Below are 128,264 nucleotides of genomic sequence, written 5' to 3'. Positions count from 1 at the left end.
ACTGGAACTTGAGCTGATCAGATGCTTCTCTGCACCTCAGAATTCCCCGTCAGCACTTCCGTCATTAATGAAGAGAAGTGTGGCAGCCATATATGCCCAAGCCATAACATCCCCAGCACCATGTTTAACAGATAAGGTGGTCTGCTTAGGATCTTGGGCAGTTCTTTCTCATCTCCACACTTTGCTCTCACCATCATTCTGATTGAGGTTGATCTTTGTCTCATTTGTCCAGAAGACCTTTTTCCCAGAATTCTGCAGGCTCTTTGAAGTCCTTCTTCACAAACTGTAATCTGAACATCCTATTTTTGTGGTTTGCATCTTTCAGTGTTGCCTCTGTATTTCTGTTCAAGAAGTCTTCTGTGGATAGTCGACTCTGACGTGTCCACATATGCCTCCTGAAGACTGTTTCTGATCTGTTGCACAGCCGTTTGGGGATTTTTCTTTACCATAGTGAGGCTTCTTCCATGATCAGCACTGGAGGTCTTCCTCGGCCTACCAGTCCCTTTGTGATTATTGAGCTCACCAATGTGTTTTTTCCTTCTTCATGATATTCCAGACAGTTGATTTAGGTCATCCTAAAGTTTTACTGATGTTTCTATTGGTTTTATTCTTGTTTTTCAGCCTCATAATGGCTTCTTTGACTTTCATTGGCAGAGCTCTTCTCCTCATGTAGAACAATGCCAACTATAGACTCTAAAGCATAGAAGCAAGCTGAGGTATCTGATGAAGCAGTGAAACACACCTGAGGAATCACAGATACCTGTGACACCAATTATGGTGTCCTGAAATGGGAGGATCATATAGAAAACGTATTGTCATTTCCACATGGCGAGTCTGAAATCTATGCAAAAACTCTTCAATGAAAGTCTGCAATGTGCACTTTAATTACAAGTCTGAATTGTTTGATTTGGAATTTTAAACTCTGCAGCTGAGCCCAAAATAAAGGAAAATGTGTCCAAGTCCCAAAGATAATGGAGGGCACTGTAAGTGTGCTTTTATCTTCTGTTTTAAGTTATTTTCACTCAATGTCTTCATATAATTACTTTCCCTAACATACTATTGTAAATTAGCTTAATGTTGACACCAAACACTTGACACTGGTTTGGGGCTGATGGGTACATGGACATTTCACGCTTTGAAGGGAGTCTCTTGCCAAGTGTGGGCATCAGTTACACATCCTGGTTCTTGTGAAGTCAAATTTCATTGGCAGTCCCTTCTGCGCTATTTGAAAAGGAGTTAAGGGAGATGCACTCAAGAGTTCTGGTGTTTTTGTTCGTTTTTATGTTTATTTTTATTATTTTTTTGTGTCACTTAACACATATTATGGAGATGGTTGAACTTTTGGATGTGAGTCTCTCCCTCACTATGTAAAGAAATCAGACAAACAATATTTTATAACAATTTTTTAAAATTTATATATATATATATATATAAAATCCAATGTCTGTCTGTCTATCTGTATGTATGTCTGCTTTTAACGAGAGAACTACTTAACAAATTTAGATCCGGGGCCCTCCTCGCTCACACGCCAGCCTCCGTTTGAGTCTTAAAATGTCTCTAGTTAAGGTATCATATCTTCTTCAGAACAGGCTGCATGCCTGTCTCAATATGGCTGCTAAGCTGTGCACTTCATTGAAATAGTGTGAGAGAGAAGGAGGGGTAAAGCAAGCAAACTTATAGACATAGTTGAGTTGCGGCACCAATTTATTCAAGTGAATCTGAGAGAGAGGCTGCAGGCCGAGGGGAGGGGGAGGCGGGACCTCAGGAGTGGTTAGGCAAGCGTAGCCCACCTCATTCACACGTCAGCTTCCATTTGAGTCGCTGTACCTCTCGCCACGTTTTGGAGCGTACCTTGCCTCTGTTTAGCTAGCGATACCTGTTTGTTCAACAGACATTAGCATCTACAGATTGTTAAGGAATAGCGTTTGACGTTCTTGAGAGGGGGATCAGAGCTACGTGTGTTTTAGAGGGTAGCTGCTCATTGGCAGAGATATCGCGGCCACATGTTATTCTCCCCATGCGGGTGTCTCTCTCTGAGAGCTGAACACGATCAGATACAGTAGCAACGTTTGATGTTGGAATGTACCTACCTTCCGTTTTTTTTTTTAAATTTGATTTGGTTTCTCCTGTTGCACTATTACATGGGCAGAGCTGTGGGGGATAGCTAGTTTTTAATAAAAAACTGTCTATTTTTATAAAACCTTGTCTACGTCTTGCTCACTCACTCTGGTTTATCCTCAGTAAAGCTACTTGATGCCACAAGTTGAACCATTGCCAAGCATGTGGAGAAGACTGGGTGTCACATGGTCATAGCTTTATACAAGCCCATTTTCTTCTTCCCAACAGTGATCCCTTTACCTTCTGACGATAACTTCAGTGATTCATCTAGCTAAGGAGAGTCTAAGCCTTTAGGGTTGTTCCTGGAAAAATCACAGAATCTCTGAATTTCTTTCATTATTTTATTATTGTCCCTGCATCGCTAATCTTTTAGTAGTGCTTAAAGACAATTATGGAATTACTAGCTGTGTAAGCCCATGTTGTGAAAAGCCCAGGCTCCTACAAACCATGGATTCTGGCACTTCAATCAATCAATCACATCGGTGGTGCATTACCGGCTAAGCGAGGTTCTCTTTCCTCGGTGGTTTCGCTTCAGCGATAGAGTCACTTTCTTCGAGCTTCATGCTGTAGACTCACACTTGCAGGCCGGACAGACAGACAGGCACACACACACTTCCACGGATAGACCTTTAGTATATAAGATATGCTTCCACCTAAACAGTTTGAGAGCTATTAATTATGTCATTCTGGCCTTCAAAGACCTCAATTTTTAAAAGGCAACACCGTCGCACTACTTCTAACATGGGACTATTTGCTTCCCTCATCATCCTTGAGATCATTCAAGCCTTCTCTCACTTTAATCAGTGGGTCAAGCGTCTCATCCAGCATTCTGGAGAAATGTTATTTCCACCCAAGTCTGACCTCCTTGTCCACTTTTTGCTCTTCACTCAGTTTATGAACTTCCCTTCTGGAGTGGGCTTTCCAATTTTAAGGGCCATACTGAACATGAGCACATTTAGACACTGGAGGTCCTATATGAGAAAAAAGTTTCAGAAAATCTTAACTTTCACTGGATGTGCCAGTCCTGCTTACCCAGCTTCATCCACCTCCATTCAAGGTGCACTTTAATATCTAAAACGTTTGCTGTAGAATTTAGTGGTATTTTCAAATGTTGTTAACACCACGGCTCCAAAAAGATCTGATACTCTCAAAGGGAAACTTTGAAGTGACAAAGTGACAGCCCAGATAATTTTCTGCTGCCAAACTGGTTTCTTATCAGTTTTTAGGATGATTTCAGATTGTAAGAACGATTACAGTGCAAATTTTGTGCTGTCTCTGCACATCATTGCACCTCCGCCACCAAATTATTCTGCTTTGCCCATCATTAGAGCAGTGAATCTCTCCATCAGACTGTAAAGTCTAAGTTTGTGGTCTTGAAATATCTGATAATTATAGCAGCCTCATCAAACTGCACAAGTTAAGATAAAACAAAACAAAACACATTCATCACTATGGAAAATGTGTGTCTCTGTTTTGATCACTGCTTGAATCATGCAATATGCCACAATTCAAGGTCTATAAAGTAACAGAATAGTAATCCAACAACAACCTGCCACTGAACATTTTTAGAGCTGAAGAACTGATCATCAGGGGGAAGACCTCGCTCAATTATATAGTAATGGGGACAGAGTGGCGAGACAGTGCCCAGTTATAAGGTTTTGGGTGCCCATATTTCCAAGGACTTCATGTTCTATCCAGCAGGGGGCACTAACTCCCTGGTTGGAATAAGTTCTTTTGTAATTGCGGCATGTTACATAACCCAAAATTATATAGATATAATATAAAAAGGCGATACCCCTCCCTTAGCGATATGGTGGTAAAAAATCACATAGGAGAAATAACTTTGCTTTCTTTAATGACAGTTTACGCCGCATAACATATGAGGAAGCCATGACAAAAGACCATTACCGAAGTCAGAGCTCGATGTATAGAGTCTGCCATTTTCATCGCTGCACTGGAAGGATTTTCAGGATCGGGTGACGTTATTTCCCATCTGTCCATCGGCTTCAAAGGTGTGCCGGGCAGTGTTCCAAGGTGTTATACCCTTTCTCCATGTACAGGCCCGTACTTAGGTAAATCATGCCATTCCAAAAAGGAAAAGAAGATCCAATGTCATGCTGACTCTGACACACAAAAATAGTACAATGCCCATTTCACAGTTATCCTTAACTTGTCTTGTCTTAAGATGCTTGCCTAGCAATTGTAAATAATGAGCCCCAGTGTACTAAATCTGGCTTTGTGTTAGATGTACATGTGAGAAGAAAAGAAAAGCAGATTTAAAATATTTGCACAGAGCACAGTGACATATTAAACTTATATTCTGATTACACATGTGGACAATCAAAACCACCTCCTCTCCAGTGAACAAGGCCCAGAAGAGACACTACTTTCTAAGGACAATAAGGAAGGCCAATTTGTCAAAGCAACTTCTGGTGTCCTTTAATTGTCTCATCTTTACTTACTGAATCTCATTGTGGTACGCCACCTGTTCTGTGTTTGACAAGAAGGCTTTAAGTCATTAAAACAGCCCATAAAAATCCTTAATACACACCTGCCTGCACTGGAGGTCAATTTATACTGTCTCTGCTGGGTGACAGTATCATTGTGAGCAATGATCTACAGTCGAGAACATTTAATCTGTCCTTAGGTACATTAGTGAGAATTAGTACCATACTTGACCCATGGTGTTTTTCAGGTAAAGAGAAAAAAATCAGATGATTACTCATGAATAAAATATGTTGTTATTATTATTATTATACGCCTCTTCTCAGTGCTCTATTGTATGCTGGTGCATTTTCCAGAAGTCAACCAGACCTCTCAGGCTTTGAATTCAGTTTATTGTTCAGCTGATGACTCATCCAAGTATGTGGGCCGTGGTGAGGAGTGTGATCTTCTGGATCTCTTTTGTGCTGACTCTACACAGGTGTTTGTCCAGCTGCTCTTGGAATCTAGTCTTGGTGGTTCCCAGTGCACCTACAACTACAGTTGCAACTCTTGCCTTCATGGTTCATATGCAGCCGACTTTGATCTCTAGGTCTTTATATTTGATGATCTTCTCTGCCTCCATGTTTAGGAGGTTGCTGTCATGTGGGATCAAGACACACGACTTGCTCTTCTTGTCATGGAACAGGACGTATGGCCTGTTGGCAGTGATGGTATGGTGTGTCGGATTTTCACCTTCATGTACATCCGGTGCTGCCGCGAGTGGCAGCCATTCCAGCAGCTCCGTGTATGACTTTTTCTTTTTACTTTTTCTCTATCATTCTCTATATCACTGATCACTTCTGCCACTTTCTTTTATATGGAATCGTTCCATGGACACTTTTTACTGCTTTTACCACTTGACATGGATTTTTACACGCCGAGACTCACCTATTCAAATAGTCAACTTAAAGCACTGAGAGGAAATGCCCATGCAGGTGTGGTTCCCTATTTACCTGACGAGATAAGAAGATGATATCGGGGCAGCCGAGCCGGCTCTAAGATAAAAGCCAAGCGGCTTGCGAGAAAGTGGCGCTGTAAACCTTCGGTGCCTTCTGTGATCCTGGGAAATGTGAACTCACTACCAAATAAGATCGACAAACTGGCTGTGCTGGTGAAAAATGTCAGAACCTACATAGAATGCAGCTTGCTGTGTTTTAGTGAAACTTGGCTAACAACTACCATCCCAGATGCTAACGTGGAGCTACCCAGGTTTAGCACAGTTAGAGCGGACAGAGACGCAAATACCAGCGGGAAGAAGAAAGGAGGAGGACTCGCTGTCTATGTCAATACAAAGTGGTGCAACTCTAGGCATGTAAACATTAAAATCTCCACTTGCTGCAGGGACATCGAACTGTTGGCCATAAGTCTGCATTCCTATTACTTGCCCAGAGAGTTTGGACACGTGATTGTTGTTATTGTTTACATCACCCCTCGAGCGAACGCGGAGATGGCGAGTGACATCATCCATTCCGTAGTTGCTAAGTTACAAATGCAGCACCCCGAGGCGCTTGTGCTAATCGCTGGAGATTTTAACCAAGTGATGTTGGACAAAACATCACCTGCCTTCTCCCAGTATGTGGACTGTAACACCTGGGGAAATAGGATTATTGACCTACTGTATGCAAACGTTAAAGACGCATACAGCGCCACCCCGCTGCCTGCGCTTGGGAAAGCAGATCATAACCTGGTTCTGCTTCAGCCTTACTACAAACCAAGAGTGAGGGCGCTACCTACAACCACACGATCATTCAGGAAGTGGTCCCCTGAGGCAGAGCAGGCTCTGAGAGACTGGAACTACAGACTGGGATATCTTGCTGGGGTCACATAGTGAGAATATTGAGGAGGCTGTTGATTGCACAACTGATTACATCAACTTCTGTATGGACATTGTTGTTCCAGTAAGACCAGTACGCTGCTATGCTAGCAACAAGCCATGGATTACAAGTGACATCAAGGGCCTTTTGAACCAGAAGAAAAGGGCTTTTAAAGATTGTGATCAGCATGAGCTCAAGCACATGCAGAAGGAACTCCGAGTCCAGCTCAGGGCGGCGAAGGAGCAGTACAGGAGAAAGCTGAAGCAGAAGTTGCAGAATAACAGAATGAAGGAAGTGTGGGATGGGATGAAGATCACCACTGGCTGCAGCTCGAAGCGGGGTGCCACCATCGAGACAGACGTGGAGAGAGCAAACAAAATGAACAACTTCTTTGATAGGTTTGACCACCCCAACCCACTCTCACCTCAGAGTACTGCATCCTCCAACCATCCGTCTGCTGATACCAGCATAGGAGAGACATCCCCACCCACAATCGCATGGATGAGGCTTAACTTTCTTCAGTTGAACAGATCCAAAACAGAAGCCATCTTAGTTGGCACACCACATCATCTTCGTTCTTCTATCATTACTGGTATTACGTTCTCTGGTCAAAACATTATTCTTTCTATATCTGTCACTAGTTTGGGTGTTAAAATGGATTCTCAACTCACTTTTGACACCCATATTAAATATCTTTGTAAATCTTCTTTTTATCATCTCAAGAACATTGCTAAACTCCGCCCTATACTTACTCTGGCGGATGCAGAGAGGCTTGTTCATGCCTTTATCACCTCCAGGTTGGGCTACTGTAATGCACTTTTTATTGGGATTCCTGGTAAGAATATCCAGAGACTCCAGTATATTCAGAACTGTGCTGCCAGAATTCTGATGAGGGTGCGAAAGTACGACCACATCACTCCTATTTTGAAAACCCTTCATTGGCTCCCTGTTTCACTTAGAATAGAGTATAAGGTTTCCCTCCTTACTCATCAGTGTATTTGTGGGCATGCCCCCCATTATTTACAGGAACTCCTTACCTGTCATACTTCTTCACGTACCCTCTGCTCTGTACACAGTAACACTCTTCAAGTTCCCAGAACTAAGCTCAGCAGCATGGGTGACGGGGCCTTTTCTTCTGTGGCGCCGAGACTGTGGAACGCCCTCCCGAATTACCTGAGAGCCTCACAGTTGATTGATATTTTCAAACGAGATTTAAAAACTTATCTTTTTAGAAAGATATTCTATTATTGAAGTATTTTTTAGGCCTTTTTGTTTTATTAATTTATTTTAGTCTGTAGCACTTCGAGATTGTTTATATAAAGTGCAGTATAAATAAAATTTATTATATATATATAAATTAATTATTACTCCTTGACTCCAGGATTAGACCTATTGTCTTTTTAGTAAAGTGATGAAAATTTCTCACACAAAAATGAAATGCAATATACTTACATTCCAATGTTTTAATAAGGACAGAATTGATAGCTTAAACATAAAGAAATACACAGGAGAAAAACTACAACACACATTGCTACAGTTTATTAACATTCTAGCACATGTGACAGACGTGAAAGGTTCTGGAGAAGCCATGGAGAACGTTATGCTGCCTGTAACATCGCTCAGCATGACTAGTATGGTGGTGGGTCAGTGATGGTCTGGGGAGGCATATCCATGGATGGACACACAGACCTCTACAGGTTAGACAACGACACTTTGACTGCCATTAGGTAATGGGATGAAATCCTTGGACCCATTTTCAGACCCTATCCTGGCGCAGTGGCTCCTGGGCTCCTCCTGGTGCACGACAATGCCCGGCCTCATGTGGCGAGAGTATGTAGGCTGTTCCTGGAGGATGAAGGAATTAATACCACTGACTGCCTGCCACGCTCGCCTGACCTCAATCCAATAGAACACCTCTGGGACATTATGTTTTGGTCCATCCGACTCGCCACCATTTTGTACCTCAGACTGTCCAGGGGCTCAGTTATTCCCTGGTCCAGATCTGGGAGGAGATCCCTTAGGACATCATCCATTGTATCATACAAGCACGTGGGGGCCATTCAAACTACTAAGTATGATTTGGAGTTGCTGCAATGAAATTTCGTCCAAATGGACTTGCCTGCCTGTGTGCCGCATCATTTTTTCACTTTGATTTTCAGGGTGTCTTTGAATACAGCCCTCTGTAGGTTGATAATTTTTATTTCCATCAAATGATGCGACATCCTTTAGTTCCTAACACATTACCCAGTTTATATCAGTAGAGATATCTAGCAGGATTTTTTTCCCCATTGAGATCTGATGTGTTTTTAAAGAGTTCCTTTAATTTTTTTTGAGCAGTTTATTATTCTAACAACCTGAAATGGCTCTTTATTGTACAACAATATGCCTTCTGTTGCTCTGGTTTCCTCCTCTTACAAAATATTTATGTTTTCTAAACCAAAGTTATATTGGCTAACTTTTAACTGCAAACCCTAAATAAACAGTGCACTTTGCTCCTTTAATAGCGCATTTCTGTTTTGTAGCCTAAACATATAGCAGCCATGTATTTGCGATACAATACAAGAGCATTTCTGGTTGTTTAGCAATGAACCACAAATATGTTCATTTAGTAACACTTTTAATCAGTAAATGTCATCTTGTATGACAAATTTCACAAGTCCAAATGCAATTCCAGGAGTTTGTTTGTTAATTCGAGTTAGCTTTCCCCACATACTATTCTCTGCTACGTGAGTCACTTGCATTAGTAAGTTAGCACACATGCGTGAATATCTATTCATACAAAAAGCTCTTACAAACCCGCTTCTTTTACCAACATGCCCAAAATATCTAACTAATGACATTTTCTGCTTTTAAAGCCTGTAATGCACACTTCATTTATGGTAGATTCACTAACGTGATAAAGGATATAGAAGGAACTGCACGTGTTGAGCTGGTGTCAGCTTCACGACAGGAGGATTTATTCTTCCTCTTCCTCTATTTGCTGTACTCTGCTCTATACCACCCGTGCAAGGAGAGCCCATCTACCAACCTGGAGGTGGAATGGCAATTAACTCATTTAAATTGCAATGAAATCAAAGGAGTGATTACATCATTAAAATAAGTAAACTAGATTAATAGGGGTGCTTTTCTCTCTGTTTCAATAGCCTTTAAAGTCCTTTTACTCCTTCATTCTTTTCTTCATTTATTTTCTCTGAGTTTACTGTTTTTTCCAACTCTTTACCCCTGCTTAACCCTGTGTGTCAAGAATTATCGTGTGCTGAATCCTGTTTCATCTTCAGACCTGCCTTGTGCTCAAGTTCATGAACAGCCACTATCAATGACTCAGTTGACTCAAAAAAAAAAAACAATTCTCATTTAAGTTTCTTTTTTGCTCATCCATCTGGATGGTGTTACTATTGTAAGTTAAAGTTAAACTATATTAATGATTTCCTCATTAAAACTGTCAAACTGTTAGCATTTGTAGAAGAAAACGATACAAGCTAAAGAAAAACTGATACTGAGATATTGAAGTGTTCTTATTTTATGTTCCCTGTTACCTTAGAGAGTTTTGTGCCCCTCAGTATCCCCCTCAGCAAATCTGCAGGTAGTGAACACTCTGATCCAGAAGCAGTCACTCACAAGAACCAGCAGCACAATTAGCACCAGGCATGATAATCCAATTCGAATTCCGTTTTCTATTGAATAACCTGCCGAAAGAAAAGAAAAATGAGTTGTTTTCATTAAACTAAGTCGTGACAAACGAGTCAATGTTCAGTAACATGCCTTTACTCCAGTATGGCTTCTCTTTCCTTTATACCTCATCGAAAATGTGACCATCAGAGGAAGTGAAGAGACAAATTAGTTGTGCCATTTTGAGATAAGATACAAAACTATTATGATGATTTGATGACAAAAAGACAGAGAGGGAGCAGACGAAGATCCACCATCAAAAAGATCTGGAGGTCTATTGGTAAATGGTTGGCTGCATTTAATGCCCATCTACTTTCTTGTCAATCAACATGGATGCAATTTTTTTGCTGAATCTTTCTTTGTGTCTGATTTCAGTCTTTTTTTTTCTTTCTTTGTTAAGAGAAACTTTCTCATATTAATATTTTTATTAATTATATTTACCTTAAACCATGTAAAAGATAAGATTTTAAAGTAAGAGTTAATATCAACATTTACTAGAATATTTTACCATTGTTGACCTAACTGTATTTTTGACAATTAGACTTAAGGAAGTGCTGTAATTCTCAAAAAGTGGTATGTGTTTTATGCCCCATTTTTTTAGTGATCATCTCTTCATGTTGGATCTTTTCCATTAGTATGAAATACGAGATTTGACACCAAAAGCACAAGACTAATCTCATAGCTCGGGAACCAAGAGTTGGAGAAGAGAAACAAAGAGATGGTTCTAGAACATGTTCTAAGTTGGCATAGTGAGAAAAGTCTCAGCTTAATCACTTCACTCAGTATGAGTGGATGTGTGCACAAATACAGATATTTTCTTGCCCTCGTTTAGAAAATGTGCAAAATATTGTGCCTGCAGTCCTAACAGCACTTACAGAATTTCAAAAGATTTCTGGTCTCAGAATTAATTTGAATAAAAGTGTGTTCTTTCCAGTGAATTCTCAAACACACAATATTAGATTGGACACCTTCCCTTTATCATCGCAGATCAGTTTAAATACCGAGGGGTAAACATCACAAGTAACATAAAGTTCTTCATCAACGAAATTTTGCTGCCTGTATGGAAAAAATTAAGCAAGACTTGCACAGATAGTCAACCTTTCATCTCACTTTAGCTGGAAGAATTAACATTGTTAAGAAGAATATTCTTCCTAAGCTTCTCATTTTATTTCAAAACATTCCAATATACATCAATAAATCATTTTTCAAGAAATGAGATTCAATCATAACCTAATTTATTTGGAATTTAAAACATCCACGTATCCAAAGGGCAACCCTACAAAGACCTAAGGCAGAAGGTGGCATGGCTCTACTCAACTTTCAGTTTTATTCCTGTGGCAGCAAATATACAAGCTATAAAAACCTGGACACAAATAGATGAACTTATACAGGCTTGGTCCACAATAGAAATAAAATCCTGCAGTACATCTTTAAATTCTTTGCTTTGTACCACAATAAATGCAAGTTATCACCAATATACTAACAACCCAATTGTGCTTCACTCACTCAGAATATGGAACCAATGTAGAAAGCATTTTAAGATAAAGGAGCTTTTATCTGTGGCACCTCTGCATGAGATCTGCCTTTTTCCACCATCTCAAACATATGCAGTTTTTAATGTCTGGAAAACATTTGGGATTAAATCACTTAGAGATCTGCACATAAACAACGTCTTTGCATCCTACGAACAATTACATTCCAAATTTAACTTCCCAGCAACACATTTATTTCACTATCTTTAAATCAGAAACTTTGTTAAACAGAACCTGCCTAATTTTCCTCATCTCCCACCCACCTCTACGCTGCAAAAAATATTTCTCAGTCTTGATAACTCAGACAGCATTTCTGTAATATATAAAACCATTTTAAAGTCCCTCCCTTTCAAAGATCCAAGAGGACAGTGCGAAAAAGATCTCTCACTCAATATTTCAGAAAAGGAGTGGAAGGTAGCAATGCAGAGACTTCACTCGACCTCCGTATGCGCAAAGCATACAATTATTCAACAAAATTACATATCGAGCACATCTGTCTCACTTAAAATTGTCCAAATTGCTGCAATCAAGTCCCAGCCTCACTGGGTCACATGTTTTGGGTCTGCACCAAATGAACATCATTTTGGATCAAAATTTTTAAGTGCCTTTCAGACTGCCTTGGGGTCACAATCCCTCCTAACCCATCAACAGTTGTGTTTGGGGTTCTTCTAAAGTGGAGAAGGACAAACAAACTGTGATTGCATTCACTACACTGTTGGCACGCAGACTTATTTTGCTAAACTGGAAGAATCCTAACTCTCCTCTTTTAAGTCAGTGGGAAACCGATGTGTTATACTGTTTGAAATTGGAAAAAAAATCAAATATTCAGTTAGAGGATCTGTACAGAATTTTTTCAAATCCTGGCAGGATCATTTCAATAATATTTTAGAATAAGATCTTCAAGCATCAAGGAAGCAATTATCTCCTCATTTCTTTTTCTTCTCCATTCATCTCTATTGGTCTATCAAACTCATCTTTTTAGGTATGTTTACCAGCCTGAAGTTTTACCCCGTTGGCCTCGCTCTCTTTCTCAGGGGTGGGGGTCGACTTGTTTTTCAGTCTCAATCCTATTTTTTGTAAAAAATGATCAATTTGTATAGAATGATTATAATAAAATTACTAAAAAAAAAATTAAAATCCAAAGGTAATGTGACAAATTCAATGTGATTGCAAATCCTAGTGAGGTTGCTACTTATTGTTTATCTGAGTTCACTACCCATTTTCATACATGCTAAATAAGAGTGCGGAAAAGTTGGAATTTTACCAGGAACCTAACTATCTAAGATCTCATTACAGAGCACACTGAAACACATTTTCACAATGACCATGGGACAATTGCATCATTCTTACGTGTCTCTAAATTGCTGAAAGAAACCCGTATTAATGGATGAAGGCCATTCATGTTCCATAGAGGACATACTAAGTCACACATTGTAAGCCTGCAAAGTCTTGTGTCTCAGGACTTCATAATCTTACTAACCACATGTCATTCTTTTCTGTTTAACTTGGTGCACAGGTTTAGCAGCAAAAACAAAGTACCTTCGACTTCAATCCTTATTTTATTGCTGTACTTCTTTCGTCCTTGTAGCTCCACTGCACATGTGTAACTTCCAGTGTGGCTTTTATTAATTTGGTCTATTTTGAATCGTGAGTGGCTGCTATTCCACACAATCTTGTCGTCTTTTAGGAAGAAGAAAGTGATGTTTAAGGCAGAGCTTTTCTTCCACGCTGATTTGCATTTAAATCGAAGAGAATCTCCCACTTTCACAGAACGTTTTAGAGATGCAGCCAATGTCACACCCTGAGCTGAGAAGGGTACATGAGAATAGTTAGTGCAAGGGAAGGTGTTATTAAAAAAAACATGAAAGATAAACTGTTCACCCAAGACTTAAATAATATTTCATAAGACATAAAGAAGAATAATGAAATACTGATATCTTTACTGGAAATTGATCATAACAGGCAAATATCTGTGATGTTTGACAAAAGTACCCGGTATTGACTGAAGAACATTTCTAATTGTGCTATTTAGTAGGTAGGTACTTTTGTGCTTATTTTATTTTTTCAACTCTTGGATCTTTAAACTATGAACGATTATCCATGCCAAAGTTAAATGCAATCCAACATGTTAACTACATTGAAATGCAATAATTATGTACAACTCCAATTCTAAAAAAAGTTGGGACACTGTCTAAAATGTAAATAAAAAGAGATTGTATTTTCAAATCTCATAAACCCATATTTTATTCACAGTAGAACATATCAAACATATCAAATGTTTAAACTGAGAAAATGTACCATTTTAAGAAAAGAATAAGGTCATTTTGAATTTGATGGCAGCAACACGTCTCAAAAAAAGTTGGGCCAGGGCCGTGTTTACCACTTTGCAGCACTCCTCTCTTCTTTTAACAACAGTCTATAAACGTCTGGGGATGGAGGAGATCAGTTGCTAAACGTCTGCGAGAGGAATGTTGTCCCATTCTTGTCTCATATAGGAGTCCAGCTGCTCGATAGCCCTGGGCCTTCTTTGTTTTCATTTCATGATTTTTTCAGTTGATGAAAGGTCGGGACTGCAGGCCGGCCAGGTCAGCACCCAGACTCTTCTACCACGAAGCCATGCTTTTGTAATTGATGCAGTATGGAGTTTAGCATTGTCTTGCTGAAATATGCAAGGCCTTCCCTGAAAAAGATGTCGTCTGGATGGGAGCAGATGCTGCTCTCAAAACTGTTCATACCTTTCAGCACTGATGGTGCCTTTTCAGATATGCAAGTTGCCAATTGCATAGACACTAATTCATCCCCATATCAGAGATGCAGGCTTTTGCACAAGCCGGATAGTCCCTCTCCGATTTAGTCCGGAGGATGTGACATTCATGTTTTCCAAAAAGAATTTCAAATTTCAATTCATCTGACCAAAGAACAGTTTTCCACTTTGCCTCAGTCCATTTTAAATGAGCTTTGGCACAGAGAAGATGGCGGCATTTCTGGATCATGTTCACATATGGCTTCTGTTTTGCATGATAGAGCTTTAACCTGAATTTGTGGATAACACAACAAACTGTGTTCACAGACAATGATTTCTGGGAGTGTTCCTGAGCTCCATGGCAGAATTAGGCCTGATTTTAGTGCAGTGCCACCTGAGGGCCTGCAGATCACCGGCCTACAATATTGATTTTTGGCCTTGTCCTTTGTGCACAGAGATTTCTTCAGATTCTCTGAATCTTTTGATGAAATAGTGTACTGCAGATGATGACATATTCAAGTCTTTGCAACTTGTTGAGGAACATTATTCTGAAATTGTTCCACAATTTGTAGATGCAGTTTTTTGCAGATTAGTGAGAGTCTGCCCACCTGTACTTCTGAGAGACTCTGCCTCTCTAAGATGCTCTTTTTATACCCAATCATGTTACTGACCTGTTGCCAATTAACCTAATTAGTTGCAAAATGTTCCACTAGCTGTTTCTTTTTAGTACCACTTACTTTTGCAACCTTTTGTTGCCCTTTCCCAACTTTTTTGAGATTTGTTGCGTCTAATTCAAAATGAGCTCATATTTTTCAAAATGACCTTATTCTTTTCTTAAAATGGTACATTTTCTCAGTTTACACATTTGATATGTTTTGTCTCTTCTAATGTGAATGAAATATTGGATTATGAGATTTGCAAATCGTTGCATTCTGTTGTTATATACATTTTACACAGCGTCCAAACTTTTTTGGAATTGGGGTTGTAAATGGAACCTTTAATTTTGTCAATGTTTTTATCATAATATATCATCCAAATGATTGATTTCTTTTCACCATGGCACTCAATTTTCATGTCAGGTTAAAATGTAATACAAAAGCGTATTGCATTTTAATTCATGTCCACAGATTGTGAGTCGTTACTAAAAGCAAGGCAGACCTATTGCCTTTCTCTTAGGGACAGCTTTATGTGTACTGAATTTCAGTTCGATGCCACACTTAAATTGTGCCAGAACTAAAAGTAATCAAATGACCAATCAGCGTCAAAACGTGGCGCAAGGGCCGTCAAATGAATACAGTGAATTTCAGAAGGATTCACTCCCTCTGACCCATTGGCTTGTCCATGTTCATCTAACCTTGGCTAGACTAGACTAACGCCAAAGTGCTGCATTCAAATGACCCATGTGTTGTCATATGTTAGCTTCTGTCCGTTGTAATATTCAATTTGCCTTTACTGTTTAATATAATTATCTGTATCAACCAATTTCCCTTTCTTACAATGTGTACATTTGATTAGGATGGTGTCTTTTAGTAAAACATTGGCAAAGTAATTCTATTGCAGCTTCTTTTTAAGCTCCTTCTGAAATCTTCCTTTGCCCAGATGTGATGATTTTCTGAGTCTGTTAATCAAACTAGAAAAGCCTGTAGCCATTCTGTACCTTGGACTGTAATGTTTATCCTGTTGCTGCGTCCAATTTCTTTCCCTTGTAAGTCCACAGCACAAGAGTAGTTCCCATTGTGGCCTGTATGAATGTTCTCTATGGTTAACACTGAAGTGTTGCTCTTCTGCACTTCTGTTTTATTTTGGAAAAAGCGGTAAGTAAGGTGTGAATGAGATGTTCCATCCTCCATCCAGCTGCAGCTCAGGTTGAGATTGTCTCCCTCCTCCAAAAGTTTTTCCGGGTAGGCAGTTAGCACGGGTTCTGTGAAAAGAGTACGAGAAGAATTGAAGAGTGTGAAAGACGTACTGATGCTCGAAATGCTGAACATTTAATCTTGAAGGTTGCTATTGTTTTATAATTTTTTCCCCACCCAGACCAATTCAGTTTATGTAGTGCTGTCATCTGCCCCTTTAGATACAGGATTGTCTCACATTGGGACATAAAATGCAGCATCCTGTATGGAATTGATAAGGGACATGGTGTTTTTTTGTATTAACGTACACATCTTTTAATATATTGTGGCAGAATGCTGGAATGACAAGCTCATCAACAAAAATATGGGGTGCCAACGGGTCACCCCATTTCGTTAAAAGAAAGATCAAAACAAAAAGAAAACACTCCTCAGACATTATCGCCCTTGTCTTCAGGCTTCTAGCTGTGGATTAGGGTCAGTTTGCTCAGGAGCTCTGTCTGGCAGGTCGCTCTTGCAAAAATTAAGCCTCCTTCTCGGAAGCTAAGGGTTCTTATGGTTGGGCAACTGGAAGGGGCAGAGTTAGGTGCAGTCAATGGGCAGTTTCTCAATGCCACAGGGAAAGAAGGAAAAGACAGTGTTAGCAATAGCTCTCCCCTAACCCTGCTGAGCTATTACCAGTGTCGTGCAAGTTCACACCTCACAAGAACTAGCTCAAAGTTCAGTTCTCACAGATTAAAATGAATAAATTCACCATTTCAATTCTGAACTAGTTCCTTTTTTAAGGAATGAGAATAAATGACCCATGAGTTTACTTTTTTCAATTTTGCATACCTTATATTAGGCTATTACAGTGTTCTTGAATAAAATACAATAATTATGAAGAGTTTTTTATTTAAATACACTTTATTGAGTTATACCCTGCAGCAAACACGTACAACTATATACAGTGCATCCAGAAAGTATTCACAGCGCATCACTTTTTCCACATTTTGTTATGCTACAGCGTTATTTCAAAATGGATTAAATTCATTTTTTTCCTCCGAATTCTACACACAACACCCCATAATGACAACGTGAAAAACATTTACTTGAGGTTTTTGCAAATTTATTAAAAATAAAAAAATTGAGAAAGCACATGTACATAAGTATTCACAGCCTTTGCCATGAAGCTCCAAATTGAGCTCAGGTGCATCCTGTTTCCCCTGATCATCCTTGAGATGTTTCTGCAGCTTAATTGGAGTCCACCTGTGGTAAATTCAGTTGATTGGACATGATTTGGAAAGGCACACACCTATCTATAGAAGGTCCCAGCGTTGACAGTTCATGTCAGAGCACAAACCAAGTATGAAGTCAAAGGAATTGTCTGTAGACCTCCGAGACAGGATTGTCTCGAGGCACATATCTAGGGAAGGTTACAGAAAAATTTCTGCTGCTTTGAAGGTCCCAGTGAGCACAGTGGCCTCCATCATCCGTAAGTGGAAGAAGTTCAAAACCACCAGGACTCTTCCTAGAGCTGAGCGATCGGGGCGAAGGGCTTTAGTCAGGGAGGTGACCAAGAACCTAATGGTCAATCTGTCAGAGCTCCAGAGGTCCTCTGTGGAGAGAGGAGAACCTTACAGAAGGACAACCATCCCTGCAGCAATCCACCAATCAGGCCTGTATGGTAGAGCGGCCAGACGGAAGCCACTCCTTAGTAAAAGGCACATGGCAGCCCGCCTGGAGTTTGCCAAAAGGCACCTGAAGGACTCTCAGACCATTAGAAATAAAATTCTCCTGTCTGATGAGACAAAGATTGAACTTTTGGTGTGAATGCCAGGCGTCACGTTTGGAGGAAACCAGACACCGCTCCTCACCAGGCCAATACAATCCCTACAGTGAAGCATGGTGGTGGCAGCATCATGTTGTGGGGATTTTTTTCAGCAGCAGGAACTGGGAGACTAGTCAGGATAAAGGGAACGATGACTGCAGCAATGTTCAGAGACATCCTGGATGTAAACCTGCTCCAGAGCGCTCTTGACCTCCGACTGGGGTGACGGTTCATCTTTCAGCAGGACAACGACCCTAAGCACACAGCCAAGATATCAAAGGAGTGGATTCAGGACAACTCTGCGAATGTCCTTGAGTGGCCCAGCCAGAGCAGAGCCAGACTTGAATCCGATTGAACATCTCTGGAGAGATCTTAAAATGGCTGTGCACCGACGCTTCCCATCCAACCTGATGGAGCTTGAGGGGTGCTGCAAAGAGGAATGGGCGAAACTGACCAAGGATAGGTGTGCCAAGCTTGTGGCATCATATTCAAAAAGACTTGAGGCTGGAATTGCTGCCAAAGGTGCATCGACAAAGTATTGAGCAAAGGATGTGAATACTTATGGACATGGGATTTCTCTTTTTTTTCATTTTTAATAAATTTGCAAAAACCTCAAGTAAACTTTTTTCACGTTGTCATTATGGGGTGTTTTGTGTAGAATTCTGAAGGAAAAAATGAATTAATCTATTTTGGAATAAGGCTGTAACATAACAAAATGTGGAAAAAGTGATGTGCTGTGAATACTTTCCGGATGCACTGTATACTAATATCCTCCCAGTCAAAAAATAAATTGAATAGATGCAAGTATACATATAAATTACCGCTCTATTTCCAACCGTGTGACACAAATGGTGACTGTGGAAGCCGCGTGTAGGTGAACAAACTTATTACGCTGCCAGTCAAAATTCGCATCACATATTGCACAACCAACGGGGAAAAATATAAAGTGGCCTCACGAAGTACAAATTTCCCTAAAAGTGAAAGCAGAGCTCCACCACGTGCTCGTGTCAGCAGGTTGCAGCTTAAGCACAAGCAGGCAGACACAGACAGTGCCTATTTAACTGTACATTATTTTTTTTGCAATACAAATAAATTTTGTAGAAAATAAATATTCGTAAAAATCCACTATTTGTGCTTATCCAAATACCGGATTCAGATTCGGCTCCACCCCTACGTGACGGGGTAAAGCAAAACATTTAATCAGGACCTAAACCAGATCCAGCATGTCACATAAACTGAACTGGCTCACATTCAAGTTCTTCACTTGCAAATACGTTACGCTAAGTTCACCTTTCTTAGAAAAATGAGCTTGTTCAATGAACGTGCACTTTTGAATTAGTTCAAGCACAACACTGGGTATTACATATTTCAACAGAGCCCATATGGAGATCAGCTGATACGCATGTGTGATAATATACATGAGATCTGAAAAGTGCAGAGACTAACATAAGAAAAAATAAATTCAAACCACTATGGGTTCTGCACACTCATTTTTATCGTTATTTTGTTCTGCTGTCCCAGCGTTATCTCTGCCAACACACTGAGCTAAAAAGCTCTATGTCAGAATGAATTGAATTACAACATAAAAAAGATACAAAATCATGTGTGAGATGAGTTGCCAGTGTTTCTAATACAACTCTCTTTCCACACCTGCTAAAAAAATTACAGAATGTGGCCAGATGTAAATGATTTGTAGATAACTCTGTCCGCCATTTCCTATTAAAACTTCTAATCAAGTTGTACCTTTCACTTTAATCTTCACTTGTTTACTGTCGTGCTCTCGACCTTCTGAATGCTTCACAGCACACCTGTATCTCCCAGCATGGCTTTTATTAAAGTTGTTTATTATCAGCTCTGGAGATTCAATGTTCTTCCTTACTGGTGCGCCTTTCTTTATAAAGGTGAAAGTAAAGTGCGACTCAGAGCTTACATTTACAGTTAATTTGCAGGTAAGTTTCAGACTTTCTCCTACACTTATAGTATCTCCAGGAGATGCCATCAGCGTCACAGTCATAACTGATGAGAGAGAGCAAAGAAGAAGGTTAGTGCATCTGTCAAGATGATAAATGTGAGATAATGGCTGCCTCTTGAGGAGCTCAAGATCTTTACTAAGGTTTCAGAACCAAAGAGAAGCACGATGAAGACTGGCTGTGACTTGACCCTTTTGTGAAGGACAGGACTGCAGCATTGAGGTGTTTTCACGTGACTCAAGAATAATTTAACTGCCAGAAAGTTGCAAGCAATCTTCATACAGTTTCAAAAATTGGCAAAACCTAAATAGATGATTATCATTGTAGCATAATTCAATATTTTACAGGATATAAAATAAAAAGTAGTAAAGAATTTTGCAGTGTCAACAATTGTGCAGCTTGTATGATACTTTTACGACCAACTTTGGGTGCATTATTCATGGTATGATCTTAGGGAGATCTCATCTCCTTAACTGAAGTATTTTTCTCTAAAGTCATTAACACAGAGGTTCCCTTACATTTTCCATCCTGCACTGTTAATGATCACTCACTGTGCTCAATGAAGATCCGAGATGTCTAACTGTTTGTGTGCTATAAGCTTAGTCTGATTCTCTTTGACTATAATTGTGAATTAGATGATGATCAGACCACATTTTATTAGTCATTAATCCAGAAATTTCTATCAATCTTTACAATGTACAAATTAACCATTACGCTTCAGTTATCTTCTGCTACTGAACACCAGAAATAACAGCAATTGAAATGTTTTATTTTCTCTCATTATCAAGCCTTCTGTTTATTTTCATTTGCTTTCTCCCTGAAACCCTGTTGGTTTAAAGTGCACGGACTGGAGGAATTGAGAGAAGGTGTTTTAAGAAGATACTCCATGTGTGTAGCCTTTGCAGTGGTGGAGTTCTCTGCTATTCACTACAAAGTTTTTAACGTGTTGTGCCCTGGCATGTATTCTCATTGATAATCACATTTGGACCTATAAGACTAGAAACACTCGGGCTAACTAATGTCCTATCACTAAACTCTTCTAGTGTGGCTAATAGTGACACTAAGGAGAGGGATAAAGACAAGAAGAAGACAATTTATCAATGATAAATGATAATAGTGATAGGCACTTGACAAACAATTTGTTATTTTAGAATAACTGTTTTCAGTCAATCATATAATCCGATTGATGAGCATGAACGAATCAATTCAGTGGAGCTTTATGGCGGTGCTAAAGTACATGGGTGTCAAAATAAGATGTATGGTCACCCTAGTCAGAGCAGAAACTGCATATTCAGAAAGCATTGTGTGTAGGATAACTCAAAAAGAGAGACCCTGCCGTTCCAAAGCCACCCTTACAGCTGAAGATAAAACTGTTGAATTGAACTTTTTTTTTTTTGTATTTGATTTTATTAAAGGGTTTACTTGTTTGTTGAGTTAGGAAAGATGGCAGATGTAATTTTCAGGAAATAATGGAAAGTAATATGAAATGTCATTATTAGGTTTCTAAACAAAGGGGGAGAAGTGGTGGCTCTGTGGCTAAGGACCCCTGCTTGTATCTTGTGGCTGCTGGCTCAAATCCCATTACTGTCAGAAGAGATCCTTGAGCAAGACCCCTAATCTAAAAATTGCTTCAGGGGTTTTGTATAACAGCCAACCCTGCACTATGAATCCCAAAAGTCATGCGAAAAGACGATTTCCTTTCAAGGATTAGTAAAGTATTTCAAGTCAAATAGAGTCGGTATAAAAGAAAGAATTTTTTAAACATTTATTGTCTGTCTTACAAAAGTTAGCACTTAAAAGTAATTGATTCTTACTTACTTAAAATCTGTTTTGTTGTTGTATTAAATATAGTTTTTTTTTTTTTTATTTCTTTAAGAATTGTAAAAGTGTGTTCTTCAAATAACCAGAAAGATGGATTTTATTTTTTCCAAGTGCTCAAAGAGGGCAAGCAAAGCTCAAAGGAACAGCTTCTTTATAGTCCAGGATAGTTGATCATAACCAATAAATTGATGGGCTTCAGTAGATTATTACATTGAGTTCTAATTAGTTTCATTTTTTAAAGACTTTATCATTTTCCATTTTATTTTACTTTCTTATTAAGAATCTACAGTGTCCTGCCATTCAATTGCCTGTAAACTTGCTGTATGAAGATTGCTGACTTGCTGGATTTAAAACAATGATAAGAAAACTAAATATGAATGTCAAGCATAAAATGCCACTGCAGACTTGAAGCGTCACTTCTTACCTGCAGACTCCGGGGAAGTCACTGCTATCAGCCCTGTAATACAAAATGGTATCAATTTTAGAACATTAAAACAATTTTGACAAGAACAGGCCATTCAGCTCAACAAAGCCCTGCCAAAATAACATCAAGTCAAGTTTTAAGGTCCCCAAAGTCCCACTATCATTAGAACATTACAAGAATGTGGACAAGAACAGGCCTTTCAGCTCAACAAAGCTCGCCGATCCTCTCCACTTAAATTTTCCAAAATAACATCAAGTTGAATTTTGAAAGTCCCTAAAGTCCTACTGTCTATCACACTACTTGGTCACTTATTGCAAGTGAATTTGATTATCTGTGCAAAGAAAAACCTCCTAATGTTTGTGCAAAATTTACCTTTAACAAGTTTCCAGCTGTGTCCCCTGTGTGTTCTTGATGAAGTCATTTTAAAGTCACAGTCTCGACCCACTGGACTAAATCCCTTCATGATTTTAAACACTTCAGTCAGGTCTCCTCTTCATCTTCTTTTGCTTAAACTGTAAAGGCTCAGCTCTTTTATTCTTTCCTCATAACTCATCCCCTGTAGCCTTGAATCAGCCTTATCGCTCCTCTCTGGAATTTTTACTAGCACTGCTATGTCTTTTGTGTAGCCTGGAGACCAAATCTGTACCCAGGACTCCAGATGAGGCCTCACCAGTGTGGTATAAAGCATCAGGAGACCCTCCTTGGACTTGTACTGCACACGTCAAGGCGATATATAACCTGACATTCTGTTATCCTTCTTAATGGTTCGTGAAAACTGATGTACTGACAAGAGACAACTTCCTGCTATGTACGTAACAGTACAAGCAGGCTTGCTATTGAGAATGAATGGGGTGGCGAGTGGCGGTTCACCACCTGCCCACCACACAGTCACTTCCACTTGCATACTGTACTGTATGCTGCCTGCAGCGTCCACGCATCGAGAGCAAACAGGATGCAGCCAAACGCGAGTAGTTAATTCACCCACCACTGCCCCCATTCAACAGGCAACCACCCAAGGCACACTACAATGCTGCCCCCCGCCACCCCATTTACCCTCGATGGCCTCTTTTCAGCCACAACCGAGTCACTGCTTGCAGCATCACCAGCCGTGCACCGAGAACAAACGAACCGCCCCCCTCCGCCCCATCAAGCCCCCATCCTGCACACGAGTGGTAGCTGTGGCCCCGGGGACTATGGACCCCGGGTTACCGTTTGCCACGCATCCAGCCACCCACTGAGAATGAATGGGGTGGTGGGGGCCGCTCGTGGGACACTACACTGCGCGAGCAGCGAAACCACCCCCCAGCCTCCGTCCAGCCACCACTTTCAGCTTTCCCAGGCCGAAGATGACGGAGCGGAAGTTGCTGAGGAGCCTGCGTTGCGTCTCCCAGACAGATGAAGGAGCAGCTGCGGCCCATTCGTAAGTCGTAAGTTGGATGTCCATAACTCAGGGACTACCTGTATATATATATATATATATATATATATATATATATATATATATATATATATATATATATATATATATATATATATATATATATATATATACTGACCCCTGAGGTCCACCACTCTCAACATCTCCCAGTACTGATGAGGTTCATGTGTCTTAGCCAATTCTGCACCCATCTATACAAAACACCATTCTTTTAACTTAATGCCCAACCTCTCATGTGGCACCTTATCAAATGCTTTCTATAAGTCAAGATAAATAATATCATAAGCTCCACTCGGATCGTATCCTTCAGTTGCTTTCTCATGGAATTCCAGCTAGTTAGCAAAAGCACTCTTCAGGACTGTATATAAAAAGTGTTGTCGTTTCTATATGATGTGATCGAAATGTGTGCAAATCGCTTTACGTGAAATTTTGCAATGTACGTTTTAATTATGTCTAAATTGTTTGATATGTAATTTTAAATTATGGAGAAGATGGGTAAATACATAGAAAAATGTCCCAAACATTATGGAGGACATTCTATCTGAACAACATCTAATGAATGATCTTCAGAATTACTGGGAAATGTTGAGTGCACTGCCAACCCAATGCAACTGGAGTTTTATGGGGGGTGGTATGTGGTATAGCGGGTCCACAGCTCACAGAGCAAAGACCATTCATTTTTAAATAAATAATCCCCGCTCGCGGCGGCATAGCGAGGGGGCGTTGGGCCATGACGAGCTGCGGGACGCTCGGGGTGTGGGCGTTTCTCACCGAGTGCACAGGTGAGGAACTGCCCACATCCGTGATTGCTCCCGTGGCTAATAGGTTACAGCTGTCATGGTCCTTCTCCATTTAAAAGAAGCGCGAGTCGGTCAGAGGAGAAGAAGGAAGAAAAGAAAGAGAGAAGGAAAGGGAGGTTGGAAGCAGGAAGGAGAGAGAACGCAAGCAATGCGGTGCAGGAGGAGGCGAGCAAACGCTCGCAGGCAGCTGAAGGCCGCCTGGGTGTTTGGCCAACACCCGAGAGAAGTGGTTGTGGTCACCCCGCAGAAGATTGTTTTGTAGGGCTGGAGTGACTTGGAAGGTGCAGGACTCTCTGCGGGAGTTAGCGGGAGTCGGGACTTGGGACGCGGTGTCCCTAACGTGAGAGCCTTAGCCGTTAAGGGATTCCCAAGTCGCTTTCTGGAGGAGCCGACCGGAGCCAAGGATCGGTGAGGCAACTGACAGCAGTAGCAGTAGTAGGAAGAAGGTCAGCTGCAGAGTGAGTGTCTCCCTTGTTGGCCCTGATGGGTGAAGCAAGAGGGGCGCTAGTTTTAAATGAAGGCACCGAGTTTGTCAATTGTTTGTTTTTAAGACTGCTTCCTGATCGTTTTTACCTCGTTTTAAAAGGATTGTTTTTCTAATGGTTTTAACCTCCACATTTCTTTTATGGGATTATTTATGGAATTATGAAAGCACTGCACTTTAATAGGAACACTTTGTTTTGTTGGATTTTTAATAAAAGCTCTGTTTCACTTTCAACCATCCCCTTGCTTAGATGTTTATTGCCTTCACTGACTAGCTCATCGGTAACATTACCGACAGTGTTGGATTGAAGGGCTTCCAAAAAGCTATGGGAGTGTGGAGCCAGAACCCACATCGTCACACATTCTCCATTGTTGCCTGGTTTGGCTCATCAACGGTCCACTCCAAAAAATAAATGACAGCGTGTTGTGAGGTCTTCTGAGAAAACAAGTGCTGTGCTCTGCCATCTGTCACAGACCTGTATGCGTCTAGATTAGATTTAGCACCACAAACCATGTTCAAAAGGATCATCATGGACTCGTCTCAGCAGTTGTTCCAAAACCTTCTTTCAGGGAAACGCTTCAGGTCAACTAAAAAATAAAACTAACGGACGTCTCAACAGTTTCATCCCCAGACCCACAGCCCACACAAACCAGTTATTTAGCCTGTCTGCCTCAGTTATTCACACACGTTAAGCATAGACACACCTTCACTTGCACATCATTTACACATCTCCTTTGTAATTTTACTATTCTGCAACTGTTTATGAAATGAGTTCTTTATATTATTTATGTTTTTTTTATGTGATGTTGTGTTTTGCCAGGGGTTCTCAACTTCGATCCTGGAGGGCCACAGTGGCTACAGGTCTTCCTTCTAACCTTAATTAGTGACAAGATTTTTGTTTCCAATTAACTTAATTTAATTGATTTGCTTTTTAATACTCAAACCCTTTAAATCAAGGATGATCAGTCTTGGTGGTCCTGGAGGGTCCCAGTGGCTGCAGATTTTCATTCCAACCCAGCTGCTTCATGAGAGGTCGTTTATTGCTGATAAAGCACTTATGTCTCAAGTGACATTTTTCTACTTCAGTTAAGTTGTCTTGCTTGTTAAGATTTTGAACCCTTAATGACTTATTTTAGTCTGAAATAGCTGCATTCACGTGTTTTAATGGCTTATTAATAGCAATATGATGCAAATGAGAAAGGAGTCAGCAGTTCTTCATCTAACTTGTCTCCATTTGCACCTGTGTATATTTAGTGTAAAATGGAAGAAAAATAGAGAGAAAGAAGTGAAGAGCTGAAAATTACTCATCCATTTTAGACTTCAGATCATTTGGATAATATTAGAAAGAAAAAAAAAACTTTAAGAATGACCTGACATGGTAAAGCTAAAACACTAACAAGTCATGCAATTAAATAAGATCTGTTATTAGCAAGGATCAGTTTCTAATTAAGCAACTGGGTTGGAACAAAACCTGTAAGTCACTGTGGCCCTCCAATGCCAGTCATCCTTGTGTTATGATATAAGCAGCTCCAAAGCAGCCAAGCTAAATTTCTGCACATTATGATTCTGATGGTGGAAATTCTGGAAGCCTTTATGGTGTTCAGACTGCAAATTGAAAACATCGACACGATAAAAATTCAATTCAAAGTAAGATTTCCTCACATCTTATACATCCCAAATTCAGTATGTCTTGCTGTGGCAGATCTATTTCATAACTGATGTTAAATTAAATAAATGAGATAGCTTTTCAAGAATTGGAATCCAAACAAGAAAAGGGCCCACCACTCATCACTCATTACTCAGCTATGCAGCATAAAGAGCAGGTGAGGACCCACGATTTATTGCATTAAATAGATATAGTAGCAATTTATTCATTTGAATGCAATATAACCTCATACAGCTGTGAACTAATTTGTGGGTCCCCTTTACAGTCTTTTGAAAAAGTGCCATAAGCCTCCTGAAAATTGAGGAGATGAAAAACGATAGTCCCCTGCTTGCCTCTGAGATGTCAGCAAGTAAAGCAAAGCATGTGTGAAGAAGAGATTAAGTATTGCTAATTCTACAAAGATCTAAAATGGCCTGGATGCATTTGTTGGGACTCCTAAAAGAGATCCGAAATATTTCGATTCAAGTGATTTTTCAAACTTGCCCATCCATCCATCCATCCATTATCCAACCCACTATATCCAAACTACAGAGTCACGGGAGTCTGCTGGAGCCAATCACAGCCAACACAGGGCACAAGGCAGGAAACAAACCCTGGGTAGCGTGCCAGCCCACCACAGGGCACACACACCCACACACCAAGCACACACTAGTGACAATTTAGAATCGCCAATGCACCTAACCTGCATGTCTTTGGACTGTGGAAGGAAACGGGAGTACCCGGAGGAAACCCACATAGACACGGGAAGAAAATGCAAACTCCACGCAGGGAGGACCCGGGAAGCCAACCTGAATCTCCTATCAAACTTGCCCTATTTCTTGAATTCATATCACACATCCCTCCAATGGTGCAATCAGTCATTCGGCTAATTTGAATGGAGAGAAGTCATCACTCCGCTGTTTGGTTTCATTGTGTGTCCCACACTGAACATGGACCAGAGACGACAAAGGACAGAGTTGTCTGTGGAGGTCAAAAAGAAAATGATAGACCAGCATGTTAAAGACAAAGGCTAGAAGGCCATCTCCAAGCAGCTTGATATTCCTGTGATGACAGTTGTAAATATTAGGAAGAAGTTTAAGGTCCATGGGACTGTAGCCAACCTCCCTGGACGTGGCCACAACAGGAAAATTGATCCCAAACTGGGCAGAAACATAGTGAGAATGGTAGGGTAAAAGCCAAGGACATCTTCCAAAGAGATGCAAGTTGAACTGCAACGTTAGGGTCCATCAGTGTCTGATCTGCTGGTTTTTGAGTGACAGTTGGCTCAATGGAAGAAGACCCAGGAGGACTCCATATAAAAAAGAAAAAAAACAGTCTATAATTTGCTAAAATGCATATTGACAAGCCACAGTGCATCTGGGAGAAGGTCCTTTGGACAAATGAGACAAAAGTGAAGCTTTCCTGAAAGTCACATCAGCTCTATGTCCACAGATGAAAAAATGAAGCTTTACCTACTGTGAAACATGGAGGAGGTTTTTTATGTTTGGGGAGCTGCTTTGCTGTGTTTGGCATGTGGTTCTTTGAGTCCATGCAGGAAAAATTGAAATCTTAAGACTATTAAGTCATTCTGGAGTGAAAAATACAGGCCAGTGTCAGAAAGCTCTGTCTTAGCCACAGGTCATGGATCCTCCAACAGGATAATGGGCCAAAACACTCACTGAAAAGCACCCAAGAACGGAGAAGAGCAAAACATTAGACAATTTCAAAGTGGCCGTCTATGAAACCTAATTTGAATCCAATGGAACATGTATGGAAAGAACTAAAATATGCCGTCTAGAGAAGACCCCATTCAAATCTGACCGAGCTGGAGTAGTTTGATCAGGGTGAGTGGGCTAAATGACCTGTGGACAGGTGCAGATGTCTCATGGAGAGCTCCTGGAATCACTTGTGTGCAGGGATTACAACCTCTAAAGGTTGTGCAACAAAGTATTAGGTTTAGGGTCTCATCAATTTCAATCAATTTTGTCCATGCCGTTTCATTTGTGTTATTATTTGGAACATTCTGTTGAATCAAAACTTGAAAACAAAGTCTGATTTTTGTTAACAATGATGGATGCCATTGAACTTTCACAAGTTCAGGATATTCTAGAGACAATTGTAGGTTTTTCTTTCTTCATGGAAGGGTACCAACAGATTTGCCCACATCAGTCAGTATTTTTACTTCTGTCAAAGTGCCTTTTAATATTTGTTTCAGGCAGCTAATGAACTCTTGTCTGTCCAGTTCTCACAAATTCCCCATAAAGCTCTTTCTTCTTTGTACTAACACATCAATCATACTTAAGGTGTATTTATCTGCTACCGTTTTGTAAAAAACTGAAATTGCTGATAATTTAATTTAGTTCTTTTGTGGTTGGTTTCTCCCTTGCCTTTAATAACTTTTTTTAAGTTTCTGTTAAGCACTTTGCATTGTTTTCCAATGTGAAAAGCAATATAAAATGAAAGATTTATTAACAGGTTTTCTGTCAAGAAGGCTGCATAGGACCTACAAACACTTAGGGTTGCACTCCTCCTCCATTTAAAAGAACAGCTTTCTGTCAACTCAACTCACAATCCGAAAGTCACAGAGCATCATCAGCCACTTGGTACGGTAATCCATTATAATTCAATTTATGTTTGTTTTATTACCCTGCGTCTTACACATTAGAACTCTCTGTCACCTTTAACATCAGTACCATTACTTAATTTAATCCCCTGCGTATAACTCATTTTCTAACAATATGGTTAAGATTAAAAACGTTACTTACAAAAGATCAGCCAAGGTATATGTCTCATCATGTTATATTTGTCATCAAGAGTGGAAGAGGATATGCTCAAAGATAAATAACAGCAGGATTTCTGCTCCAGCTGTGTTTATTTAGGAAACGATCAAATGATCAGACCGCACTTTATGATAAACTCTCCACATCAAACGACCACATTTTGTGAAAAGTGAATTGAACCCTGTGTAACATTTCTTCAAGATGTACAGTACCTTCCATAATGTTTGGGACAAAGACCCATTTTTCTTTGATTTCTCCCTCTGCTCCACAGTTTAAAATTACAAATCAAACAATTCTGATGTCGTGATTAAACTGCACATTGCTGACTTTCATGTGAGGGGATTTGTGCACATTTCGGTCACACAGCACTTTTTCTACACGCCTCCCCAGACCCCCCATTTCAGGGCACCATAATGTTTGCACACAGCAATGGCTGGTCTTTTAAAGCTGTTGTCATATTTAGTTCTTTGTCGCATATCCCTTGTATGCTTGATGTCTGTGATTCATGGACATTACCAGGTGCTGAGGATCTTCATTGGTGAACCTCTAAAGCAGCCATCTTCAGCTTCCTGCTTGTTTTGGGCTTGACCCCTTAAGGTTTCTCTTCAACATATGGAAGACATGCTCAATTGGATTTAAATCAGGTGACTAATGGCCATTCAAGAACTTTCCATTTTTTAGTTTTAACGAACTTCTGTATTGCCTTAGGAGTATATTTGGGTCATTATCTTGTTGTAGGATGAAGTGCCGTCCAGTGAGTTTGGGGGCATCTACTGGAACTTGAGCTAATCAGATGTTTCTCTACACTTCACAATTCCCTGTTGGGACTTCCATCATCAATGAAGAGATGTGTGCCAGGACCTGTGGTAGCCATACATGCCCAAGCCGTAACACCCTAGTACCATGTTTAACGGATGAGGTGGTCTGCTTAGGATCTTGGGAAGTTCCTTCTCATCTCCACACTTTGCTCTTGCCATCACTCTGATTCAGGTTGATCTTTTGTCTCGTCTGTCCACAAGACATTTTTCCCAGAATTCTGCAGGCTCTTTGAAGTCCAACTGTAATCTGAACATACTGTTTATGTGGTTTGCATCTTGCAGTGTTGCCTCTATATTTCTGTTCATGAAGTCTTCTGTGGATAGTCGACTCCGACATGTCCATATCTGCCTCCTGAAGACTGTTTCTGATCTGTTGCACAGGCATTTGGGAATTTTTCTTTACCATAGTGAGGCTTCTTCCATCATCAGCCGCGGAGGTCTTCTTTGGCCTAGCAGTTCCTTTGTGATTACTGAGCTCACCAATGCAATCTTTCTTCTTCATGATATTTCAGACAGTTGATTTAGGTCATCCTAAAGTTTTACTGATGTCTCTATTGGTTTTATTCTTCTTTTTCAGCCTCATAATGGCTTCTTTGACTTTCATTGGCACAGGTCTGGTCCTCATGTTGAAAAACGTCGATTACAGACTGTAAAGGGTAGAAGCTTGCGAGGTTATCTTATAAAGCAATGAAACACACCTGAGGAATCACAGATACCTGTGATGGCAATTATGTTGTCCTGAAATGGGGAGATCATAAAGAAAATGTATTCTCATTTCCACATGGTGAGACTGAAATTTATACAAAAACTCTTCAATGAAAGTCTGCAATGTGCACTTTAATCACAAGTCTGAATTGTTTGATTTGTAGTTTTAAACTCTGCAGCTGAGCCCAAAATAAAGGAAAATGTGTCCTTGTCCCAAAGATAATGGAGGGCACTGTAAGTGTGCTTTTATCTTCTGTTTTAAGTTATTTTCACTCAATCTCTTAATATAATTACTTTCCCTAACATAGTGTAAATTAGCATAATGTTGACACTATATACTTGACACTGATTTGAGGCTGATGGGTACATGGTGTAATAAGAAGGGACAAGAGACATGGCAAGGTTTGGGGCAGCCACCCGTATAATTCAGTATCCTGGCTGCAAAAGTAAATGCTTTTTAGTTTTGGTTAAGTTTACGAGGCCGAGTCCAAAACAGAACCGAATTTCAGTGGAAAGGTGTGAGGCTTTATAGGACGTCTGGGGGAAGTGATGTCATCTTCGAAGCCGGAAGTGATGTCGTCCTCGGGCCTGGGACTGGAAGTGGGGTGTCCCGAGTTGAGGCGGTGGCTCCTGGTGGGATTTCCCGGGAAAGGTATGCTGGGAACTTAGAAAGAGCGTTAGTGCACTCCACCACCCCCTGGGCAGATGTATTACCATTCATCTCCAAGCCCTTCAGCTGCCTCCTATTCACACGTGTGTGACAATGGACACTTCACGCTTTGAAGGGAGACTCTTGCCAAGTGTGGGTGTCAGTTACACATCCTGGTCCTTGTGAAGTCAAATTTCATTAGCAGTCGCTTTTGTGCTATTTGAAAAGGAGTTAAGGGAGATGCACTCAAGAGTTCTGGTGCTTTTGTTTGTTTTTATGTTCATTTTTATTATTTTTTCATGTCACTTAACACATATAATGGAAAAGGTTGAACTTTTGGATGTGAGTCTTTCTCTCACTATGTAAATAAATCAGACAAACTTGACGAGAGAACTACTTAACAGATTTAGATGCAGGGCCCTTCTCACACACACGCTAGCCTCCGGTCAAGTCGCTCCACCTCTCACCACGTTTTGGAGCGTACCATGCCCCTGCTTAGCTAGTGATACCTGATTATTCAACAGACATTAGCATCTACAGATTGTTAAGGAGTAACGTTTGACGTTCTTGAGAGAGAGATCAGAGCTACATGTGATTTAGAGGGTACCTACTCATTGGCAGAGATATCACAGCCACCTGTTTTTCTCCCCACACAGGGGACGCGCTCCTGTCAGAGCTGAACACAATCAGATACAGTGCCAACGTTTGACGTTGGAACGTATCTGCCTTCTGCTTGAGTTTCACTACTATGTGGGCGGAGCCACGGGGTACAGCTAGTTTTTAATAAAGAGCTGACTATTTTTGTAAAATCTTGTCTGCGTCTCGCTCACTCACTCTGGTTTATCCTTGGTACAACTACCTGATGCCACAAGTTGAACCATTGCCAGGCATGTGGAGAGGACGGGGTGTCACATGGTCATAGCTTTATGCAGGCCCAACTTCTTTTTCCCAACAGTGATCCCTTTACCTTCTGACAATAAGTTCAATGATTTCTCTATCTAAGAAAAGTCTAAGCCCTTAGGGATGTTCCTGGAAAAGTCACAGAATCATTTCTTTCATTATTATTGTCCCTGCTTCACTAAGCTTTTAGTAGTGCTTAAAAGACAATTATGGAATTACTAGCTGTGTAAGTCCATACTGTGAAAAGCTCGGGCTCCTAGAAACCATAGATTCTGGCACTTCCATCAATCAATCACATCAACTGTGCATTAGCGGCTAAGGGAGGTTCTCTTTTCTCCGTGGTTTCACTTTGGCAATAGAGTCGCTTTCTTCGAGCTTCATGCTGTAGACTCGCACTTCTTGGCCGGACAGACAGACACACACACTTCCACACATAGGCATTTAGATATAAGATATGCTACCACCTAAACAGTTTAAGAGGTATTAATGACATCATTCTAGTCTTCAAAGACCTTAATTTTTAAATGGCAACATGGTCGCACTGCTTCTAATACGGGACTATTTGCTTCCCTCATCATCCATGAGATCATTCAAGCCTTCTCTCACTTTAATCAGAGGGCCAAGCATCTCATCCAGCATTCTGGAGAAATATTATTTCCACCCATGTCTGATCTCCTTGTCCACTTTTTGCTCTTCACTCAGTTTATGAACTTCCCTTCTGGAGTGGGCATTCCAGTTGTAATGGCCATACTGAAGATGAGCACATTTAGACACTGGAGGAACTATATGAGGAAAACGTTTCAGAAAATCTTAACTTTCACTGGATGTACCAGTCCTGCTTACGCAGCTTCATCTACCTCCACTCAAGGTGTACTTTAATATCTAAAATGTTTGCTGTAGAAGTTCTTTTTTTTTTTAAATTTAGTGGTATTTTCAAATGTTGTGAAAACCATGGCTCCAAAAAGATCTGATAATGTCAAAGGAAAAATTTGAAGTGACAAGTGACAGACCAGATCATTTTCTGCTGCCAAACTGGTTTTGTATCAGTTTTTAGGATGACTTCAGATTGTAAGAATGATTACAGTGCCAATTTTGTGCTGCCTCTGCACATCATTGCATCTCTGCCACCAGATTATTCTGCTTTGTCCTTCATTAGAGCAGTGAATCTCTCCATCAGATTGTAAAGTCTGAGTCTGTGGTCTTGAAATATCTGATAATTATAGCAGCCTCATCAAACTGCACAAGTTCAGATAAAACAAAACATGTACATCACCATGGAAAATGCATGCCTCTGTTTTGATCACTGCTTGAATCATGCAAGATTCCACAATTCGAGGTATAAAGTAACAAAATAGTAATCCAACAACAACCTGCCACTGAACATTTTTAGAGCTGAAGAACTGATCATCAGGGGGAAGACCTCGCTCAATTATTTAGTAATGGGGACAGAGTGGAGAACGAGTGCCCAGTATATATATATATATATATATATATATATATATATATATATATATATATATAGTGGAGGATTGCCGGCTTTCCATGCCGGTCCACACCCCCAGGCCGCCAGGAGGAGCTCTCCCGACAGCAGGATCGTGCCCCGAAGTCCAGCAGGGCCTTATGGACCTTGTAGTGTTTATACACAGCCCTGCTGGATACCTTGGGGGCCACCAGGAGTCGCTGTGGGGGGGCTTATGGGCTCTTTTGTACCCTATGACCCGGGAGTACGTCATGGTCACGTGATAGGAAGGATCGACGTGCTCCCGGGTTGATGAAAAGGACTGTTTGCCCTGACCCGGAAGGAAAAAGGAACTGTGGACTGTGGGGACAGGAACACCTCCGGGTCAGGGGCTATAAGAGGACGGTGCCTCAGTCCAGACACTGAGCTGAGCTGGGAGGTAGAGAAGCAAGTGTCTGGGCGAGGAGGAGTGTTTATTATAGTATCGAGTATTGGATGAGTAGTGTGGAGGGTGCTTTGTGCACATTGTTGTTAAACGAAAATAAAACGGTCTTGGACTTTTACCTGGTGTCAGGAGTTGTACCTTGAGGGTTCAAGGGTGCACTACTGCCCCCTGCTGCCATATATATATTGTCGGAGATGGCTGGGTTGGTGACCCGGCCGGGACACCTAGGAAGACTGGAGGAGGGCTTACGCCTTCCCCAGACCATGTGGGGGTATCCGCCCTGATTGCTTTGGGGGCCACGGGTACAGAGCTTGGAAACTCAACCCTGTAGGGGCCCGTGCTCACTGCCAGGGGGCGCCCCGATGCCTTCGGAGCCCTGGACCTCAGCAAAGCTTAAGCTTTATAAACATCAATTCAACAATTCAGAGTGACAAACACTAAATATTTCTTTGTTATGGGTTCAAAAAGAAAGACTCTTGAGACACAATGCTGCCTCTCAGTGTTCATTTGAGAGAGCCAGCACAATTAGCCAACTGCGATCTGCGAATGATCCACTTCTAGCTCAGAGTGTTAGCCTTATATGGGAAGACTGAAGAGGAATATGCCAAGCATGGGGTAGCTTCATCTTATTTTCTGGCCATGTTTATTTGAGAGGATTTTCTTGTAGCCCTTAACAAGAGGAAGTGACCTGCAGATGTGCTAGACTACTAAATTTATATGGAATCTGAATAAATATTATACAATCATTTATTTAACAACTGCATGTACTTCTTGTTGGCGTTAGTTTAATTAAGGGTTTTCCATAAAGTGTCTTATAGTGAAGGGATGCAAGCAAGCCAAAGAATGAACAATCATAGACTCTTGGCAGTGCTAGTTACCAATATTTGAGCAGAGACACTGAGTTTAAGTTGTTACTTAAAATATTATTTATTAGCCTAATATCCAACAGCAGCAAATATAAGTAACACAAAAATTATACAACCTGGGTAGGTTCATACCTTTTTCATTCCCATGTGATTTTTTCCAGATGATCCAGTTCCTTAGTTACAGATTACATATCTTTAATTGAAAAGGATCAGCCCAGATGTCTCCTCCTGGTTGGACATGCTTGAAACACCTCCGCAGGGACGTGTTCAGGTGGCATCCTTTTCCTAAACCTCCTCAAGTGGCTTCTTTCAATGTGGAGAAGCAGTGGCTCTATTTTGAGCTCCTCCTGAATGTCTGTGCTTCTCACAGACACCCTGCAAAGGAAACTCATTTCTACCACTTGTCTCTATGATCTAGTTCTTTTTGTTACCACCTAAAGCTTATGACCATTGGTCAAGGTAGAAACGCAGATCGGCCTGGTAAATCGAGGGCTTTGCCTTTCAACTCAGCTCTCTCCTCACTATCAGTGACTGGTACGATGTACGAATAATTGAGGACGCTGCTCCAATCCACCTGTCGATCTCCTGCTTCCTTCATGAACAAGACCCAGAGACACTTAAACTCCTCCGCTTGAGGTGGCACCCTATCCCTAATCCGGAGCACGTTTCTGGCCTGTGTGTATTATACATCTACTTATTATTTGGCAAGGATATGCTATTATAAAATTAAATGAGGCAGCTAGCTTTGATGTTGTGTCTGTAATTTCTCAAAATAAGTCCATGTATGATTTGGTTAGTTTTTTTAAAAAAAAGTGAAAATATCCTTATTTAATATTCTAGCTGGTGATAAAATTGACCTAATAACTTGCTGGGTGATTTTATCATAATAAATATCTCAGAATTAAACCTAATATCTAAATAAGATTACACAGGATACATCGTGAAAACAACTTTTTTTTAACCGTTAAATATGCTAAGATTTGCATTGGGTGTGACGAGGATGGATAGGATTAGAAATGAGGACATTAGAGGGTCAGCTCAGGTTGGAAGGTTGGGAGACAAAGTCAGAGAGGCGAGATGGCGTTGGTTTGGACCTGTGCAAAGGAGAGATGAAGGGTATAATGAGAGAAGGGTACTAAGGATAGAGCTGCTGGGTAAGAGGAGAAGAGGAAGGCTTAAGAGAAGGTTTATGGATGTGATGAGAGAGGACATGGAGGTGATGGATGTGACAGAGCAAGATGGAGAGGACAGAAAGATATGGAAGAAGTTGATCCTCTGTGGCAGCCCCTAGCAGGATCAGCCAAAAGAAACTGAGAAACTTGTCCCTGCTTTTATCACATCCTGCATCGATTATTGTCATTCCTTGCTGGCAGGTGCCCCTTCTAATCTTATATTACAGCTCCAGCTTATTCAAAACTCGTCTGCAAGAGTCCTCACTCGAACCAGCAGCAGCGAGCACATCACACCTTTAATGTTCAGGCATTGGGAGATTGTGGTTTTAATTGTTGTCTTTTAGGAAGCCTAACGCTTGATCTCATTCCTTCGTGGCTGGAAGCAACTGTGCTGTTGATGCAAATAGTTTGCAACATGCTGCTAATTTTGGCAGTTTCTGTTTGCCTTTTAGGCAAGCTAAGCTCTTTCATAAACCTTGCTGTCTTTATCCAGTTTTCTAAAACACATTTGTTGTTACTTTATATTTGTTTGTGGTTTAACGAGTAGCAGTTAAGTAATTATTTCATGTTTAAATCAGCAGCGCTACAGATGAGGAGGGAATGTAAAACTGTTTGATTGTGGCTATTCTGTTTGCTTTTTATCCTCTTGAGCCTAATTTCCACTTAAAGTTACTAAATTTAAAAGTGGAATTAATATGGTGATTTGTGGTTGACTTTATTTGGCCGGATAAGACATAGTTGCGTGGTGCAGAGTACATTGTGTACACGTGTGCTCATCTCTTATGGTGGAAGATGTCAGGAATTGAAGGACCCGCGTAAAAGAAAGAAGGCTTACATGTGCACCCTTTGTTTCTGTGCAAAAATGGCTACAAAGACCAGATAAGTGGCCAAAGCAATCACTCAAAGGCTAAGAGGAAGCGCAAAGTGCTGTCTTTTGACGAGAAAATGAAAATGTGAAAAGTGGTGTGTCGCTTGATTTGATTTAAGGTACATGTGAGGATGTGCATAGGTTACATGCAAATGCTAACATTTCAGTGAATTACAAACCCTGGGCAGGGCACCAGCCTACCACACCAGCCTATTTTTTCAAAATATTAAACGTTTATTAATAATAGATTTCTGAAAAAGTGGGTTTCCTTTGTTTTTGATGAACATCTTCTGTTTCATGTGAGACTGAAGTGCATTTTCAGGTCATGATTTACATTAAATATGTTTAACTTGTTATACCATTTGCTATAGATCAGCATCTGAAACTATTTGAAAAATATTTATAAAGTGTTCAGAATAAGTTACACATTTTGAGCATTCAGTCAGAATACAAATTAGAATACACTAAGGGCTGTTCCTTCAGTATTGAGTATCTAAATACTTTTTCTCAAGTATTCTGCCCAACATTGCTTATATGTGGCTGAACTGAGAGCCAAGCCAACTGGTCCCCAGAATCCAAGGGGTGCTGTCTTGAACGGCAGTGAGAATCCCCCTTTTGAATGATTTTTGACTCAGTGTTGTCACTTGCTTGTATTAGTCCCGCATGCTGCGTTAATCCTTGCTGTCGAAAGCTCTAAGAGTATAAAATTAAGAAAAGAGTCTTTTCAGTTGAAACTGATTGGCAATCAGGATTTCCATCAGGTTATCAAAACTGATTTAGCAGCAGGAGAGGTGAAGAGAATAACCTTGGCTGGAGAAGATTTAGTGATAGGAAAGACAGATCAAGAAAAAGAAAATAGTGAGGACTCAGAAGAACTCTGGTAGAAGAAATGGAAGACAGAAAACAAGCAACATTAGACCAAAAAGTAGCTATGATGGGACCTTCCCATAACAAGTGAAGAAAAGACATAATGCCCCAGATTGACACAAATGGCATCAAGAGGCAAAGCCCGTAAGAAATCATTTATGTGGTGTGACGTATAATCTGCATGCAAACTTAAATGTAATATTTTGGAGGTTGAGGTTTCTAGTAACGATAGCAAAGTTTTTAAAAATATAGGACCATTGGAGGCCAGTAGCCATGGACAGATCACATTGTCCAGTAGACTGAGAATGTAAAGTATGTTGTGAGGCAATTCACATACTGGTTTTGTGGATAGAACTATAAAGGAATATAGTTTGGTTAAGATTGTTGGGTGGTAAGTGAAAACGATAAAAATATTAAACAGGCCTGAAGGACTGATCTAAGCTGGAGACCAAAAAAGAAAGTAGTAGAACCAATGTCATATTAAGGAGTAAAATGTGCTAAGACAGGAGTCTTCAAAAATGTCTCAAAGTGTGGTAACAGGTTCAGTAGAGAAAAGCAATTACAAAGAAAATGAATTACAAAAATAAAGTCTAACAATTTTAAAACATCTGAAAGCCAATGATCTTAGCTGTCAGGTTTTCATAACCTAGGAATTTTAATTCACTTGCATTTTGTTCTGGACTTGTGATAAATGTAGTCACCTTGTCCTGTAACACCTGGCACCAAGCAATTCCTCACTTGATTATGTGGACTTTTTTGGAAGTCCCTTTGGATAAAACCATTTCCTAAGCAAATAAATGTAAAGGTAATGCAAAGAGTGTGGACATGAACCTTGCAGATCGCTGTTGAGTTCACTTCTGTTCTTTCACTGTTAACAAGAACTGCAGCCATCATCATTTAGGCCTGAAAATAAACGGTCACAGTTAGTTATGTATAATACAAGATGAGAACAAAGTTTAGATTTTGCTTACCATTCAAAATGATTCTGATTAGTCAAAGGAGATAAGATTAAAAAAAAGTGTTTAGGGTTTTAGACATTAAATTCAATGCAAACATTAAATATTTTTTGTTGAATCTTTTCTTAAAAAACATATTATGTTATATGTTTGTCTTCATTAGCACAAGAATTGGAACCCTGGATTGAAAAGGAGGCTGCAGAAAGAGACTGACTGTCCTGAGTGACAGTTTTGATGTTAATACCAGCTGAGCAGATGTTGTAGCCTGAAGGTCTTAGGTTTAACTTTGACACCATTTGCCTGGTTCAGCCATGTTGAGCTGGCCCCAGTTTTCTTCTTGTTTGCGGTTTAACATCATTGATCTGACAGTGGCAGCTCATCCTGTGGTCCTCAGCTTTCCAATGATCCCTCAGCTGCCATGTGTTTTCTTTCCTGTCTGTGTTGTTTTGGGTTATCAGTGGACTCCTCCTGCCAAGGTGACCACTAAGTTCTTCCCTCACAGTGCTGAGAAACCTCCCAATAAGGGCACTTAATTCCTGCCCCTACTGATCCATCCACAATAAAACCAGGAAGTCCCAGGAGAAGGCATCTGATGAAGACCAGAGCATACCGCATGATGGAGCCCTGTCTTAGCGATGCATAATAACATTTTCTGTTGTGATAAATGAGAAACACGCCACACATTTTCTTTATTATTTTTTAGAAGCTTTAAGCTTGTCTGGCAGTGATTAAAAGAGACAACCTGGTTGACGTCCCAAAATTTCTTTGCCTTTGATACTGTCTTTAAACCGCCCTACCACAATATATATTTTTATAGCTGGTAGCCGAAGATGGCTAACATTTCATGACAACATGGGAGCGTGAGCCATTGATGGGGTAAGCTTGGTCATTTGACGGATGTGCCGCACCACTAGGATCTTGGTTTCCATTTGCAAGCACAGTATAGTCAAACCTGGAATCGTGGTCACATCGTCTCTTCTCGTCTTTTGTTTACAGCTCTCAGACGTTTGCTTTTTCTTCATTTGCAAAAATGCTTTTTTAAAAATATCTTTCTGAGCAAATTCCATTGGCTTTGTTTCTTTAAAGATGTTCTCTTTTTGACTGTTTGTTTGTTTAATGCTCATTTGTGAGCTAGTTAAAGTAGGCAGGCGCTCACATGGACCGCATTGGGACAGTGAAGAGAGACATTGTCATACATGTAGAATTCCACCATTTTGCTGGCTTTCTCAAATCTTGTAATTGGGCCTGTTTGTGCCATGTGTTATTTATGCCATTTTGTCCCCTGCAAACAAACAAACATCAACTTGGCCACTCATTCGCACATTTTGTATTAATTTCTTTTGTTTTTGATATGCCTGCTGATCGTGGTGTTGTTACCCTTGTTTCACAGCTTTGCTGCATACCAGTTTATCATTAAGATTATTGACCTCTGCTATTCACATTTAACATGAATGATTGAAAAAACACAATTATTGTTTAGATTTATTTTTTGTTCATGAATCTGGAAGGTGCTACATATTGTAAATAAATTTCACACTATCTTCATGATGTCCTCTAGTAGCTTATTAGCTTGCAAACTAATAACATTTGTAGAAGAATGTCTTGATACATGCTCAATAATTCAGGTAAGGAAATTCTAGAAAGCTGATTCAGTTCATCTGGACATAGTTCTTTTCTGGAGAGATACGTTACATCGCTCATCCAAGTGACTTCCTCAGTCTCCTGTCTCCAAGACTGAGGAAGTCACTTGGACGAGTGATGTAACGTATCTCCCTGGAAAAGAACTATGTCCAGATGAACTGAATCAGCTTTCTAGAATTTGTAGAAGAAACCAACAAAAGTTAAACCAGAATGGATGTTACCAGGTTAAAGTCCTGTTATTTTATGAAGGACACTCACCTTGATATATCATCTCTGGAATCACCAGTCTCATTCAAAGCCTCAGATCACTTTGTGCCTCTCACTATCACTCTCAGCAGATCTGCCAGTCAAAAGCACTCTGATCCAGAAGCACTCGCTCATGAGTACCAGCAGCACAATTAGCACCAGACATGATAATCCGATTTGAATTCCATTTCCTGCTAAATAATCAACTAAAAGAAAAAGAAGAAGAGTTTCTTTGATTTTATTGTCAAAATCAGGAGAAATGGTCAAAATCATACACTCCAATTCAATAACATGCTACATCTTTGTTTTCGTTCCTTTATATTTTGGCGTAAATGTATGTAAACTAGGCTCACCCGCCTTTTAAGGTGACCAACTTTTAAGTTGACCACTTCTTAAGGCAATTCAATATGTAGATCACTTTGATATTTTATACAAACTCATTAATTTGGTTACAGTATATTGCATTTGAGCATTATTACTTTAATACTCGTAGTTTCTGTTATTTTTGTGATGAAATTGAAACTTTTTTTCTATATTGAGGTCGCCCTTTTGAACCCCCCTGATATTTACTACGCGGTGAGGCATTTGTACTCCATCAACATTAATTATTTCCAGAGACATAATTTTGTCTATTTTTCCAGCGCATCGCGCACAAAAGCAAGGGAAAGATGGGAGCACCAGAACTCTGCTCACATCATGTCGCTTTGTACCGCAAGCTGCAAGTAGTAAGTCTGTGATAAGCGAAATACTGCTACGCTTTCCACTCACGGGAAGGAAGGACAATCCCGACCGCTTTTATATAGTAAGAAAGAAAGAAGAAGATATCTCACAGTCTGGAGTAGAAAATCATCTTTTACCTGGAAAAACAAAACTACAAATCCCATCGTGCATTGCAAAATTGACGGGGCGTGTGTGAAACTCCGCGCCCGCGTAGCACTCACGGGACGGAAGGACAATCCCGACCGCTTTTATATAGTAAGATGTGGCATACATTTTGACTTACATTTTTTAATACATGGAAAATTTACTTGAGCTATTTTAGGGTATGCTGCAAAATCATTACAATGCTCTAATGACAAAAGGACAGAATCCCAGCAGAGAGCACACAGAAATCCACTACCAAGAGTAGGTTAGTTGGGAGCACGCGTTGATAATGCGTTGCTCCACCCACCACACGACAAACCACCTGGATTTGAACCCGAGTGCAGCGGGTGACATCTCAGAACCACACTGGAACAGTCTGACGTTTTTTACGGTGGCTGGAGTGCCAGTCTTGCCACCAACCCCCAAATTAGTTGGAGGTCTATTGGCAAGTTGCTGACTTTAAGTAATGCATTTCTAACACATATGAGTGTCTGTCCGAATCTTTCTTTGTGTCTGATTTCAGCCTTTTTTTATCTTTGCAATAATATTAACCTATTCAATATAATGCATTTGTAGAAAAAAAATGTAATGTTCCAACTATATTGACTCTAAACCTGTGTCTTGCTTTCCTAAACGATTATCAGGTATTAATCGATTTTATGTTTTCCAGAGTCCTTAGCCATTGTTCATTGCTTGACTTAACTGCAGGTTGTTGAGATTGTCCTTTACTGAAGTGCTGTGTTTTTAAGGAGTAGCATATGTGTTGAGCCGCATTGTCTGAGTGATTGTTATCAGTGATTATGTGTGGTCTTTTCCACTAGAATGTAATATGACAGCATTAATAAATATCCAAGACAACAAATGACCAATTTTTAAAAGCCTAATGACCAAGAAACCATTCATTTAAAACAGTGGGCAACATTCAGAGTGTCTGAGAGGCCTGACCATTTAAAGGCTACTGAATAATCAGGGAGTGCAGGGACATCAGGAGCCACAAGGGGGAGATTTAGGATGGTGGCTCTTAACCCTTTGAACTATGCAGGCCAGTTATCGCATTAGCCACATAGCTGGATTTCCTGAAAGGCCGGTATAACAGCCCACCTATCTATTGCTATAACCCTGAATAACACATACGTATCTGTTACGCTACTCTGCTCTCAAAATGTTGCAGATCACCGCTGTAGAGGCATACTCCCGAAACTACGCTACACCTCCCTGCCATCATAACCCGACTGGCTGGCATAACAGCCTTTGGTATTGTATCCATCATGGGGCACTAATTCTCTTGCTGGAATGAGTTCTTTTGTAATTGTGGTGTGTTACATAACCCTAAACTATATTGATATAATATAAAAAGGTGATGCCCCTCTCTTAGAGATACGGCGGTAAGAAATCAGATTGGAGAAATAACTTTGCTTTCTTTAATGACGGCTTACACTGCATAACAGACCAAGGAAACCATGGCAAGAACCCAGTTTGGGAGTGGGGGCCCGATGTGTAGAGTCTGCCATTTTCGTCACTACGTTGGAAGGATTTTCAGGATCGGATGATGTTATCTCCCATCTGTCTGTCGGCTCTGTGGTGGGTTGGCACCCTGCCCAGGATTGGTTCCTGCCTTGTGCCCTGTGTTGGCTGGGATTGGCTCCAGCGGACCCCCGTGACCCTGTGTTCGGATTCAGCAGGTTGGAAAATGGATGGATGGATGTCTGTCGGCTTCAAAGGTATGCCAGGCAATGTTCCAAGGCTTTATACTCTTTCTTTATGTGCTGGCCCCCACTTAGGTGAATCATGCCATCCAAACAAGGCAAAGAGGATACAGTTTCATGCTGACTTTGAAACACAAAAATAGTATACAATGCCCATTTCACAGTTGTCCCTGTCTTGTCTTCTAATACCTGCCTAGCAGTTCTAAATGATGAGTCCCTGTGCTAAATCTGGATTTGTATTAGCTGTGCATGTCAGTAGAAAGAAAAGTAGATTCATAAAATATTTGTACAGAGCACAGAGGCGTATTAAATATATCCAATTATTACAGGTATATTGGACTACATACATAACATACTGATGTCTAGTTACGCTGCTACACTACTGCTGCATAACCATTTTATTGTTGCTCATATGGTTTCAGTAAAAAACAGTTCTTTAGCATGGGAGCAACTCAAAATTAGACATGCTTAGTGTGCACAGAGAAGTACAAGCAGTTAAAGAGAGTGTCTGCCCTCCAGTGGTTTCTTTCCTCTCTGAGTCTGCCTGAAGACATCTGCATTTCATTGTGACAGGGGACGGAGTTTGGGCGCTTAATAGCTGAAGTAAGAACCCCACAGGGAAGAGGAGATGCATGGCGATTGATCAGAAGACAGCAAAAATCATGTGAACTGTTCTTGTTCATTTTTTTAGGCAATAAAAACCAGTGCCAGTGTGCTGTTTTGAAGTGTTTCACTCAAAGGTGCAGTTTTGGCATTAGGTACTTATAATGGACGGTAGAAAATGATGAAAACTACAAGACTGTAAGTGATACGGCTCACTCTCTAGTATCCATCTGTTGTTATAAAATTGTAGAATATAATTATGTTATGATAACATTTTACATTTACAAATCAAAATGTTTGTTGAAAACTGCTTGGGTGGCTGGGGTTATAGTGCCAAAACGCTGGGGAGGGCAGGGTTCAAAGGGCTAAGCAAAAGCTGGATCACATCTAAACCTGAAAATAATTCTGAGGCTTGGCCAAAGCTGCCATAGTGGCAGTGGGGTTTCATTTATTGTCTCTTTACTTGGGCACATCTTGTTCTCCCTTGTCTTTAATAAATGTATCATTATGGATAACCTTGGCATGAATGGGTCATCCAGTTCAAATGTCAAGAAATGGCTATGTGCTCTTGAAAGAATATGATCAGTAGAGAGAATTTATAGTTCATGAAAGACAGAGGGAAGTGAACAACAACTACAAACTTTTATAATTAAACATATGATAGCTACATTAATTAATAAGTCCCCACTGCGACGCTGCGCTCTCAGCATGTTGATAATTAATCGTGATTCATTGTATTTAATTACTGTATGAGGTTGATCACTGTAGCTACATTTTCTAGTTTCTTCCAGATTCTCAGTTGTGAATATTGTGAGATATTCTGTACAGTATATAAAGTGGTGCACTGACTTACAGCTCTATTTGGGACAGACCATTTGTCCGTATATGAATTTGGCTGTAAATCAGTTACAAAGTGTGCAAGTAGTTGCAGTTGAGGATCTGTGGGTCTTTGTGTGTCCCAGTTACACATACTGTAAATGTCAGTAGAGTAGCAGAAGTCAATCTTTGAGTCTCAGCATCTGCACGCTGGGTCCATGTAAGGTAGTGTTTCTCAGTCACTGAGTCACAGGTTGCCAGCATTAATTAGCGAGGGGGCCCCAGTAGGTCACCTAAGACAGTGTCTGTCAAGCACTGAGTCACAGCATGGGTTGCCACCAGTGGGTCACAGTTTACTGTCATTGGTTTGTGAGTGGGTTACATTGAACCTCCTAATGAATCTGCAGCAGTGCACAATGTGTGTCCATGTTGCTGTGTGAGGTTGTTTCATGAAGGAAACCCCCATTTGTGCTCATTTCAGCAAGGGAGCAGTTTGCAATTGCTACAACTGGGTCATCAATGAATTTATAAAGGCAAAAGTGGGTTGCAGGACCATAAAGGTTGAAAAACACTGGTGTAAGGAATGCAAAGTGGGTTGAATGCATAAGAATTAGCAATGCGTAACAGTGCCATTCTGAACAAACCTTAAAGGCACCTCCAAGAGTCAAAAACATATACGGCCCTTTAAAATAATAAAAATAGAGGTGATAATAATAATAGAGCGGTGGAGATATGCTCTAGAGAGGAGAGGAATGAAGGTCAGTAGGACCACCAAGACAGAATACATGTGTGTGAATGAGAGGGAGATCAGAGGCGAAGGTGGATGAGTTTAAATACCTGGGATCAACAGTACAGAGTAATGGGGATTGTGGAAGAGAAGTGAAAAAGAGAGTTCAGGCAGGGTGGAGCTGGTGGAGAAGAGTGTCAGGAGTGATTTGTGACAGACGGGTATACAGAGAAGGTCTACAGCAGGGGTACCCAATATGTTGATCGCGATCAACCGGTAGATCTCTAAGGTAGTGCAGGTAGATTGCGTTGCATTCAAAAAAATTTTTTTAAACATTAGTCTATCATATATCCTCCCTATGGCATTTTCCACTTGATTGACATACAGGGCGGCCAGTCTGAGATCTCTTTTCTTCTAACATATTGGTCATCCCGCACGCACGATCAAATGCGCAAGCTACTGCAAAACTCCAGCTATCTAAGTGATCTAGTTAGCCTTCCAATTTATATCGACTAAAGAAGGGATTTTAAAAATAATTTGTTGGTTATGGGCTGGATGTGGAATTGGAAGAAGATTTTTTTCTCTCACAATGTCACAATTGAAGTGCGTCTGTCTGATCTGTCAATTTAGCATTGATATTCCAAAGAAGGAAAATGTGGAAAGGCACTTTCAAACTGTTCATAAAAACTACGAAACTGACTTCCTTCTGAAAAGTGATCTGAGAAAGAGAAAGGAGAGGGAACTAAAATCGCAGTTAATCGGACAGCCGTCATTTTTCACTCAGCTGAATTCAAAAGCAAAGGCAGATACACCAAAGCATCGTTCTGGGTGATTCACTCGATCGTTAAGCATAAGAAGCCCTTCCAAGATGTAGAGATGATAAAAGATGCCTTCGTTGAGACAGATGGCTAGGGAGAAATTCCTGCTGAGATTTCAAGACCCCTGGCCAGAGTTTCTCCTTGTCATTAAACATGCAGAATACAAGCAACTTATTAATGATCAATGGCTGCTAGACTTGGCATTTTTTTCCCGATCTGACAAACATGTTGAATGAGCTTAATTTATAGCTGCAAGGAAAAGAGAACTCCATGGTCAATATGATTAGCTCAGTTAATGCTTTCAAACGAAAAATGCAACATCTGTCCTCAAAGCTTCAGCGCCTTGATTTGGTGAACATCCAAAACCTTGCATCAATGCTGGAGACGTAATGGAAGGCGTGTGCGCAACTTGACAGCATACACTACAGAGCAGATTGAAAACTGTCTGTCAGACTTATCTAATGGAAAACAAGTAATGATCTGAGTGTTGCCCAATGTAGCGGAGTAAGAGTAGCGTTTCTTCTTCACAAATGTACTCAAGTAAAAGTAAAAAGTATGGTGCAGTATAACTACTCTTAGAAGTACGATTTTTTAAAAAAGTTACTCAAGTACTGTAAATGTAACGGAGTAAATGCAACTCGGTACTACCCACCTCTTATACTCAGTATATATATATATATATATATATATAATTTTTAATATAGGTAGATCAGTGTGACCTGGTCATTTTAAAAGTAGCTCACAAGCCGTAAAAGTGTGAGCACCTCTGGTCTACAGGACGGTAGTGAGACCAGCTATGTTACATGGGCTGGAGATGGTGGCACTGACCAGAAAGCAGGAGACTGAGCTGGAGGTAGAAGAGTTAAAGATGCTAAGATTTGCATTGGGTGTGACGCGGATGGACAGGATTAGAAATGAGGACATTAGAGGGTCAGCTCAGGTTGGAAGATTGGGAGACAAAGTCAGAGAGGCAAAATTGAATTGGTTTGGACATGTGCAGAGGAGAGATGCTGAGTATATTGGGAAAAGGATGCTAAGGACAGGCAAGAGGACTGTCACACACAACACCAACCACATCATCAAGTTTGCGGATGATACGACGGTGCTGGGACTGATAAACAGGGATGATGAAACAGCATACAGACATGAGGTGGAACAGCTGTCTACATGATGTGAAGACAACAATCTATCTCTCAATGTCGTCAAGACAAAAGAGATTATCGTGGACTTCAGAAAATCACATCCTGCCCATGTCCCACTCAGCATCAACGGTTTAGATATGGAGACTGTTAGGAGTACCGAGTTCCTCGGTGTGCACATAACTGAGGAACTTACGTGGATGCATTACACCTCATTACTAATCAAGAAAGCCCAGCAGAGACTACACTTCCTGAGACGGCTAAAACAAGCAAGTCTTCCTCCTTCCATCCTCACCATGTTCTACAGAGGGACAATTGAGAGTGTTCTGACCAGCTGCATCACTGTCTGGTATGGAAACTGCAACATATCTGACCGCAAGCACCTGCAAAGGATAGTGAAGACAGCAGAGAACATTATTGGGATGCCTCTCCCTTCACTACAGGACATATTTTACAAACGCAGGACCCTCTACACCCGTCACATGGAGTTTTCACACTTCTGCCATCCAAGAGAAGATACTGCAGCATCAGAGCCAGATCTGCCAGAGCTACAGGACAGATTTTACCCCCAAGTTGTTAGACTCCTTAACACCAGGCTGCCCCCTGGGATCTTCCACACGGCCTCAACCACCTCTAAAAACAGAACTTTTATACATGCAGGCCACTTTCTTGCAAAGATGAGTGTGCATGTAGAGAAGAACTGAAAATCTCATACTGACCTTTAAGTATTTTCAATCCGTCCATTATCCAACCCACTTTATCCTAACTACAGGGTCATGGGGATCTGTTGGAGCCAATCCCAGCCAACACAGGGTGCAAGGCAGGAAACAAACCCCGGCCTTTAAGTATTTTACACTCTTGATATCCTTCTGCTGTGAAACATTCTGACCTGTCATTGTTTACACGTCTTAAACAACTATTATCATACACTGATTATTTCTGTATTATCTATATTTATTTTTATTTATTATATTACATATTTGTTGATTATATTTATGTATCTAGATTGCAAATACCATACATTGCATCAATGTTCATATTGCTTACTACACGTCAATATTGCTGCTACTTCTTTGTCTTGTCTTTGCACAATGTCTTGTCTTGTTTGTGTTTTAATTTTAATTTTATTTTTAATTTAATTTTTTATTTGCACTTCATGTTGTTACACTGTGGACCCTGAGCTTCGCAATTTTGTCTATCTGTATACTTGTATAGGATTGAGATGACAATAAAGTTCACTTTTACTTTGACTTAAAAATTAAAGCCCTGATTTCAGGTGTTCATTCCTATCAGATCTGATGGTACGTTGGGTTTGCTTCTAGGCTCATCTGCAGTACAAATTCAATCAACCAGAGTAAACAATTTGCATTTATTTCTTTTTATTTTTTTTTGCAAAATGGGGTTTTGCCAACTCAGCTGTAATTAGTGTCATTTTATGATCATTAAAGACAGTTTAAGTTTATGTTTCAGAGAAAGGAGACTTATAGTTTTCAGAACTTTACACAATGAGACTGTATGGTTTGGAAAACGGTGAGAGCTTTTCAGAAAGCGGGACCCCCGATCATGTATGTTTCACCAAGGAGGCAGTTAGCAGTTGCTGCTAGTTGGTCATCAATGAACTTAAAAAGGCGAAACTAATATCCAGGCCATAAAGGTTGAGAAACAATGGCATAAGGAAGGCAGAGTGGACTGAATGCCATGGGCACGTGGGGTGGTGCCAAACAAAACAAACCTTAAAGCACCTCCAACAGTCAGAAAACATATGAGACACCGTCAAATAATAATGAAGTCAAATAATAATGAAGGATTGATTACTGTAGCTTATTTTGGCAATTTCTAGAACATTATTACTCTACTGTTTTCCTGTGTCCCGCAGCCATCAGTATAAGTTTCTTTAACTTGGTTGGCCGTATATCAGCGCATGTACTTCTAAACAATGACAATGAGTGATAAACAAGTAAATGTATCCAGAAGGAAAACACAAAATAAACAGTAGAAGCCAAATAACGGAATAAATTCGAAAAACAAATATATCACAATTCTAGTCACCTAACTTGGCTCTACTATCTGACAGTTTCTCTCTCTTTCATTACTACTCCCCTTTATCCTGACGGCAGACTCTTTACACAACTCCTCCAGTTTTTTGGAATCTACCATTATTCCCAACATTCATGAAAATTCATAGCTTCAAATGTCCATCAGACCTTAATAATGTATACTTGGGATGCTTCTTTAATTACATCTGAAATTCAAAATAATAATTTAATAAAAAAAATCACTTCTATAAGTACTTACACATCATATTGTTTATTTCTGTCTGACATTATATTGTAAAATCTTTATTTATGCCCCCTGTTGTAGTGATCTTCCTTAGAGGTTTAAATCCTGCATAAAACAAAGCAGGTGCTACAAAGCCATCCTGTGCATTATGTACATGTGTCCAGTACAGAGTCCTTTATCCCAAAATACACATGAAGATGAAATGTCTACTCCGTAAGTTACTGTGTCTTCTCTTACAGATAACTTTATCATTTCAAAAAGTTAAACTTCATCACTTGAGTTAAGTTACCCTCATCTAAAACTACTGGGCAGCCACATGAAGACAAGGCCTCTAGTGCCTCCAGTCTGTGCTGCACAGGTGAATGACCGCTGCACCCCACTGACCCTCCTGTTGTCACACGCTTACCTTTAACAGTCAGTGTCACAGCATTGCTGAACTCTGTGTAATGCAGGGGATCGTCTGTGAAAGCGTAACACCAGTACTTTCCACCATCGGACTGAGCCACAGACTGGAGAGTGTAAGTGTCTTGAGTGGTATTCTTAAGCTCATTCCACATGCCTGCATGGCTCCAGTGGTACCAACGATATGTCCAGCCAGATAAGTCACCCTCACTGCTGCACTCCAGAGTCACGTTGTCACCAATGTAAAATGGTATCTTCGGATTCTTTATCTTCAGTGTCACTTTTTGTGTTGCTGTAGAGAAGAAGAGATCAGCTTTACATTCAGACACCAAGTTGGCAGAGTCAAGGCTGCTGCTCTAAACCTTGTAAATGAAGTGAGTTTCTAGCTAATATTCAAATTCAAATTTGGAAAATGAGGGGAGACCATTCAGTCCATTAGGCTCGTTTGTTTAGCTAGTGGCTAAGCTGTCTCAGTATCACATCCAAATACTTATTAAAGGTAGTCAAGACGTTTGCTTCAACTCCATACTTTGGTAGTTTGTTCCACATCGCCACAACTCTTTGCATCAAGAATTAAATGGTTGGGTTGATTTTTTGTTTTGATGCTTTTTTATGACTGTTACTTTTAATTGACACCATATTTCTTTTGTATAAATGGCACCGTTTTTGTTGTGCACTTGCTAGATTGTTGGTATGCTTGATGATTGGACGTACATGTCACGTGATGTCATCGCCATGAGTGGATTAAGCTCAGCGTCACGTATTTCCAAATTACCTTATGTGCCTTATTATATTAATTTTATCTTTTGGTTTTCAGTTTATTTGATTATATGATTTTAATTCTTGTCTCTTATTTTGGATAATAAATGAATTGTCTGTCTGGTTGTCATCCTTTTTAGAGCTGATTGTTGCTTCAGATTTTGGGCTATATTGATATACTTATTTTTGTACTTAACTGGTATTGAACTTGCCAATTATTTTCTTAGTCCCCATGTCCTGGACCCTTAATTTCTGTTTCCTTTGTTTCACTTGTTACATTTAACACATCTGATGATATTATTTTTTCATCAGTTCTCAGTAAAATGCAGCATTTGTTTATTATTTACCCCCATTTTTATCTCATTTATCATGCAATAGTTTTCTAATGAATGGAATTTTAGAGAGAATGAGGGTAGTAATGTGAGTGGACACAAGTCTGAGGATATTTCTGAGTCAACTCTGCTCAAAACAATGGACACCACAGGGAGCAGGAAGAACCACAAGACCCCAGGCAAAGACATGATAACAGCAGAGTTGTACAAGTATGGTGGCAGGGAGATCAATGGTGAGCTACACACTCTTATCACTAGAGTTTGGGAGGAGGACATGCTGAGTGAGTGGGGATCACCCTACTCTGCACATCTATAAGATGGAATCAAGGCAGGAGTGGAATATCACTGTTGAATGCAGAATACAAGATCTTAACCAATTTAGTAGCAAAATGGTTGGAAACCTTCACTGAGAAAGTCCCGGAAGACCACCAATATGGTTTTTGCCACAATACATTCACGATTAACTAGATTTTTATGGTCTGATGCCTCCTGTAAAAAGAGTACAACAGCTTAGTATATCAGCTGTTCATCACCTACAAGCAGGCATATGCAATTGTAGATCACAGGTACCTGTGCAAGACATCTAGGAGTGCCTAGGGAGCTGACAAGGCTGATGCATATGACACTGACCAATTCTGATTCTGAGGTAAAGGTGCAGAATGACATATCTTGAATACAGTCGTAGTCAAAGGTTTCGAGAACAACACAAATATTAATTTTCACAAAGTTTTCTGCCTCAGCTTTTATGATGGCAATCTGCATATAGTCCAGAATGTTCTGAAGACTGATCAGATGAACTGCACTTAATTGCAAAGTCCCTCTTTGCCATGAAAATGAACTTAATCCGAATAAAACAATTTCCACTGCTGTTGTGAAGAAAGCTTCAGGGCACCCAAGAAAGTCCAGCAAGTGCCAGGACCGTCTCCTACAGTTGATTCAGCTGCGGGCACCACCAGTGCAGAACTTGCTCAGTAATGGCAGCAGGCAGGTGTGAGTGAGGCGAAGACTTTAGGAGGATGGCCTGGTGTCAAGAAGGGCAGCAAAGAAGCCAAGAAAAAAATCAGGGACAGACTGATATTCAGCAAAAGGGACAGGGATTGGACTGCTGAGGACTGCTGGGGGAAAAGTCCTTTTCTCTGATGAATCCCCTTTCTGATTGTTTGGGGCATCCGGAAAAAAAAAAGAAAAGGTGTGCGCTACCATCAGTCCTGTGTCATGCCAACAGTAAAGCGTCCTGAGACCATTCATGTGGGGGGTTGCTTCTCAGCCAAGGAAGTACAGGGCCCACTTACAATTTTGTCTAAGAACACAGCCATGAATAAAGAATGGGACCAAAACATCCTCCAATAGCAACTTTTCGCAACCATCCACGAACAGTTTGGTGACCAGCATGATGGAGCACCAAGCCATAAGGCAAACGAAGAGAACTAAGTGGCTCGGGGAAGAAAACATCGAAATCTTGGGTCCCTGGCCAGGAAACTCCTCAGACCTTAATCCAATTGAGAACCAATCCTCAAGAGTCGAGTGGACAAACAAAAACTAACCAATTCTGACAAACTCCAAGTATTGATTATACAAGAATGGGCTGCCATCAGTCAGGATTTGGCCCAGAAGTTGATTGACAGACAACATGCCAGGGTGAATTGCGGAGGTCTTGAAAAAGAAAGAAGGGCCAGCACTGCAAATATGGACTCTTTGCATAAACTTAATGTAATTGTCAAAAGAAGCCTTTGAAACTTATGAAATGCTTCTAATTATACATCAGTATACCATAGAAACATCTGACAAAAAGATCTAAAACCACTGAAGCAGCAAACTTTGTGAAAACCAACACTTGTGTCATTCTCAATACTTTGGGCCATGACTGTATTCTAGTTGAATGGCAGACTATGAGAAGGAGACTCTTTGTCTTGCTTCCTCTTCAACCTGACACTTGGGGTATTCTTGAGGATCCTGCACCACACCCTGCAATATACAGCATTTTCTGATGATGTTTGCTTCATTGGAAGAAACTCATAAAAGCTCAAGGCAGGTTTCAGCACAGGCTGGCCTATAAATCAACAAGGAAAGATAAAGAGATTGAGAGGAAACAAAACAGTAGTTTGATCGGTTCAAAAGAAGTGACACCTGCAGTCAAATCAATTTGAGTAGCAGAGTGTTAAGAGGCGTTTTGACGGGTAAGAGGTGTAATTATACTAATTACATTTATCAGTAATACATTTGTTATGGCCTCGGCTGCCCAATGTAGTGCATTCATACTTTGTATCCTTGTTGGTTATTGTTGTTGTCAGACACTCTTATTGCTCCTGAGTGCTACATTATTACACACACATATACACACACACACATGCACGCACACATATATATTTATTTACATTTCTTGAAAAGCCAACTTCAGCCTGCCAGAGCAGTGACAATGAAGCCATGGAGATTACAAGAGCATAACCCTGCTATGGTCCCTTTGTCTGATACAAGTCTGCCTTTATCTTCAAAAAATGTATGAAATAATAATAATAATTAATAATACATTTTATTTATATATCGCCTTTGCCAAACTTAAAGGTGGATCACCAACAGGTTGACCTGGCACTGACAAACCCGTCATTTAACTCAAGCTTGACTCATTCACAGCAATGAAAATAACAGGAAAGACAAGCATGTATTTTGGTTAAATGACATGAAGAATTTATATGGCCAGAATACAGTATAACTAAGTATTCAGTGTACTACAAGCTGCTGTCACATATGCACAGCTGTGAACCATCTGTCATGCTCTGAGAAGGTAAGATATACCACTTTTGAATAAGTGGGGCCAGTGGTGCTGTTTCTTTTCTGTCCACCACAATTTCAAGAAGACCTTCCAGGACATCACTTAACCCCACCCAAAATACCCAGAGAAACCTCCACCGTTTCTGCCTAAGATGTCATAAAAATGGGGTATTTATTTTGGACCTGGACCTCAATGGCATCAGTGTCAATCTCATAGGCTAATTAAACCACTAAAATCTGAAATTTTCTCAAGCTAAATAAAGAGAAAACTGAAATTTCAGTGATTGGCAATAATGGATTCAATGAGGTTATCAGAAATAAACTTGATGCATTAGGATTAAAAGTTAAGACAGAAGTAAAAAACTTAGTGGTAACTGTTGACTGTAATCTGAATTTTAAATCGCATATTCATCAGATCACTAGGACAGCATTTTTTCACTTAAGAAACATAAGTAAAGTTAGACCTCTTATATCACTGAAAGATGCTGAGAAATTAGTTCACGCGTTTGTTTTCAGTCGACTAGATTTCTGTAACGCACTCCTCACAGGACTACCCAAAAAAGACATAAATCGTTTGCAACGAGTGCAGAATGCAGCTGCTAGAATCCTAACTAGGATAAGAAAATCCGAACACATTTCTCCAGTTTTGATGTCACTACACTGGTTACCTGTGTCATTCAGGATTGACTTTAAAATTCTGCTTATGGTTTATAAAGCCTTAAATAATCTGCTCCATCTTATATATCGGAATGTCTGACACCTTATATTCCAAATCGTAACCTCAGATCCTCAAATGAGTGTCTCCTTAGAATTCCAAGAGCAAAACTTAAAAGACGTGGTGAGGCGGCCTTCTGCTGTTATGAACCTAAAATCTGGAATAGCCTGCCAATAGGAATTCACCAGGCTGATACAGTAGAGCACTTTAAAACACTGCTGAAAACACATTACTTTAATATGGCCTTCTCATAACTTCACCTTAATTTAATCCTGATACTCTGTATGTTCAATTCATTATAATAATTATTCACGTTGGCTCTAAAATCCGTACTGACCCCTACTCTCTCTTCTGTTTCTTTTTCCGGTTTCTCTGTGGTGGCGGCCTGCGCCACCTCCACCTACTCAAAGCATCATGATGCTTCAACATTGATGGACTAAAAGCCAGAAGTCTGCATGACCATCATCATCAAATCCTTCCGTGAGAACCCTAAATCCAAAGAGGACTGTTTCATTTATGTGAGGTAGATTGCCCAGAGGGGACTGGGTGGTCTCATGGTCTGGAATCCCTACAGATTTTATTTTTTTCTCCAGCCATCTGGAGTTTCTTTCTGTTTTTTCTGTCCTCCTTGGCCATCGGACCTTACTCTTATTCTATGTTATTTAATGTTGACTTATTTTAATTTCCTACTATGTCTTTTATTTTTTTTAAATTTTATTTTTCATTATGTAAAGCACTTTGAGCAACATTTTTTGTATGAAAATGTGCTATATAAATAAATGTTGTATTGAATTGTATTATTCCAGAATATTTACAAAATATGCCCAACAAGCTTCTACTTTCCAAGACGTTTACAACAAATGGTGTGTAATATCAACTTTGTCTGCCTTCGTTGTTGTCTATTTCTGTATGGTGACTCTGTAATGAGTTCACCTGAAATAGGATACCAAAATGTAAATTAACTATTTAAAAGAAGTAATTGAACCTTAAATGGGTTAAAGGTCCCTTCTGCCTGTGATCTGCTGAACAGCTAGTGACCACTGTGCACTGCTGACCCTCCAGTACTCAAACACTCACCTTGAGCACTCAGTAGAAAAACAGCAATGAGATGTGACGATGGAGAAAAGTCCGAACAACAGTATAGTCCATTATCGGACTGAGTCACAGACGGAATTATGTAAGCGTTTCCAGTGTAAAGCTGTTCCATCCCTTCTGTCCAGCTCCATTTCCTCCAGTTATATCCCCCGTCGTTAAAGCTGCTGTCAAAGCTGCATTTCAGAGTCACGTTGCCTCCAACGTATAAGGGTCCGTTATTCTTCGTTTTTAGTGTCTCATTTAATTCACCTGCATAGAAAAAGAGATCAGATTTAAATTACAACAGAAAGTAATCAGCCAATCACATCTGCTAATTTAAACATGTAAATGAAGTGAGTTTATTTTAGAATTCACATCCTTCCTGTTATGTTTTCATTCCAGATAGGTCTTATGGTGAGGTGAGTTTGTTTGAAGACTCCACAGTCGATTTAAATCAGCCAGCCAGCATATAAAGTTTTGCTTCCTCATTATTTTTCTTTATTAGCAACTGTATTAATTTATGTTTTCAGAGAGGAGATTTGTAATGTTCTGAAAAGTGCATACAATGAAACCATGCACATTGGGCAATAAGATTTAAAACACACAGATATAAATGGCGCTCGGCCTCCTCAATAATGTTCATACGACTGCTGTGTTTCTTGCATTTTTAAGATTTGATGAATGAGGTTGGGGCGGCACGGTGGCGCAGTGGTAGCGCTGCTGCCTCGCAGTTAGGAGACCTGGGTTAGCTTCCCGGGTCCTCCCTACGTGGAGTTTGCATGTTCTCCCTGTGTCTGCATGGGTTTCCTCCCACAGTCCAAAGACATGCAGGTTAGGTGGATTGGTGATTCTAAATTGGCCCTAGTGTGTGCTTGGTGTGTGGGTGTGTTTGTGTGTGTCCTGCAATGGGTTGGCACCCTGCGTGGGATTGGTTCCTGCCTTGTGCTCTGTGTTGACTGGGATTGGCTCCAGCAGACCCCTGTGACCCTGTGTTCGGATTCAGCGGGCTAGAAAATGGATGAATGAGGTTGAGGTGCAGCAGAACTGAACAAAGAAACTAAAACACAATGTGAATGGGCCTGCTGACTACACGGGATGTCAGTTTAAGAACAAGAGTCTAAGAAACAAACCACAAGATGTCATTGAGGGAAACATTTTATGACAAGTGAGATAACATAAGTTCATTGAGTGGTGAGACTGTTGTCTTTTCATTTGTTTCTCTGAGCTAACAGAATGATAGTAGGAATGAACGGAACTCCTGACATGAGCTTATAGGTTTTAGTTTATTTCCTTACAGAGATTACTTATTTCAAAGAGTTTGCACTTCTGTGTAAAACTCCCCCATCTAAAACTTATAAGCCCCCACATGGAGACAGACCCTCTATTCCTCCTAGACTCAGACAAACAGAAGTGACCTCTGCACATCGCTAAGTTCCGCAGTCGTCACAAACTCACCTTGAAGATTCACTGTCACAGTATTGCTGACCTCTGAGTAATCAGGTGGATCATCTCTGACAGCCCAACACCAGTACTCTCTACTGTCATAGAAGCTCACAGACTCCATCGTGTACGTGTCTGCAGTGGTGCCAGTGATCTCCATCCACTTGTTTTCCCAGCTACTTTTAAACCAGTGATATCTCCAGCCAGGTAAACCCCCCTCAATTCTGCACTCCAGAGTCACATTGTCACCTTCGTAAATCACTTCTTTCTCACTTCTCATCTTCAGTACAACCTTTCTTTTCTCTGTAGGAAAGAACAGAAAAAACAAATATACATAGTGACACAGAGATCAGAGAGCTTGTCCCTGCCCGATTGGCGCACTCATGCACATGCATATGCAGAACTTTTACTATTACAGTACTGCCTGGTCAACACTTCTCATTTTACAACATGAGTCCCCATGTGATTTGCATCACGCCTGCATTCTCTGCTTACTAAAATCACTTTTATGACACTGCCCGATTTGTACTGCGTTTGTATAATTTTTTTCGACTCACGTCACCTGCCAGATTTGAATTGAACTTGCGACTCAGTCTTTGTATTGACGTTTATCTCCATCTATAAGTAGACTCGTCACTTCTTACTGGAAAAGATGGGAACTTTTGAAATTTTTTAATGTCTTGAAAATATTTGTCACTATTTGAACGAAGAGGGAGTGAAGTGAAATGCGATGTTTGCCTGTAAACTTTATAATGCGATTTTTTTAGTTTATGGCATACATAGGCTTTTTATATGCACATTGCATTGATTAAAAAGCTTCAAATTTCAGCTTCAATACGACCTTTGTAATATTTTAAAGGTAAAAGTCGGCATGTTTCTCAGTATTAGGATTAACAGATATATGTCGTTTTCTTTGTAACACCCTATTACCATTTGCTGGGATGTTTTTTTTTAAACATTTGTCCACACTTTTTGTCCTTAAAGAGTGAACTGCATGCTAATAATTAAACAAAACAGTGCAATCTAGGGGTTTGAATTAAGAATAGAATTACGAGACACTACACTGGTATAAAGTGAACCCTACAAAGCCATCAGTAAAGTGTTATGTGTGTCTGATGTGGCACAATGACAGGACTGGGCACCTGCTGTTGTGACATGTCATTTGCTTTTTGTTTAAGCTGTTAGTTTAGGAGTACATATCCATACAGATAACTGAAATATAATAGGTGAGCTGTCGCTCATGTCGGGGCAGAAAATGCACCAGAGGTTCTCACCTTGAAAGAAGGCTCTAGGAGTCAGAGTAATTAGCTCTATTGCAATAATCAATAACACGGACTCAACCCAATTAAGCCAAACTGAGTTGAGCCCCGAACAAGCCACACGTTACAGTTAATATAATCATTTCTTATCATCTTGACCTCGCTCAAGATGGCTCATTCGCTGCTTATTTTGACTCCCTTCTCCAGCAGGCCTCTTTCAAGTTCTTATGGAAACCACCAATATTCCTAATGTTTTGCTATTCATTATCATCTTTCGCTTCGCTATTATTTTTCACTAGGGTGCAAACCTATAAATACTTGGGGGTGCAGCTGGATGATAAATTGGACTGGACTGCCAATACTGATGCTCTGTGTAAGAGAGGTCAGAGCCGACTATACTTCCTTAGAAGGCTGGCGTCCTTCAACATCTGCAATAAGATGCTGCAGATGTTCGACCAGGCGGTTGTGGTGAGCGTCCTCTTCTACGCTGTGGTGTACTGGGGAGGCAGCAAAAGAAGAAGGACGCCTCACGCCTGGACAAATTGGTGAGGAAGGCAGGCTCTATTGTAGGCACGGAGCTGGACAGTCTGACATCCGTGGCAGAGCGACGGGCGCTGAGCAGACTCCTGTCAGTCATGGAGAATCCACTGCATCCACTGAACAAGATCATCTCCAGACAGAGGAGCAGCTTCAGAGACAGACTGCTGTCACCGTCCTGCTCCACTGACAGACTGAAGAGATCGTTCCTCCCCCATACTATGTGACTCTTCAATTCCACCCGGGGTGGGCGTAAACGCTAACATTATTCAACGTTATTTTCTGTTTTTACATGCATTTTTAATACTCTTTAATTTAATTGTTTTTTTTTTTGTATCAGTATACTGCTGCTGGATTATGTTAATTTCCCCTAAATAAAGTTATCTATCTATCTATCTATCTATCTATCTATCTATCTATCTATCTATCTATCTATCTATCTATCTATCTATCTATCTATCTATCTATCTATCTATCTATCTATCTATCTATCTACCCTTAGCTGACTTTGAGGAGCTAAACACACTGAAAAGATTGTTTTTAGAGTCCACAAACTTGGACTTCAGCATTAGCATGGCAGCATCTTTTATAGGCAAGGATTCAAAATGATAAGGGATCCCTGTGAATGGAAACAGGCATAGAAGATAACAACATGGCAGCGACTATTCAAATGGTCACAAAATGGAGGGAAGTCTCAAAATCTGAACAGATAATTGAGTCATATGAAAAACAATAAAAAACAATATCAAGCATGTAGCCGCCGGAGTGTAAGGTGAGTTCAAGCACGGGTAAAACGCATGCCGAAAAAAATCTCTCTGTCCAAAAGCTTGTTTTAAAATATTTAGTGAAAATTCAAAGCAAACAATCCACACAAGAATAAAGAAAAAAGTTGTTACACACGTAAAATAAAATGCAAAGAAAAAAGAAAAAAATATATCTTCTCTAAGCTTTTCTTGTAAAACTTTAGTTGTTTCTTTACTTAAGAATTCTTAACTTCTTCCTCTGTACACTTTAAACGTATGGCGCAGCACTTTCGATTAAGTGCTTTGTCTTACATGTTTCTTGACACACAAAACACGCACACAAGGTACGCAAGGCTCGTAATGCATGAAAGGCACGGTTTAAAACCATGTGCCCTCTAAATCTTACACATGGCAAGGCTGATCACTAACTGAGAATAATGTTTAGTCAGATAAGCTAGAAATAGCTAGAATATACCAATTCAATTCAACTTATGGCAGTTATAGGAACCTCCCATAGATTACGCAGTATTATTTAGTAAAAACATTTATGTATCTTATGTAGCTAGGAAATGGCTTTTACAAAGCATAAAATGGAACAAAGTATATATTTTGTGCACAAATGATGGAGGCTACACAGGCACAACCAGCTGGGAGCAGTCCCTAGGGAAGACCCAAGGTGCATTGGGAAAATTACTTCCAGATGACCTGAGAACACCTTGGCATCTCACAGCATAAGTTTTCAAGTGTGGCTGGGGAAAGAAACATTTGGGTCTCACCGCTAAGACTTTTTCCCACACAACCCTTTGGTCAGACTCAGAAAGAAGAGGGTGATGGTGCAAGGAATCCTATCACAACGGGGGACTGTGCTGGGGCCACTGCTATTCTTAATATATATAAATGAATTGGATAGGAATATATAACAAACTAGTTAAGTTTGAAGATGATACCAAGCTGGATGGATTGGCAGATAATCTCGAATCCATTGATTCATCACAGAGGGACTTGGACAGCATACATAATCGGGCAGATTTATGGCAAATGAAATGTAATGTCAGTAAATGCAATTATTACATGTGGGAAGTAAAAATGTGAGGTCTGAAGACACAGTGGCAGGTTTGAAAATCAAAAGTGCATTTTATGAGAAGGATTTAGGAGTCATAGTGGACTCTATGCTATCGACTGCCACACAGTGTTCAAAAGCCATTAAGAAGGCTAGCAGAATGTGAGGTTATATAGCACCCTGATGTGTGGAGTACAAGTCCAAGGAGTTGTTGATGAGGCTCTATAACACACTGGTGAGACCTCATCTGGAGTATTGTGTACGGTTATGTTCTCCAGGCTACAAAAAGGACATAGCAGCAATAGAAAAGGCAGAGAGAAGATTGAATAGGCTGCCTGCAGGGCTACAGGGGATGAGATATAAGGAAAGACTAAAAGTGCTGAGACTTTTCAGTTAAAGCAAAAGGGGATTAAGAGGAGACATGATTGAAGTGTTCAAAATTATGAAAGAAATTAGTCCAGTGGATTGAGATGGTGACTTTAAAATGAGTTCATCAACAACACAAGGACACAGTTCAGGGTAAATTTTGTTCAAACATTAGGAAGTCTTTCTTCACACTGAGAACCATCAACACATGGAATAAGTGAGCAAGTAATGTGGTGGAGAGCAGGGGCCTCATGCATAATGGCGTGCGTAGAATTCACACTATAACATGGCTTGCGGACAAAAGCGGAAAAATCCAGATGCATAAATCTGTGCGTTTGCCAACTTCCACATTCTTCCGCTCCATAAATCCCGCTAAGCGTCAAAAGTAACGCACGTGCACGCGCCTGCTGTCCCGCCCCATCTCCTTCCAGAATTACGCCTCTTTGAATATGTAAATCAATATAAATAGCCCTTAAGCTCAGCGTTCTGTGAAAAGGTAATGGCAAAACCACTAGAAAAAATAGAACAATTTCAGCGAATACCAAGTGGGGCAAACAAAAACGTACTACTTATTGGTGTAAACAGTGGTATAAACAAGAAAAGGAAGTTGATCGAGTGACATAGCGTGTCGGAGAAACTCGAAAGCTCAAGTTCACAAAGTTGCACAGTGCCCGAAATAAAAAGAAGTTGACGTAGCCCCAAGTGGCTCAGGTTGTCCAATATTATAACTGTAGTGCAAGTTTACAGTGAGGTGATTGTACTTATAAGTACAAGCAGTTCTACAAGGAGCACTTGATTGACTGATGGAGTACGTTTAGAGTTCTTGGAATGAAACTCTTTCTGAACCATGAGGTCCATACAGGAAAGGTTTTGAAGCGTTTGCCGTGTGAGAAGCAGTTCAAATAGGAAGCATGGCAGAGGCAGCGTGTGCTTGATGCTGTATACCGATAATTCTCTTTCCGATCAGCTGCTCAGAGCAGTGCAGTGAGAGTAATATGGAAAAAGCTGAAAGAAGAAAAAGGAGGTGCAGTGAAAGTAACAACGCTAAAGCAGTTATGGTATTTAAAATAGTTTGGCCATTCCGTGGACCATTATATTGTTACATGTTAATTCCAACCAGATGCATTAAACTAATAAACAATATGAGGTTAATTTCAATGTATTTATAAAGCCGCGTCAGGGATGTGGATCTATAAAAGAAAGGATAACCACACAGGTCCCCAGCATTTTTGGGACTTTCAAAACTCAACTTCATGTTCATTTATAAGAGTTAAGTGGATAGGACTTGTGAGATTTGTGGAAAAGCTGTTTGGTTTTATGGGAAGGTTTCACTGGTTTACTTCTACTGAAAAACTTAAAGTGGAAATGTCTGAACCGACTTCACGGATAGAGTAGCCGTGGCGACCCAAGAGTTTTGCAATTAAGGCTGTTTGGCTTCCAGAGCTTCACAGACAATTCAGGGTAACAAAAAAAAATCAAAACAGCTTCTCCTTTCCAAGTAGTGTGTAAAATTTAGTGATGCCTCGATGAGCCCAAGCAATACTAAAAGGATATCAGAATGTGCTTTAACAAACATTTAACGTCAGATGAAGTCTGATGTCAAACTGTAAATGAATTGATGAAAATAAGTCATTGAAGCTTCACTCCTTAAACTTCCAAACTAAACACACTGAGAAAACGCATGTGAATGACGCCTCTGTGGTCACCTGTTTGTGCTTAACAGACCACCAGTGACCACTGCACACCATTGACCCTTTTGGAGTCACACACTTACCTTGAATACTCAGTGTAACAGCATTGCTGGGCTCAGAGTATTGAAGACGCCCATCTCTTTCACCAGCACACCAGTACACTCCAGCATCAGACTGAGTCACAGACTGGACAGTGTAAGTGTCTTCAGTGGTTTCATAAAGTAAATCACTCCCTCCTGTCCAGTTCAGTTTATACCAGGTGTATCTCCAGCCAGTAAAGACCCCTTCAATGCTACAGTTCAGGGTCAGTGTGTCTCCAATGTGCACAGGTCTCCTCATTTTCAGTGTCGCCTTTGGTTTCTCTGTATGGAAAAAGAAATCAAAGTTACAACTGAGAAGAATCAGAGGTGCTGCTTAAAACATGCAAACGAAGTGAGTTTCTTTTTAAAATTCAATGCCTTCCTTTTTTAGTATCATCCTTCACAATTCAGATCGTAAGGGGAGCTTTGCTTAAAGACTTATCAGTAGAAGGACATCAGCAGACCAGCATGGAAGAATTTGTTTCTTCTCACAGTCGACTGTGCTTACGTCAAAGCCACCTTCTAAAAAGACCAACATCATACAGAACTTGCATTGTATTGACGTCATGATAAAAATTTCAGGTCATCCTCTTGCCTCTCCATATCCTCACTCATTCACTTGTGTGCTGTTTTTTCATTTATGTTTCAGATGATTTTAATTTCTGTTTGTAAGAAAGGACAAGGAATATTATGGTCCAATTTGCCCAGACGGTCTGTGGAATAGGCAACAATCTGGAATAGTCCTGTGGCAGTGGCTCAGTAGAACATCTCACCAGCTATTTGTGTTTTGGAGTTCAAACACAAGCGTGAAATTTTTTAAGTCACCAACGATAATATCAGGAATATAGGTATTTATTTTTAGAAAGAAATATCTGATCTGGTAAAATCTGCAATATAATCATAGAATTTTGTGGAAGGATAAAAAAAACTCAAATCATAATAACGGAATAAAATGTCCTTATGAGATAAAATGATTATCAGAAATTATAGATGATGGCAGGAGGTTCTTCTTAACATTATGACACTGGTGCACCACAACTTGTTCATTCGAAGACACACTCTGCAACGTTCATGACATCAGTAATCTCTGAACAGAATAAATCCAGAGAGACCGGCAGCCTCATCATGGATGAAGACATTCTGAGTAGTGCTGAACTTAGATGGCAGTGAGCTTTTGAATAATTGAAGCACATCCATTTCTTTGCATAGTTGGACATTGGACATTTGAAAAAAGCTAACCCTGTTAAAGTAGCCAAAGACCATGTATTCTAAAATTGACAAAAGTCACGACTCTTTGCCCACACTTTCCTCCTACTCTGTTCGGAGCTCTCAGGGCAAACCTCCTTTCTCCTGTTTGAATGGCCCCAGATGTTGTGCTGCAAGTCTACTGGGTGGACCACCATCCAAATTTCCTGCTCAGTGGAACCAAATGTATGAGAAAGTATTCCATTGGTGTAGACAGAAATAAGAAAATCAGCACAGGTATAAATGATGCTATTGTGTTAGCGCTGAATGAAATTTACAAAAAGAATTTACAAAACAAACACAGACCATCACAGTTAGTGTCCTCTCTTCAAGTCCAATATTTCACAAATGGAAGATATAATTGTGTAATTGAAGTGTACTATACAGATCTGTTTTCTCATGTTCAAATGTTTACTCACAATCAAACCATACAGACTAGGTACTAAGAATAAAAGCACACAAACCAATATATCGGCATGCTGCCTCCTCAAAAAATGTCGCATGAATGTTTGTTTTTCATCTTTTTAAGATTTAATGAACGACTCTTGCATCAGGTAAGAAGAACTACAGACCAGGGGCCTCATGAATAGAATTCACATTAAAAACAGGGCGTGTGGGCAAAAACAGAAATGTGCGTACGCACAAAAAAATCCAGATGTATAACTCTGTGCGTAATACAACTTCCATGTTCTTCTACTATATAAATCCCGGTCAGTGTGAAATGTAATGCACGTGCACATGCCTGCTGCCCCACCCCAACTCCCAAGTATTTTAATATGCAAATCAACAGAAATAGCTCTTTCCTTTCAGGGTTTGGTTAAAAGACAATGGAAAGAACATCTGAAAAAAAGAATTTCAGCGAATGTGAAGTTGAGGCAAGGAAAAACATACTATTTGTTGGCTTCAACAGTGGTATAAACAACCAAAGGAAGTTGATTGAGTGATACAGAGTGCAGAGAAACGCGAAAGTTCAAGTTTAGAAAGTTGCACAGCTCCTAAAATAATAAAAGAAGTGGTTATATATTGCAGTCAACATAAAAAGGTGAGTCATTTCCCACTGTCTGAGTGTCATAAGAAAGCATATCAGGGTACAAAGAACAAAAAAAAATAGTTAAAAAAAAGGTCAAAATGTCGACTTCAATCTCGTTGTTTATTTTGTCATTAAAGTAGAAGGTCGTGAACTTTATCTTAAAATTGTTTAATTTAATAGTTTCTCAAATCCCATCGTAACTAAAACAGCATGTTAAATGCTTTGTATTTTATGTGTTCTTTTATGTATTCTGTGTGTGAATCACTATGTGCTTCTCTTACGGGCCTACTCTTACGCTGATATTTTCAGGATGATATGACTTAAAGCATGTATTAAACATGAGTACACTGTGGCGCAGTGGTAGCGACGTGCTGGCGCACTGTTCAGAGATTGTTCCTGCCTCCCGCAAGATGCTTGCTGTGCGCGACCCTTGAGGAAATAATTAATTGCAGAAGTACTGTGTCTTTCAAACATACTAACACCCAATTCCTGCCCTTTCTTTTCTTTCTCCAAGTAACCATTCGCCACACAGTAAGTTCTTTAATAAATGTAAAACCATATTTAAGCTTAGAACGCCGATTCTTCAAAACTTTTATGGAACATTGAAATATTTTCGTAGTACGTGTTTAATTATTCCATCCATCTATCCATCCAGGGTCATGCCAGTCCCAGCAAGCATACAGCGTGAGGCAGGAACAACCCTGAATGGGGCTCCTGCTTACTGCTACCATACTGAAGTTAAAAATGTATCTGTATGATGTAATATAATACTTTACTTGATTTCATCTTAAAAATAATATGAAGAGCTCCAAGAAGATAGCGCTTGGAAATCTAAATCGACTTAGAAGCTAGTCGTCATTATCTGTAAATATGAGCTCTCTTCTATTGAATTGAATTGAATTGCTTTATTGTTATTGTATGGTACAAGGAGTTTCAATATGCAAATCCTCCATAAACTTATTTTCCTATAAAATGATAAAATAACAATAATAATAATTATAATTATTATAATAATATGATAAAAACAATTAAAAATATACAATATGTAAACATAAGTGGCTCAGGATTTGCAATATGACAACTGTAGGGCAAGCATAAAGTGAGGTAATTGTATTTTAGTAGACAGTAAGACGTTAGGGACTTTCAAAACTCGACTTGATGTTTTCTTGGAGGAAACAAGTGGATAGGACTGGCGAGCTTTGTTGGGCTGAATGGCCTGTTCTCGTCTAGATTGTTCTAATTCTAATTCTAATTCTAATTATTTATAAATACAAACAGTTTCACCGGGAGCACTTGATGGACTGATTGAGTGCATTTAGAGCTCAATAAAACTACTTCTGAACCACCAGGTCCCAACAGGAAAGGCTCTGAAGCATTTGCCTTATGGGAGCTGTTCAAATAGACTGTGTGCATGGCCGAGACAGCATATGCTTGATGCTGTATCCTGATAATCCTCTTTCCGATCAGCTGCTGTATAGCTGTGATTCCACACTCAGATGCAGTGGGTTAAAATTCTCTGAGTAGTGCACTGAGATTAACAACGCTAAAGCAGCTATGGTATTTGGAATAGTTTGTCAGTTTTGTGGGCAATTATATTGTTACAGGTTGATTACAATCAGATGCCTTAAACTAATAAACGATATGTGTTTCATTTCAGTGTATTTGATAAAGCCACGTCAGAGAAGTGAATCTAAAAATAAATACAAACCACACAGGTACAATAGCACTGCTTTGACGCTGGGTGCCACCAGTTTGCAAAATCAAGCCGAAAACTTGCAGATTAAGGCTGGAGTGAGAATGTGCATGGCTTTACGCCAAGTTTAGTTTTTATACATCACGAAATAAGCATGGAAACGGGTGTATGCAGCATTTTTGTGCTTACGCACCGTTTATACATGTGGCCCCAGGAGAAAGACACTAAAGCACAATGTGACTGTCACACTGCGAAAACAACAATTAAAGTTTTAAGTGTGATTGAGATGCGAGCCACAAAGGTGCCTTCAGAGGTAACGTTTTATCAAAAAAGAGTTCAAGGTACACGTCACCTGTTGAAGTTACAATTCACTCCTCAGAAACCACCAAGTGATACAAGTAGAGCCTCACTTCTTCCAGTATGTGCAGGACACTGCTGAGCTTCATGTCGTCACACACACACAAACTCACCTTGAACAGTCAGTGTCACAGAATTGCTGAACTCGAAGTAATAAGGATGATCATCTCTGACAGCAGCACACCAGTACACTTCAGTTTCAAATGACAACACCACCTGAAGTATGTTTGTGTCTTCCAGGATGCCATAAACATCTTGCAACTGGGCTGATAATCTCCATGCGTACCAGTGATATTTCCAGTTAGGTAAGTCACTCTTAATACTGCACTCCAGTGTCACATTGTCACTCATGTAAACTTCTTCCTGATTCTTTATCTTTAGTGTCACCTTAGGATTCTCTGTACAAAAAAATGATGAAATTCACACAGTGACAGAAACCTGACAGAGACAATCAAACCTGTTTATGTAAATCTTGTAAATGAAGTGAGTTTCCAGTTAAATCCCTTGTGGTTGGTCGGCCGAGGCCTTGATTATGGAAGGACCAGGGGAGAGAGTATTTTATGGACAGTTTCTCCCCCGAACCAACAGAGGGTAACATCCTTGGTTTCCAGTGGAGCCAAAGCATAGAAGCTCAACCCTTTTGGGGCCTGTGGTCACTGCCAGGAGACTCCTGGACTATTTTGCAGTAATTCCATCACACTTGGCAGTACTGCTGGAAGAAACTCGCTGGGCACCTGGAGTCCTTCCGGGTGCCCTATAAAATGGGACCAGTCACCAGCATTCAACAGCCTGAGTCGGGAGGAAGAGGACAAAGCCTGTGTGTAGGACTGAAGGCAAAGGTGAAAGGACTGTGCTGTCAAGAACATAATTATTTGTATATTGCTGGGGAGTGGCAGCTGAAAATTAAAGGTGTATGTTGTGTGCTGAAACCTGTGTCCTGCCTGTCTATGTCGAGGTTAGGGTGGCTGTACATGCCCGGGCATCACACATTACATTCCTAACATGTCCAATGATGAGATTTTTTCAACATTCTCAATAGAAAAAACATAGAAGTCCAGCGTGTAAGAATTTGCCTCCCTCAATTTTCCATTTTCAGTTATACTTGTTTTTCTGTTATTTGTCTTATATATAAATGTCTATGCATGGAATTGTGTGTGTGTGTCTGGCCCAGAAGTGAGAGGTGGAGTTGGGGTAATGGCTCCACGTCTGAGGATACACAAGCGAGGCCAGCACGTTGGCAAAGCGAAACCTCTGAAGAAAGAGTCACTCACTTAAAGGCAAATACCGAAGAGGGGAGTACATCGGCAAAATGAAACCTCCGAAGAAAGACAGTCACATTACCGCTAAGGCACAAACAATGCAAGCATGTCAGCAACACAAAACCTCCTAGGAGAGAGAAGCCCAAAGTAGCTCCTTTCAATTACCTGACATCTCTACATTTCAATTTTGTTTCTGACGATTTCAATAGTTGCTAGTAATCTATAAACTCACAGGAATTTTCCAGTGTTGAGAACTTTACACACAATAAAATATTAAAGTTTAGATAAAACTAATAAAAATATACAAATCAGAATTTTGACAATCTGTCTCCTTAAACTTTTTTACATGGATATTCATTTTGCATCTTTTTAAGATTGGATGGAAGCATTTCCATAGGGGGAGAAGAAGCAGAATTGGACAGAAACACTAAACTTAATGTGAGAGACCCTGCTGACTACCCAAGGGTCATAGTTTTATGTTTATCGAGACAGCAATCATAAGACGCCTTCAAGGAAAAATATAATCAAAATCAGTGAGACAGCAGACGCTTCTCATCTTATCTGTGACTCTGAATTACCAGGCAGACTGAAAACCAGTGGGATGAGCTTGATTCGTATTTTTAACACTCCTGCTCTGGTGAAGTGAGTGTGTTGGTTTACAGTTTTCCTGCACTAAGTGAACTTCTGTATCAAAGAGATTAATATCATTAGTTCTGAAGCCACAGGTCTGCCATGTTTTGATGGACTTACACTATTTATTACATCATCGCTAAACAGTTAGTTATTGCATCCCTGGTCTGATCCTCCTGTAACAGAAATACTGAGGTGAATAAAAAATGAGAAGGACCTGTGTGTGTGTGTGTGTGTGTGTATGTGTGTGTGTCTCATGCAAGTGCACCATTTCATTAGATGAATTCTTCAGGCCAAACAGAAGACTCCTGATTCCATATCTACTGGTTAGTTCGAAACAGCAAGTGAACATTTTATTGTTTTTCCCTTAAAATTAAACACAAGACTTGACATCTTAGTGTAGTTATCAAGTCTGCTCCAAAATCCTGGGTTCAAATCTCAGTTCTTGGTACTGTCTGTGTGGAGACTGCACATTTCGATAATGTTTGCGTAAGTTTTTCTTTAGGTAGTTGAATTTCTTTCTTTATCCCAAAACTCTGAAGGATAATTATTTAGGATTCAAATCGCCCCATCCTAGTGTTTGCATGATGGAATGGTGGTCCTTACAGAGTTGTTTTTCTTTTTGCTTGCACACTCAGCTGACTAATTTTTATGCCAAAATTGTATTAATGTATTTCTGTAGTTGGATGGATGGATTAAATAAGTTTACCTCACAGGATCACAATGAAACTCAGACAAGTGAATACAAATTCCAAGAGGAGAGAGAGAAGTTAGGAGCAGGCGCTGATACAGTGCATTGCTGCACCCACCACATGGCAAACCAACTCAGTATCCCAGATTAGGACCCGAGTGCAGCCATTCGATGGGTGACACCTCAGCACCACACTAGTTCAGAGGGAATGGAACCAGTGTGAGGTTTTCTATGGTGGCTGGAGTGCCAATTCTGCCACCAACCCCCAGGTTTTTCCCTGCAGGTTGGAGGGCCTACATGCAGGGCTGGAAGCAGATTAACATCATACACAGGATGGACCAATTGCAGGTTAAGGGCCTTTCTCAAGGGCCCAAACAAATTCCAAGATAAAATAAAAAATCAGACAGGTTTGGATGTTGCTACCAAATGAAATACTGTAGTCAGGGGAGAAGCTGAAATCACGCATCTCAAAAAAAGACTCTAAACCTAGTATGGACAACGAATGTACAGATTATAATATATCGTTGTTTTGGCACTCCTGGATTTGGTTGGTTTCACTTTTGAAATGTTTTCTATGTACGAGGGTCGTTCAAAAAGTTTCTGCACTTTTTTTAGACCTGACGAAAATTGTAAGATCTATGAAGATCTCTTTTTGTCCTCTTTATTTTATGCCTGCTCAATTCTTTAAAGGGTTCCTATTGTGCTGTCAATTGTTAATAGCTCATTGCAGACAGGGACTGTTCCTACGTGCTTTAAGCATGCAGTGATTCAACCCCTGTTAAAGAAGGCAAATCTTAATACATCGGTTCCTAGAAGCTGTTGTCCTATTTTCAAGTTTTGGAGAAAGGTGTGGGTGCCCAGGTACAGGCTTTTTTTGGAGCACAACAATATTCTTGATAAGTTTCAGTCAGGATTTAAAACATTTCACAGTGCAGAATCGGTGCTGCTAAGAGTGACAAATGATCTGCTGCTGGCACCTGATTCGGGGAAGTGCTCAGTGCTAATTTTATTGGCTTTGAGCTCTGCGTTTGATTAACAGGCTTGAGCATTTGGCTGGTATTTGGGGTACTGCTTTAAGTGGTTTGCGGATTACCTCAAAGGCCGGACGTTTTCTGTACATGTGGGTAGTTCAACCACTCCTGATGCTTTGGTAATCTGTGGGGTACCCCAGGGGTCTCTTTAAGGTGTGATCTTCTCTTTATATATGTTACTGCTCTGTCCTATACTATAAGTGTATTACATCCCATATCATTGTTACAATGATGATATCCAAATTTATCATTTTATATCTTGTAATGTATTGTAATGGACTCGGTGACAAAGCTATTTTAATTAACGAGATGACGTAAAGCAGTGGATGGCACTTAACTTCCTGCAGTTAATCAAGTCAAAAACTGAAGTCATTCTGTTTGGTCAACCCACTGTTACCTGAAACATTGCTAGCACATTGTGTCCACTTGAACCCATGTGCTAAAAATCTCAGGGTGATCTTGGATTCAGGTTTTAAATTTGACTAACAGATCAATGAAGTGTTTTTTTTTTTTTTATCTTAGAGCAATCAATAAAGTCAATTCATTTTTGTCATTTAATGACCTACAAAAGTTCATTCATGCTATTGTCATGTCTCGTTTGGATTATTGTGATGCCCTGTATGTCAGGGTATCTCGTACAACTCTAATTCACCTGCAAATGGTGCCGAATACAGCTGCTAGAGTTTTGACCAGCAGCAAAAAAAAAATGGATCACATCACTCCTGTGTTGTCCTCTTTGCGTTGGCTCCCTGTTAGTTACAAGGATTTTAGTGTTCGTTTTTAAAGCTTTACATGGGTTAGCTGCACAATAATTAGCAGATCTTCTTGTTCCATAGTCATCAGCCAGGCAGATGAGGTCTTCGGATCAGCTACTTCTTACTGTCCCACACACACATTTAAAGATGAGGGGGAATCGTGCCTTTGAAGTGCCTGGCCCTAAATTGTGGATCTGTCTGCCCTTCATAATAAGGTCGGCTCCCACACTTCATAGTTTTATGTTTCTGCTAAAAAAACAATTTTATTCATTGCTTTTTAGCTTGTGAGTTGAAGTGTTTAAATCTTTCTATTTGTATTGTTTTTAATGAATTCATCTTATGTATTGTGGCAGTAGGGGGCGCTAGTGCTCCCTTGAACCCTTAGGTACAACTCCAGACACCAGGTAAAAGTCCAAGACTTTTTATTTTCCTTTAACACAGTGCACCAAGCACATTCCACACTACTTATTAATTGTAAACCAAATTCAACACAATAATCACTCCTCCTTGCCCAGACACTTTGCTCCTCTACCTCCCAGCACAGCTCAGCGTCTGGACTGAGGCATCGTCCTTTTATAGCCCCTGACCCGGAGGTGTTCCTGTCCCAACAGTCCACAGTTCCTTATTCCTTCCGGGTCAGGGCAATCAGTCCTTTACTTCAACCCGGGAGCACGTCGTTCCTTCCCGTGACCGTGACGTACTCCCGGGTCATAAGGCACAAAAGAGCCCATAAGCCCCCACAGCGACTCCTGGTGGCCCCCAAGGTATCCAGCAGGGCTGTGTATAAACACTACAAAGTCCATGAGGCCCTGCTGGACCTCGGGGCACTATCCTGGTGGCCTGGGGGTGAGGACCGGTATGAGAAGCCGGCAGTCCTCCACAGTATGCATTTTATTTTACATAATTTTATATGAGCTAGTTATGTTAGTGTGTTGGCATATGTGTTGCTCAAATATGTGTAATGTTTTCTTTTTCTTTTTCTTTTTAATAATTCCTTATCTGCCTTTTATTTCTTATTGTTACCTTTTATTCTATGTAAAGCACTTTGGTCAACTTCTAGTTGTTTAAAATGTGTTATATCAATACATAAAGTAAAAACTAAATCTGTCCACCCCACCTTTGCTATTCTTGGTGCCGGTCACATTCAATCTATAAAAGATGGTGTCCTCAGCTATATGTAGCCCAGCATTGCATCTTATCAAAAACAAGGAAAAACATTGCATATTAATCAAACCATACAGTTTCATAATTCTAATTTAGTATTTTGGCAAATGCTTTTCCTCTCATACCGTTCTTCAAGTAAAGTCAAGTGGCTTTATTGTCATACAGTGGCATAAAATAACGTTCAACAAGACCGCAGTACAGCATATACATAAACACAGGACAAGTGCCAGACAGGTAAAGAACTATACTATACTATAATAGATAAAGAAATAATTCAAATAAATAATAGGTAACCGAAGAGAAAGAAATAATTGAAATAGACAGTAATTAATAAATAATAAATAAGAGCAAGAAAACTAATACTAAAAAACAACACCAGTGACAAGTGTAACAAATGTACTGCATATACATTTGCACAGATTTCAGAATCTGGACACCAAGGGGTAGAAGCTGTTGTGGTACCTGGCAGAAATGGTTTGGGTGCTACAGTACATCCTGCCAGATAGAAGAGGGATAAAGAGACCATGGAGGAGGTGGGAGTTTTCCTTCATAATGCTGTAATGGTTTACAAAGATGTCTTCAATGAAGGGCTGAGAAGACCTAGTGATCCTTTCTGTTGTGTGTACTATCCATTGTAAGATGTTACGGTCTGTAGTTCACAATGTTACGTTGCGTTGCACTGCAGTTCACAAACCCCCCGTAAAATGTGATGAAAATTGAGGGAGGTAGTCTTGCCTTCTTTAGCCCACAAAGGAGATGCTGCTGCACCTTCCAGGCTATGGAGGTGCTGTTAGTTGACCAAGTAAGGTCAGCTGCCAGGTGCAAACCATGGAATTTGGTGCTGTTGAGCCACTCTACCACAGAGCCCTCGATGTACAGTAGGGGCTGGGCAGCATGGGCCTTCCTGAAGTCAAACAACATCTCTTTCGTCTGGTCTGCATTAAGAAACAGATTGTTACACTTGCACCTATCTGCTAACTGTCGAATCTCCATTCTGTAAGCTGCATTGCTGATGAAACCCACCACAGTTGTGTCATCCATAAGCTTAATGATGGTGCAGTAGCTGAATGCAGCCATATGTTTGTGAATCAGCAAAGTGATCAGAAGTGGGCTGAGTACAGCTTTTGTGTTTTTTGTTTTTTAAAGTAAAAATCTTTCATTTTTCAACCCTAAACTAGAATTGGAGTTAATTTAAAGCATAAAAGATTAATGGCAAAGCATCTGTGTAACTGGGTCCTGCATTGGGTCAGGTCATTTATGGCCTTGTTATTTTTTGTGGGTTTGGGTGCAGTCCAAAATTTTACAAAAGTGGCTCAGATTTGAGTGAAGACCATTTAACAATTCAATAACAACACAGCATTTTGCTGTTTCTTGGATTGTGTTGTTTTTCTCCCTTCTCTGAGAGCACTGCCTGCAAGTGTAGTCAGCACTGAAAAGAGCCACATGCAGCTTCTGAGTATATGGAGCAGAGAGGGACAGAAACGCTGTTCATCTTATTCCCCAATAGGGAAACCAATCACCGCTCCTAGCGCCTTTATTTTCTTTATTGAAGCAAAATTGCCAATAACATTAAAGCAATAACAGCCATGAGAGAATATCAGATTATAACTACTCCTGTGTTAAGTCCAATATATGGAGACACTTGTGTTGCTGTTGATAGGGAAAAGCAAAATCTGAAACAATAAGCTACTAGCAAATGTGCCAGATGACAATACTTTGTGAAAGAGATAGAGCGGATATGTTGGTGATAAAAAAAATATTGAGCATTGCCAGGCTGTTCTGCCAACTAGCATCCTACCCATGAAACATTTTTTTTCCTATTAAATGAGGAACTTAAAGTGCCAAAGACAAGGACAAGGACCTACTAACACCTATAATCCTACTGAAAACTAAGGCAAATTTATAAGCAATTCAGAATTGTGGTGTGGCAGAGATGTCAATGGCAGAGATGTCAATGGCAGCATACCATGCAAGTAAGCAACTAATTCTAGTTATGGAGCTGATGCAGCACAAGGACATTTCCTTATACTTCATTAAAAATGTATGACAATGAAGGTGGCATGGTGGCACAGTGGCACAGTGGTAGCACTGCTGCCTCGCAGTAAGGAGACCTGGGTTCGCTTCCCTGTGTGAAATTTGCATGTTGTCTTCGTGGGCTTCCTCCGAGTGCTCCAGTTTCCTCCCACAGTCAAAAAGACATGCAGGTTAGGTGCATTGGCAATCCTAGTTTGTGTTTGGTGTGTATGTATGTGACCTGCGGTGGGCTGGCGCCCTGCCTGGGGTTTGTTTCCTGCCTTGTGCCCTGTGTTGGCTGTGATTGGGTCCCTGCAGTTAGGATATAGTGGGTTGGACAATGACTGACTGATAATGAAAAACACACTAATGCATATTAGATTCTTAACACTAGAATTCCTGAAGCCTACGAAAAAACTTGTAATCCCGGCCCACCTTAAATCCCTTTCCATCAGTGTCTTTTGTTTTGTAAATGTGTCGATCAGCACAAACAGCAAGCAGCCTACTATTCCATCCCCCACCCTTGACGGAGCTTAGATCGTGGGAAAAAAGTTCTCCCAGCTCAAGCCAAGGCTCCTTAACGGCGTGTGAGGTTCCTGGAGTTGTATAGGGAAAATAGTACAGTATATCATTATTTGGAATACATGCATTTCATGTGTACTCCGTGTCTATAAAAATCTTGTTAAGTGTAGGATGAAAGGAAATGCAAGAAATGCTGAACACATACCTAAAGCAGAAACTTTTTCCATGTTATACTAATAATGACAAGAAGTGTATAATGTGTGAAGACTTTAGTGACAGCTAAAAAAAAGCTATTTACAATCCATTTATAATAAAGAAAAATGAAAAAGCCTTAGGTATACACAGGGTTACCCTACGTCCTCTTTTACCCCGACATGTCCTCTTTTTTTGCTAGTACAAGTAGCATCCAGGTGGATTTTTAAAAACAGCAAAATTGTCTGGGTTTGCATTGAAAAATAATGTAATTCTGCAGAATGCAATAACATAGATGCTTCAAAATTTATTTACGGTTTCAAGAAGTCATGCCAGCTGCAATCTTTGGCAATCCTGCTAGAATTTGGTTCTGGCCATAAAAAGCGGATACAAACCAAACAGCAGCCAACATTAGCATGGCATGATCTGAAGATCTGAGAGTCCTTTAGGCACTGTAAACTTCTTTTGGCATGCCAGTGAGTTTAGGTTTCTATACAAATAACAAGACCGAAATGTGAAAAAAGATAAAAAGAAGTATAACTGTTTTAGAAATGGCCGTTAACAAAGGCAGACTGTCCTGTTTGTAGTGTAAGCGCCTTTATTTCAGTTGCAAACAAAGGTCCTCCAGATCTTGAAGTACACGTGGAAACAACAAAACTTCAAAAGGACGTTCGAAACGCAACCAGCTCATCGAAGATCACAAGCTTCATCGTGAATCCTGGATCAGGTGAGGAAAACATTTGTGCTCCTTAAGTGACTTTAGCATTTAATTGTGTAAAACATCACAGCAGCTATAATTCAACCGACTGTACAAGTGCTCTAATAAACAACATTTTTCTGGACTTGTAAGGAAAATTCCAAGTGTAAACAGGAAAACAGAAGCAACAGCGAAGTCAGTGATTTAGTTAAAACTGTGAGAGACAGCATGGCAGACATTCTGTTTTGTGATTTGACTACTGATGTGCGCAATCACCTTTCAGTGAAAGTGTTTCCTCTACTGATTTGGTGTTTTGATAGAGAAAATGGTAGAGAGACAGCACAAACTGTTTTCGTTGTTGTGTACGCACCACTCACAAAGTTTGGCCTTGTAGAATAGAAAATTCCTTGTTCAGGCCATAATTACAAATTCAGGTGTAGAAATGGGAACTCCACCAGGGCATTGCTGCCCCCAGAGTATCAGGGTAATACGTGGCGTCAGGAGGCAGTGGCCTCTATCCTTCCACTATCATGGCCTCCTGGCGAGAAAAGACACCAGCAACCAAATTGTCTCTCCATTATAAAGGCATCCTGACTGAGGTAAGGAATCATTGGCAAAAATGCAAGATTTCCATAAGATGTCCACTGTTTAACTTCATACAATATGGTAACCATGGGTATGCTTCTAACTGTAAAGAACGAAAGCAGGTGTTAGTTAAACTGTTAGTTCCACTTCAAATTAGAAAGCTTATTACCTGCATATGCCAAGGAAGTCATCGCCATCAGCCCTGAAAATAAACAAGAAAGCAGAACTTTATGCAGTTTTCAGTTCCTTCATGAATGTCAATGTTGATAAGCCAATTCGAATCAAACGTCCTAGAATAGATGCGGTTGAGGAGAGAGAGAGAATAAAACGCAGAAGTCAAAGAGTTTCTTAAAGCTGTCAGCTCGATTCTGTAGAAGTACCCATTGCAGATTTCTTACTTGGCACTCATACTGGCCCATATTATTGGAAAATATCATGAAATCCAGGATTGCTATTTTTCCATTATGTTGTTAGCTAGCTATTCTTATAAGTGGAAAATGAAGTAGATATTTTCATGTTCACAGTTGTCCTTCTACAGCCCCTTGTTAATTGGTGACACTGTTTAAGCCTAATAATGACTGAGTGTGTCTTGCTATGTCTTAACTCCATCCAGGAGTGGTCTCTGCCTCACACCCTACACTGCCAGCATAGCATTCAATATCACATAAACCTAAAAACGAAATAAATCAGTTCAGTGAACAATAGAAAGAGCAAATGGATGGATTATACCATCACACTACTCATTAAAGAAGGCTTTGTTTAATGTGACTTTATTGCCATAACATTATCAGTAACTACTCTGGTGGGATTTAACACATATACCAAATGTGCAGAATTTCATTTCATTTCAAAATTATAAAATCTCTGTGCAAACAGTGTAGAAATCATAGTCACAAATCTGATAAATGTATTCAGTAAAGTGCAAAAGGTGCCTAATGCATTTGACTAAATATTTTGACAAATTTCTTATACATATATATATTTTTATATACAGTATATTGTTAAGATCAGCCTGGACTCTTACCCAGATGGGACACTTTCTTAAAGGAAGGACCCGGGGAAGTAACTTGCATGGGGCAATAACTCCTCCAGACGACAGAGGGCAGCCCCCCAGGCTTTCTACAGTGCCACAGGGTTGGAGCATGGAAGCTCAACACTGCCACGGCCTGTGGTGCAAGGGAAATGGCTGAGCCCTCTTTAGTAGGACTGCCACCACACCCGGAAGTGCTGCCAGAAGATAATCACCTGGAAACACTTCATTCAGGGAGTCAGAGTCGTGTGGAAGGGGGACAAAGCTTGCTGGGAGGAGAGGAGGGGGCAAAGACAAAGAGACAAACAGACAGAAAGAAAGAAAGAAAGAAAGAAAGAAAGAAAGAAAGAAAGAAGAGTCACTGTGTGCTACGCCCTTCATATATTGGTGGTTGTGGTGGTGGTGGTGGGAAACACTTGTGAAGAGTTTTCTAGAGAATAAAAAGACCATTTGTGCTTTTCACTTTTGTCCTGTGTCTGTTCTATTGGGTTTGGGGAGCTGAAGTGCCCCCTACTGTCCACTATATATATAGTGATAAGACAGCCCCCAGGCACAGGCAGACAGATGCTGAATGTCCAAAAACACATATTGTTTATTTACAAAAGTGTCCTGCACACAACACAGTGCTCCAATCCACCCAAAGTCAGTCTCTTCTTTCCTTCACCCTCCATATTCTTTCCGCCTTTACTCCTCTCCTCCCACGCTTCGTCTTCCTCCTCCCGACCCGGATGTGTGCTTATAAAACTTGTGCTCCTTGACGGTCTTCTGCCGGAACTTGCTGGTGTGGTGGAAGTGCCACATGAGCTCCCGAAAGCACTCCAGGTGTCCCTGGAATTCCTTCCATTAGCACTTCCGAGTGTGGCGGAAGTGCTGACGTCCAGGGCTCCACAATCTTGCGGGGGCCCCCCTGTGGTGACTACAAGCCCCAATAGGGTTGAGCTTCTATGCTCCGTTCCCATGGCCCCCATACAAACCAGGGCCAGGGCCCTCTTGTGGCCCAGGGGAGGTACAGTATATATATATATATATATATATATATATATATATATATATATATATATATATATATATATATATATATATATATATATATATGTGTGTGTGTATGTATAGTAATTCACTTTAAATATTTTAAATTAATTCCCTATGGCATTATACAATATATTCCACTTTAGCTTTATAAAACTATATATAAATATATATATGTGTGTGTATGTATAGTAATTCACTTTAAATATTTTAAATTAATTCCCTATGGCATTATACAATATATTCCACTTTAGCTTTATAAAACTCATTCCATGTGTGTTCACTTTGACTTCATCATTTCAAAACTGATTTTATATTCACAAATATGTCCCAATGTTTAGATTTTTAATCCAAGCATGTTCCAGACATTTTAAATATGACTTCACATACTGAAAATATACATCATGCATCATATCTGACTTCAGAAGGAGCCCAGCAGATTTATTTTACAATAACAGATTCTAAAGACGCTGCAGAGTGAATTCTTTTCTGAGTTAAACTTGTCCAATATCTCATGTCACTGCGTTACTCCTTCATCACCACTCTCTGAAGCTTTTTATTGCACTTATTTCTGTCGCTAATCTGCTTCTGTTCTTTTTACTGTTGACCATTTGCTCTGACAACCTGCTTCTCAGAATTACTGTTTTTTTTTTGCTATGACTGTTATTTCTTAATTTATTTTTATTTAAATGTTTAAAACCATCAAATGTACGTACAAACAATCCAGTAAAGTCGACTTGTCTGCATCTTATATACAACACAGCCCAGGAAATGTGCCTCCGCAGAATCTTCCTCCTTTGCATGAAATGACCATCTTGTAGGCATCTCTTTGTGTTAAAACCCACACTTCAGATGTGTCACAATTTATACTTCCTGTGTTGTATTTTTGTTCTTTAAGAAATTAGGAAGTAAGGTTTGCCTTTCAGCTCCAAGAAACACTCATGACACTAAATGTGTCACTAAGGCCAGTACAGCAGTTATCTCAGAATCTCCAGAGAGTCAGAACGCTGAGTTTGAACCCCATGCCTTGCTGTTATCGATGTGGAGTTTGCGTGTTGTTCATGAGACTGCGTGGGTTTTTCTTTTACATCCCACAGACCTAAGTGTTTGGTTCAATGGAGATTCTTTGCTGAAGTTTCTAGAGGTGAGAATTACAGGATTTACACATAAAACAAGGTTAATAAAGCACAGAATACGGGCATTTCTTCTTGTTAACTAATAAAATAAGGTGCCCAGTAGGCTGATGCCTTTCATGGACAGTTTTAATGGTAACATTGTTAAAAATACTCTGCTGTGTCCAGACCGCCGCATTTGTGCTGATGTAATTTTTCAACCATTGCTGATTTCAGGCCTGCGGCCTCTGGTAGGTTTCTAATCCACGGTGACATCCTAGAAAGTAAAGAGAGAAGATGGAGTAAAGAGAAGCACAAAGCAAAATGTGCAATAGTGACAAGCACAGAGAAGCCTGTGTGTCTTATTTGTAAAGAAAATGTGGAGGTAGTTGTTTGTTAATATTTTTTATGCTGAATATACAGTGCATCCGGAAAGTATTCACAGTGCATCACTTTTTCCACATTTTGTTATGTTACAGCCTTATTCCCAAATTGGATTAAATAAATTTTGTTTCTTCAGAATTCTACACACAACATCCCATAATGACAACATGAAAAAAGTTTACTTGAGGTTTTTCCAAATTTATTAAATAAAAAGAAACTGAGAAATCACACGTACATAAGTATTCACAGCCTTTGCTCAATACTTTGTCGATGCACCTTTGGCAGCAATTACAGCCTCAAATCTTTTTGAAGATGATGCCACAAGCTTGGCACACCTATCCTTGGCCAGTTTCACCCATTCCTCTTTGCAGCACCTCTCAAGCTCCATCAGGTTGGATGGGAAGCGTCGGTGCACAGCCATTTTAAGATCTCTCCAGAGATGTTCAATCGGATTCAAGTCTGGGCTCTGGCTGGGCCACTCAAGGACATTCACAGAGTTGTCCTGAAGCCACTCCTTAGATATCTTGGCTGTGTACTTAGGGTCGTTGTCCTGCTGAAAGATGAACCGTCGCCCCAGTCTGAGGTCAAGAGCGCTCTGGAGCAGGTTTTCATCCAGGATGTCTCTGTACATTGCTGCAGTCATCTTTCCCTTTATCCTGACTAGTCTCCCAGTTCCTGATGCTGCCACCGCCATGCTTCACTGTAGGTATGGTATTGGCCTGGTGATGAGCGGTGCCTGGTTTCCTCCAAACATGACTCCTGGCATTCACACCAAAGAGTTCAATCTTTGTCTCATCAGACCAGAGAATTTTGTTTCTCATGGTCTGAGAGTCCTTCAGGTGCCTTTTGGCAAATTCCAGGTGGGCTGCCATGTGCCTTTTACTAAGGAGTGGCTTGCGTCTGGCCACTCTACCATACAGGCCTGATTGGTGGATTGCTGCAGAGATGGTTGTCCTTCTGGAAGGTTCTCCTCTCTCCACAGAGGACCTCTGGAGTTCTGACAGAGTGACCATCGCGTTCTTGGTCACCTCCCTGAAAAGGCCCTTCTCCCCCGATCGCTCAGTTTAGATGGCCGGCCAGCTCTAGGAAGAGTCCTGGTGGTTTTGAACTTCTTCCACTTACGGATGATGGAGGCCACTGTGCTCATTGGGACCTTCAAAGCAGCAGATATTTTTCTGTAACCTACCCCAGATTTGTGCCTCGAGACAATCCTGTCTCGGAGTTTTACAGACAATTCATTTGACTTCATGCTTGGTTTGTGCTCTGACATGAACTGTCAACTGTGGGACCTTCTATAGACAACTGTGTGCCTTTCCAAATCATGTCCAATCAACTGAATTTACCACAGGTGGACTCCAATTAAGCTGCAGAAACATCTCAAGGATGATCAGGGGAAACAGGATGCACCTGAGCTCAATTTGGAGCTTCATGGCAAAGGCTGTGAATACATATGTACATGTGATTTCTCATTTTTTTTATTTTTAATAAATTTGCAAAAACCTCAAGTAAACTTTTTTTGCATTGTCATTATGGGGTGTTGTGTGTAGAACTTTCCGGTTGCACTGTATTGAGTGTTATTTTTGACCCTCAATAATTAACTATTCTGTAGGTTAAAGTAACAAGTGACAACAGAACACCCTTGATTTTTGATTCTTTAAATCTCTCCAAGCCTATAATATTATATTGCAGGTGGAGACAAATTACAGTGCCCTCCATGATGTTTGGGGCAAAGACATATTTCTCCTTGTTTGACCATTCTAGTCCACAGTTTAAAATTACAAATCAGACAATTCAGACTCGTGATTAAATCATAAGATGAACAGTTAGAAATTGCATCAATCATCAATCAAAGCTAAATGTTGGTTTATTTTTATGTCTATTATGCTCACTGTTGTATTTTATTTATCTATACTAAGTTTATGTTTGACACCTCTGGTCTTTCTGACATATTTTTAATGTTATGTAGTGGTCTAACTGTAAAACCTAATGACAAAACAAATTTCCTTCTTGGGACAGTAAATTTCAATTAAATTAAAAAATAAAGACAACAAATACCAGTCAGAAAAAGCATAATATCTATCTATCTATCTATCTATCTATCTATCTATCTATTGTGATGTATGGCCGGCTGTTCATCCCGGCCAATACCACGCCACCAGGTGGAGCCCTCCCTGCAGTATGGAGGTGCCCCAAAGACCAGAAGGGCATCATGGACATTGGAGTCTTTATGCACAGCCCTGCTGGATACCATGGGGGCCGCTAGGAGACGCTGCAGGGAGGAATGACGATTATTTGCCTTACTTGCCCTGCAAGTACGTGCGAGTCACATGGACAAGGGGAATGACGTGCTTCTGGGGTGAAGAAAAGGACTTTTGATCTGACCCGGAAGTGATAGGAGATCACATGGACTGGGTATTGGAACACTTCCGGGTCAGGGATTATAAAAGGATTGTGGGAGCTCCCAGACGGTGAGCTGAACTGGGTGTAAGGGTGGAAACACGTCTGGGAGTGAATGATTGGTTTATTGATTGTGTGTTGGTTAATTAATGAGTATTGTGGAGAGGAGGGTGCTTTGTGCACTGTGCAGTTTGAATAAAGTCTACTATTGGATTTTATCTGGTGTCTGGCGTCTTGGACAAGGGTTCAAGGGAGCGATAGCACCCCCAATCTGTCACACTATCTATCTATCTATCTATCTATCTATCTATCTATCTATCTATCTATCTATCTATCTATCTCACCTCTCTTTCACTTTGTTATAATACATAGTGCTGTAAATCTGCACAATGGTAGCACTGCTGCCTCGCATTATGGGGAGCAGGGCTCACATCCTGGGTCCTCCCTGCGTGGAGTTTGCATGTTCTTCTTGTGTCTGCGTGGGTTTCCTCCTGGCATTCCAGTTTCCTCCCACAGTCCAAAGACATACAGGTTAGGTGAACTGGTAATATTAAATTGGCCTCAGTGTGTGTCTGTTTGCCCTGTCCAGAGTTGGTTCCTGCCTTGTGCCCTATGCCAGCTGGAATTGGCTCCCGCAACCCCCATGACCTTGTTCTGGACTAACTGGGTCAAAAATTGACAAGGAGATACAAATCTTCACTTTTGTAAGTCCACCACTTGTGCTGCAGGCCTAATAATTTATTACGATCTTCTTTAAAGTCAAATTAACGGATGGCGTGTACTGCGTATGAAGCACATTACGATAGTTAAGCCGAACTTGGCTGAAGTTTGTAAAATTAACAGTACAATATTTCTCTTTTTCTGTCACAGTAGGACATACTCTCTGTCACCAGGCAGACATACAAGTTAGCTTGTACACATTCAAAGTGTTAAAGCAGCGACAAAAGACTAAATAAGTCAAGAGTTTTAATGAAATTTACATGCAGAGGAAATATTGCAGTACAATTCAGTAGGATGTATTAACATTTTAAGATCAGAAAATGTGACTTTATTAACATTTAGTTAAAAGTAAAGGGAAAGTGGGCAATTATGAAAGCAAATCTACTTGAGCACTTATATACTGTATATGGAGACACTTGTGAGGTCCTTTTCTACTTCTTGACCACTCAGGTCTGCTGATGAGCAGCGTCTGGCGATACAACTTCTGCGTGACATCAAATTCCAATCTGGACTCTTTTGATATGTAACTCCTGGCTGGTGGAATGAGCTGTCCACCTCCATTCAAACTTCAGTCCCTTGATGAATTTAAGAAGCGTCTGAAGATTTTCTGGTTTGGTGAATTTCTCTCTAACTGATGTTAGCTGTCAGGTTTTCGTAACCCAGGAATCGTCACTTGTTTGGATTTTGTTCTGAGCTCTTCACTTGTGATAATCAATTTTGTCACCTTGTTGTGTAACATTTGCTCCCAAACAGTCCCCCACATTTTCTCGATTACATTCACCTCTTTTGTGAGTCGCTTTGGATGAAAGCGTATGCAAAGCACAAAAATGTAAATATAAATGCAAAGAGAGCGGACTTGAAGCCTGAAGTCTCGAGTTTACTTCTGTTCTTTCAGTTTTAACAAGATTTGCAGTCGTCATTTAGGTCTCCTGAAATTAAAAGATCACTGTTAATATACTTTACAAGATAATAACAGTTTATTCTTGATATTCTTACCATTCAAAATGATCCTGATTAGTCAAATTAGATTAGATAAAAACATTTCTAAGCTGGCAGAACTTTAAACTGAATTTCAAAGTAATGGTTAAATATTTTAACAATTTGGCAGAATTTTTTGTTAAGGAACATATTTGGAAGTGGAACTCTGGATTGATAAGAGGAGCTGGAGAAACAGAGTGCAGTTTACTTCTGTTGCTGTTGCTCTGACTGTCCTTACCCAGCTGGCTATGCAGTGTGATGGTTATTATGATTAGGAGAGCTGAGCGGATGTTGTAGTCTGAATTCTGTTGTTCTCTAACGTTCTTAGGACTACTTGAGTGACAGCCTTCTGGCTTCTTTGGCACCATTTGTCTGGTTTAGCCATGTTGAGCTGGCCATTCTTTTTACTTGTTGCTTGTGTATGTCTTGTTTTTAGTGTACAATCTTTGACTTGACACTGACAAACTCATTTTGTTGTCTTCACCTTTCCCTCCATCCCTCAACTGCCTTCATATTTCTTTCCTGTCTGCCTGTAACAATTCTCAGCTCATTCTGTGTTGTTTTATGTTTTATTAGCTGAGTTGGCTGTGAAATGTCCTGAGACAATCGGCTTTGGTTATAGTGGTGTCAGTTAATCGGGTGCACCAGGAGTTCTATGTAACTGAGTAATTTTATGTATATAATATATGCATTTACGCATGAGAATTGGAGGACCTTCTCACAGGCTCAGTCAAGGTTTGTAGTAACCCTGTGAGAGAAGGTGCTGATGCGAACGCTGCAATCTGCTTGTTTCTCCACAGTTTCCAGATGTGAAGGCACTTAACCCAGCCCCTTCTAACTACCATAAAACCTGGCTGCTCTACCACATATACTTCAGAAAAGGTCATTCACATGAAGCTCAGCATGTTCAGGTCCAGCCAGTACTTGGATGGGAGACCATCTTGGACAATCTTGGGTTACTGCTGGAAGAGGTGTTGGTGGATCCCAAAGCCACAGTGTAGTGACAGGGACTACTGTACTGTAAAAATGGTGCCATCCTTCAGATGAGACATAAAATGAGGTCCTGACTGTCTATGGTCATAAAATATCCCTGAGCAACCTTTGTAAAGAGCAGGGTGTATCCCAATGAACAGGCTAAATTGCCCAACACGGCCAAGTCATTCTGGCCCCTTAATCATAAAGTATCTATCTATCTATCTATCTATCTATCTATCTATCTATCTATCTATCTATCTATCTATCTATCTATCTATCTATCTATCTATCTATCTATCTATCTATCTATCTATCTATCTATCTATCTATCTAATCATCCCCTGCCTCTAATTGGCTATGTCTCTCTCACCACTTCACTACCTAATAGTTGATGTGTGGTTAGTGTACTGGTGCAAAATGGCTGCCATTGCATCATCCAAGTGGATGCGGCACATTAGTGGTGTTTGAATTGCCTCCTCACTCACTATGAAAAGTGCTTTGAGTAGTAAGAAAAGCTCTATTTATATGTAAAGAAAAAATATTATTATTACTGGCTACAGCAACCCAGTGGACAGAGCTCTGCTAGAAGGGACAGCAACCCTGCTACTCTTTCTTTCCTTAATGCAGGATGCACACCAAAGAATGTTATTTGTTATTTGCTTCGTTTTGTTTTTTCATTGGGGATGACCTGGTTGGCACCCCAAAATTTAGTTGCTGTTTTGAGATCTGTCATTCCCACACCCTGCCACTATATATATATATATATATATATATATATATATATATATATGCCCCGCCGGGCTGGAGCCGGCCGGGGCGCCCAGGAGGACGTGAGGAGGGCTTGTGCCTCCTCCAGACCGCGAGGGGGCGTCCGTCCTGGTTCTGTTGGGGGCCACGGGTTGAGGGCATGGAAGCCCTTCCCTGTAGGGGCCCGTGGTCACCGCCAGGCGGCGCCGATGCCGGTTTATCCCGTGCGGTTGCCGGTTGGGGCTGGAGCCCGGCCGGGCGCCTTGGAGGACCGGAGGAGGGCGAGTGCCTCCTCCAGACGGAGTGGGGCGTCCGTCCTGGTTAGGCAGGGGCCTCGGGTACAGGGCTTTGAAGCCCAGCCCTGTAGGGACCGTGGCCACCGCCAGGCGGCGCCCGGTGCCTAATTATCCGGGAGCCCGGCACTTCCGCCACACCAGGAAGTGCCGGGGAAGACTTTGTGTGGCACCGGAGAGCTGCCAGGAAGACAGCCGACACTTCCGCCACGCTTGGGCGTGGCTAGAGGCAGAAGCACCTGGGGCTCATCCGGGGCATTATTTAAGGGGCCGCCTCCCTCCAGTGATTGGTGGAAGTCGGGAGGAAGAAGGACTGAGCTGGAGAGCGAGGACAGGAGGCGCCAGGAAGGCACAAGAGACTGTGGGCCCTGGACTTTGGGGGAATCAGTGCAGAAGGCACTGGGGTTTTGCGTGAGTGCACTGAACTGTAAATAGTGTCAATAAACAGTGTGTGGAGCAAAATATGCTGTCCGTCTGTCTGTGCCGGGGCCAGCCTTCACAATGGCGCCCAACGTGGGGCCAACCCCCTGCTAAAAGGGGGGGACCCCGTCTTTATAAATATTTTGTGAACGGCCCGGCGCAGCAGCGGACCCCACACACTGGCCGCGGAGCGTTTACCCGAAACCGCCGCCGGAATGAAGAGAGGCCATCCCCGGGTGCGGAGGAGGAGCGGCCTCGCTGGAGCGCAGCGGCTCGAAAGTCGCGCTGTCGACACGGACAGCCAGGCCGGCGTGGCGACGCAAAAGGCCACACCGAGGTGGGGGCCTCGGCAAGACGGGATCCGGGAGGTGAGTGCCCTGCCCTGCAGTAATCGGCCCTTCGGGGTCGGTCATACCTTGTTTTCCACAGGGAGGGACAGACCGGATCCGCGTCTGTGGCAGGAGCGCCGGGCCACGGGCTGTCGGCAGTGCGGCTACGGAGGCAGCAAAGGAGGCTGCGGAATCGGAGCCGCTGCGGCTCGAGGAATCGCTGCAGCTACAACGCTGGTGAGGAGGCACGCCTCCGTACTCCAGCGCAGGGAGACAAGATGGCCGCGGGCCGGTGGTCCCGCCCGCTGACAGGCACGGGATTGGCCGGTGTGTCTTGCGTGCCCGCCGATGATTGGATAGAGGCGGGCCCAAGGAATGCCAGTCTCGTGCCAAACCGAGACCCGATTGGGCCAGAGGGAGTGGCCCAGAGGAGGCAGGCGTCGCGTGGAGCTGATGGACAGGTAAGCCCACCGACGCTGTGTCTCTCTCTCCACCAGCGGCTCGGCGTGCGCCGGAGGAGTCCTTCGCCCGCCAAGCCGCCTTTAGAGGAACTGCTACGTGTTCTCGCCGCTCAGTGTGAGCAGCTGATGGAGATGGCGGTCGCGTCGAGAAAGCCACCGACTGAGACGGAGGATCGGCGCGGCGCTGGAACCGGAGGCAGGCAGAACACGGCGGGAGTGGTGAGTGTTGCTGTTCCCGTAGAGCAAGGGGGGGGGTTCGCCGAACATGGCCGTGACCGATTACGGGACGACCGGCTCCGAGTAGGCAACCTCCCAACAGCGGATGCGGCGGTGCAGACAGCTAGCGAGGCAAGGAGCTCGAACACGCAAGGGCTGGTAGGATCGGGCTGCTGAGTGCCCTGGGTCCTAGCGCCCTGCGCTTCAAGCCTGCAGCTGTCTCCTGTCGCTCTGCCTGGACGCAGACGGGGCTGGATTTGAGCTTTTGCTGTGCTCAGACCCAGACCGTCAGCGCGTCCAAGAAAAGAAGGAGGAACCGAAGGGTGAATGCCGGTTCCTCCGATAGGAGAGGACGCGGCGCTGGGTGCGCGCGTCCGGAGAAGGGCCGTCCTCTGGATGGGCAGAGGAGATCCCTGGGCGGCTGGACGAGCTGCCTGCGAGAGCGGTGCCGAGGCCGACGAACGGACGGGCATGGAACCTGCGGCGGAGGACTTCAGCAGGCAAGTTGGGGGCTGTCGGAGGGGGGCAGGAGCACGGTCGATACGGAGACCGACGGGCGCCGGATGAGTGTCCTGGCTGTGCTTCTGGCCCTCTTTTCCTTTATTTTACAGGCCCGAAGCCCGGCGAGCGCTGAGGCCGACGTCGACAGGGACCTGCCCTCCTGGAGCGGGCGCTCGCGGAGTGCTCCACGCCGGGAGGACTACGTGACCCGCTGGGGAACAGCGGGCGGCGCGGCGCAGACCACAGGGGGACGTTTGCGCCGGCGAGGGTGCCGAAGACAGATGTCCCAGGGTGCCGTGTTGGACCCTGGGGACATAGTAGGACCCTCGCTGGGGACGTGCTGCCCTTTCGGGTTGTGCCGTTCGGACCCACGTGTCCTCGCTAGCGGTGGGGCACTGTGGCCCCCGGCCGGGGCTGGAGCCCGGCCGGGACGCCCAGGAGGACGTGAGGAGGGCTTGTGCCTCCTCCAGACCGCGAGGGGGCGTCCGTCCTGGTTCTGTTGGGGCCACGGGTTGAGGGCATGGAAGCCCTTCCCTGTAGGGGCCCGTGGTCACCGCCAGGCGGCGCCCCGATGCCGGTTTATCCCGTGCGGTTGCCGGTTGGGGCTGGAGCCCGGCCGGACGCCTTGGAGGACCGGAGGAGGGCGAGTGCCTCCTCCAGACGGAGGGGGCGTCCGTCCTGGTTAGGCAGGGCCTCGGGTACAGGGCTTTGAAGCCCAGCCCTGTAGGGACCCGTGGCCACCGCCAGGCGGCGCCCGGTGCCTAATTATCCGGGAGCCGGCACTTCCGCCACACCAGGAAGTGCCGGGGAAGACTTTGTGTGGCACCCGGAGAGCTGCCAGGAAGACAGCCGACACTTCCGCCACGCTTGGGCGTGGCTAGAGGCAGAAGCACCTGGGGCTCATCCGGGCATTATTTAAGGGGCCGCCTCCCTCCAGTGATTGGTGGAAGTCGGGAGGAAGAAGGACTGAGCTGGAGAGCGAGGACAGGAGGCGGCCAGGAAGGCACAAGAGACTGTGGGCCCTGGACTTTGGGGGAATCAGTGCAGAAGGCACTGGGGTTTTGCGTGAGTGCACTGAACTGTAAATAGTGTCAATAAACAGTGTGTGGAGCAAAATATGCTGTCCGTCTGTCTGTGCCGGGGCCAGCCTTCACAATATATATATATATATATATATATATATATATATATATATATATATATATACATAAAATTTCAAAAAGTTTGTCCAGTCTGTGCTGCACAGGTGAGTGACCACTGCACCCTGCTGACCCTCCTATTGTCACGTGCTTACCTTGATCAGTGTCACAGCATTGCTGAACTTTGTGTACTGGTCAGGTTCTTCTCTGAAAGCGTAACACCAGTACTTTCCAAAATCAGACTGAGCCACAGACTGGACAGTGTAGGTGTCTTCAGTGAGGCTCTTAAGCTCATTCCACATGCCTTCCTGGCTCCAGTGGTACCAACGATATGTCCAGCCAGATAAGTCACCCTCACTGCTGCACTCCAGAATCACTTTGTCACCAATGCTAAGTGGCACCTTCGGATTCTTTATCTTCAGTGTCACTTTTTGTTTCGCTGTAGAGAAGGAGACATCGGCGTTACACACAGATACCAAAGTGAAGTTTCTGGCTAACATTCAAATTGCTGCATTTTCTTTTTATTTACCATGTCATAATTTGACTTTATTTTGACCTTTTTATAGTCAATTCTTGGTCTCAAAAAATATTAAGCTGTGCTTTAATGTGTTTGTCACATCAAGAACATAAGAAATTTGACAAACCAGTCCATGAGGCTAAGCTGACTAAGCAGTCCCAATATTATATTCAGATAGTTCTTAAAGGCAGATGAGGTTTGTGCTTCAACTACATGCCTTTGTAGTTTGTTCCACGAAGCTCGAGAAAGAATTCATATGGTTGGAGGAAGAGTCAGCACGGAGATTGAGTGGAAACAAAGCAGTAGTTTTGGTTCAAAAGAGGTGACACACCAGCAGTGAAATCAGTTTGAGTAGTAGGGGTGAGTAAGGGAGGTAATTACGCTAATTACATTTATCAGTAATACATTTGTCATCTGTGTGTAAAGTATATACTAATACGTTATGTCGATATCTAACGAAACCTTCAAAATTTTCAGTTATACCATGATGTAGATTTTAGGCCATAGTACCCACTTCTACCTCACATGTTACATAGTGTGGCTCAAAATCAAGCATCACACAAAGTTTGGCCTTAGCTGCCCATTGTGGTGCATGCAGAATTTGTAGCCTTGTTGGCTATTGTTGTTGTCAGACACTCTTAGAGCTTCTAAGCACCACAATATCTGTGTATTACGTAAGACAGATTTGTAGCCCCATGTGAATTTCCCTCACAGTGCATTTGTTCAGCTGCTGAACTTCACTTGTGTCCATCACCTTTGTGTCTGCTGACGTGACATTACAACTCAGTACTGACTGGGCATCCATCACAGGTGAAAATTCAGAGTCTCAGATGTGGGTAAAACATCTGCAGATGAATGCTGTCATTCCAGTTTATGGAAAAAGGTCAGTTTATTAAGCTAACAAAAAAATAAATCAGAGATGCTCAAGCTGACATCACAATTACAGCTCTCCAGCTGACCAAACAGAAATGCAACTTTAAGGCTGAATGGCATTAAAACAAATTGGAGCTTCATAGATCATTTACAAAAAGTGTCCAACTGAGCTCCTCATTTTTATGATATTTAAAACACACAGTGTTTGAAGGGTGGGACTTCAAACTTGAGGTAATATGTTTGGGACATTTTCTCAAATATCGGTTGAGTCAGCTGTATGCTACACACTCTTTTGAAATACTCATCTTAAAGTGGAGAGCAGTGAGAATAACTCAGATTGGCAGCCCCACTTGATTTTTCCGCACAGTGAATTTAATCAGCTACTGAGCTGCACTTGTGTCCATCACCCCTGTTGACAAGCACTCCTTTGTTGTGTGTTTCTGTTAGCTGAAATAAGATATCAAAGTGTAAATGAATTAGTTAAAGAAGTCATTGAACCTTAAATGAATTAAAGTTCCCTTCTGTGAATTCTCCTGCTTGAGCTTTGCTGGACAGTTAGTGACCACTGCTGACCCTCCAGTACTTACACTCACCTTGAACAGTCATAAGTAAAACATCACTGAGATATGAGACTGGTGAAGAGCCGTAACACCAGTACGCTCCGCTATCAGACTGAGTCACACTCTGGACTGTCAAAGTGTTTCCAGAGACGCGGCGAAGATCAGTCCACCGAATTTCTTTTTCCCATTTGTATTTAGTGCTAGTTAAGCCCCCATCAATGTTGCATTCCAGAGTGACGTTGTCTCCGATGTAGACAGGTTTCCTCTCATTCTTCATTTTCACTGTTGCCTTTAATCCATCTGTATGGAAAAAGAGATGAGATTTATAGGACTTCTTCTTTTTCTTTTGACTGCTCCCGTTAGGGTCGCCACAGCGGATCATCTTCTTCCATATCTTTCTGTCCTCTGCATCTTGTTCTGTTACACCCATCACCTACATGTCCTCTCTCACCGCATCCATAAACCTCCTCTTAGGCCTTCCTCTTTTCATCTTTCCTGGCAGCTCTATCCTTAGAACCCTTTTCTCAATATACTCAGCATCTCTCCTCTGCACATGTCCAAACCAATGCAATCTCAGCTCTCTGACCTTGTCTCCCAACTGTCCAACCTGAGCTAACCCTCTAATGCCCTCATGTTTAATCCTGTCCATCCTCATCACACCCAATGCAAATCTTAGAATCTTTAACTCTGCCACCTCCAGCTCTGTCTCATGCTTTCTGGTCAGTGCCACCATCTCCAGTCCATATAGCATAGCTGGTCTCACTAGCGCCCTGTAGACCTTCCCTTTCACTCTTGCTGATACCTGTCTGTCACAAATTACTCCTGACACTCTTCTCCACCCATTCCACCCTGCCTGCACTCTCTTTTTCACCTCTCTTCCACACTCCCTGTTACTGTGTACTGTTGATCCCAAGTATTTAAACTCACTGACCTTCCTCTCATTCACACACATTGTATTCTGTCTTGTCCCAACTGACCTTCATTCCTCTCCTCTCCAGAGCATATCTCCACCTCTCCAGGGTCTCCTCAACCTGCTCCCTACTATCACTACAGATCACAATGTCATCAGCAAACATCACAGTCCACGGGAATTCCTGTCTAATCTCATCTGTCAACCTGTCCATCACCATTGCAAATAAGAAAGGACTCAGAGCCGATCCCTGATGTAATCCCACCTCCGTCACTCCTACTGCAGACCTCACCACTGTCACACTTCCCTCGTACATATCCTGTACAAATCTTACATACTTCTTTACCACTCCTGACTTCCTCATACAATATCACAGTTCCTCTCAGTCACCCTGTTGTATGCTTTCTCCAGGTCCACAAAGACACAATGCAACCCCTTCTGGCCTTCTCTAAACTTCTCCATCAACACCCTCAGTGCAAACATCACATCTGTGGTGCTCTTTCTTGGCATGAAACTATCCTGCTGCTCACTAATCATCACCTCACTTCTTAACCGAGCTTCCACTAATCTTTCCTATAACTTCATGCTCTGGCTCATCAATTTTATCCCCATGTAGTTACTATATATATATATATATATATATATATATATATATATATATATATATATATATATATATATATATATATATATATATATATATATATATATATATATATATATATATCCATCCATCCATTATCCAACCCGCTATATCCTAACTACAGGGTCACAGGGGTCTGCTGGAACCAATCCCAGCCAACACAGGGCGCAAGGCAGGAAACAAACCCTGGGCAAGGCACCAGCCCACCGCAATATATATTTATTTATTTATTTAACAACAGAAAAAAATCAGCCAACCACACCTACTGCTTTAAACCTTGTAAGTGAACTGAGTTTCTGTTTTTGAATTCTCATCCCTCCTGTTATGTTCTCATGCCGAACGTGTCTCAGGGTGAGGTGAGTTTGCCTGTGTAATGGGGATTTATTTAGCTTGTTTAATTTCCCTAAATTCCCTCATTCATTTAATAATATTGAATATAGTTTATGATAAAATTGTTTTAAATTATTTTTATTCTGTTGATATAGAGTATATATTTTATTGACCTTTGCTCCTGTGTCATGAGTTGAAGTCTTTACTTGTTCCTCCCCAGTCGCACTTAGACTGGCTAGAGAGAGTGGAGTTATATATGATGGGAGGCTGATTAAGTGGTTGGTTATTTTTGTTTTTGTCATCCTGTTCAGTAATCTTGATGAATAAAACCTGAGCAACATTGTGACTTCCATGTTGTCTTTTGGGTTCCCTGTTCACAATGCAGTGCAGTGACCGTGTCTCGGACGCAGTGGCAGATCAAGGACCAGCTAAAACCTCAGTAGAATTAAATAAGCTGGCCAGCCTATAAAGTTTTTCTATTTTTAGAAACATTGTTCGTTTATTCAGGTAGAGCAGAACTGAACAGGCACTAAAGTACAATGGCAGTGAGTCTGCTGACCACACATCACGTTGGTAAAAGAAGAAGAATCAAAGAAACAAACCAAAAGATGCCTTTATGGGAAACTTTTTATGAGAAGAAAGACAAAAAAGTTCATTGTGTGGTGAGATTGTTGTCTTTTCATTTGTTCCTCTAAGTTCACAAACAGACTGACAGTAGGAATGAATGGGACTCCTGAGTTGGGATTACTAAGTTTTAGTTTATTTCCTTACAGGGATCTCTTATATCAAAGAATTTACACTTCAGTGTAAAAGTCCCCTCCTCTAAAGTTTGTAAGTCCCCACATGGAGAGAGTGAGCCTCTGTTCCTCCTAGTCTGTCCTGAACAGTAAGTGACCTCTGCACATCCCTAATCACCCAGTCGTCACAAACTCACCTGGAGCTTTCACTGTCACAGCATTGCTGACCTCTGAGTAATCAGGTGGATCATCTCTGACAGCCCAACACCAGTACTCTCCACTGTCAGAGGAGCTCACAGACTTCATCGTGTACGTGTCTCCGGTGATGCCAGTAATCTCCTTCCACGTGTTTGCCCAGGATATGAACCAGCGATATCTCCAGCCAGGTAAGGCCCCCTCAATTCTGCACTCCAGAGTCACATTGCCTTCTTCGTAAATCAATTCCTTCTGAGTTCTCAGCTTTAGGGTGACATTTAGTTTTTCTGTAAGGAAGAAAAACAATCAAATGTACACAGTGTGTCAGAGATCAGGGACCTACTTAAACTGCTGCTTTAATGTCCACAAATCAGTGAGTCTGCAGCTAAAATGAAAATCCATGTTTTATTATTGTCTTTTTTAACACTTCTGATTTGGAATTTTTTCAGTGCATAATAATAAAAATAATAATAATAATAATAGTTCTTTACATTTATATAGCGGTTTTTTCACTATTCAAAGCACTTTACATAGTGTGTGGGGAGCCACTTCAACCACCACTAATGCGCAGCCTCCTGGAACGATGCCACAGCAGACATTTTTTGCACCAGTATGCTCAACACACAGCTGTTAGGTGGTGAAGTGGTGAGAGGTAGTTAGCCAATTAGAGACAAGTGATGTTTAAGGGGCCAGAATGATAAAGCCATGTAGGGTAATTTAACCTGGTCATTGGGGTACATCCTACTCTTTATCTTTTATGATCACAGGGAGTTAGGGCCTCAGTTTTATATCTCACCTGAAGGACTGCATCATTTTTACAGCACAGTGTCCCCATCATTGCACTGTGAGCATTGAGATCCACATTCAGACCACAAGGTAAGCTGCTGGCCTCGCCAACAAATTTTCCAGCAGCAGCTTAAGCTTTTCCTAGATGGTCTCCCATCCAAGTACTGACCACCACTAACCACCCTTATTTTCAGGTGGATGACCTCTTCTGAAGCGCAGGTGGCATGGCTGCTTCTCAACAATATGAAGACAGCAGGCCTGTGTTTAAGAAGTGAGTGTACTGTTATACAGTGTCCATTCAAAGAATTCCCATTGAGGGGGGTCTCCCATAGTGTGACAGTTTGATCAGTTCTTGTGTTTCTCTGTGCTTTATTCCTTTTTGATTTTTTTTCTTTTTTTAATGTGCAAATAAAATTGGGGTGTAGGCTGCCACAGGACTGCGGAAACGGGATCCATACCCGCACCCCCTGACTTACCCACACCCCAAGGCCCTATGTGCATGTTTGTGTGATTATGTGAAGGAGCAGGAGGAGGGAAATGTCTGAGGATGAGGAGGAACGGCTGAGGGGCCTGAGCCCTCCAGGGAGCCAGCTCCCCTACTGGCCCCAATAGGCACCTCCGTTCCCAAAATCCACCCGGGGCACGGAGGCCCCAGCCTATCTAGCCATGGCCCGAAGCAGCAGCATCACAGAGCCCCACGGAGTCTGAGGCCACCAACCCACACCACCCCAGCAGAATATTTACTCCCATCCCCACATTTACTCAACATTCAGATTAAGTAAGACATAAGACACCCAGGTAAAGCTGGATCCTCCCCCTCCCGGACATCCCCCTCCCCCATGGTGGAACTGCCGCGTTCGGCCCTCTTCCCGGCAGCGTACCTGCCAGGACCCAATCCCCAAGGCCCCACCCATATCCCCATCCGGGGACGGCCGCCCCATACCCTAAGCCACCAGGCCCACACCCAGACCAACCCAGGGGCATTGCAGCCACTAGGCAGCGACCCGCAGCCACTGTCAAGACCCCCCTAAGGCCCCACACACAACCACCATATTCCTTTTTGATTTCTCTGGAGTTTTGACCTTTGTGTTTTGAACTTTGACTTCGCCTTATGATTTCTATATTAGGACTGTGTTCACCTTCGATTTCCTTCTGTTTTCAGGCAACTCCATTTTTCTGTTGTGCTCTTTGGAGTTCCACAGTATCACAGAGCCTCTTTTGTGGAGAATAAAACCTTTTTTATTTTTATGAAGTGTCTGTGTTTACCTATTTATCTTACCAGGGTTTGGTGGTATATCCCCCTCTAGTGGGCATTATTGGAAATGGTTTTGCAACTTTTGGAGACTTACATGCCTTGGGAGTTCTACTTCTTAACATTGATGAGACTGATTCTCTAGGCTGGCGGTAAGACTCTTAATGTCACATCGACTGGACTGTGTGTCACTTCTGATGGCTGCTAGAAATTAATTATGCTTTTTTCGCCTCATACCCTGACACAGGAGTAGGCACTATGGTGTAGGGGTTAGCTCAGCTCTGTTCTGCCTATGCTAGGAAAAACATATATTGTGAAAAATGAACAGGAGACCAATAGATGAGAGAAAATCATTGTCAAATGAGTAACAGAGGTCTGACCCAAGACGTAAAGAGAATTAGGAAATCAAAATCCAAAATGCCCCCCAAACTCATAATCAAAATGAAATATGACTGGATACCATAAACTGATTTTCAAGGGCTAAATGCACTGCGATGATTGTTTTTAGAGTCCACAAACTTGGACTCTGGCATTAGCATGACAGTGACCATACAAATGGCCACAAAATGGAGGGAAGTCTCCAAAATGCAATCACATAAAAAAAATGAACCATGAAATGGAACACAGAATATTTATTTTGGGGACATTTGGTGGAGGTTACACTGGAACAACCAGCTGGGAGGAGAGCCCATTGAAGGCCTATGGAATACTGGGAGGATTAAATCTTGATGATGGCTTGGAAATGTGTCGGGATTCCACAGTATGGGTTCTAAAGTGTGCCCGGGTAAAGAGACGTTTGGGCCTCACTGCTAACACAGCTACCTGACAAATTGTTCTTGGAATTAAGTGTTTAAAAATAAATGAATGAACGTGTGGTCCAAAGTGCAAAATTATAACATTGTGCTTTATTTCTCCAGTGATCTGGGTTCAAATCTCAGGCTAGGCTTTGGTCTCAGTGAAGTCTACATGTTCTCCTAATGTCTGTGTGTATTTTTCTCAATGCCCTCCAGTTTCTAACCACATCCTAATACTGTACAGCTGATTTGACTGGAGTCTTTGAATTGTCCCAATCATAGTGTGTGTGTAAAAGTTACACACTTACCTTGAAAAGTTAGTGTGACAGCATTGCTGGGCTCAGAGAAATAAGGAAGCACATCTTTGTCACCAACACACCAGTACACTCCAGTATCAGACTGAGTCACAGACTGGACAGTGTAAGTGTCTCCAGTGGTGCCCTTGAGTAAATCACTCCCTCCTGCCCAGTTCAGTTTGTACCACTTGTATGTCCAGTCAGTAAAGCTGCCCTCAATGCTGCATTTCAGAGTCAGAGTGTCTCCGACGTGCACAGGTCTCTTCATTTTCAGTGTCGTCTTTAGTTTGTCTGTATGGAAAAAGAAATGCAATTTACAACAGAGAAGAAACAGACAATCAGAGCTGCTGCTTTAAAACTACAGTGGTTTCTCTTTAAAATTTCCTTCCTTTAATATTTTCATTCTTCATAGTTTCGATTGGGAAGTGGAGTTTGTTCTAAGACTTCTCAGTAGAAGGACATCAGCAGGCCAGCATGGAAGAATTCAAAGCCATCTTCCAAAATACCAACATCGTACTGGACTTGCCTTCTGCTGCCATCATGATGAAAAGTTCAGGCCATCCTCTTTCCTCTACATATTGTCACTCGTTCATTTGTACGCTGTTTTTAATTTATGCTTCAGATGATTTTAATTTCTGTTTGTAAGAAATGACATGGAATATTATAGTCCAGGTGGCCCTGGATGTCTGCAATAGTCCTGTGGCAGTGGCTCAGTAGATCATCTCACCAGCTATTTAGATTTGGGAGTTCAGATATCAGTGTGAAATAATTAAAGTCACCCAAAATAATATCAGTAATGTGAGTGTTTATTTCTAGAAAGAGATGTCTGATCTGATAAAATCTGCATTGTAATCACAGAATTTTCTTCACAATTAAAAGAAACTGCAAGGAGAATAATGGATGCAGGTGTCCTTGTCAGATAAAGTGTTTATCAGAAATTCTTGATAATGTCAGGAGGTTCTTCTCTACATTACGACTCTGGTGCACCACAAATTGTTCATATGAAGGCACACTCTGCAACGTTCATGATATCATTCAGCTCTGAATAGACTAAATCCAGACAGACTGGCAGCTTCATCATGGATGAAGAAATTGTGGCTAGTGCTGAAGTGAGAGGGCAATCATCTTGCGATTAACTGAAGCAGATCCATTTTATTGTGCAGAGATTGGACATATGAAAGAATCAAACCCTATAAAAGTGGCCAAACACCATGTTTTCTAAAATGGACAAAAGTCTCGACTCTGTGTCCACTCTTTCTTCGATCCGTGTTTCCAGTTCTCAGTTCAAGCCTCCTTCCTCCTGTTTCCACTTCCCCTGATGTTGTGCTGCAAGCCTGCTATGTGGACCACTGTCCAAGTGTCCTGCTGCAGTGGGACCAGATGTATGAGAAAATATTCAGTTGGTGAAGACAGACAACCAAAGAAAATCAGCACAGGTATAAGTGATGCTAAAACAAAGGCAGCTGAACAAAGACAGTCGCAACTACTGTCCTCTCTTCATGTCTATCTTCTCACAAATGGAAGAGGGAATGGTGTATTTGAAGTTTCAGTTTTCTCATGTTTAAATCTTTACTCACTATCAGACTTTACAGATTAAGTAATAAGAATAAAAACACACAAATCAGTAGACCAGCATGTCGCCTCCTCAAAAACTGTCACATGATTATTTGTTTATCATCTTTGTAAGATTTGATGAACGACTTCTGCCTTAGGTAAGAGGAGCTACAGACCAGGAGAAAGAACATTAAAGCATAACGTGACTGTCACACTTTGAAAACAAACATCACACACACTAAGTGTGCTGCCTTCAAAGGTAACGTTTTATCTTAAAAAGACTTAAAGGAGTCCCGCGAAAGACAAGACTTTTCTCATCTGCATCTCTGAGTTAACAGGCAAATTGTCAACAATGGAGACTAGGGCAACTCTTATCTTCAGCTCTCTTAGTCTGATGTGGTGATCTTACTCAGCTTCAGTTTACTTCCATACAGAAAACTATCATTTCAAAGATAAGGTAAATGTCACCTGTTGAAGTTACACTTCACTCCTCCAAAACCACCAAGCAGCCACATGGAGACAACGCCTCTGTCTTTCCAGTATGATCCTCATGTCATCACACACACACACATACTCACCTTGAACAGTCAGTGTCACAGGATTGCTCAACTCAAAGTAATAAGGATGATCGCCTCTGACAGCAGCACACCAGTACTCTCCACTGTACTGCCGTAACACTCTCTGAAGTGTGTAAGTGCGTTCAGTGATGTCAGAAAAATAACCCCAGAGGCCTAAATATCTTTGATACCAGCGATATCTCCAGTTAGGTAAGTCACTCTCAATGCTGCACTCCAGAGTCACATTGTCCTCTATGTAAATGATTTCCTTCTCATCCTTTATCTTTAGCGTCACCTTAGGATTCTCTATATAAAAAAAAGATGTCATTAACAAAGTGACAGAAAGCTGAGAGAGTCACTCCAACCTGCTTGTAAATAAATGTGAGTTTCCAGTTCAGCAGTTTGTACTTACATCACTAGATCACTAATCACTTAAATCATTCTTAAGATGTCCAGTTATGAATTTATTTCAACAATTAACAATCAAACAGAATAAACACAGAAGGCTGGCATGTAAGAATTTGCTTCCCTCAGTACTCCAGTTTCAGTTGTGCTTGACATTATTTGTAAGTTCTTTGTTACTTATTTACAAACTCACATGAACTTTCCAGTGTTGGGAACTTTATATACAATGAAATCTTAAAGTTTAGATAAAAAAATAATAAAAACATACAAATCAGTATATTGGCAATCTGTCATTTTACATTTTTTTTACATGGATATTTATTTTGCATTTTTTAAGACTTGATGGATGCTTTTCTTAGGGGGAGAAGTAGCAGAATTGGACAGAAAAACTAAACTTAATGTGAAAGACCCTGTTGACTACCCAGGGGTCACAGTTTTATGTTTATTAATACAGGAAACATAAGACGCCATCATGGGAAATATTTAAGTTAACAGATGGACTGAAAACCAGTGGGATGTGTTCAAATCATATTTTTAACACTACTGCTCTGGTGAATTGAGCTTCTGCCATTCATCTGCCGTGTTTTGATGGATCTCCTCTATTTATTACATCATTGTTGAACTATTATTTACTGCGGCTCAGCTCTGATCTTCCTGTAACAGAAATAATGAGGAAGATGAAAAATGAGAAGGATCTTTGTGTGTGTGTGTGCGTCTCATGCAAGTGCACCACTTCATGAGATTAATTCTTCAGGCCAAACAGGAGTCTCCTGATTCTGTATCTGCTGATTAGTTTGTAAATGCAAATAGCAACTGAACATTTTATTGGTTTTTACCTTGTGATTAGACACTGGATTTGGCACCTTAGTGTAGTCGTCAAGTCTGCTCCAAAGTCCTGAGTTCCAATCTCAGCTTTTGCTATTGTCTGTGTGGGGACTGCACATTCTCATAATGTTTATGTGGGTTTTTCTTTACGAAGTTAAATTTCCTTCTGTATCCCAAAACTGTGAAGTCTAATTCATTAGGCTTCAAATTGCCCCATCCTAGAGTGTGTGTGATCACGTCGTGTGATGCACTGGTGGTCTCCCCAGAATTGTTTTTTTTGCTTGCACACTCTTCTGACTAATTTTTTCACCAAAATTGGTTTAATGTGTTTCTGTGGTTGGATGGATGGATTAAACAAGTTTAGTTCACAGGATCACAATGAAGCTCAGACAAGTGAGTACAGAATCCAAAAAAATAAATAAAAATCAGACAGATTTGGATGTTATTGGGTGCCAAATGACATACTGTAGTCAGAGGAGAAGCTGAAATCACCCGTCTCAAAAAAAGACTAAATCTAGTATGGACAATGAATGTACAGAATGTGATAAATCATTGTTTTGGCACTCCTGGATTTGATTGATTTCAGTTTTGAAATGTTTTCTATGTGTATTTCTACTGGTTTAAGAATTCTATAGTTACTCATGGGACTCTTTTTTTATGTGTTCACCTCACCTTAAATTTGCTATTCTTGATGCCAGTCACATTCAACCTAAAAAAGATGGTGGCCTCAGTAATACTGTATGTATCCAAGCATTGAATCTTATCAAAAACAAAGAAAAGCATAGCATAGTAATCCGTCTGCTTCATAATTCTAATTTAATGTATTGTGTTTTGATCAATGCTTTTCTTTTTATACCATTCCTCAAGTCAAGTCAAGTCAGGTCAACTGGCTTTATTGTTATATCATCCATACACCGTATTGCAGCATACACTGACATGAAGTAACAGTCATCAAGACCACAGTGCATATATATATATATATAAATAATATATAAATAAAGACATAGAAATAATTGAAATAGATAGTAATAAATAAATAATGAATAAAAACAGTAGTGACATGTGTACTGCATATAAAATTGCTACTAGGGCCAGATCTAAGTGCACAACGGCAGCACAGAGTTCAGAGTCCCGGACCCCCAAGGTGTAGAAGTTGTTGTGGTAGCTGGCAGAACTGGTTTGGATGCTACACTACCTTCTGCCTGATAGAAGTGGGACAAGGAGAGCATGTGAGTTTTGGAAGTGGTCCTTCACAATGCTGTGGGCTTTGCAGATACAAAGCTATACAAAGGTGTCTTCAATGGTGGGCTGATATTATTGCAATGTTATTGCGTAATTTATGTCTGAATAATGGGCTATGCAATGAGACAAGATTAGTTGTATTGAAAATTGGTCTAACAATTCTAACATGTAAAATTTTAACAGGTGACAAGAAAGGTAATGTAGTACATATTCCACGAATAACATTAGACATCAAAGGAGATCTTGATATGCCATTCGTATTAAAACATTGACAGTTTCCCGTTAGAATCGCTTTTGCTATGACAATTAACAAATCACAGGGACAAGCATTCAAAAAGTCAGTTTATTTATTAGAGAAAAAGAAATGATATTCACTAATGGGTTAGTTATGCGTTTCGTTGTCACGATGTAAGTCGAAACACGAAATCAGAATTCAATGTAATGTAAACAGAATGAATATATATAACGCAAAAAATACCTCTAACGTAACATGAAACATAATTTTATTTCAATTTATTACATTTTACTATTTTTAACTATGGTTAATTACTCACTGTAATGTAACATAGTTAGTTCTATTATGCATATGTAACAATTCCCATGAAAATAACAATCTGTTGAAATTGTACATCCGCTTCCCGTATGCCAGCTGCAGAGACACGAAGTGGCTGTCGCGTAGCACCCGCCTGGGGGTTGGCGAGTGAAGCGAGCGGGAGGCAGAGCCCCCTAGTCTTATATATAACGTCTACGTGTACAAGTGTGAGTGTCTGTCTTTCCAGCCTAGAAGTGCGTGGCTACAGCATGAAGCTCAAAGAGCTGGCAAAGCGGCCTCAAGTTAACGAGTTGGAAGAAGAAAGAAGAACAAGGGTACAGCATGAAGCTGAAAGAAATCAGTGAGGAAAGGCAAACGAGAGAGAAACTTGCTTAGCCACTGATAGACAAAGGAGCGAGCATGTCCGCAAAACGAAACCGCCGACTCTGCATTTCAATTTTTTTTATGACGATTTCAATAGTTTCTAGGAGCCCGGGTATTTTACAGCATGGGTTACACAGGTAGTTTTTCTATACCTTGTTTTGTGCTAAATTTCCTGTTGATGTACCCAGCTTGATTAAAAATTTAGACCATTGCTCTACAAACCATGAGAAACAGGATAAATGTGAAAAAATTCACACATCTCTCAAGAAAAGAATAATAATAATACATGTAAAAAAATCACATACACCCTAAGCTAACAGGACCATCCATCAACCTAGTGGATGGGGTTAAATTGTGGTCATTTAAGGTATCAACGTTTGTCACATCCCATTAGCAACTGGGTGTAACTGATCATGTTAAAAGTTTTCTTATTATGTAATGAATTCCTTTTTTGAGTAGTGACCTAATCAATGAATTTTATAAATGTAGCGCAGAGGAGACTTTTCTTTGCAACACTTACTAATATGACAAGTTGTTGCCTCTTGGAAGATTTAGATAAAGAATAATGATTGACGCTTTCTCCTGCCTGTGTTTTATTGATTCCAGTGGGGGGTGTCTGCTTAATACTTTTTCTAGTTAGATAGATAGATAGATAGATAGATAGATAGATAGATAGATAGATAGATAGATAGATAGATAGATAGATAGATAGATAATTTGTTTTCAAAGCACAATGTGAGCTACCACAGCTATGCAGGTGACACACAGCTGTATTTCTAGGTAACCCTGACATACTTGGTTCTCTGATCCTGTGTCTTACTTCTGTTTCTGAATGGATGAGCAGTAACCTTCTCAAACTAAATAAGGAGAAAACAGAAATGACTATATTGAGGGTATTAGAAATAAACTTGACTCCTTAGGCTTAAAAATCAAGTCAGAAGTAAAGAATTAACTATTGACTCAGACATAAGTTTTAAATCACATATTAATCAGATTACTAGGACTGCATTTTTTCACTTAAGGAATATAGCTTAAGTTAGACCTCTCATAACTTTAAAAAATGCTGAAAAATGAGTTCATGTTTTTGTTTTCAGTCGACTAGATTACTCTAATGCACTCCTTACAGGACTACCTAAGAAAGACGTCAATCGGTTACAGTGAGTGCAGATTGCAGCAGCAACAATCTTAACTAGAAAAAGAAAATATGAGCACATATCCAGTTTTAGCATTGTTAAAAAGGTTACCCGTGTAATTTAGAATTTACTTTAAAATACTACTAATAGTTTACAAAGCCTTAAATAATCTTTCCCCGTTCTATATTTTGCAATGTCTGTTCCTTACAATGCAAGTCAAAGCCTCAGGTCTTCAAATGAAGGTCTCATTATACTTCCAAGAGCCACACACCGAAAATCTGGAATACTTTACTGATAGAAATTCATCAGGCTAATACTGTGGAACAATTTAAAAAACTGCTAAAAACCCATTATTTTAATATGGCTTTTTCATAGCTACATTTTAGTTGTATCCCTATTAAATTATATGGGCAATGGATTATCATTTTCCTCTGGGTACTGCAATTCCCTGCTAATCTCTTCTTTTCTCTGCTGTCTTTTCCAGTTCTTCTGTGGTGGCAATCTGTGCCACTGCCACCTGATCAAGGTACCATGCTGCCCCCTGTGTTTAAATATTGAATGGCAGGAATCCCAGATGTCATCATCAAATTCTTCCATGTGAAGTCTGAAAACCATGAGGACTGATTTAGATAATCTATGCTAGATAGAATGCCCAGTGGGGCCTGGGTAGTTTTTTGACCATGGGACCCCTGCAGATTTTGCTTTTATCCAGGATGTGTTTATCCATTTCTAAGTGATCGATTTTCACTAAGTGAGACCCCCAATCGTGCTTGTTCATCAATGAACTAAAACCCTTAAAGGACCCTCCAAGAGTCAGATGATATATTAGACTGCATGAAATAATAAAGATAATAATGAAAGATATGTTACTGTAGCTTGTTTTTGGCAAATTCTACAGCATTATTACTCTATTGTTTTCCTATAGCCCTCATCCATCAGTACAAATTGCCTTAACTCAGTTGGCCGTATATATTGGCGCATGGCTATACATCTAAGAGTGTTAAACAAGTAAATGTATCCAGAGATAAAATACAAACAATAGAATCCCAATAACAGAGCAAATTACAAAATCAAATATATCACAATTCAGAGCCACCTAAATTGGCTCTGCTATCTGCCAGTTTCTCTTTTTCTCTACTACTCTTTCTCCCCTTTATCCTGATGGCATTCTCTTTATACAACTTAAACTTCTCTCATTTTTTTAATCTACTATTTTCCCTATCATGCATTAAAATTTATAGCTTAAAATGTCCTTCTAACCTTAATAATATATTCTCCAGATACTTCTTTAATAATACCTGGTATTCTAAATTAGGGTGTTTGATAAATAAATGCACATCAATATTTACTAACGCATCATATTGTTTATTTCTGTGTGTCGTTCTTTTTGTAAAATCTTTGTTTATACCCACCATTGGAGTGATCTTCCTTAGAAGTTTAAATCCTGCGCAAAACAAAGATGGTGCCACAAAGCTATGCTGTTCATTATTTATATGTGTCGAGTACAGAGTTCTTTGTCTCAAAATACATATGAAGATGAAACATCTACTCCCTAAATCACTGCGTCTCATCATACAGATAACTTTATCATTTCGAAAAGTTAAACTTTATCACTTGAATTAAGTTCCCCTCATCTAAAACTACTGACCAGCCACATGAAGACAAGGCCTCTAGTGCCTCCAGTCTGTGCTGCACAGGTGCATGACCGCTGCACCCCGCTGACCCTCCTGTTGTCACACGCTTACCTTTAACAGTCAGTGTCACAGCATTGCTGAACTCTGTGTAATGCAGAGGATCGTCTGTGAAAGCGTAACACCAGTACTTTCCACTATCGGATCGAACCACAGACTGGAGAGTGTAAGTGTTTTCGGTGGTGTTCTTAAGCTCATTCCACATGCCTGCCTGGCTCCAGTGGTACCAACGATATGTCCAGCCAGATAAGTCACCATGACTGCTGCACACCAGAGTTACATCATCACCAGTGTAAAATTGTACCTTCGGATTCTTTATCTTCAATGTCACTTTTTGTGGTGCTGTAGAGAAGAAGACATCAGCTTTACACTCAGAGACCAAGATGGTAGAGTCAAGGCTGCTCCTCTAAACCTCTTAAATGAAGTGAGTTTCTGGTTAACATTCAAATCCCTGCATTTGCTTTTCATTGACATGTCAACATTTGACTTTATTTTGACTTTTTTTGTAATCATTTCTTGGCCTCAAAAATGTTAATCTGTGTTTTTATGTGATTCTTAAGTCAAGAACATAAGAGATTTGACAAATGAGAGGAGACCATTCAGTCCATCAAGCTCATTTGTTTAGCTAATGGCTAAGCTGTCCCAATATCACATCCAGAGAGTTCTTAAACGCAGATAAGGTTTGTGCTTCAACTACATGCCTTGGTAGTTTGTTCCACAAAGCTTAAGGAAGAGTTCATGTGGATGGAGGGATTGAAAGGGAATGAAGTACTAGTTTGATTGGTTCAATAGAGGTGGCGCATTTAGTCAAATCAATTTGAGGAGAAGAGTGTTAACGGGCACTTCAATTGTGAAGGGGAATAATTAAGCTAATTACATGTATCAGGAATACATTTGTCATCTGTTGAAACATGAGTTCCTGTGTGTAGAGTATATACTAATACATTATACCGATATCTAGCAAAACCTTCACACTTTTCAGTTATACCATAATATAGATTTTAGTTCATACCACCCACTTCAACCACACGTGTTATATAGTCTGGCTCACAGTGAAGCACATAGTTATGACCTCAGTTGCTCATTGTGGTGCATGCATACTTTGTAGTGTTGTTGGCTATTGCTTTTTTTTATATTGTGACCCCGTCACCTCTGTACGCTGAAACTCTGCTAACACAGACATTGATGTCTTGTCTTTTTTCTTGTTTTGCAACTGCTCTAGATGTCGACCTTCCCCCTGTCAGTTCTGCATTGCCAGGAAACCTCTAGCTAAGAAGATGGCTGTCCAGTTGATCTGGGGAACTTTTAAAATTGACAGCTAACCTGGCCTTGGGCTCAACTCCCTGCCTGTCTGCTCTCCTCCAGAATGTGCCTGCTGACTCACAGCCGCTGCTGAGTGCTGAAGTGCCAGCTCCCATTTAAATAAAGGCTTGAGAATGTTCCTGTCTTTGCAACAATAAAGCTGATTTTCTTGGAAATTGGGCTCACCTCCTTTTTACTTGTGCGAGTGTGTGGTGACCCATATCTCACATTATATATATATAATATATATATTTACATTTTGAAAAGCCACGTACAGCCAATCAGACCACTGATAAAATAAATACTACAGGCAGCCATGGAGCTAACAAGAACATAACGGTGTCATGGTCCGTTTATCTGATACAAATCTACCTTTCTCTTCAAAATACGTATCTATAGTTGGACAATCAACAGATTGTTCTGCCATTGACACACCAGCCACTCAACCCAAGATGGACTCATTCTCAACAATGACAACAACATGAAAGACATACTGTTAGAGTTTTTCTGTTAAATGTTATGAAGAATACAGTATGTCTAAGGATGCAGTTTACTACAAAGTGTTGTCACACATGCGCAATATCAGAAATAACACGACAGGTCTTGGAGATGCTGCAACAGGCTCCCTGTCTGTGTGTTGGACTCTGCTTTGATGGTGCAGCAGTCATGTCTACAAACTGGGGAGGGAACACAAACATTTCCTAAGCTGTAGAATTTCACTGCAGTTCCCTAAATCTGACTCTGTGCGCTGCGGCTCTGGTACCTGGACAAATACACACTCTTATGAAACTCTCAGCTCCTTAGATAATTTCATGACGGGGTCTCAAAGGCCGTTATGGAAATGCAGAAGGAGATGAACTTGGTAGACAGTGCCTTGAACTAACACACTGTGGAGTTCAAAATCAGGATCTGTGAGTAAAATACTCACTCAAATGGCCAAACAAAACTAGAGGCAGATTCTTTATTACAAGAAAGGCCTGGACACCCAGTCTCCATCAAAGTGTGATTCCCAGTCCCAGCACAGCACAGCACAGAGTGCGAAAGTCTGAACTGAGAAGACCTTCATTCACGTTTATTGAGAATAATGAATTGTCAGAGTTTAAACTTGAAGTCATATGTCTGGGACATTTTCTCAAATATCGGTTGAGTCAGCTGTATGCCACACACTCTTTTGAAATAATCGTCTTAAAATGGAGAGCAGTGAGAATAACTCAGATTGGCAGCCCCACTTGATTTTTCCCCACAGTGCATTTAATCAGCTACTGAGCTGCACTTGTGTCCATCACCCCTGTTGACAAGCCCTCCTTTGTTGTGTGTTTCTGTATGGTGATACAATGAGCTCAGCTGAAAAAGGATATCAAAGTGTAAATGAATTAGTTAAAAGAAGTCATTGAACCTTAAATAAGTTAAAGGTCCCTTCTATAAATTCTCCTGCTTGAGCCGTACTGGACAGTTAGTGACCACTGCACACTGCTGACCCTCCAGTGCTCATACACTCACCTTGAACAGTCAGAAGTAAAACATCACTGAGATATGAGACTGGTAATGAGCCGTAACACCAGTATGCTCCACTGTCAGACTGAGTCACATTATGGATTGTGACAGTGTTTCCAGAGATGTGGTGAAGATTGGTCCACCAAAATGCCTTCCTCCATGTGTACTTAGTGCTAGTTAAGCCCCCCTCAATGTTGCATTCCAGAGTGACGCTGTCTCCGATGTACACAGGTTTCCTCTCATTCCTCATTTTCACTGTCGCCTTCAATTCCTCTGCATAGAAAAAGAGATCAGATTTAAGTGACAACAGAAAGAAATCAGCCAACCACATCTGCGGCTTTAAACCTTGTAAGTGAACTGAGTTTCTGTTTTTGAATTCACATCCCTCCTGTTATGTTCTCATGCTGAACAGGCCTCAGGGTGAGGTGAGTTTGCTTGTGTAACGGGGATTTATTTAACTTGCTTAATTTTCCCAAATTCCCTCATTCATTTAATAATATTGAATATAGGTTATGATAAAATTGTATTAAATGATTTTATTCTGGTTTTTCTATACAGTATATACACTCACCTAAAGGATTATTAGGAACACCTGTTCAATTTCTCATTAATGCAATTATCTAATCAACCAATCACATGGCAGTTGCTTCAATGCATTTAGGGGTGTGGTCCTGGTCAAGACAATCTCCTGAACTCCAAACTGAATGTCAGAATGGCAAAGAAAGGTGATTTAAGCAATTTTGAGCGTGGCATGGTTGTTGGTGCCAGACGGGCCGGTCTGAGTATTTCACAATCTGCTTGGTTACTGGGATTTTCACGCACAACCATTTCTAGGGTTTACAAAGAATGGTGTGAAAAGGGAAAAACATCCAGTATGCGGCAGTCCTGTGGGCGAAAATGCCTTGTTGATGCTAGAGGTCAGAGGAGAATGAATGGGCCGACTGATTCAAGCTGATAGAAGAGCAACTTTGACTGAAATAACCACTCGTTACAACCGAGGTATGCAGCAAAGCATTTGTGAAGTCACAACACGCACAACCTTGAGGCGGATGGGCTACAACAGCAGAAGACTCCAACGGGTACCACTCATCTCCACTACAAATAGGAAAAAGAGGCTACAATTTTCACGAGCTCACCAAAATTGGACAGTTGAATACTGGAAAAATGTTGCCTGGTCTGATGAGTCTCGATTTCTGTTGAGACATTCAAATGGTAGAGTCAGAATTTGGTTTAAACAGAATGAGAACATGGATCCATCATGCCTTGTTACCACTGTGCACGCTGGTGGTGGTGGTGGTGTAATGGTGTGGGGGATGTTTTCTTGGCACACTTTAGGTCCCTTAGTGCCAATTGGGCATCGTTTAAATGCCACGGGCTACCTGAGCATTGTTTCTGACCATGTCCATCCCTTCATGACCACCATGTACCCATCCTCTGATGGCTACTTCCAGCAGGATAATGCACCATGTCACAAAGCTCGAATCATTTCAAATTGGTTTCTTGAACATGACAATGAGTTCACTGTACTAAAATGGCCCCCACAGTCACCAGATCTCAACCCAATAGAACATCTTTGGGATGTAGTGGAACGGGAGCTTCGTGCCCTGGATGTGCATCCCACAAATCTCCATCAACTGCAAGATGCTATCCTATCAATATGGGCCAACATTTCTAAAGAATGCTTTCAGCACCTTGTTGAATCAATGCCACGTAGAATTAAGGCAGTTCTGAAAGCGAAAGGGGGTCAAACACCGTATTAGTATGGTGGTCCTAATAATCCTTTAGGTGAGTGTATATTATTGAGCATTGCCCCTGTGTCATGAGTTGCGGGCTTTGAGAGTCTCTACCCAGTCGCACTTAGGCTGGCTAGAGAGAGTGGAGTTATATATGAAGGGAGGCTGATTATGTGATTGCTTATTTTGTTTGTGTCATCCAATTCAGTAATCTTGATGAATAAAACCCGAACAACATTGTGACTTTAACGTGGTCCTTTGAGTTTCCATTTCACAATGCAGTGCAGTGGCCGTGTCTCGGATGCAGTGGCAGAGTAAGGACAAGCTACACTCAAAAGCTCCTTAGTAGAATTAAATTGTTTCGTCGGCCTATAAAGTTTTGCATCCTCATTGTTTTCTGTTATTACAAATATTATTCATTTATTCAGGCACAGCAGAACTAAACAGACGCAAAAGTGCAATGTGAGTGAGCCAGCTGACCACACACCATGTCGGTAAAAGAACAAGAATCAAAGAAACAAACCACCTTTAAGAAACACTTTGTATGAGAAGAGAGATAAAAAAAAACATAATTGAGAGGTGTGACTGTTGTGTTTTTTCATTTGCTCCTGAGGTGGGCTTACTAAGTTTTAGTTTATTTCCTTACATTCTTATCTCAGAGATTTTACACTTCCATGTATGGTCCCCTCCTCTAAAGCTCTAAATTCCACCTAGTCTGAAACAGACAGTAATTGACCTCTGTACATCTCTGAGTTCCCAGCCGTCGCAAACTCACCTTGAACATTCAGTGTCATGGCATTGCTGACCTCTGAGTAATCATGTGGATCATCTCTGACAGCCCAACACAAGTATTCTCTACTGTCAGATGAGCTCACAGATTTCAATGTATACGTGTCTCCAGTGATACCAGTAATCTCCTTCCACTTGTTCGACCACGTTTTGAACCAACGGTATCTCCAGCCAGGTAAGCCTCCCTCAATTCTGCACTCTAGAGTCACATCGTCCCCTTCGTAAATCTGTTCTTTCTGATTTTTCATCCTTAGTTTGAGTTTTAGTTTCTCTGTAGGGAAGAAAAGAAAAAAACAAATGTACAAAGTAACTCAGAGACCAGACAGCAAATTAAACTGCTGCTTTAAAGTCTATAAATCAGTGAGTTTCTAGCTAAAATGCAATTCCCTGTTTCAATACTGTTATTTTTAAGACTTCTGAGTTTTCATTTTTTCAGTGCTAACTAATAAAAATGGAAACAACATTAATATTCTTTAGTTAAAGGTCTGCAGATGAGTGAATCATCCATCTCCAAGGAGAAAAAAGTCATACTAGAGAGGAGATCAAGCCTTCGACAAATTGACTATTGGACAACATACTCAAATTCCAGTCCAAGGGATCACGGGTTCCTGCTGCTAACAACTCAACTGCACTGGGGACCATTGACGCCAAAAGACAATTGTGTGTCCAGAATTTGGAAGGATAACCTGCATGGCATCCAGACCAGAGCCCCATTTATCTAACCAAAAGCTCCAGATACTGATATCTTTTGCTTTGGGGTTACGGACCCCAAGACCTGATTCACACTTTTACTCTTGAAAGTTCTACGTTCTTTACTGTCCTTGATTTGTTTCACCAAGTGCTTGATTTTTTCTTGCCTTAGCAGTCGGAATCACACTCTGATCTCTATTGTTCGGCAGCAATGTCTTTCAAAGAAGATTTGAACCATGGAGATATGGAAGGTACAGGAGGAAAAATCTTTATTTGCAGGCACAGCAAGGCAAATGAACTCCTTTCATGAGCAACATGTATTTATTTAATATTTGTAACCATTGTTTTATTAATGAAAGCACTGCATCATTATTATGAATTTAACATATATATATTTAACGTATAACAACTCAGCACTTAGAGTAAAATCAATGTGTAAGAGTAAATCTTTTTAGATAGATGTTTTTAATAAGCCTGTTGATACTTGGTGAGAATAGACCAGTCACCTTTAAAGATTCATGTTTGTGTGTAATTTGGACTATTAATCAGAGTTTGTCACCTGATTACTAGCATTTATAACTCTACATTAGTAATTAACATATTTGCACTTGCAGCATTACCAGTTAAAAGTCAGTGCAATTTACACCTCCTTGGTTATTGATTTAGAATGAATAACAGAGTTTAACATAAATGAAAATTTGTTCACTGAGAAGAATGATTAAAATTTAAGGGATGATAAATAACAAGTGCTTTGGGAATAGAGACACTCAGGACAAAATGTCTAAATCTATTATAAGATGAAGGCTCTTGAAACAAGCAAAATGCACCATTTGTTTGATAACTTTTGTTTTTCATGAAGATTGTGAATTTTATTGTGTAATAGTAATTGATACACAGGATGGTACAAATGTCAATAGTACCGTATTAGAAACTTGTTAGGATTAGATACAACGTCAGAACATAAATTGCATGATATAAGGTTTTATGATTAAACATGCTAAATTAGAATAGGGATACAGCACAAACCTTTTAATGTTTGTAGAAGAAGGTATAAGGGAAATAACGTTTGTGGGGTAATGTTGTTTTCTAGGAACTGGGGTACTTAGGGCCAAATAGACAGAAACCGTTGGTGACAATACAAGACAAATAATTAATACTATGGCTTCTTGGGCCTAAGTAATACAGAAGATAGCAAAACAAAGTATTATTTAGGACTGCAGAGATGGAGTGTCTTATGTATGGAGTGGCGAGGTGTGCAGTTTGTGAAATTAGAAAGCCCAGATACAAGCCGATGATCCCAGCTGGTGGCAGAAGATTTTGATAAGAAGCCTGGTTACAGCTCTTGCAATTTAAATACATGAGCCAGTGACTTGCATTAACAGAAGTAGTGTTGACGTCTCCCGAAGGGAGAATGGGTACCTACTTCAGCAAGATATCAGTTTGCTTTATGCAACAAAAGCGATAAGACCACAGCTGAATATACGTTGGGCAACTTTGTAGATGAGAGCATGAGGATGCGAGCATGACTGTGTGTATTTGGACTATCTCTGATTGTTAAATACATCATTGGCAACATAAGCTAGAGACATTTTGAAGTTTTCAGGTAAATACTTGTGCTGTCTATGTCACCACCAATGATAATATTAAATGATTTGATCATAAATGAAAAATACAGGACGACGTACATTTCTGTGAACTAACATAACTAATGTTTGTTGGATAAGAGCAAATTAAATACATTGATCAAATAGTTATTGATAATTTTTTATCATCATACTTTGAAGTTATGAGGTTATGGAATACGATTTTACGTGTTATTGTTTGTGTTTGATTTTTTAATGTTCAATATTATTGATTTTATTTGAATGATTTACACTGATTTTGCCTGTTTGTTACTGTTTTTCCGCAGATCAGGAGGAGAGAAAGGGTGATCGGACTGTAATTGACGAAGGCAGGCCCTGAGGTGAAAGGCAGCACAGGTTGTTGAAAAGCTGGCAACGCTTCTCTCATCTTGGGTCCAAAATACAGTTTGGCTTTATCAATTACCAAAGGGGGGAATATGTTACACTGTATGTAAATGCAATAGTTTATAAAATTAACATCTTTCCTTATGCTTCAAAAGAGTACTCCCTGTTCATGCATTAGCTAAATAATAATAAATTCTGCAGTTGAACAAGCTTTTCTCTTGCCTGATTACGGACTTGTCTGGTTAGATGATAACTTTCTTTTTTTTAATTAAGATATTGATTTCTACTGCACCCCCTGTAATCTTGCCTTTTTAAATATTACTTAAAAGATAATCATTGAAAATCTCATCTGCATTAGGTGGACTGTAATACACCCATAAAATAAGGCCTCTTCGCTAAATGCTTTACAGATGAAGCCAGATGTCCTCACTAAGATGGGGATCATGCTCCAAGTGAATTGGACTTGCATTTAAATTCTATTTGACATAAATAGCAACACAGCCTCCTTTTCTGTTCTGTCTGTCCTTCCTACAAAGATGTGACTTAAAAAAAAATGAAAGGAGTTTCTCCTTTCCAACTAATCTGTAAAATTTAGTGATGACTCGATCAGCTCAAACGATACTCAAAAGAGAGCTTGTTGAAAAGCTGGCACCCCTTCTCTCATCTTGGGTCCAAAATGTTGAATGTATGTTACCAAACATTTAAAGTCAGATAATATCTGATGTCAAACTGTAAATGAATTTAAAAAAAGAAGCAATTGAAGTGTCACTGTCTTAAACTTCTAAACTGTAAACCCACTGAGAAAATTCATGGGAATAACACCTCTGTGGTCACACACTTACCTTGAAAACTCAGTGTAACAGCATTGCTGGGCTTGGAGAAATAAGGAAGCAAACGTCTATTACCAATACACCAGTACACTCCAGTATTAGACTGAGTCACAGACTGGACCGTGTAAGTGTCTCCAGTGGTGCCATTAAGTAAATCACTGTCTCCTTCCCAGTTCAGTTTGTACCAAGTGTATGTCCAGCCAGTAAGGCTGCCACCAGTGCTGCAGTCCAGGATCACATTGTCTCCGATGTGTATAGGTTTCCTTATTTTCAGTGCTGCCTTTGGTTCGTCTGTATGGAAAAAGAAATGCAATTTTAAACAGAGAAGAAATAGACAATCAGAGCTCCTGCTTTAAAATTCAGTTCCTTCCTTTTAAATTTTCATTCTTCGCAGTTCAGATGGTAAAGGGAGTTTGTTTTAAAACTTCTCAGTAGAAGGACATTAGCAGGCCAGCACTGAAGAATTTTTTTTTCATCACAGTCAACTGTGCTTACATCAAAGCCAGAGTCCAAAGAGATGGACATCATACAGGACTTGCATTGTACTTCTGTCATGATTAAAAAGTTCAGGCCATCACCTTGTCTCTGCATATCCTCATTCATTCACTTGCACCTCTTCTTCTTCTTTCGGCTGCTCCTGTTTGGGGTTGCTGCAGTGAAACCTTTTACTCATTCACTTACACACTGTTTTTTTATTTATGCTTCAGATGATTTTAATTTCTGCTTGTAAGAAATCACAAGGAATATTATGGTCCGAGTCTCCTAGGAGATCTGTGGAATAGGCAAGAATTTGGAATAGTCCTGTGGCAGTACCTCAGTAGAACATCTCACCAGCTATTTGTATTGGGGAGTTTATATACCAGTATGAAATAATTAACGTCACCCAAGATAATGTCAGAAATTTAGAGATTTATTTTTAGAAAGAAATAACTGATATGATAAAATCTACATTGCCATCATAGAATTTCCTTGACAGGTGGTAAAACAAACTCTAATCAGAATAATGGATGCAAATGTCCCCATCAGATAAAACGGTTATTAGAAATTCTAGATGACGTGATGAGCTTCTTCTCTACATTATGACTCTGCTGCACCACAAATTGTTCATATAAAGGCACACTCTGCAGTGTTCATGACATCAATAAGCTCTGAACAGACTAAAACTAGGGAGACTGATAGCCTCATCATGGACAGAGACATTCCGGCCAGTGCAAAGTGAAAGAGCAATCAGCTGGCGAATAACTGAATTACATCCATTTTATTGCATAGTGAGAAGACATTTGAAAGAATCAAACCCTGTAAAAGTGGCCAAAGAACACGTTTTCTAAAATGGATGAAAATCCCAACTCTGTGTTCACTCTTTACTTTTTCCGTATTCACGACTCTCCAGCCACACCTCCCTCTTCCTGTTTGCATGACCCCCAATGTTGTGGTACAAGTTTACTAGATGAACCACTGTCCTAGTGTTCTGCAGCAGTGGGACCAGATGTATGAGAAAGTATTCCATTAGTGAAGATAGAAAACCAATGAAAACCAGCACAGGTATAAATTATGTCATTTCAACACTAAATGAAATTTACAAAAATTCATTGACAAAACAAACACAGACACTTAGTGTCCTCCCACAAATGGAAGATGTAATAATGAAATTAAAGTTTCACGTACAGATTGTTCAAATCTTTACTCACAATCGAACCTTACAGATTAGTTAATAAAAATAAAAACATACAAATCAATACATCATCATGCTGCCTCTTCAAAAACTTTACATGAATGTTTTTTTATCTTTATAAGGTTTGATGAACAACCATTGCCTTAGGTAAGAGGTGCTACAGACCAGGGGCCTTATGTATAAATGATGTGTACGTACAAAAATGTTGAATATGCCCGTTTCCATGCTCACATCGTGATTTATAAAAACTAAACTTGGCGTAAAGCCACGCTCATTCTCACACCAGCTCAAGCCATAGCTTACGCATGTTTTTGGCTTGGTTTTGCAAACTGCATCAAAGCATGCTACTGTTCCTGGGTGGCTTCTCTTTATTTTTTAGGTTCACATCCCTGACACGGCTTTATGAAATACACTGAAATTAACCACATATCGTTTTTTAGTTTAAGGCATCTGATTGTAATCAACCTGCAACCATATAATTGTGCACGGAATGGCCAAACTATTCCAAATACTATTGCTGTTTTAGCGTTGTTACTCTCAGTGCACCACTCAAAGTATTTTAATCCACTGTATCTGAGTGTGGAATCACAGCTGTACAGCTGCGGATTGGAAAGCTCTACGGCTGATTGTGTCAAGAGCAGAGAGAATTATTTGTGTGCAGCATCCAGCACACGCTGCCTCAGTCATGAACACAGTCTATTCGAACTTCTCCCGTTCAGCAAATACTTCATAGCCTTTCCTGCACAAACTTTGCGATTCAGAAACAGTTTAATCATCCATCCATTTTCCAACCCGTTGAATCCGAACACAGGGTCACGGGGGTCTGCTGGAGCCAATCCCAGCCTACACAGGACACAAGGCAGCAACCAATCCTGGGCAGGGCGCCAACCCACCGCAGGACACACACACCCACACCAACACACCAAGCGCACACTAGGGACAATTTACAATCGCCAATCCACCTAACCTGCATGTCTTTGGACTGTGGGAGGAAACCCACGGAGACACAGGGAGAACATGCAAACTCCATGCAGGGAGGACCCGGGAAGCGAACCTAGGTCTCCTAACTGCGAGGCAGCAGCACCACCACTGCGCCACCGTGCCGCCCCAGTTTAATCACAAGAGCTATAAATGCACTCATCAGTCCATCAAGTGCTCCCAGTGGAACTGTTTGTACTTATTAGTACAATTACCTCACCGCAAACATACATTACAGTTGTAATATTGCACAGCCTGAGCCACTTATGTATTTGTATAGTATATTTTTAATTTTTTTATCGTATTTTTATTATTATCATTATTATTGTTGTTGTTCTTGTTGTTATTTTACCATTTTATAGGAAAATAAGTTTATGGAAGATTTGCATATTGAATCCCAATGTACCATACAATGAAATAAAGGAATTCTATTCAATTCAATAGAAGAGAGCACGTATTTACAGATGATGACAACTGGCTTCTAAGTCAATTTACATTGACCTTCTTGGAGCTCTTGATATTAGTTTTAAGATGAAATGCAGTAAAGTATGTATATTACATTACACAGATACATTTTTAACTTCATGTAAATAATGTATACCATTATTAATTAAATGTGTAAACACGGTGGTGCAGCTGTAGCGATGAACTAGCGCCCCATTCAGGGATTGTTCCTGCCTGGCGCTGTATGCCTGCTGGGACGGGCATGATCCTGGAAGGAATAATTAAACAAGCACTACGAAGATATTTCAATGTTCCTTAAAAGTTTTGAAGAATTGGCGTTCTAAGCTTACAGATGTCGTGACAACTATTGAAGAGCTGATTATGTGAAGATTGGTCAATTGGAGAAAGAAAAGGAAGAACAGGAATTGGGGGTTAGTACATTTGAAAGAGCCAGTAGCAAAGCATCTTGCAGGAACAATCTTTAATACATGCTTTAATTAATTTCATCATCTTAGTATTTAAATTGTACAGAGAGCTGTAATATTATGAATGTAATGTATTCTGTGTCCTGCGTAAGAGACAGCCAATTTAAGAAGCACGTAGTGATTCACAAACATAATGTCCCTAGAAGAATACATAGAATACCAAGCATTTAACGTGCTACTTTTGTTGCGATGGGATTTGAGAGAGTAGTTAATTAAAAGATTTTAAGATGTAGTTTATGACATTCTACTTTAATGACAAAATAAACAATGTGATCAAAATGGAAACATCGAGATTAAAGTTGACATTTCAAGGTTTTTTTTCCCACTGTGTCCCTATTTTTTTCTTTGTACCCTAATAAGCATCTATATGACACTGAGATGGTGGGCTACAACTCGACTTTTCACGGCGACTTTGATATCTGACAATATATTTCAGGCACTGTGCGACTTTCTCAACTTGAACATTCAAGTTTCTCCGGCACTCTATATCAATCGATCAACTTCCTTTTTTTTGTTTATAGCATTGTTTAAACCAACAAACTGTACATTTTTCTTTGCCTCCACTTGGTATTTACTGAAATTCTTCTGTTTACCCTGTCCTTTTGCCATTGTCTTTTCACAGAACGCTTAACTTAAGGACTATTTATATTGATTTGCATATTCAAAGAGGAGATGGGGTGGGGCGGCAGGCACGTGCACGTGTGGTACACTTCAAACTAACCGGGATTTATGTAGGGGAAGAACGGGGAAGTTGACGTACGCACTGATTTATGCAACTGGATTTTTTTGGGCTTATGCACATTTCTGTTTTTGTCCATACACCATGTTAATGTGAATTCTACACATGGTGTTATACATGAGGCCCCAGGAGAAACACACTAAAGAACGTGACTGTCACACCATGAAAACAAAAAATCTAAGTTTTAAGTGTCACAAAGATGCCTTCAAAGGTAACATTTTATCAAAAAAAAGAGTTGAAGGAGTAAACAGGCAAACTGTAAACAATGGAGACAAGGGCAATTGTTGTCTTCAGCACTTTTGGCCTGGGGTGGTGATCTTCCTCAGCTTAATTCCATACAGAAAACTAATTTCAAAGAAGAAAACATCACTCCTCCAAAACCACCAAGCGGCCACATGGAGATAGAGACTCCATCTTTCCTGTATGCGCTGGACAGGTAAGTGACCACTGGTAATTGCTGACCCTCATGTCATCACACACACACACATACTCACCTTGAACAGTCAGTGTCACATTATTGCTCAACTCTAAGTAGTAAGGATGCTCATCTCTGACAGCAGCACACCAGTACTCTCCACTGTCAGTTGACAACACCCTCTGAAGTGTGTAGGTATCTTCAGTGATGCCATACATTTCCCTCCATATGCCTAAATATCTTTTATACCAGCGATATTTCCAGTTAGGTAAGTCACTCTCAATGCTACACTCCAGAGTCACATTCTCATCCATGTAAACTGCTTCCTTCTGATTCTTCATCATTAGTGTCACCTTAGGATGATCTGTTAAAAAAAAAAGATGTCATTCACAAAGTGACAGAAAGTTGACAGATCCAATGCAACCTTTCATCGAAAATGAGAATTTTACACAAAACGAAATCTTAAAATTTGGATAAAAATAATAAAGACATACAAATCAGTATATTGGCAATGTGTCTCCTTATTTTTTTAACATGGATATTTATTTTGCACCTTTTTAAGATTTGATGGATGCTTTTCTTAGTGGGAGAAGTAGCAGAATTGGACAGAGACACTAAACTTAATGTGAGAGACTCTGCTGACCACCCAAGGATAAAAGTTTTATGTTTGTTGAGACAGGAATCATAAGACGGCTTCAAGGGAAACATTTAATCAAGAAGAGAGTTTAGAAAGTTCAGTGAGAGACCAGACGCCTCTCGTCTTATCTGTGTCTCTGAGTTAACAGCCAGACTGTAAACCAGCGGGATGAGCTCGATTCGAATTTTTAACACTCCTGCTCTGTTGAAGTCAGCTTCTTGGATTACATTTTTCATCCATTGACTGAACTTCAACATCTAAGAAATTAACATCATCAGTTCTGAACCCACAGGTCTGCCGTGTTTCAATGGACCTCCTCTATTTATTACATTGTCACTGAACAGTTAGTTACCGTGGCTCAGGTCTGATCCTCCTGTAACAGAATTACAGAGATGAATGAAAAATGAAAAGGTTCTGTGTGTGTGTGTGCATCTCATTCAAGTGCAGAACTCAGTGAGATTAATTCTTCAGACCAAATAAACGACTCCTGATTCTGTATCTACTGCTTAGTCCACAAATTCCAATAGCAATGGATCATTTTATTGTTTTTTTCCCTGTGATAAACACACGATTTGGCACCTTAGTGTAGTCGTCAAGTCTGCTTCAAAATCAAGGGTTCAAATCTGAGCTTTTGCTACTGTCTGTGTGGAGACTGCACATTCTTATAATATTTGTGTGGGTTTTTCTTTGCGTAGTCGAATTTCTTTCTGTATCCCAAAACCTGCAGGCAAATTTCTTGGCGGCAAATACACAAACTATACCAATAATCCAATTGTCCATCAATCACTCCAAATATGGAACCAATGTAGAACACACTTCAAGGTGCCAACTTACACAAGAGGTAAACATACAATAATCAAGTAACATTGGGTTAGGGTGTGTTTGTTCATCAAATTTGATAAGACAGGTAACACAAGTTGATTGCTATAAGTGAAATGATGTAATAACTAATACATTTACAACAATCAATAAAGCAATTACACATAATGTAACAACAAATCAACCATCAATGTAAAAGATCACAGAGCAACGTTTTGTTTTTTCTAATCAATTAGACAGATATTCACGGAACAGATGAGTGTTCAATCGCATCTTAAATACATTGAGGGAGTCAGCAGCAAGAATGGAGGTGGGCAGCCCGTTCCACCAACTAGGAACTACACAGGAAAAGAGTCTGCATTGACACTTGATACCACACAGAGGTGGCATCACCAGACCAGTGAGTGAGTTTGAAAGACCATAGCATCTCATCGGTGAATCCATATATGCAGGTGCTGACCCACTGACTACTCTGTAAGCAAACATCAGAGATTTGAACTTAATGAGTGCTGCTGCAGAGCTGATTAAGTACAAGACGGGCCTCTGCATTCTGGACCATCTGCAGCAGCTTGATAGCACATTCGGGTACTCCTGTCAGAAGTGAGTTGCTTGTAGTCCAGAAGCCTGTTTTATCTGTCGCTTCTCTACATGATAATCACCTTTATCAACACTCACAAACTTATAGTGCTTCATCTTTGGAAAACAGCCGGGATTAAAACACTGTGTATAGATAGTGTTTTTACCATCTTTCTTTTGCTAAAACAAACCTACCCAATTTTCCACACCTTCCACCCGTTTCTATTCCAGAAGAAATACACATCAGTCATGAAGACTCAGACAGCATCTCATCAATATATAAAAACATCTCATAGTTTTTCCTTTTAAAGATCCTAAGGTACGGAGGGGAAAGGATCTTTTAATTAATATCTCAGAAAAAGAGTGGTAGGCAGCCAATGCACAGAATACACTCTAGCGCCATATGTGCAGCGCATCGAATCATTCCACTTTTGATCACATTTATCTCGTTTAGAATTGTTCAAAATGTATCCATGGCAAGATCCGACCATGCGAATGATGCAATTGATCTGCAGCCTCACCGGGCCACATGTTTTGGAAGTGCACCAAATGAACATCATTTTGGACAAAACTCGTTGAATGTTTATCAGACAGCCTTGGGGTCACAATCACTCCAAACTCATTGACATCTGTGTGTGGTGGGCTCCCAGATGTGCTTAAAGTGGAGAAGGAGAAATTGATTGTAATTGTTGATACCACACTACCAGCACATTGACTGGAAGAATCCAGACCCACATTTTATAACTCAGTGGGTAACCGATGTCTATATTATTTAAAACTAGCCATTCCACGCTGCTGTGCCCGCAAAGTAGTGAAACAGGACAAACTTTAAAAATCAATAAAACAAAAAGGAATCGCTAGCTAAGCAGAGGTAAAGTACACTCCAAAACGCAGAGGCAGACCGACTCCCCACTCCTGACGTCGCGCTTTCCCGTCTCCTCGGCCCACAGCATCTGTCTCGGCGCACATACAGTATATTGCTTCTGCAAGTGAACTATGATTCTTAGCGAGAGGGGAGAAGTTGCAAAATCAACAGTAATGTTTAAGCAAATTCTAGAAAAAAACCCAATCTAAATCCATTAAGTAGCTTTCTCGTTCTCTTGCTAAGCGTATGTAAGATATGCCCGTGGCTGGCGTGTGAGTGAGGAAGGTCCTGCCCCCCCTCTCCTTGGCCCACTGCATCTCTCTCAGATTCACACAAATAAATCGGTACTTCAAGTAAACTATGATACTTAGCGCGATGAGAGAGGTCGCAAAGATCAACAAGAATGTTCACGCAAATTATAGAAAAACCAAATCTAAATCAGTTAAGTATTTCTCTTGTGAAAAGCGGATAGACATACAGACAGACAGACAGACAGATGTTGAATTTTATATATATAGAGAGATTAGGAAAGTTCTTTCTTAAAGGATCTGTTCAAAGTTTTTTTAACATATTGCAAAATCTAATCAATAAAATTGTAGAATAAGATTTATATCAGGGAAATTACTTTTTACTTTTAACCAAAGATTTTTGCTCCTGCTGTTGGCTCTCCTGGCTTCAATTCTGTTTTCTTAGGTTTTGTCTCCTTTTGTTTGTGCTTTCTTTTTTAACTTTCTGATGTGCTTTTTTTCTTTTCATTTGTTTTTACTCTGACTATCTAGTGTGTGTGTGATCACGTCCCGTGATGAACTGGTGGTCTCTGCAGAATTGTTTTTTGCTTGCACACTCTGCTGATGTTGTAAACCTTGGATAATTTTTTTTTCACCAAAATTGCATTAATGTGGTTCTGCAGTTGGATGGATGGATTAAAAAATTTTCGAGAGATCACAATGAAATTCAGACAAGTGACTACAAAATCCAATACAAAAAAAAATCAGACAGGTTTGGATGTTCACTGGTGCTGTCGTCAGAGGAGGTTTCAAACAAAGTCTGTAATCCTAGTGTGGACACTTGAATATACTGATTGTGATAAATCAATGTTTTGTCAGTCCTGGATTTGATTGATTTCATTTTTGATTTTCTTTTGTATGTATACTTGTACTGGTTTAATAATTTTATAGCTACTGTTATGAATCTTTTTTTGTACGTTCACCTCACCTTTCCTATTCTTGGTTCCGATCACATTCAACGTTCAATAGACGGTGACCTCAGCAATATGTATCTGAGGTCTGCATCTTATCAAAAAGAAGGAAAAAGCATAGTGTGATAATCAAACCATTGTGTTTCGTAATTCTAATTTAGCATATTGTGGTTTAGTAAATGCTTCCCGTTTCATACTGTTCCTCAAGTCAAGTCAGGACAAGTGGCTTTATTGCATACCATCCGTTCACCGTATTACAGCAGACAGTGGCGTGAAATAACCTTCAACAAGAGCGGAGTGCAGCATATTCATGAACACAGCACAAGTGCAAGACAGATAAAGAACTTTACTATACTATAAAAGACAAAGAATAATTAAAATAAATAATAGGTAACGAAAGAGAGAGAGAGAAATAATTGAAATAATTAGTAATGAATAAGTAATTAATAAATAATAACAATAAAACTAATACTGTAGTAAAAAACAACAGCAGTGACAAGTGTAACAAATGTACTGCATATAAATTTGCTACTGGGACTGATCTGAGTGCATGAAGGCAGCACAGAGTTCACAGTCCGGACCCCCAAGGTGTAGAAGCTTTTGTGGTACTTGGCGGAACTGGTTTGGATACCACAGTATATTCTGCCTGAATAGAAATGGGACAAAGCGACCATGGGAGGTGTGGGAGTTTTCGTTCTCAATGCTGTAAGCTATGTGGATACACTGCTTTACAAAGATGTCTTCAATAGAGGGCAGATGGCCTTCCTCAAGTCAACAAACATCTCTTTCGTCTGGTCCACATTAAGAGTCGGATTGCTGCAGTTGCACCAGTCTGCCAGTCGTTGAATCTTCATACTATAAACTGACTCATCGGGATTGCAGATGAAACCCACCACAATTGTGTCATCCGCTTAATGAAGGTGTTGGAGCTGTAAGAAGCCGTTCAATTGTGAGTCAGCAGAGTGAACAGAAGTGGACTGAGTACTGCTTTTGTGTATTTAGTTTTCTAAAATAAAAATCTCTCATTTTTCACCTTTTCAATTAGAATTGGAATTAATTTAAAGCATAAAACATAAATGGCAGAGTATCCAAGTCACAAAGTCCTACATTAGATCAGGTCATTTAAGGCCGAATTATTTTTTGTGGGTTTGGGTGAAATCCAAAATTTCTAAAAAAGTGGTTCAGATCTGAGTAAAAACCATTTAAGAATTCAATTAAAAAACAACATTTTGCTGTTTCTTGTATTGTGTTGCTTTTCTCCCTACCTACCCTGACAGCACAGCCTGCCAGTGTAGTCAACATTGAAAAGAACCACAGAGTTAAGTGTGGACAGGGACAGAAATGCCTGTCATCTTATTCCCCAATGGAAAACCAATAGCCGCCTCCTGACACCTTTATTTTCATTGTGAAAGTAAAATGGCCAATAACATTAAACAAAAGTAACAACCACAAGTTAATATCAAATTATAATTATTATTATGTTCTTCTTCTTCTTTTCTCGGCTGCTCCCATTAGGGGTTGCCACTGCGGATCATCTTTTTTCATATATAATTATTATTATGTTAAGTCCAATATATGGAGTCACTTGTGTCACTGTTGGTAAAATGGTAACCCTGGGTTTGCTTCTAACTGTAAAGCTCGGAAACATTCACAAAACTTAAGGAGTTACTTCCACTGGAAAATTTGAAAGCTTGTTACCTGCATATGCCAAGGAAGTCATCACCGTCAACCCTGAAAATAAACAAGAAAGCAGAAGTTTATCCAGAGTTCAACTTTAAGCTGTGAGTTTTCAGTTCCTTCACGAATATCGATGCTGATAGCCACTTCGACTCAAACATCGAAAATGCAGAAGTCACAGAGTTCAAACAAATTCAGAGGGTCTCTTAAAGCTGACAGCGTGATTCCATTGTTGTGCACATTGCAGATTTCTAACTTAGCTCTCATACTGGCCCTTATTATTAGAAAATATCCTGAAATGCAGGATTGCTATTTTTCACACTGTCGTCAGCTATTCTTACAAGTGGAAAATGAAGCGAATATTTTCATGTTGACAGTTTCTCTTCTACAGCCACTGGTTGATTGGTGACTGAATATAAGCCTAAAATGTAGGAGTGTGTCTTGCAATACGTCAGCACCATCCATGAGTGGTCTCTGCCTCACACCCCTACACTGCCAGGATAGCATTTAATATCAAATAAACCTAAAAACGAAATAAGCCAGCTCAGAAAATAGTACAGAGACTAGATGGATGGATTATACCCTCATGCTGCTCTTTAAAGAAGGCTTTGTTTAACGTGAATTTATTGCCGTAATATTATCAGTTACACAGAATGTCATCTGTTGAAACTCATAATTGTAACATTTCAGTACAAACATTTCAGATATTGAAATCTGATAAATTTGTTAAGTATAATGCAAAAGTTGCCTTTTGAATCAACATTTATGACAAATTATTTATTTTTATCTATCTATCTATCTATCTATCTATATTTAAAATTCGGTCCATATTTATAAGTATTACATTATGCAGTGTATTCAACTTAGCGTTATAAAACTCACTTTGACTTTATGATTTCAAAACTGATTTTATGTTCACAGATATTTCCCAACGTACAGATTTTTAACCCAAGCATGTTCCAAATATTTTAAATATGATTTTACATAATGAAAACGTATTTCATCTATCACTTCTAATTTGACAATGAGCCCGGCAGACTTATTTGACAATAACAAATTCTAAAGATGTTGCCGAGAGTGAAATCTTTTCTGAGTTAAACGTGTCCAATATCTCATGTCACTGTGTTACTCCATCACCAGCAGGGTGTCACATTTATACTCACATTTCTAATGTCCTGCAGCATCAACACCACTCTCTAAAGCTTTTTACTGCACTTATTTATTTCTGTTGGTAATTTTTTCACTGCTGACCATTTGCTCTGATATCTTGCACACCTTTATTGCTTTTTTGCAATAAATTTTAAATTAAATTTTAACACATTTTTAATAAAGCAATTTTAATTTTATTTAAAAATTAAATTATTTATTTTTTAAAAAATTCAATTATTTAATAATTTTTATTTTTTAATTTTTTAATACATTTTTAATAAAGCAGTTTTTTTGCTTTTTTGCACACTTGCACACCTTTATTACTTTTTTGCAATGGCTATAATTTCTTCATTTTTTTCACAGATAATTTGTTCATTTTCAACATTTTTCACAGATTAGATTTTTATTTTAATTGTTTAAAAACAATCGACTGTACTTACAAACAATCCAGTAGAGCTGACTTGACTGCATCTTATTTGCAACACAGCACAACAAATGTGCCTCAGCTGAATCTTCCTCCTTTGCATAAAATGACCACCTTGTTGGCTGCTCTTTGTGTTAAAGCCCACACTTCAGATGTGTCACAATTTGTAGATTGTGCTGTGTATTTATTCTTTAAAATATTAGGAAGTGTTGCTTGCTTCTCAGTTCTAAAAAACCCTCGTGACACCAAATATCTCAATATAAGCATTTTCATTATGGCAAACACAGCAATTATGTTGGAAACTGCATGGAGTCCAAACGCTGGGTTTGATTCCCATATCTTACCGTTATAGATGTGGAGTTTACATGTTGTCCCAGAGAATACGTGGGTTTTTGTTTCACATCCCAAAAACATGAGGGTTAAGTTTAATGGATATTCAAAATGTGTCCCATCTGATTGTGTTCATGAGTGGGTTCTGACTTGCAGCCGACATTATCAATGTGGGCTCTTGCCACTCTGACCCTGAAATTGTATGAGTTTATTAAGGACAGGTCAGGTTGGGAAGCATGCACTGCTACAGCGCGTTGCCGCCCCCACTACACAATGAAAGAGCTCAGGATCCTGATTGGAAACCCTCCGGACAGATACAGAGTACAGTCCCAGGGGCCTTTCGGAAATGACCCTCTATGTGCTCCAGCCAGGTATTACATGGGCATCCCCTTGACCTGATCCAGCCACTCGAGTCCTCAATAATGAGGATCCTGCAAGCCGGATCACCCTTGGGGAATTGCACCACATGCCATAACTGACACTCCCTCGCAATGTAGGTAATATGCCTCATTCAGGACTCCATGAGCAGCCGCTCATTAGACACAAAGTCAAACCAGCGGTACCCAAGGATCCTCCAAAGAGACACAGTACCAAAGGAGTCCAGTCTTCATCTCAGGTCACTGGATAGCGTCCATGTCTCGCAACCATATAGCAAGACAGGAAGCACCCGGACTCCAAAGACTTGGACCTTCATCCTTTGGTAGAGATATCAGGAGTACCACACACCTCTTTCCAGTGACTTCATGACCCCCCATGCTCTGGAAATCCATCTATTGACTTTATCTTGTTAAGGACAGAGGCATGAATGTCACTGTCGAGGTAAGTAAATCTCTCGACATGGTCTACACTCTCTCTGCAGACAGACACATTGCTGATGGTTGTGCCTATGAAGTCATTAAAGGGCTGGATCCTGTTTTTTTATCCAGGACACTCACAAGCCCAGACACTCACACTCCTCACTTAGTTTCTTGAGATCCATAATAAGAGTCTCCATTAACTCCACGAAGATCACAGCATCAATTGATTGTCATTATCTCAGTCACCATCATCATCATCAAAATATTCATCTTGCAACAAATCGAATTA

At 40.6% G+C, this 128,264-nt stretch overlaps 3 protein-coding genes across 7 annotated transcripts; all 3 read right to left on the bottom strand.

Moving 5' to 3' along the window:
• Nucleotides 1–8,692: 8,692 nt before the first annotated feature.
• LOC120519036 (vascular endothelial growth factor receptor 1-like) lies at nt 8,693–29,422 on the bottom strand. 2 transcript variants are annotated; one of them, XM_039742115.1, is made up of 7 exons: nt 29,368–29,422; nt 22,236–22,268; nt 19,764–20,036; nt 16,018–16,281; nt 13,157–13,423; nt 9,953–10,102; nt 8,693–9,444 (listed from the first exon to the last, which is right to left on the bottom strand). In XM_039742115.1, the coding sequence occupies exons 1-6, from the start codon at nt 29,396–29,398 to the stop codon at nt 9,954–9,956; spliced, it is 1,017 nt and encodes a 338-aa protein (XP_039598049.1). In that variant the 5' UTR covers nt 29,399–29,422; the 3' UTR covers nt 8,693–9,444; nt 9,953. The 2 variants fall into 2 exon arrangements, with proteins under 2 accessions (XP_039598049.1, XP_039598050.1); XM_039742116.1 differs by lacking the exon at nt 19,764–20,036.
• Nucleotides 29,423–36,617: 7,195 nt separating this feature from the next.
• LOC120518993 (Fc receptor-like protein 5) lies at nt 36,618–79,882 on the bottom strand. 3 transcript variants are annotated; one of them, XM_039742049.1, is made up of 9 exons: nt 79,794–79,882; nt 77,188–77,220; nt 67,593–67,877; nt 63,158–63,436; nt 57,434–57,721; nt 55,982–56,248; nt 50,334–50,621; nt 40,987–41,180; nt 36,618–39,034 (listed from the first exon to the last, which is right to left on the bottom strand). In XM_039742049.1, the coding sequence occupies exons 1-8, from the start codon at nt 79,822–79,824 to the stop codon at nt 41,029–41,031; spliced, it is 1,623 nt and encodes a 540-aa protein (XP_039597983.1). In that variant the 5' UTR covers nt 79,825–79,882; the 3' UTR covers nt 36,618–39,034; nt 40,987–41,028. The 3 variants fall into 3 exon arrangements, with proteins under 3 accessions (XP_039597983.1, XP_039597982.1, XP_039597984.1); XM_039742048.1 differs by lacking the exons at nt 36,618–39,034; nt 40,987–41,180 and having other exon boundaries at nt 50,164–50,621; XM_039742050.1 differs by lacking the exons at nt 36,618–39,034; nt 40,987–41,180; nt 67,593–67,877 and having other exon boundaries at nt 50,164–50,621.
• A 4,037-nt stretch (nt 79,883–83,919) lies between these two features.
• On the bottom strand, nt 83,920–126,994 carry LOC120518735 (Fc receptor-like protein 5). Of its 2 annotated transcripts, XM_039741678.1 has the most exons (13): nt 126,865–126,994; nt 125,297–125,329; nt 119,583–119,867; nt 114,783–115,061; nt 111,270–111,554; nt 108,768–109,034; nt 106,020–106,307; nt 99,775–100,059; nt 97,655–97,933; nt 94,517–94,801; nt 91,733–91,999; nt 89,905–90,188; nt 83,920–84,619 (listed from the first exon to the last, which is right to left on the bottom strand). In XM_039741678.1, exons 1-13 carry the CDS (start codon nt 126,893–126,895, stop codon nt 84,611–84,613), a joined length of 2,877 nt encoding a protein of 958 aa, XP_039597612.1. In that variant the 5' UTR covers nt 126,896–126,994; the 3' UTR covers nt 83,920–84,610. The 2 variants fall into 2 exon arrangements, with proteins under 2 accessions (XP_039597612.1, XP_039597613.1); XM_039741679.1 differs by lacking the exons at nt 83,920–84,619; nt 89,905–90,188 and adding an exon at nt 90,196–91,586.
• Nucleotides 126,995–128,264: the final 1,270 nt, after the last annotated feature.

The sequence above is a fragment of the Polypterus senegalus genome, chromosome 18 (genome assembly GCF_016835505.1).
Source record: "Polypterus senegalus isolate Bchr_013 chromosome 18, ASM1683550v1, whole genome shotgun sequence".
Lineage (NCBI taxonomy): Eukaryota > Metazoa > Chordata > Cladistia > Polypteriformes > Polypteridae > Polypterus > Polypterus senegalus.
This window is presented reverse-complemented; position numbering and strand designations above follow the sequence as displayed.

What these genes read in the sequence shown, in the direction of transcription:
- LOC120519036 (XM_039742115.1), bottom strand. Translation starts at nt 29,398, where the DNA reads ATGATGAGACATATACCTTGGCTGATCTTTT. An exon ending in TATACCTTGGCTGATCTTTT is followed by an intron (nt 22,269 to 29,367) that starts GTAAGTAACGTT and finishes TTTGTATTACAG; the next exon opens with GGCTGATAGCAGTGACTTCC. An exon ending in AATAAGGATTGAAGTCGAAG is followed by an intron (nt 10,103 to 13,156) that starts GTACTTTGTTTT and finishes TTCTTTCGGCAG; the next exon opens with GTTATTCAATAGAAAACGGA.
- LOC120518993 (XM_039742048.1), bottom strand. Translation starts at nt 79,824, where the DNA reads ATGCAGACAAGTCGACTTTACTGGATTGTTT. An exon ending in GACTTCCTTGGCATATGCAG is followed by an intron (nt 67,878 to 77,187) that starts GTAATAAGCTTT and finishes TTTTTTGTACAG; the next exon opens with AGAATCCTAAGGTGACACTA. An exon ending in TGTGACAGTGAATCTTCAAG is followed by an intron (nt 56,249 to 57,433) that starts GTGAGTTTGTGA and finishes TTTTCTATGCAG; the next exon opens with GTGAATTAAATGAGACACTA.
- LOC120518735 (XM_039741678.1), bottom strand. Translation starts at nt 126,895, where the DNA reads ATGCAGTCAAGTCAGCTCTACTGGATTGTTT. An exon ending in TTTACTTCTGACTGTTCAAG is followed by an intron (nt 106,308 to 108,767) that starts GTGAGTGTATGA and finishes TCTTCTCTACAG; the next exon opens with CACCACAAAAAGTGACATTG. An exon ending in TGTGACAGTGAAAGCTCCAG is followed by an intron (nt 92,000 to 94,516) that starts GTGAGTTTGTGA and finishes TTTTCCATACAG; the next exon opens with ATGGATTAAAGGCAACAGTG.